General features: G+C 34.2%; 6 protein-coding genes and 4 long non-coding RNA genes across 14 annotated transcripts in view; 3 read left to right on the top strand and 7 right to left on the bottom strand.

Annotated features, from left to right (window-relative positions):
• Positions 1–167, bottom strand: part of LOC105796939 (17.5 kDa class I heat shock protein) — an 831-nt gene extending 664 nt beyond the window's left edge. Inside the window, exon 1 of the mRNA XM_012626798.2 lies at positions 1–167. This exon is cut by the window's left edge and continues 664 nt beyond it. The gene's annotated coding sequence lies outside the window, so the exon portion shown is untranslated.
• Positions 168–1071: 904 nt separating this feature from the next.
• On the bottom strand, positions 1072–4686 carry LOC105796938 (polygalacturonase At1g48100). Of its 3 annotated transcripts, none has more exons than XM_012626797.2 (7): positions 4533–4686; positions 2941–3384; positions 2686–2853; positions 2555–2599; positions 2253–2460; positions 2061–2142; positions 1072–1874 (listed from the first exon to the last, which is right to left on the bottom strand). In XM_012626797.2, exons 2-7 carry the CDS (start codon positions 3349–3351, stop codon positions 1352–1354), a joined length of 1437 nt encoding a protein of 478 aa, XP_012482251.2. In that variant the 5' UTR covers positions 3352–3384; positions 4533–4686; the 3' UTR covers positions 1072–1351. The 3 variants fall into 3 exon arrangements, with proteins under 3 accessions (XP_012482251.2, XP_012482250.2, XP_052484027.1); XM_012626796.2 differs by lacking the exon at positions 4533–4686 and adding an exon at positions 3505–3870; XM_052628067.1 differs by lacking the exon at positions 4533–4686 and having other exon boundaries at positions 2941–3487.
• A 12206-nt stretch (positions 4687–16892) lies between these two features.
• Positions 16893–17550, bottom strand: LOC105796936 (uncharacterized). The gene is made up of 3 exons (XR_008194132.1): positions 17327–17550; positions 17047–17247; positions 16893–16966 (listed from the first exon to the last, which is right to left on the bottom strand). It is a non-coding gene; the product is annotated as an uncharacterized LOC105796936 (long non-coding RNA).
• Positions 17551–41927: 24377 nt separating this feature from the next.
• LOC105796099 (uncharacterized) lies at positions 41928–43091 on the bottom strand. Its single transcript, XR_001134319.2, has 2 exons — positions 42395–43091; positions 41928–42241 (listed from the first exon to the last, which is right to left on the bottom strand). It is a non-coding gene; the product is annotated as an uncharacterized LOC105796099 (long non-coding RNA).
• Positions 43092–46663: 3572 nt separating this feature from the next.
• Positions 46664–49161, top strand: LOC128039893 (uncharacterized). The gene is made up of 3 exons (XM_052628819.1): positions 46664–46981; positions 47090–48213; positions 48384–49161. The coding sequence occupies exons 1-3, from the start codon at positions 46664–46666 to the stop codon at positions 49159–49161; spliced, it is 2220 nt and encodes a 739-aa protein (XP_052484779.1).
• Positions 49162–55481: 6320 nt separating this feature from the next.
• On the bottom strand, positions 55482–56330 carry LOC128039746 (uncharacterized). Its single transcript, XR_008194240.1, has 2 exons — positions 55951–56330; positions 55482–55797 (listed from the first exon to the last, which is right to left on the bottom strand). It is a non-coding gene; the product is annotated as an uncharacterized LOC128039746 (long non-coding RNA).
• A 6043-nt stretch (positions 56331–62373) lies between these two features.
• On the top strand, positions 62374–113602 carry LOC105796935 (uncharacterized). The gene is made up of 62 exons (XM_052628063.1): positions 62374–62746; positions 63302–63383; positions 63529–63632; positions 63824–63919; positions 64026–64073; positions 64826–64876; positions 65224–65327; positions 65505–65622; positions 66590–66691; positions 66832–67032; positions 67225–67385; positions 67560–67718; positions 68708–68800; positions 68912–69263; positions 69584–69697; positions 76954–77049; positions 77122–77189; positions 81470–81590; positions 81668–81892; positions 82020–82247; positions 82344–82453; positions 82609–82705; positions 82993–83091; positions 83176–83316; positions 83452–83520; positions 84310–84771; positions 84857–85303; positions 85411–85524; positions 85732–85916; positions 86062–86170; positions 86245–86388; positions 86551–86826; positions 86908–87582; positions 87786–87998; positions 92638–92741; positions 92837–93132; positions 93210–93294; positions 93838–94542; positions 94657–94975; positions 95212–95370; positions 95457–95620; positions 95737–95917; positions 96021–96287; positions 96402–96608; positions 96894–96948; positions 97364–97494; positions 97580–98083; positions 98264–99088; positions 99191–99267; positions 100264–100714; positions 100862–100948; positions 101938–102093; positions 102194–102378; positions 102935–103471; positions 104151–104328; positions 104424–104566; positions 104659–104785; positions 105213–105434; positions 111680–112036; positions 112270–112422; positions 112567–112851; positions 112993–113602. Exons 1-62 carry the CDS (start codon positions 62732–62734, stop codon positions 113092–113094), a joined length of 12741 nt encoding a protein of 4246 aa, XP_052484023.1. The 5' UTR covers positions 62374–62731; the 3' UTR covers positions 113095–113602.
• Positions 80597–81420, bottom strand: LOC128039745 (uncharacterized). The gene is made up of 2 exons (XR_008194239.1): positions 81330–81420; positions 80597–80957 (listed from the first exon to the last, which is right to left on the bottom strand). It is a non-coding gene; the product is annotated as an uncharacterized LOC128039745 (long non-coding RNA).
• On the bottom strand, positions 108637–110814 carry LOC128039744 (uncharacterized). Of its 3 annotated transcripts, none has more exons than XM_052628065.1 (2): positions 110593–110814; positions 108637–110311 (listed from the first exon to the last, which is right to left on the bottom strand). In XM_052628065.1, the coding sequence occupies exon 2, from the start codon at positions 109741–109743 to the stop codon at positions 109123–109125; it is 621 nt and encodes a 206-aa protein (XP_052484025.1). In that variant the 5' UTR covers positions 109744–110311; positions 110593–110814; the 3' UTR covers positions 108637–109122. The 3 variants fall into 3 exon arrangements, with proteins under 3 accessions (XP_052484025.1, XP_052484024.1, XP_052484026.1); XM_052628064.1 differs by having other exon boundaries at positions 108637–110206; XM_052628066.1 differs by having other exon boundaries at positions 108637–110203.
• An 18889-nt stretch (positions 113603–132491) lies between the features above and the next one.
• On the top strand, positions 132492–136944 carry LOC105796933 (hydroxyproline O-galactosyltransferase GALT3). Its single transcript, XM_012626792.2, has 8 exons — positions 132492–132655; positions 133087–133990; positions 134853–135088; positions 135199–135477; positions 135651–135779; positions 135956–136132; positions 136208–136315; positions 136563–136944. Exons 2-8 carry the CDS (start codon positions 133174–133176, stop codon positions 136767–136769), a joined length of 1953 nt encoding a protein of 650 aa, XP_012482246.1. The 5' UTR covers positions 132492–132655; positions 133087–133173; the 3' UTR covers positions 136770–136944.
• Positions 136945–144179: the final 7235 nt, after the last annotated feature.

The following is a 144179-nucleotide window of genomic DNA, read 5'->3' as shown; positions in this document are numbered from 1 at the left end:
GGACCTGAAATGGATATTTATAGTTGTAGTTGTGGAGGATTCTAGCATGGACAAGATTTTTCTATTTCCTGGGTTTAAATCATTTTTCTGGAACATTTATCTAGAAGCCTGTAACGACAGCACATTTCATTCTAGGACATTCGTGAATATTTTGTATTATAATTCATAAGAAATCGTTCTAGGAAAATATTCAATTCAAATTGTTGGATACTCAAAAGTTACATTTTCGCCTATAGAAAATAATAGGGTTTTACTAAAAAATAAAAAATTAGTAATGAGGCGTTGGAATCTTATCAATTTGACTGTTAACAACGTGATTAAACGAGTTGATTTGTGAATAAATTATTAACGTGGTACCACATCCTTATATTTTTAATTTTTTTCAAAAATATAAAAATACTAAAATATTTATATCTATAATGAATCTAGAACTTGGATAACTATTTATCTAATATAAAATAATTGGAGATAAAATTGAGATTTAATATTTATAATTAAAAAGTATAATGTACATGTTGATGATACCTTTTAAGGAAAATACTAAAATAGAAAAGATTAGGATTAAATTTTAAGTTTTATTCGACATATTTTTAGATTTTTAAATAATTTTTAATATTTTTACATATTTTTACATATTTTTATAATATTTAAAAGTTATGTTAGAATGAATCTGAATAACCATTTGTTCAAATTCATTTTTAGCTTCTCTTTATAACTTTTAAGATTTTTATAATTTTATAATTATTGAGAATTACTTATGATTATTTTTATTTTTCCATTTTAATATTTTTGTATTTTTTACAATATTTGAAATTTATATTTATAATTGGATCTAATATTTTAGTAATTTTAAAATATTTTTTAGACTTTTATTTTTAAAATATATGTGCTCAATCAACCACAACAGTTTTATTAACAATTAAATCGGTTAACTAAAGATTTTCGTTAAAAAAAATCTAATTGTTTTCTTTTTCTACCCATAACCGCTCAAGTAGGTGCCTTAATTGCTTTTTCCATTTTTTACTAAGAATTTTTTTGCTAAGAATTTTTATACCTTTTGCAAGCCAGAAATTAATATCAATAAGAATAAATACTTCTATGTAAGGATTTAAACTTTAAAGGATAAAACACTGTAGGCCCAACTTGGTATACAAACCAGCACATCTCATCTCATCACACGCTAAGGGATAAATAACCCCCTTAAAGGGATGAAAGAAGCCTAAACCAACACCACAAAACAAACCAATTATATAATACATATTCAGATGATTGTGCTATGTCATCTCTCCCCCTCGGCCTCTTTCTATATAAATTGTACTATGCAATCATTAATATTAATATATATAAAACACTAAAATCTACCATTCTCATTTGAGCAACTATACTGAGAACTCTCTGTTATGGCATGGGGCATCCCTTTCAGTAAGCAACCAATGGGGGGTATACTTAATGTCTCTTCAATTCCATAAGCATTCCAACAAAATGGTTCCTCCATTAATTCACCTTCGTGTGGCATAAGCTCGACATCTGCCATTGTTATGTTCGTGCAAGCCACTGTGTCGCTGCAAGCGAAATGGATCGGAGTATTTCTCACGTCATAGCTGCCTTTAATGTTCCTATATTGCACATCTCTTACATAAACAGCAGATGTTTGGTTTAGGCATGCCTTTTGCAAACAGTAGTATTGGTCTATGTTTATGCAGTTTCTAACATTCTCCATCTGGATGTTCTCAAATGATATGCCTGATACAGAACCTGTGCCCCCTTGCCATGTCTTGATCCTTACCCCATTGTCTGATTCTCTTATCACCGTGTTTCGAACGGTTATGTTCGAAACACATGCCTGCGAATTATGCACCCCAAGGCTCCCAATGCTGCAGAAATAAACTCTCTCAGTTAAGTCACTCTAATTAGTTTAAAAAAACAGAACCAGTTTCATTTATATCTTCATTTAGTTCCAAAAATGATAGAGAGACCGCTCTTAACTGTCTGCGTACCAATCCAAAGATAAGAGAATGGATTGTGTAAGCCGAAATCGATTTACAAAAGGGCTAGTATACCTGATCCCGTGACTTGGACCACAAGTAACACCTTCAATGTGCACATCAGAGCATCCTGGACCGATCGAAATGCAATCATCTCCTATTTAAAATCATGAGACTTGGATCATTGCAAGGAATAATACATAAACAGTACAATGTAGGATAAACTGTTCAATAGAGTATGATAGACACAAGTTCCATTGTCCTTACCGTTGCTTATCATTGAATTGTATATGCCAACAGATTTTGTGTTTCCAATGTGGATTCCATCGGTGTTCGGGCTAAGTTTAGGGGTTGATATCAATAGTTTTTCTATCAAAACCCCTTCGCACCCATCGAATTTCATATGAAACTGAGGACTGTTTTGGATCTTTATGCCACTGACTACTAAATTGGAGCTCATAAAGAACCTGATCATCTGAATCAACAAAAGTGCAAGAGCAAGAAATAGAACAAGTGAGCTGGTTTGAACATCATGAATTAAAGAACTTAAACTTCTTTTATGTACTTACAGTAGGGCTGTCACAAGGTCCTGGCAGAGTTGAACCATTTGGACCCTATATAGTCACATCACTAGAATTTAGATGTGCATGATTTCACTTGAAACAAGTAATTATTGATGAGTTGATTAGGAAATGGATACCCTGTGAGGTTTGCAAGGGAGATCCCACCACTTCTGTCCATTTCCTTCAATGACACCATTCCCAGTGAGTTTCATATCATTAAGTCTATAAAACACAAGCCATTGCTGACGGCTATCTGCTTTTGGCCAGCAATCAGGTCCATCCGGTGGCATTAGGACCCCATCAACCTATCACATTCAATGACACAAAAACTGTCCGTCACTGAGAATTAAGGAAAACAAAGGAAGATGATGAACTAGATATCAGATTCTCACTTGAAGGGCAAGTCCAGGTTTGCATGGCCCTGGGAAGATAGTGGAAGTGATCATGAAAACTTTATCTGAAGGAACCAAAACAGTGGCTGATTCTACTGCACAAGCAGCTTTCCATGCTTCCATGAATGCTGCAGTGTCATCTGAACAACCGTCCCCCACCGCACCGTAAGAAGTGACGTCGAAGATGCTGCCTGTTGGATCCCCGGGATCATTGGGATAAGGGTCTGAAGGAATAGATGGAGGGTCAGGGTTTTTGGGAGGAGCAGGGACATGAACAGGTGACTTCCCAGGGGAGCCTTTGGGTTTATGCTTCTTGTGGTAATGATATCTTGCATTTGCATTGCTTGAACAATGATGAAAGGAAAGAATTGCCAAAATCCAAATGAATAATAATCCACGACCAAGTTCCATTAGCAGCAGACAATAAGCTGAAGCCAAATCAATCTGAGAAAATGTATATAGGAAGTAAAAACCAGAAATCTGATTCCAAAGTTTCAATTTTCAAGAAAACAAATATACATAATGCAATGAGTTAAAGGGTCAGATGAAAGGCTTGACCATAACCTCTAATTTATACTCTTTAACAACAATTCCAGAGATCAAAGCTGTTCTTTAGTGATAGTTGAAGACACATGTCAAATACTGGTTGATAGCTATATCATAATCAATGCGAATAAAATATTTGAAATGCATTTGGGAGGCTAGCCTTTTTGTGGCTAATTTGGCAGAAGGTTGTTGGCTTTATATTGATTTTTTCCCTCTTTGTTTTGCTTTTCTAGGTCACGTGGTCTGTGGACCTGACAGAGATCCTTATGTTTCTTCAATTCTTCATTGTTGGATTTTAATTCCCCACTGTTTTTTTACGGCTTATGTTGCCAAGGACTGTATCCTGGACCCTTGATCAAGGTTACTGTAAGCTTGTGAACTGTCTTTGCGGCCTACATTTTCTAGAATAAAGTGACAAAAACCTCAAGATCAATCTTTTTAAGACATTTTCTTCATATTTCAAGCTTTCAACGGGGGCAAAAAGTTTCATCCATTACATTACACTGCAGTATTACTAACCATTTTCCATTTTAAGCTTCATGTTTTATGTAACATGACCGGAAAACGTATCCGTTCCCGCAATTTAAATCCCTGTATTTCTTATAGAATTCTGTTTATACACAAAGGCTGATAAGGAATTTCCAATGATCTTGATCACGTGAAACCATTTATGGCCTAAACTGCTCTTTCATGAAACTTTTCTAGATAAGCTAGCTGGTTTAGTCGATGTGGAGATGAAAAGAAAAAGAAAGAAAAATGTATGATGAAAAATGGGGTTTCTTTTTTTTTTGGTTATGTAAAAGCAACAAGTCTCGTGACTCTCTGTTGTTGTTTAGCTCTTGTGGCCATACATAGTGATGTAGGAAACATGTACTACAAACTGGACGACAGCGGAAATAAATTTAAACCAGTCACGGGTGAATCCAATTCTATATATGGTCCATAAGCCGAAAATTACCCTATAAGAAACTCTCGTCCAATAAACCAATACTAATGAAACATATATCCCAATGCCTTAATCAAGTGTAAAAATAAAATAAAATTACCTGACACAATTAAAAGATTCAATCCAAAGATGGTGTTGACGAGCAGCTACATGCATGCATAGGTATTTTGTTGAAGAAATGTAGTAGAAGAATGAGTGACAATGTTGGTTGCGTTTAAGTTAAAGAGTGAAGTTGAAGAGGCTTTTTATAGAGGTTAGTGGTTGATACATGACATGGAATTTATGCATGCATGGGTTCACGGGTGGGGGTTTAAAGGCTCAAAAAGTTGGGGGGGGGGGGTTGGTGAGAGAGGATTCGAAATAGTGCACTCTACTGGCACAAAAAAAGCATTGAATATGTTGAGTTTGTGGCTAGGAGCTATGCCACATAGGATTTCCATAGTATGCACCATTGCTTGTTCTGGTTGGTGCATTGTGATGGAACCAGCCATTGCCAGCCGGGCCAGTTTAGTTTATGGCTAGGTGCTCGTGGGGCCTCCATGATGGGCGGAAAAAAAACCGAAGGTGGTGGTTTTAGGCTGGTGCAGAATGGTAATCTGTAGCATCATCAGTGTTCCAAAATTCAACATGAACAAAATTCACATGCAGATATATCTGGTTGAAATGAATATGGTGAGAAGGTGAAATAAAAAGGTGGCACGTATCACCTGAGGATTCACGGGTTGTAATTCCTGTGTGTCACGGGTGAAGAATTGATGAGTAATTTAGATTCTTAAATGTCTCTGCTTTTCGAAGGGATTTGGTCTTAAAACAAGACAAACTGGCAGACAGAGAAAGCAGCCTAGCTGGACTCTCTAAATTTGCTTCTCTTTTGATTTGTCCTAAATTATGTTATTTTTAAATGAAATGTGATCTATGTTATGAATTATTTTGAGGAGTTTGGTCCAATGAATGTTATATTTTTGTAGTAGTTTTAGGTTTCGAATTATATTCTTATCTTTGGAGAATACAGATTATCTTAAGCAAATAATATGATATTCTAAAAGTATTAAAATTTGGTAATTATACATTATTTATTTAATAAATTATAATGAATAAATTTGTTTATATAAAATAGTTATAATTTTATTTTAAATTTTAGAGAATGTACTTCATATTTTTAAATGTTATTATAAGTGAAAAGTTGTTATAAATTGTTTAAATAAAATATAAAAAATCAGTTCTACTAGAAATTTGATTGTTAAAAAAAAAAAAACCCTTAAACTCTCTCTGTTCCCAAGAGTACTTTGCTAAGAAGTCCTAGAGATAGCAGCAACTGTTGCGGCTTGGGATGGAAGCAAGTGGTGGCGACGACCGAGAGAGGAGGGATGAGATCTCTCTTCTTGCCGAAGAACTAGTTCAGTTATCAGTCAAAGGCTCGATGGTGGTACCAAGTTCCAAACCTACACTGATATGTACGGTTTGGACAGAAAAGCTGTATAACCCAGACAGTTTTAGGGCTCATATGAAAGGCATATGGAAGACAAGGAAAAAGTTTGAGATTCAGGTGGTGGGACAAAATTTATTTTTAATAATTTTTGAGATGGAAGAAGATCTGGAATTGATTTTGGAGGGGAGGCCTTGGCTCTTTCATAAAAGTTTAATTTTGTTTGACAGACTATGCCAAGCGGTGGAGAGGGACCAGATCAAGCTTGCTTCATCCCCGTTTTGGATAAAAATTGAATCGTGTTTTCTAGAGTTCGATAAGAAAGATCTATTGCATGCTATTGGTGGAACGTTTGGTGGGGTTCTCAGATTTGAAATTAGTGAAGAATTTTATCGACTCAGAATTAATTTGGATGCTCAGAAACCACTTAGAAGAGGTATTTTTATCTTTACTGATTATGTTAGTAAAGTATGGATCCCTTTTAAGTATGAAAATTTGCCATTGTTCTGTTTCGGATGTGGAAGAATGGGGCATGGGATGAGTAATTGCACTCAGATACCACCTGCAAGGAAAAACAAAATTAGTGAAAATACTCCTTATTCGGTGGCCTTAAAAGCAGAATCAAGATTAGTTGGAAAAGAAAGTATGAAATTTAATAGTTTGATGAAGTAGAAGGGGGTGCAAAGCTCTTATACTGGAGGGGAAAGAAAGACGCCCAATATTAAAAAGTGCTGAGGAAGGATACACTGATTTGGGGGGTTCACAGGAAAATTTAAGATTAAAGGAAGGGGGGAGATGCCGAGAAGTACACATTCTGGTGCAACAACAATAAAAGATGAAAACTACACGAGGAAGAGGAAGTCCTTAGATGCAGATTTTACAAGCTGTTTTAAAGAAAGTGTAGACAGACAACGTTGAGCAAATTGAGGTGCAAGACTTACTGAGATTGGCGACTGCCAATAGGCAAGCCGATCGGACGCAATGAAAATCGTAAGCTGGAATGTTCGTGGATTGGGGAGTCCACGAGCTGGAAGAAGGCTGCGTTATTTCCTTAAGCAGCATAATCCCCAAGTGGTCTTCTTAATGGAGACTAAAGTTGATAAACAAAAGATGGAAAAAGTTAGACGTAGTTGCGGTTTTATGAATGGAATTGATGTTGAGGCTGAAGGCTCAAAAGGAGGATTATGCTTAGCATGGAAAGGAGATTTGATAGTTAGTTTACGGAGTTTTTCTAAAAATCACATTGATGTTTTGGTTAAACATGAGCAGGTTAAAGAAGAGTGGAGATTTACAGGGTTTTATGGTTCTCCATATGTCCACAAGAAGAGTGATTCATGGGATCTATTGATGAATTTGGGGCTTGATAAAAACTATCCATCGCTGGTAAGTGGTGACTTTAATGAGATCATGTATTCTTTTGAGAAATGTGGGGGCGTCCCAAGGGACGAGAGTAGAATGCATACATTTCGAGAGGCCCTAGAAAATTGTCAATTAGAAGATCTAGGGTATTCATGAGTATGGTTTACATGGGAAAGGGTAAATTTACCAAAGACAAATATTAGAGAAAGACTTGATAGGGGGTGATAAACGATAAATGGAGGCTTCTCTTTCCGGCAGGTAGGGTTAATCATCTCTCTTACACAATGTCTGATCATTGTCCACTTCTAATTAGTACAGATGGCAATAGTAATTATAAGGGTAATTCAAAGTTTAAATTTGAGGCGTGGTGGTTAATGGAACAGACGTGCGAAAAAGCTATCAGAGAATCTTGGGAGTCAGGAACAGGTACTTTTGACGAGAAACTTGGAAAATTGCAAGCAGATTTATTAGTTTGGGCGAGAACAATTAAGAAAGGAAGAGAAGGACTAAAGAAAAAGTTATCAAAGTAGCTTGATATGTTAATAGGAGAAGAGAGGAATGATAACATGGCAGAAATTATTGACACCAAGATCCACCTGAATATGGAAATAGATAAAGATGAAATGTATTGGGAACAAAGGGCAAGGGCGAATTGGCTTAAAGCAGGGGACAAGAACTCAGCCTTTTTTCATAGGTTTGCTACATATCGAAGACGTATAAATTCAATATCCAGGTTGGAGAAGTTTGAGGGAGGAGAAGCTAATGAAGAGAATGAGATTAATGAAGTAGCTTCCTCCTATTTTCAAGAGCTCTTTACGACAAAAGGTGTTGGGGATTGTTCACATCTTTTATCGGGAATAAAGAAAAATATTTCGTCAAATATTAATAGAGAGCTAATGTCAATATTTACAGCAGATGAACTATATGCGGCACTAAAGGGAATGGGACCTACAAAAGCTCCAGGACATGACGGTTTCCCAGTTATTTTCTTTCAGAAATTCTGGCATATTATAGGTAAGGAAACAACAAATTTCTGTTTGGATATCTTAAATAACGGCGCCAGTTTTGGTAATTTCAATCATACAAATATTGTGCTGATTCCAAAAATCCCAAATCCCACAAGCATTGTTAACTTTAGACCCATTAGTTTATGTTTGGTAATCTATAAAATGGTCGCAAAAACAATTGCAAACCGACTTCATGTTGTTATTGGAAGATGTATTGATGCAACTCAAAGTGCGTTCGTTCCGGGAAGGCTAATAACAGACAATGTGCTACTAGCTTATGAGATCTTGCATACTTTTCGGCAGAAGCGTACAGGGAAAAAAGGATATATGGCAGTAAAGATTGACATGAGCAAAGCTTATGATAGGGTTGAGTGGGGATATTTGAAGGAAGTAATGTTACGAATGGGTTTCACATCAGAGTGGGTTAGGCTGATTATGAATTGTGTTTCCACGACATCCTATGCAGTTAATATTAATAGAAGAAGTGGAAGAATCTTTTCACCATCTAGAGGCTTGCGTCAAGGGAACCCTTTGAGCCATTTTTTATTTCTGATTTGTAGTGAGGGATTATCAGTTTTGATGAGAATGGCTTCAGCGGTGGGAATGCTAAAAGGTGCAAAAGCCAGCAGAAGAGGTCCAGAAATTTCACACTTGCTTTTTGCAAATGACTGTATTTTGTTTGGGGAAGCATCAGATAAGGGGTTCCAGGGTACTAAAAGATATTTTGAAGGAATATGGAGAGTGTTCTGGGCAACGTGTTAATTTCAATAAGTCTACAATATTTTTTAGTACGAATACATCTGATGAAGAAGGAAGAAGCATCGGTAAAGTTGGGGGTTAGGATCTCAACAAACTAAGAACGTTACTTGGGGCTTCCGAATATGGTTGGTCGAAGAAAAAAGGAATCCTTTCAGCATTTAAAAGAGAAGATTTTTACTAGGATTGATGGGTGGAGTACTAGATTGTTATCCCAAGGAGGTAAAGAATTCTTTATTAAATTAGTGTTACAGGTCATTCCAACCTATGCTATGTCGTGTTTCTTACTACCAAAGACTCTTTGTGGGGAATTTGAAAACATATTTGCTAAATTTTGGTGGCAGAAAGCGCATAGAAGAAGAGGTATTCATTGGTGTCAGTAGAAGTATTTATGCCGTCCTAAAGATGAGGGTGGATTGGGTTTCAAAAATATGGCCCAATTTAATATCTCCCTTCTAACTAAACAGGGGTGGCGTATTTTGAACAATCCAAATTCTTTAGTAGCACAAGTATTAAAAGCAAAGTATTTTCCAAAAGTTAATTTTTTAAATTCACAATTGGGGAATAACGTTTCGTATACTTGGAAAAGTATTTAGGCTACTAAGGGTGTCTTAGCTGAGGGATTATGTTGGAGGGTGGGTAAAGGTACAAATATTTCGATCAGTCATGATTATTGGATTCCAGTTTTACCGCGTGATAGATTACCAGTTTTAAATACGAATTTGAATGATAGTAATGTTGCGGAATTAATTGATTCAAGAAGTAGAACATGGAAACAGGAATTGATAGAGTATACCTTTCCGGAGGATGTAGCCGAGATGATTCTCAGTATCTCGCTGGCTGAAAGACCACATGAATATTTCCAAGTATGGAGTGCTGAAGCGTCGGGTAAGTTCATAGTACGTAGCGCCTATAAACTATTACAAAGTACTGCAAATGATCCTAGAGCTTATGCTTTACAAGCTGACTATAAGGACTTCTACAGGAAATTATGGCTACTTGATCTACCTTCAAAAATAAAAATTACAGTTTGGAAGATCTCTTGGAATTTCCTAGCTACTCACGTTAATATGCTACTTAGATGACTAACGAATACATCAATGTGTCCTCATTGTGGCTCTGGATCTGAATATATGGAACATCTTTTTCGAGAATGCCCTGTTACAATATCAGTGTGGAGAGAGTTATCATTTCATAAATATGTGCAGGAAAACCAGATGGGGTTTCTACAGTGGTTATTCTGGGTTTTTACACAAAGCTCGGCATCCCAGCGTCGGATCTTCTGTGTTGCAGTATGGGCCATTTGGGGAGATAGGAATAACAGACTGCATAACAAAGGGAGTAAATCTGGAATAGAAATAGGGAGATTTGTTAATAGCTACATTTTAGAGTTAGATTCAGTTGGTAAAAATAGTCGACAAACTTCCATAACTGTTAAAAAATGGAAAAAACCAATGGACAGTTCTGTCAAAATCAATTTTGATGCAGCATGTGAAAGAGGACAAAATAAAGCGGATATCGGAGTTGTGGCCAGAGATAAAGAGGGTTCAGTTCTCTTATCTTGTTCGGAGGTTCATTAAAGGGTTTCCTCAGCCTTTGGAGCAGAAGCAATTGCGTGTCGGAAAGCTCTCCAGATCGGAGTTCACATGCAGTGGGAAAGAGTTATTATTGAAGGAGACTCTTTATCAATAATAAAGAAATACAAAACAAAAAGCCCAGATAAATCACTGGTTAGTGCGCTTATTCATGACATCCATCAGCTTTTGTTATATTTTAAGGAATGTAAGTTCGAGCATATCCCAAGATCAAAAAATAGCCTCGCGCATATTTTAGCAACTAAAGCGATTAAGAGTAACGGAGGAGATTACCTGGTCGGACGAGTCCCTGGAGTTGCAGAATTTCAAGCAGAAAACGAAAGGGTGAGAGAACCAGATTGAAGCAGGAAAAGGGAGAGATGGAGGAAAGGAATCGGAGAAGGGCAGATATCAAAGTGACTATACAAAGCTCTCTGGTGATTCAAAATGTCTTGAAGAAGTAAAGAAGTTGAAGTGACAAAACGTGTATTTACTTTTGAGACTGATTGGGCAGATGGAACGGCTGAATTAATGTGCTGCAGATATTGTTTCCTTTTTCATTTTCTAGGTGATTAGGTTTCCTTTTAGTTTGTTTTGTTTTTCCTTTCGTTGGGCCTAGTTTGTTACTGGGCTTGCTCTATTTATTTTTCTAGGACTATTTGTGTAATTAATAGTTTAATAAAGCCCAATCTGTGATTTATTTCAAAAAAAAAAGATATTTGATTGTTATAGCGAAATGTCATTATAGCAAGTGGTTGTTAGTTTTTATATTTCGTGCTGGTTAATTATTTGTTTGTGTTAAATTATAGAATACAAATTTGAAGGCTAAATTATAATCTAATCCTACTTTAATTTTCAGAAATTTAGACCATTTAATTTTTGAATTTTAAAGTTTAGGTTCAATTGTTACTCCTATTAAAATTCTTCTTTTGAAATCCATGAGTGAGATAATTTGAAATTAAAATATAAGAACTGGATCATATTAATAATTAAAATATATAAAATAAAATTTCAAATTTAAATATATTTGAGAATTAACCGTGAAATTTAACTATTTTTATAAAATGAAAAATGAAAGATAGAATCGTGAAAGGAAAGTCCAAAAATCTTTTAAGAAGCAAAAGTGAAATTTTAATTATTTTTATAAAATAAAAAACCATGGATAAAGAACCATGTGTCAGTTTATATATAGGTATGTAGATAATAGCTTTATTTCTCAAACACATTATCAAAATTAATTTATATAATAATAACAATAGTTTTGTTTCTCAAACGCGTTATTAAAACTAACTGGTATAAGAACACAATGTAATGGCCTAATGATCAAGAGTATTTCTTGCTTGGTGTTATTTAGATATAAGTCGTATTAGTCGCATTTGCTATTCGAGTTTTATTCTATTATTGTAATTAAAAAAACTAATTGGTATGATTATATCATTAAAACTTGCATGATAATATAAAATTAAAACTTGTATGATTATATCATTAAAACTTGAATGATAATATAAAATTAAAATATTTTCTTTTCTTTTTGCTTGTTTAGGATCAGAATATTAAATCTTGCAATGGTGTTTTCAACCAATTATAAAGGAATATTTTTCATCTTTTATTTTCACCATGAAAACTATAGAATTGTGGCCTTAGTTTTCCACATGCAACCCCAGTCACGTTTTTATGAAAAAATATTAATAAACAAAGCCATTAATGATGGTTAAATTATACCCTTCTTATTCTAATACTTAATTTTTCTCCCATAAATGATATTTAAATTACTTTTCTTTAAATTGATATTTTCGTTAAGTTTCCTTTTTCATTTTAATATCTGAACATTTTTAGAACATTTTTATCATAATTTACATCTAAACTACTTTTTCCAAGCTAATACTTTTATTAATTTAACAGTTAGTTAAATTGTCAAACCTATTAAAAAAATAATCAATTAAAATCAACATGTGGCAAGAAAAAGACAAAAATTATTTTTTTATTTTTATATATTTTCCATTTCTATTATATTTTTCTTTCTTTACAAGTGTGAATATTTTTGGTTTTATGGTTTTGATTAAGGTTTTTCCAATTCAATTAAATAAATTATTAAAAGGTCATAAAAATAAAAAATAAAAAATAATTATAAATGGAGAAAATCAATTCAACTGTATTGGTTTGCGAGTCAATCGTTTTAACTCCTATCTCCAGACCTATATCCCAGTCGATTCTTGGTCCAACAGGTTTGGTTCTGAAAGCACTAATTTTGATCTATCAAAATAGCTTTTTCAATCTTGTCAAGTTGAGCAAATAAGCAGTAAAGTTTTAAAACAAAATTAATTGCCAAAGGTGAATTTCAAGTATTGTTGGCATTACCAGACATCACAAAGGAAGAATAAAAAAATTAGAGAGAAATAATATAGAAGAAAAATAAAAATAAAAGAATTAAAAAATATATCTTTTTTTTTGGTGAATTACAGTAACAGGGCAAAATCCGGCCAACAAACACGACTAGAACCCAAGCCACACCTGGGGTGATAAACACCCTTGACCATCAAGTCATCACATGGGGTTCTAAAAAATATATCTTTTAAAGTTTATTTGTTGTGACAATCTATTATTAGTTAGAATTTTTTAATGGGTATAACATTTTGGTGTAAAATAAGTAACGAAAGAATAGTTTATGTCATGATGATCAGTTTTGCACCAGTTTCAATTGTATTGGTCAATTCGCACTATTCCTGTGCTAAATTTGAACAAGCAACACCATTTTCTGCACTAGTGAAAATTTCGGTATGTAATGGTCGTATCGACTCGTTTTGGTCAATTCCGATTGCAATGGTGGAACATGGTGCACCGATCTATGCATGAATAATATTAAAAAAAAGTATAAAAATTTTAACTATTTACTGCTATGCTAAATATTTAATTGGAATGTACTGACCAATAAAAAAATTTTATATTGAAAAATAAAGTTTATCATTTAAAAAATAGATATACTTTCACATTTAAAATATAAAAATTAAAATATAATAAAAAAAGAGCCACTCTCCCGATTATAAGAAAAATCCTTAACTATTCAACTTCTTTTTTCTTGTTAATTTTGAGTGACAATTTTATAACTTTTCATAGTTAAGTGACCAAAAAAAGAATAAATTCATATGATGTCCTTGATTCATTTGAGTTAAATTGGTTCACTCAATACAGCCATATTTTATCTCATTGCCACCATTTTGTCTTTTTAATGATTAATATGACCACTGTCAACAAATTACTGTGATAAATTACTCGTTCGAGAATAAATAACCCGTGACCATGTTCCATATTGATCAATCTGCACAATGCAAATGAAATGATATCGTTAACTCTTTAATTGAGTTATGAATTTCACTTTTGCTAGTAAAGCCATGCCATGCACAAGTCATGTACCTAATATACCGGCTATCAACTCGATCATCTTTAAAGCATAAACCTCTACTTATATCAAAGCACATGAGTCAGATATGCATGGTCAGTGACTAACTCATGATTTAAGTAAATCAAACCATGAACGTAACAAATGAATTAATTCACAAACGAATTCAAAATTAATTCATCTTGGGTCCAGTCCAATGTATCATTTTACCAATGAACACATCTATATCTCTACCCGTTGAGTCAACTGCTCCGATAGACAAGACTAGCCACCTCCTCAATTGGAATTGTAGACGACATAAGAATCCTTCTAAAGATTTGAATTAAATGTTTACTTTGATTCTTTTAAAAGATTGCAGACTCATTTATTATCTACTGAAGTAAGTTGTCTTTTTCGTAATGTAAACGTTCTTACAATGCCACTTATCATCAGTTTAAACTTAGACATTGAATGAGCTAATATTTGCTAGTCACAATTTCGCAATGCATGCAAAATATGAAAGACAAAAATACAAAAGACATAATAGTGAAATGTGAAATTAACTTATTTATTTATTCATCGTTCAAATAAATAGAAAATATATACATGTTTACTACAATATATGCACATTTCCCAACAAAAGGGATGGTCATAATAATTATTTTCACCACCAGAAGTGGAAAAATGAAGATATTGTGGAGACGGATAATATGATTGATATTGAAATTTAAATGAATAGTTTCATATTATGTTCCAACTTTTAATTGTTGCGCATTTATGGTATGCTTATATGATCTTCTTAATTTGCACATATGTTTATACAAATGAAGTATTTGTTTGTGCACATTTTAAAATTGATAGATTTTATTTGCAACAAATGCATGTAGTCTAGGCTATGATTTTATTGTATTAAGTTTAATATTTCATATTTGGATGCTTCAAAGATGATATCTATAACTACCTCTAAACTAATTAATTTGGTGTTTTCTTGATACAATGTTAGTATATCTATTTGTATGGTTAAATCACTTGGAATGGTAAACTAGATGTTTACATTAGTATTGTTGAATCACATGCATAGTAAATCGAAGTTTACTAGTCCAAATATACCAATTAGTTGGCATGACCAATTAGACTATCTCAATCAATAATGATGCAATAAGATAATAATTTACATGGATATTTATTAAAAAGCTTGAAGATTATTCATTTATCAAGTATTACATGTTCTCAAATAAGATTTATTAAATCGTAATAACAAAAGTTGATATTGAATCTCTTGCATTTTTAAAAGAAATATAGACCCAATTATTCAACAAGTGGATACTTTGACATAATTTTGGTAGATGCATTTACAAGTTAATCACATGTGAGTTATCAACTCATAACCTGTAGTTTGCGAGATTACCTGTTTAGTGATTTGTTTATGACCAAAATCTTTCAGATTATGCAATCAAGACAATGCTTGTTATGTTGGTGAGTTTACTACTCAAGCTGTCAATGACTATTGTGTGCTACATTGTCGATGCGAGTAACTATACACTACAGCAAAACAGGTTTTTAGCGGCGTTTATGTGAAAAAATGTTGCTATAGAGCATGACATTTAGCAACGTTTTTCACAAAAATTTTGCTATAGAACATGACCTTTAGCGATGCTTCTCACAAAAATGCAACTAAAGAACATGACCCTTAGCGGCGCTTTCCACACAAATGCCGCTATGGAACATGACCTTTAGAGGCAATTTTCCCACAAACACCGCTAAAGAACATGACCTTTAGCGACGCTTTCCCCACAAACGCCAGTAAAGAACATGACCTTTAGCGGCGCTTTTCCCCAAAACGCCTCTAAAAGTCATGTTTTTTGACGGCGTTTGTGGAAAAACGACACTAACTTTAGTAGATTTCTAACAACCCATTTTCATTCATATAGAACCCGAATTGTCAACATAATTTCCTGTAACATCAAATCCAACCAAAAACTGCAAATCTAAATGATACTTCAAATCCAACGAAGGAAATATGTATATGGTCTAAATTAATAAATGAAATAACAAAATTTATTATATTCAAAAGTTATATTGTTAAAATATTCTCATAATAAAAAAAAACAAACATCTAAGATGGCGGATTCTTCGACTGCTGAAACATTTTCATCATATTCTGAAGCTGTAGCTGGAGTTCGTCATATTTTCTACTTGCCTCTACTTCCCTCGTTGTTGCCTCCGTTTTAAGTTGTAGCTGGAGTTCTTCATATTTTCTTTGAGCCTCTACTTCTCTCGATGTTGTCTTCGCTTTAAGTTGAGCAATTTGCTCAACTGTGCTCGCTTGCATCTGAGCCATCTGGTCTCTTAACCTCTGAACTTCAGCTTGAGCCTGATTCCCCGAAGGCATGTACAAAAGATCCTTGAAATCGAACCCGTCAGCTTGAGCCTAATTCCCCGAAGGCATGTACAAAAGATCCTTGAAATCGAACCCGACCATACCTTTCAGGACCCAAAACTTCAGTAATAATTCGGTTATCAATGTCGTCAAGATTAACAGAACTATCACTCGATGCGATTGCTTCATACTCCGCCCTTTTATCTTTTAGTTTCTCCTAATAAATCAATCAAATAGTTAGAAACGAAATATATAATCAAAATAAATGCAACATAACTTAACATTATTTGCATTACAAACGATGAATTAAACCATTATAATTAAACATGATAAATATTTAAAATAATTCAAATTTTATTAAGTGAATATACCATAATTTCTGCAGCTTCAGTAGTCATAGGAGATCCATCTTTCTTTCTATGTGTAATGTCAAAAAGCTGAAATATCAAAAAGCTGAAGGCGTCCAACTTTTTGACTAGACGACAGTTCCTACAATATAGTAGGAAAAATATTATTTAGTATAAAGTAATTAATATTTGACACAATTAATAAATTCAAAATACCTCATCATCAGCTACACAAGCAAAACTTTTTGACCCAACTGTGTGCGTGAATTTTTGTTTTTGCCTACTTGTAGTTCTAACTCGCTCACGATCCTATATTATGAAATTATTATTACGTATATAGTAAATACTATAAACCGAAATAATTATAAGAGTTTGGAAGTACGTAATACCTCTCCTTTCTTTGAATTCCAAAATCTAATTGCATCTTCCCATTGGTACCTCAGCATTCTCGGCAGGACATTTCACAATTTCTCTTCGAGACTTATATTTTTCTTAAAATATTCCTTCTTTAAAGAACTTTTATGGTCTCTCTATTTTTTTCCTGATGCCTTCTTCACATAATTATTCGAGACCTCTAAAGCAAATCTCTCCTGCAAACAACACAAGTTTAGAAAGTAAATATAAATGAAACTTAAACCAAAGTATTATAAATTACATTCACATTATTACCTTAATATTATCAAGAGCTTGATTTTTGTTACTATCAGACATATGATGTCATGACTCGTAGTTGATAGGCAACAGATTGACATTTTATGCTATAATGCCCAAGTATCTTGCTAAAAGTTGAGCTTCTGATCCAATTGGCTGCCCAAGACTGTTTCTAGCTACTTTGACACGCTCGACAGAATTTAACTCATATAAATCTTTTAATAGCATATGTCCTCGAGTTTTGCGCCCCTACCACTTTCAGCTGAAAAAAAGGTATATTATAATATAAGAATTTGAAACAAATATCAATAATAAAAGTCAACATGCATGTAAATTAAAGTTAACATTACTTTGAATTTCTGCAGGTTCGTCAGTTGTATTCGAAACATTCGAAGATCCAATAGCAGTCTATTGTTCACTATTTGTTTCTTCTGATTTTGGAGGATTTTGAATAATACTAAGATCTCGCAATCTTCTTCTAGGCATTTTATCTGCAATACACATAAAATAGTTGAAATATTAGTAACTAATTACAACAATAATAGTACATATAAAATAGTTGAAATATTTAACAAGATCAAGATTTAAATTATAATATTACATATAATTAAAAAATCGTAAATTCTTACTACATCATGATTCGTAAATATCTTCATCCACATCCTAGCGAACCCATTAAAATTGTGTACTAGTGCTCTGGATAGTTTCATTTAAGTTTTTTTTTTTGGAAAAGGCAAAGTTTCCGATCTTTCGTCAATGTCATATCTACTTCCATTGCCCATGTCAAACAAGTCTCTAGGGGTGTTACGGAGTACAACGTACCAACCTTCATCAGTTGGATCTTTTGAGTAAAAAACTTGTTTGACTTGAGAAGAAAATTCATACGACTCGTCTATCAATTGTTTTCCAGTGTGAATTAATCGAGAAAAGTTCACCATTGTAAAACCAAATTGATATTTTTTAATTCCGCGAGCAGTATTAACATCAACCCAATCACATCGAAATAAGACAAATTTTTGTTTGCCATAGTAATCCAACTTAATAATGTCAGTAAAAAGTCTGTAATACTCCACATTTTCCTCAACAAGATTGCTGTCCCTAGCATTAGCATAACTTGTAATTGAAGAATTAATAACTATTCCACAATTTTGAGTCCTCTTCAATCTTTCGTGAGATTTTGTATGAAACCTGAATCCATTGATGAGGAAGGCAGTATATCTTTTTACTACTCTATTTGGACCTTGGGAAAGCCATTTAACTTCGTCATTTCCACTCCAAACCTATTGAACCAAAAGTAAATTGATTAATTATAAATGTTATACGAAAACATTATTATTTGTCAATGAAAGCTTTAGTTGCATACTGTTTGCCCTAACCATTCATGAAAAGATTCTGTGAATAACTTGTGAATCTCTTAATGTTGTAATCTTCGGGAGCATGAACGAGATTTCAAGACTTGTTTGTACTCACTATGTTAAAAAGTGGATTACTTGGTTAGAAGATAAACAAATTAAAAAGATGAATATTTATCAAATTATAAAACTTACTTGCGTAATGGTTCAATTGAATTGTGGTGAAAAAGAACATATCGATGTACTTGTACCCAAGATCTATCATCTAAGTGTGCAATTTCAACTTTACTGATTGGTTCTCCATAACTCCGAAATAGATAAGTTTCAGCTAAGTTATGATTAGTGAGCCTAGCATTTCTACTTGGTCTATTCAGTCTTGTTTCAACATCTAAATATTTAGAGCAAAAAGTCATGCCAAGTAACCTTTAGCAATTGATCCTTCTGGATAACGCTTATTACGACAATAAGACTTCAATTTGCATAGGAACCTAAACACGATATGCAACATTATCAAAAGTTGTAACTAAAGGTATATTCATGAATGAATGAAAACTTTACAAATAAATTAGCACCTCTCTATAGGATACATCCACAGATAGAAAATCGATCCACCAAGTTTTGCTTCATGAGGGAGATGGATTAGCAAGTGCACCATAATAGTGAAGAAGAAAGGTGGAAAGATCTTCTCCAAATTGCATAAAGTTAAGGCGACTCGATCTTATACTTTCTCAAGTTCTTCAACAATCAAAACTTTGCCACAATAGCTTTCGTTATATTAGATAGTTCAATTATACAAGATGTCACCTTTTTTGACATACAACACCATAAAGCAACTGGTAGTAAATCTTTCATCAATATTTGATAATTATGTGATTTTAGGGAATATAGTCTTCGATCTTTAAGACTCACATATCGAGATATATTTGATGCATACATGTCTGGGACCTTTATATCCTTTAATACCGTGCAGAACACTTCTTTTTCTTTCTTTGACATTGCAAAAATAGAAGACGGCAACTAAAATTTTCCATTTGGAAGTAATTGGGGATGAAGATCATGTCGAATTCCCATGTCAACTAGATCAAGTTGACTCTGAAGATTGTCTTTCGATTTTCTATCGATATTTAGAATTGTCCCAATAATGTTCTCGCAAACATTCTTTTCAATATGCATGACATCAAGATTGTGTCAAAATGTGATGCTCCCAATAAGGCAACTAAAAAAATACTTCTTTTTTTCCACAAGTCCGCCTCATTAGGATCATCTTCTTCATCAGATTCATCACCAATCTGCCGGTCAACATCGCCAACATATGCCTTCCTCAGTCTTCTCTTTATTTGTGTGTTGGGTGGTTGATTCATCTTCCCATAACTAAAATTAATATCTTTTAACATGAACAAGGTTTCAGATCCAATAGTCTGCTCAGGAGCTTCTCTGAACTCTTCAGTACCATCAAATAGAGTCCTCTGAAATTTAAATCTATGATTTCCATCTAACCACCGACAATGCCCCTTATAAGAGAACTTTTTCCCATTATATAACCACTTCAAACATGTTTGTAGGGATGTGCATAATTCGGGTAAAACCGAAAAAATTCGGTTAACTGACTGAATTCGGTTAATCGGTCGGTTAACCGAATTTTTTCGGTCGGGGGTCGGTTAATCTTTTTACGATTTTTTGGTTAACAGTTAATTCAGTTCGAAACCGGTCGATTAATCGAATTTTTTCGGTTAACCAAAAAAATTAATAAATAAAATTATCCAACACAACTCAATAAAACTAAAACTAAAGTCTACCCAATTACCCAACCAAATAAAACTAAAACTAAAGTCTACCCAATACCAACCCAATAAAAATAAAACTAAAGTCTAACTCTTAAGTATCTACCCAATTACACATATTTTTTTTTTAGGTTTAATGCAAATGGAGATTTTTGAATAGAAGAAATGGATATAAATGGAGAATATTAAATACTTACATTTCAACTATATGTTAATTTCAAGAATTATGTAATGTTTTTAATTATGTAGTGATTCAAAGACTTATGTCATATTTTTAATTATGTAGTGATTCAATTCGGATAATTCGGGTAATTCGGTTAATTCGGTTAATTGTTAACCAAAAATAAAAACCATACAACTTTCGGTTAATTCAGTTAACCGACCTAATTAACTGAAAAAATTTCGGTTTGGTTAATTTTTTTAAAAAAATTCAGTTCGGTTAACGGTTAAAAATTTTAGAAGGTCGGTTAATTCGGTTATAGCTATTTCGGGTCGGTTAACCGAATGCACACCCCTACATGTTTGCGCCGCACAACAAGGACAAGCATAACATCCTTTGGTACTCCAACTAGATAAATTGGCATAAGCCGGGAAATCATTAATAGTCCATAACAAAGATGCACGTAAATAAAATTTCTCCTTTCTCAAGACATCATATGTTTCAACACCTGCCCATAACTATTTCAACTCTTCAATAAGTGGCTGCATATAAATGTCAACATCACTTCCGGGACTTTTCTCTCCAGGGATAATCATAAATAAGATAAAAGAAGATTGCTTCATGCGAACCCATGGAGGCAAATTGTAAGGAACAATCACTATAGACCAAGTACTGTACGAAGTACTCATGATTTTAAACGGATTAAATCCATCAGATGCTAGCCCAAGCCTCACATTCCGAGGATCACTTGCAAAGCTTGGAAATTTACTGTCAAATAATTTCCAAGCTAAAGAATCCGCAGGATGCCTTAATAATCCATCATCGATTCGTTGATCACGATGCCACCTCATAGACTCGGCTATCTTTGATGACATGAAAAACCTTTAAAGCCTTGGTTTAGTGGAAAATATCGCAAAATCTTTATTGTCTTCTTTCTTGACTGTGCCTCACCTTCATCCTCATTCACATCTTCTGTATTCCTATTCATCCAACGAGATTTACCATAAACATGACAAGACTGTTGATTTTTTCGATCACCCCAATAGAACATGCTGTCATTTGGGCAACTATGAATTTTGTCGTACCTAAGGCCTAAATCTTTTATCAGTTTCTTCATATCTTTGCATGAATGAGGGATTTTTGCAAATGGAAACATATCTCTCAAAAACTCTAATAGTAGTGTAAAAGAGTTTTTAGTTCACCCTCCCAAACATTTTAAGTGAAAAAGACGAATGCAGAATGACAATTTTGAAAATTTCGATCCCACATAAAGTTCTTCATTCATTCCATTAAGTAACTTGTAGAACTCCGCTGCTTCTTCATTTGGCTCTTCATCAGGTACACTTCTTCCCATTTTGGTAAAAACATTTCCACCAATATCACAACCATCGGATGCAATAATTTCAGGTGGAAACAATTGCAAACCATGACTACGCATATTAAATGCATCCCGCAACATACCTTCCATGTCATCTTCTCTAACAGACTGATGGTAACCATTATGAGGATAAGCTGGATTAATCGTTGAAGAGGTTCTACGAGGTGTACACTCTCTATGAAAAATCCATTTTTTATACCCCCAAATAAAGCCATCAACAATTAGATGTTCGTAGACAACTTCACGAATATGCCAATTGATGTTGCCACACTTCTTACACGGGAAAAGAATCATATTCTCTTGGCTTGCATTTTGAAATGCAAAATTTAGAAAAGTTTTTACTCCATTTTGATAGTTGTTACTTACCCTTGACAAATTCATCCAACTCTTATCCATTTCGTAGTTCTTGAAGTCTAAAGTTGACAATAAATTACGGTTACTTAAGTGTTCTAAATTGATTTAAATCATCTCATTGTACTAAAATAGATAATACATATCAATTATCAAGTATCAAGTATCTAATGGGTGTAAACTAATTCGGTAAGTTGTTTATTTATAAGTATAATTAAGAGTAGGGAAAAACAATAGTGTTGTCCAAATTTCTATGATTTTTATATATTTTGATCCAAAGTTTTATGTAAGTTATGATATGATATATATTTATGTATAATGTAAGTTATGTAAGTTATGTAAGTTATGATATGATATATATTTATGAATTATGTAAGTTATGTAAGTGAAGTAAGTTATGATATGGTATATATTTATGTATCATGTACGTTATGTAAGTTATGTACGTTATGATCCAAAGTTTTTTTATTCTTTAAATGTTTATGTAAGTTATGATTATCATCTTTAAATTTTAACTTTAAATTTTAATCTTTTAATTATACTCTTTTAATTTATAAATTTGTGTTTTTTATCACCTTTGTGTTTACTATACTTAAAAGACAAAAATTAATAAATTAATAATTATATGTTAATAAAGTAAATATTAAGATAAATATTATTTTATGATAATATTTATGAAAATATTAAAATAATTTTAACATTAAGATAAATATTATTTTCCTTTAAAATTTGTTTTAATTAAATAATATTTATTTCTATGATAAATATTATATTATGTTTTATTTTGAAATTTGAACTTTAAACTATATACTTTTAAGGATAAATAAAAATATTATTTAAATTAAAATTTCTATAAAATTTTAACTTTAAAATTAAATATAAAAATTAACAATTTAAATTTAGAATTTAAAATAATAAATTAATAACACAATTAAAATCCAAAAGTTAGAACTCAAGTTATCTTAAATTTTAAAATAAAATGAAAATTTAGAATCAAAACTAAAATAAATAATAAAAATTGGATTAAATATAAAGATATCAATAAAATAAGATATTATAATGAAGTTACTTAAATGAAATAAGGACTTAAATCATAACCATGTACAATATAAGATTTGAATATCCATTCCCATGTGAAATATCAACATTGATTATTTAAATTGATCAATTTAGGCTGCTAATGAATATTCTCTTTTCATTTCAATTCGTGTTATTAAACAATTTTAAAAAATTAACTTTTTAAATAGTTATATTAAATATATTAGTAAGCAAAACAGGGCTAATTTTTATTATCATTTGAAGAAAATGAGAAAATAAAATGCATAATTTCGATACATATATAATAGTCAAATCTGAAATATATAAATAGCTATTTGAATTTAGTCTCTTTTTTTCTACACATTTGACATGTTAAATTCTTCTGGTTTTGAATTTAATCTAGTTGAGTGTCTTTTTCTATGAGCATTACCATCAACAGATTATTTGAGATGTAATAAAGAAAAAACAATGAAGAAATGTAATGTAAAAATAATAACTATGTATAAAAGTTATTTATGATTATTATTAAGTATATGCAAGTATGCAAGTAGACGATTACAAAACTAGGTGTAGTTGTTTATTAACTAATTAGTTGATCCTACTGCAGGCAGACTCGGGCAGCTTTTGAGCAAGATGAACATAGAAAGTCCACCTTCAACTTGCATATAAAACACTATTCAATTACAGGAATAAAGTCAAAACCAATCAGTCTATATATGGAAAATGCCTTTAAAGTTTTTATAAGGAAGAATTAATAAAGTCAGTTTACTTTATTTTCTGGTTCCAAGTTTTGAAGAGCGAACAATCACATGTATGCATCTTCATTTTAACTTGAAAAGTAGCAATCAAACTCTGGATATTTTGATGAAATCACTATTAGAGACTTCACAAAATGAAATTTGTCAGGTTCTATCTATAATCTGCTTAACTAACATACAAACATAAGGCACTCTCATGCTTTTTTGCACATAAAATATACAATAACAGTTGCAATGGAGAGAAACATAACTTTAAGTAGCTAAATTATTATTGGAAGCAAGGGATAATAATTTAATAATATTATGTGCAATTTAAATTTAGCAAATTAAATATACATACCTCTTAGAAATAGTAAATTGGATGGTAGAGTCGATTCCAGCAACTAGTGATGTGGTGAGCAAAGCACACCCAAAACTTTTGAGATGCTACAAGAAGAATAAAAAAGAAACTCCATAACAGCAAAAATAATAAAATAAATGAAAAATAAAAGTGTATAAATAGCAAAATTACAAGTTCAAATAGAATAAACTAATTTGATAATATATATAACTTCAGGGTTGTAAGAGATAATAGTTAATAATAGATATTCTTTTATCTTTGGTAAGTCCGTAATTTTGTCAATAGAGCAATCCTACAAAGGCCTATTGGGACATTACTTGCCGATAGAGTGGTGACTAGAACTTAAAGTCCACAAGGAAGTAAAGGCTGTAAGTTCCTGGGACTGCTCCAGGATTGAATTCCCAGCAGTTTATCAAATGATTGAAAAGGCTACTTTCTGATGCAGTTGACTGCAAAAACATTGTACAGGGTCAGATGATATGTAAGGGAAAGAATTAAATTCATGGACAAAAAAAAAGGATCATCTATACAGAGATGAGCCAAACAATATCCTTTTTTATAATTTCATGAAATGGCAAAGCATGTAAAAAGGTTTACAACTAAACAGCCTATTGAAATTCAACTCCATTCTCAAAGTATCTACTAGAGAAAATGTGTTGTATTTAGCATATTGCAATATTTTCAAGCATCAAATATCCAATATCTTAATACAATAGACATCGTTAAGTAGATATCATTAGCTTACAGAACACATAAAAGCCAAGCGAAGAGAAAGCAACAATTTTAAATATAAGGGTCAAATTCGCTGCTATTACGTTTACTTTTGGCCTGCTTAATTCGGTTTAACCAAAAAAGAGAAAGAAATAGAAAATTTGGAGCTCAATAACTCAGCTGTACTACCTTTAGTCAGCAGGGAAAAATGATTATCTACACTGATATGGAGTAAACACCATTGCTTCTCTGAGGTTTTATGCTTGCAGTTAAAGCAAAAACATCATGAGTTGCATTTACCTATTATAAAACTAAATGCCTTGCAGATCACAAACATAAAACCTTGTAACAAAAACTATATTATGGCAATTGCCTGCTCAATAGAAATTTTATCTCAAATTAAGATTTTCATTAAGCTTTAGAGCAGAAACTTGGAAGCTAAACCTGAATGAATGGATTCTTAAAAACCATAAAGGTTGCACATCTACCTACATAGAAGCATATTTGTCAATGACCTTGTCCATTTGTCTTTTCCCTTCAACACCACATTAAGGGAATGTCACTATTTATAAGAAAAAAAACTAACAGATTGTTAAATAGAGGTGCTCATTGGCTGGGCCGGGTTCGGGCTGGGTCCAGAAAAAAATTTTAGCCCGCGTCCTAGGCCCGGGACCGGCCCTGCCCGAAATATGGACCTAAAATTTTGTCCAGGCTCAGCCCGAGAAAAATTTCTAAGCCCGAGCCCGGCCCGACCCGACCCGACCCATTTTTTTAATAAACACCAAAAATTTATTTTAAAAATAAAAAATAAAAAAAAGTATTTAAAAATATTTTAAAATAAAAAAATAAAAAAATAAATTTATTTATTATATTCGGGCTAGCCGGGCCGGGCTCGGGCCAAAAAAGTGATGCCCGAGGCCCACCCTTTTTTCTAAACAGGCCTCTTTTTTTGCCTAAACCCATATTTCGGGCGGGCTATCGGGCCGGATCAGGCTGCCCAGCCCATGAGCACCTCTATTGTTAAAGAATCAACCAAGAACAAGTAGCAACATTAAACACTTAAAGAATCAACCAAGAACAAGTAGCAACATTAAATACCTCTAGGACCCGAATCAGGCTCCTTATGAGTGTATATTCTCCTCTACAAATTGCCTCTTCAGAATTGGGCAGATTGTTATTGATATTTGAACCAGAGTTGAAAACCCTCCCAATTGAATTGGTTCTTGGAATGCCTAGGTACTAGATATAAATACATTAGAAATCAAAATTGGTTCTTGGTCCATCCCTCACCAAAATTCAAGTTGCAGGGCATGCCAATTAGTCTTTAGACTTCAACTCATATAGGAAATCGTTTACCTTTCACATAAATTCTTCCAAAACAAAAAATATATATTTAGGGTAGATTAATATTTTCTAAATTCGTATTTTGTTAATATATATATAGGAAATCGTTTACCTTTCACACAAATTTAGAAGAATTCAGAAGAATTCAGAAGAAAATAGAAAATAAATTACAGTAGGTCTAGAGATAAAAGAAAAACACACAAATAAAAAACCAATAAGGAAATTAAAAAGAAAGAAATAAAGGAAGCAGAACCAACCAAAGACAATGCGGATTGAAGCTAAAAGAATTTCTAAAATTTAACACGATATACATGATACAAGTAAATTTTAACAAACCCAAACAAAAAACATGAAAAGCCTCACATACTTGCTCAGGAGTCGGTTGCTCGATAAACTGGCTAAGCGTCGGTTACAGCCTATTAGGAAAGGGGGCACAATGGGTGTTTAGGGTTTCGAGAAATCAAAGAATATGGATGGGGAAAGTAATAATTATAATTTTGGGGTATAAAATAGAAGAACAAGGTTTGTACATTTTAGTCAAGAAAAGAATAGATTGAGAAAGAAAAGGGAATCGGGGGAGATGATATCAGCCATTGTTGGGTATCGATAAATTTGCGGCGTTTATGGACAAAACGCCACTAGTTGTATATATTTGTGGTGTTTTCTGTCCAAACGCCACTAAAATCGAGTAAAATTTAATTATTAAATTCAAAATTCATTTACATACCTAAACTTAAAATAAAATAAATACTTAATATCGAGTATTTTAAAAAACTCAATATTCTCAGTTAAACGAATCGGTTCATTCGATTTTGGCATTATAATTTGTGCAATTTATTTAATTTTCTTATTAAGTCGATTTATTCAATTCTTAACGTATACAATTAAATCTTTCAAATTGACCAAATTAACAAAATGCAAATAATTTATCTTATTTATTTAAAAAGAAATTCTTGAGATTCGCACAGGAGTTGGGATTTTGGGCAGTAGAGGTTGAGGGGATTCCTTGGTGGTTATAACAAAGCTCCGAACGACATGCATTGATCAATCGAAAATTAGTAACCACATATAGGAAGCGAAACAGATTGTATTGAATTTTACGATATGCAAATTTTAACATATCAAGAGAGGGCAATCAGGTTGCTCACCCCAAAGAGGGGTTTTGCCGAAAATGTGATGTTTGGTGGGTGAAGGATGGCCTGATGGCGATTTACAGGCTGGTGGAAGAGGAGGGACAATCCACTCTTCAAGTCAATTGAGGTCCATCGATATAGTGACGGAGGAGGTTAGAAAATTCGATTATTGCTAGCAGAGTCAGATTGTTTCAGATTAGAGCGATTCAATGTCGATTTTGGATATTTGAAACAATAGATGACATGTGGTGTGGGTCATGAGAGGAGAGAAAGATTGTTTAGTTCTTGTTTATTTAGATGACCGAAGGTCTTAATTATTTTTTAGAAGGAAAATATATTAATAGCCAAATATCATATATTAATTATTGAACCCTAGGGAAGGGGCAGACAGCCCCGTTTGTCTTCATTAAGAGATGATTGAACTCTTCCCTAGTAAACAGGTAAAATAAGGCACAAAACAACAATAATAATGAAAAATAAAAAACAAAAGAAGAATAAATCTAAAAAGTTGAAGAATTATTGGCAATCTGACTACACCTTTCAATTTTAATTAAATTTGAAAATTTTGAAATTTAATTTAATTCAATTTAATTTATGATAAAATGTCAATTGCTTAAATTCAACTTACTCAAATTTAGAATGATAATTTTTTTTAAAATTCTACAACCCAATTGGCAAATTTCGAAATAGTTTGAACTAGAAATGTATTGAACTCTGAATAACTCAAAGTTTCCAAAAATTTTAAAAGGGTAATATAATTCTTGGCTCCTGAACTTGGCAATTAGGTCTGCTTTGGTATCTTTACTCTTTTTTTTTCCTTTTTTTCTTTTTTAACTTTGATACCTAAACTTGGCAATTAGATCCATAGAAAAAAATAAGGGATTTCGGGGATGAGTTGGGGATAAAACTGAGCATAGCAAAACGGCACTGTTTCGTTTAAAATAAAATTATACTTTGCGGCGTTTTTCTCCTAGCGCCGTTAGTGCTTGACCTTTTGTAGCTTTTTTTCTCATAAACGCCACCAATGCTTGACCTTTTGCGACGTTTTTCTCATAAACGCCGCTAATGATTTACCTATTGCGCGTTTTTCGTTAGCGCCACTAATGTATAATATTTGTGGCATTTTCCTTCCAAACGCCACTAAAAACGCCGCTAAAACCTTAAATTCCTGTGGTGATAGCAAAAGCCTATTGTTTATACATATAAAATGGTTTAGCATAATTAATATTTAAATACCTTTAGTTAGTAACTAAATCATATTTTTTAGAATAACTTTTTTTTTATATATGTACAAGGATATGATATTTTATATGAATTGACACTTGTATGCATGTTAATAGGTTTTGATAAATACTCTCTATTATTATTGACTTTTGGTCAGGAGCCAAATACAACTATTTTAGAATTTTGAGCATGCAATGTATGTTCAATTTGCTCTATCACAATGCACTAAATGAGTATTCAAACAAAGTTGAGAATATACATTAGTTATGAGTCTCTTTTATTATTCAATGAGAGAAATAAAAGTTGGATAAAATAATTATTTAGAATGAATTATTATTATCTAGATCATCGTAAAAAGTAATTTGAACTAGAAGTTCAAAAGATAATTTATTTTATTGCAAGTTAACTCTAAAATACATTTATTGACCGATGAGAATAACCAAGTGTTATATATCAACTAATATTTTGATTTGAATTGAAGTTCGGTAGAACAATCTTTTAGAATGAATGAAAGTAATGCATATCTGAAGCAAAGTAGATTGATTAGTTTCAAAGATAAACATTATCGTAAAAGAAAATAACAAATTTAAATGGTCATATAGTGGAGGTGGGTCTCAAAGTATTTAATTGTATTTTTAGACAATCATTTAGTTTTGAAAAAAATATGGGCAATAAAAACCGAACCTGAATTCTTTATAAGGTATAAGGTAAACTTAGATGCGATAAAAAAATCATATTTTGAATTGAATTGAAATTAAATAAAAAATGTAAAGATATTTTGCATGAATTTAGCCCCATACCATAACATTGTCCATGAACACCTATAAGCTTTACCATAGTTCCATTCATTTTTGTACAATAACATTGTCCTCATAAGTTCTATGAGCAAATTGATCTAAGCTTTGCTTATAAACTATTTCTTGTCAACACAATTTGTTTGCGCTAAGTATGGTGTTATAGATGTTGATCTCCTAATGAATTTTAAAAAATCTTAAAATTAAATATACAAAATTATATTATATTAACTACAAATCTTAATTATACATAAAAATAACTTTATAAATATATTGTACTTTAACCTTTTTCAACTTAAAATATTTGTTAACTTTATAAATACATTGTACTCTTATTACATAATGTCTCATCTTATTTTTATTAGTATTTTTTTCTTTCAGAATTTTACTTCCATTTTAATGAATTGAATGTATTTTTCTTTTCCATTATTTAAAGATAGCATTATCATATTGTTTTTTGTTTTTAACTTTCATGTTTTTTCTTCTAATATGATATACTATTTCTCACACTTTTGTTTTTGTCTCCGTGATATATTTCCGAGTATTTTCACTACGAACAAGTCAGATTTTGTACATCCTGAATTTCATCTCGTAATGTATGTGTTGAAGTTAAGTTTAATGATTACAATTTCATTCATAAAATAATAAATTTTCTATTAGGTTTATTTTAGTTGTGATTTTTCAAAAGTGTTTTGAGAAAAAAAATTTTTGGAAGAAGTTAAAATTTTAATTTTTCGAAAAGGTACTATTAGGTCAATTTTAATTTGGTAAAAACACTTTTCTCTAAAAAATACTTATTTAAGAATATTTTTGTTTTAAAAATACTTTTATTCTAAAATACTTCTTAAAATAGTACTAAACATACTTTTACTCGAATTACAAAAGTTAATATATAAAAATTCTAACATAAAGTATTTTTATGATTTAGTAGAATGTCTATATTAAACGCATAAATTCCAGGAAAGCATCCCTACAGTAAATTTGCAAGAATTAACTGTTGAAACACTTGCTTTATTATGAAACTAATATCACAACCTTAAAATAAATGTAGGCTTGAAAATGGATTATTTAGATTTTCTTTTATGTTGAAATTATTACTTGAGTTGACGTTTTTATATTTTCTTATAATATTTTTCTTGATTAACAATCAATTAAAACAACTTCAGGTTATATTTTAGTCATTTATGTTTGAAATGTTACGTTTTAGTCACTTACATTATCGCGTTGTAACATTTTAATTACTGAACCATTAATTGTCGTTAATGGTATAACGGTAAGCTGACGTGGCACGTTAAATCATCATTTCAAATAAAAATTTTAGGTTAATTTATACAATCGATCCATATTTTTTTTATTTTAAGTAATTTAATTTTTTTCTTTTATGTTCTTTTAACTTTTTTTCTTTATTTTTCTTTATCTTTTGCTTCTTCCTTCTCCATTTCTTTTAACATAGTTTTTCTATGTTTGCTATTTATTAAAAAGTCCCTATACTTTTATTTTTTTTGAACAATTTATTTTTTGAGTGAGGCAAGCTTGTGGACTAGTTTTAGGAAACAAGAAACATAAAAAACTACGTTAAAAGAAATAAATAAGGGAGGAAAACAGAGGGAGGAGCAGAAGAGAATGGAAAATAAAGAAAAAAAAGAAATTTAAAAGAACATAAAAGAAAAAAAATTAAATTGCTCAAAATGATAAAAAAATAGGGACCAATTGTAGAATTTAATCTAAATTTTTTGTTTGAAATAATGATTTAATGTGCCACGTTAGCCTACCATTACACTGTTAATGACAATTAAAGGCTCAGTGACTAAAATGTTACAACACGATAACGTAAGTAACTAAAATATAACGTTTCAAATATAAGTGACTAAAATGTAATCTGATGCAAACAAAAATAACTATTTTGGTAGTTTACATTATTTAATTATTAAAATAATAATTTCAAATCAAAATAATAGAAAATTGTGCTTCACGCAATTTTTACAGCTTTAAGCGATTACATTAGATAAAACCATAATCAAGAGTAAATAGACTTGTTGCCATCTCTTCCCAACATGTTCATGACCGAAGCTGGTGGGGATCTAAATAAACGTATCAAAGAGCTACATGTATCAGCACATTTAGTCATGTGATCAGCAACACCATTAAGAGTTCTCGGGATATGTCGATACGAATCTCCCATTTTCAACGCAAAACTTGATGTAACAGCCGCAATTCCACTAAACTACTACTAGCTCCCCCACCAGACAAAAGTAATTCAACCAATAAAGCATTATCACACTCAGCTTAAACTTTCTGAAACCTTTTATACCAAGCTAAGAATAATCCTTCCAACATTGCTCTTGTTTCAACTTTAAAAATCGACTCGTTATCGAAACTCATCGCATAGCCCCATAACCAATTTGCATTTGAATCTCTAAGAACACCCCCAATAGAAGCCCTTCGTTCCAAATTTGACACAGCTTCATTTGAATTGAGTTTTATCCAACCCGTTACAGGAGGAGTCCAACTCGAAAGACTCCTTATGGTCGGAATGATTTCATTTGCACATCCAAATCCTAATAACTCCTAGCCCTCATGTAGCCAGCATCCACAATATCCCCGATATTCCTGTGATTATTAAAGAACACACATTCATTTCTACTCTTCCAAAGTAGCCAACACAAGATTACAAATAGTGTTTGCCATTCCATTTCTTCACAGTGAAGATTATCTTTATCCTGCAAGTTCCAAACTAACCATTCCTTCATTGACAAAGAAAAGAAAATATTATGGGCTTGCCGAGGAACCACTATTCACCATACAGTCTTAGCAAAAGTGCAATCCTGAAAAACATGAATCCCTGTCTCCAAACTATCAGTACACAAAGGATAAATACCATCCTCTGTCATATGCCTACATCTTCTTTCATTATTTGTCAATAATCTATCATGCCATAAAAGTCATAAGAAAACACGTACCATTTGAGGTGACAAAACTCTCCAAATCATCTTCCAAATAGCAACATCATCAGAAACTTGACTAAAGAGATTCTTATAAGTCGCAAATGATGAGAAACCATCATTTTCCATCAATTTCAAAGCTAAGCAATCTTGTCTTACAACATAAGATGGGGATAGATCGTTGCGATCTGTTGAATAATAGGGTGTGGAACGAGATTAGTAAGACGATCCCAATCCTAAAGACCATTCTCAATCACTACGTCACAAACACGCAATGTTTTATCATGTTGGTCCAATCCTTCAAGAATATCTCGCAAGGGACCCATCTACCTAACCCATACATTATTCCAAAAATTCGTCATACGACCATTGCCAATAAACCAAAAAATATTACCCACAACTTTTGGCCAAACCCGTGATAATGACTTCTATATGAATGAACAGTTGCGTCGAGAGATAGAGTTTGAAAACGCCCCTTGTACATTATATTTCTTTCTTAACACCTGAACCTATAGAGACTTAGTATTCACAAGCAGACGGTAACCAAGCTTCATTAAAAAAATCTTGTTCTGATCACATAACTTCCATAAACCCAGTCCACCACTATCCAAAGGTTGATAACAATCTTCCCAAGAAAAAAGTGCAGTTTTCCTTGTATTATTAGTTGCTCCCCAAATGAAATTACGAGCAAGTCTCTCAATTTCATTGCATATAGAAAGATGCACCCGAACAGTAAACATAAAGTAGTTAGGAATAGGAAGAAGAACTAACCGAACCAAAGTTATTCGTCCTGCTAGCGAAAGTTTCCTCGCATCCTATCCAGACAGTTTTTGCCTAACCTTGCTTACAATAAAGTCGAAAGTATGCATAGTAACTATGTGATGAAACAATGGCATGCCAAGGTAACATCCAAGATCATCCACTCAACAGAATCCCACACTCTCACAAATCACCTCAATAACTAAACTAGAAGTATTAAGGGACAAAAATACCTGAGACTTGGACTTGTTAACTTTCTACCCAGAAAAGTAACAGAATGTTTCCAGTATACTACTTACCAAAACAGCTTGATCCCTACTAGCTTCACGGAACAACATAAGGTCATCAGCAAAGAAAATATGAGACAATACAGGCCTTCTTCTTGAAAGGAACAAAGGCTTCCAACTCCCATTCATGGTCGCCTCTCCTTAATAAGGTGTCTAAGCTTCTCCATAGAAAGGATAAAAAATAGGGCGCTAAAAGGTCACCCTATTTTATACCACGTGCGGTTGAAAAGCACCAGTAAGAGTCCTATTCCCTAAAACTTGAAGTGAAGTAGAAGAAACGTAATGCAATATGACACTAATTAACTGCTCAGGAATTCCTGCCCTTAACAAAATATCTCGTAGGAAATCCCAGTTGATTCTATCATAAGCCTTTTCAAGGTCTATCTTCATGATCACACCATATTTTTTTCCTTGAAAGTTCTTCAAAGAGTGCACCACTTCTTGCGCCACGATAATACTATCGACAATATCCCTGCCTGAAATAGAGCTTGATTGTTTCTGACTTATCAATTTCACCATCAAAGGTCACAATCTGTTAACAATCGTCTTCTTAAGAGTCTTATAGAACACTAACCACAAGCTTATTGGCCGAAATTGATTAATTCTATCTGGATTAGTGTCTTCGGGATAAGAACTAGTAATGTTCTATTCAATTTCGGATCCAACTGCAGCCTGCCTAAACTGTTTCTAACAAAAGAACACACTAACGGTTGCACAATTTCCCATAGCCTGAAACCCATCCACACCGAGGGCCCTTAAAAGAGCCATACTAAACACTGCTCTACGTACCTCATCATCTGAAACCATTGAAATAAGAGCCCTCGTCTTATCACAGGAAATTTACCTCGACAAGGGAAAACACCACTAGTCATATAGTCCATGGTATAAAGTTCTTTAAAGAATTGCACCACATGTTGTTTCAACACATCTTCCTCAAAATACTATTCATTACCCACCAGAAGACACTAACTTTATTCCAATTCCGTCTTCCCAATGTACAATTATAAAAATAAGATGTATTCCTATCCCCATTTTTTAACCATTCTGCTTTAGATTTTTGAAACCACAACAACTCCTCATGAGCTAAAACTTTCTCAATTTTCTATCGCAGTTCGCACTCCTGTCTATGAAGTGATTGAGAGGAGCGAACCTTAAGGACTTTTTGAACCCTTTCCAGTTCAGAAATTAACTTTCTTTTGCGTACAAAGATATTCCCATAAACCTGTTTGTTCTATTCCTTAACAGATTCCTAGAAGCGTTCCAGATTTTCTCCAACCGCTAACTCATTATTCCAACTACTATTAACAATGTTGCCAAAATCCACATGAGACATCCAACTAGCAAGACAATGGAAATACCTTAAACCTTTACTAATACTCGGCTTAAGAGAAATCAATATCGGTTTATGGTCAAATTTTAGTCAGTGAAGATTCCTCACTGAACATTTTGGCGAAAACGAATCCCACTCCGAATTACAGATAGCTCTGTCAAGTCTCTATGAAAAACCCCCTTACACCATATAAACTAGGCACCACTAGCACCAAAATCTCGCAAAGTATTGTCGAATAAAAACTTTCTAAACCATTTGCAACCTACATGCGAAATAGAAGCCCCACATTTTCTTTCACCTGTATCAATAATAGAATTGAAATCACTGGCAAGCATCCAATGTCCCTCCACCAAAACAGCCAGAGAGTTGAGAACATGCCACAACTCCCTTCTCTTTGCAGCATGAGGACTAGCATAGACAATAGAACAAAAGAAATGATCCAAGCTCATCGTACTATGGATTTTAACATGCACCACCTGAGAATGTCTATTCAAAATATTCACCATTATATCATTATTCCAACACAACCAAATTCCTCCAGCAAAACCATTCGCTTCCACCCTAAAAGAATTCGAGTATCCAATTTTAGTAATAATACCATCAGCCCTAACTCTACTAACCTGGATTTCAAGCAGACAAAACAAATCTGGCAAAAACTTCTTTCTGTATTCTTTAACAAAACTGTAAAAACGAGGATGTCCCGTTCCTTGGCAATTCTGACAAATTATTTTAATGTTAAAAAATAAGGAAATTTACAAGTCAAACCCAAAAAGCCTACGATAGACTCTGACAAATTAACTCAACATCATTAGTGTCATCCACAATCATACCTTCTTCAACAACTTGAGAATTTGACACCATAACATTTTTGTCCGGATTTCTTTCGAGATTACAAACCGACCCTTCCATTGGTAATTGGAGATCAACCAATTGTTGCTCCTAGATCTCGAGAGTCTCATCAGGTGGTTTCCCATGCCGTTTATAGTATATAGTGTTAGCACGTAGCTATTGCGCTGCGGTAGAGCTCATTTTACCAAACATAAAAATACCATTCTTTTTGTCAGTATTAACTCTAATTTTTTCTTTATGCAAAATACGAACCGCTGCATGTTTCTCCTTATTTAAATTCACAGAAATTTCCACTTTTTCCATCACTATAGCTTTCCCTCTGTCAATGGTACCCACCAGGGCCAATCTCGATCCATCATCAAAAGCACCATGCCCAATATACAAATTCCTATTATTGGGCTTCAAAACCTTCAATGCCGACTTTAGCCCACTCCCCATCGCCATTTTTTTCCCCTTAGCCCTTAGCTTGGCCTACTTCCTTTTTGTCTCAATAATATATTTTTCTGGAAACTCTAACCCCATATACCCATCCCCGTCAAACTTTTCCTTAGTCACTACATCATCACTCCCATTAACCTCGCTATTAAACACTACGAAAATCTCTCCTTCACTAATCCTCCACACTACAAAGTGAGATTGTAACACCCCTAACCCATATTTGTCACCGAAACAGGGTTATAGAGCATTACCAAAATTTACAAAACGTATATCAGACATTTCATATAATTTATCAATCATATCAAAATCTATTCGTAACCATTTCAAACACATACCAAGCATAATAAGGTCATACATATATATACATCAAAACATGTCCATCACAAGCCATTCCAATGGCTAGTTACAACTAAAACATTTATTTGCCAGCATTTGGCCAAGTTAACCTATACATGCCATTATAACCAAAATTAATTTGCCCGTTGAATTTATTCGAAATATCGATGGTTAGACAGGTAGTACACTCGAAGTGTACAAAACTGTAATCCGTCAATTCATATTCGGGAATGCTCATACGAGCACATAAATGGGAAGCTCTCTCTCGAACCATATAACAGGAAGCTCATGTGAGCCATGGAACGGGAAACTTATCCCGAATGTATAAAGAAAAGCTCATAAGAGCCATATTCAGAAGCTCATGCGAGCCAATAACAGGTAGCACCGAATAGCCATTAGTAGGAAAGCTTCGGATAGTCATATATCGGGAAGTTCAAGTGAGCCAATATCGGGAAGCTCCGGAGAGTCACTAATTAAGAAGCTCACAAAGAGCCTTTAGTCGGGAACCTCCGAAGTGCCATATATTGGGACGCTCATAAAAGTTGCGGTGTATCCACAACACATGCAGGAATCACAACCGATCGGGATGCTCCGAAGGGCTATTAACGAAAAGCTCACAAGAATTATGTAACATGAAGCTCGAGAGGGCTAATAACGGGACGTTCTTTCGAGTTATGGAGTGTCCGCAACATATGCAAGACCACAACCAATTCAGGAACCCTGTATCCACCGAAATTCCATTTATTCAAACTAGATTTTAACATTTGTCTATCAATGTGGGATATGTGATCAATTTCATATACATAGCAATTATACAATTCAAATATACAACATTCAAATTCAAACATATAAATATACACAATTTTCTTACACGAACTTACCTCGACAAGTATTCGTGTACGAAAATCTACTAATCCAACACTTTTTCTTTTCTACGATCTGACTTCGTATTTGATCTATCCGGATCTAATTAACCTAAATAAGATTTTCTTTCTTCAAGCTTCAAATTACGGTTTCCATGTCTTAGTTTTTAGGAAAGATGATAATATGATGATATTTTATGTTATTTTATTATTTATCATCTTTTCATCTTTTCTTTTTAATTTCATCCTTTTCTTTATTTTATTTTCCATGGACGAATCATCATACTTATCTACTAACTCCTCTTAATGGTCTATTACATATAATTACCTCAAATTTGGAATTCCACAGCTATTTGATCCTTTTAGCAACTAGAATTCAAAATTTTCATTTTATGCAATTTGGTCCTTTCATTAATTAAACATGTAATCCGTAAAATTTTCTTACCAAAATTTTTATACGATGTTCTTGTCATACGATAGACCATAAATTAATATTAAAATAAATTTTCTTTCAGACTCAAATTTGTGGTCCCGAAACCACTGTTCCGATTTCACTCAAAACGGGCTGTTACAACTCTCCTCCTTAAGAATTTTCGTCTTCGAAAATCTTACCAGGTAAGGAGGTTCGGATATTGCTTTCTCATAGTTTCCTTCGATTTCCAGGTAGCTTCTTTTATTTCGTGTCGTTGCCAGAGAACTTTTACTAAAGCTACCTTTTTATTTTTCAATTCTTTTGCCTCTCGTGCAAGAATTCCTATCGGTTCCTCACTGTCTGTCATATCAAGCTAGATTTCAACATCTGTTGGAGAAATAACATGTGAAGGGTCTGATCAGTACCGTCGTAACATAGAGACATGAAATACATTATGAACCTTTTCTAGTGCTGGTGGTAGTGCCAATCAGTATGCAATAGGTCCAATTCTTTCAATGATTTCATGTGGCCCGATGAATCGTGGACTCAATTTTCTTTTACGGCCAAATCGAAGAACTTTCTTCCAAGGCGAAATTTTCAAGAATACCTCGTCACCAACTTGAAATTCTATTTTTTTTCGTTTAAGATCTGCATTGGATTTCTAACGATCAGAATCTGCTTTTAAGCTATCTTGGATCACTTTCACTTTTTCTTCGGTTTCTCGAATCAGATCAACTCTATGTATCTTTTTCTCACTGAGCTCAGTCTAATACAATAGAATTCTACATTTTCAACCATACAGAGCTTCATACGGTGCAATCTTTATGCTTGACTGATAGCTGCTATTATATGCGAATTCGACTAAAGGTAGGTATTTTTTCCAATTGCCTTCGAATTCTAAAACACAGCACCGAAGCATATCTTCAAGAATCTAAATCACACGTTCGGACTGGCCATCAGTTTGAGGATGAAATGCAGTACTGAAATGTAATTGCGTACCAAAGTCTCTTGCAACTTATTCTAGAATCGGGATGTGAACCATGGATCTCTATTAGAAATAATGGAGATTGGCACTCCATGTAGCCTGATAATCTCAGAAACATATAACTCTACTAATCTGTCCAAGGAGAAATCCCTACATACTGGAATAAAGTGTGCAGACTTCATCAAACGGTCAACGATTACTCAAATGACATCTTTCTTTTTCGAAGATAGGGGTAATCCCGATACAAAATCTATAGTAACTTTTTCCCACTTCCATTCTAGTATCGTGCTTGACTGTAATAATCCTGAAGGTATCTGATGTTCAACTTTAACTTGCTGATATATTAAACATCTAGATACAAATTCTGAGATATCACGCTTCAATCCCAGCCACCAGTACATCTTTTTCAAATCATTGTACATTTTATTACTCCCCGGATGAAAAAATATAATACCATTATGAGCTTCGTGCAAAATTTTTTGTACAAGTTCACAATTCTTCAGTGCACATACTCTGTCTCTGAATAATAGACAATCGTCGGGTCCTATTTGAAATTCTGAATTAGAAGTCGATTCACACTGTGTCCGTTTAGCTTGTAACTCATTATTACTTTTCTAAGCTTCACAGATCTGCTGCAAAAACATCGGTTTAGCTTTTAGCTCAGCTAAGATTGAACCATCATTAAACAATAACAATCGAGTATTTATTGCTCGTAACGCAAACAAAGACTTCCTACTCAGAGCATCGACAACCACATTTGCTTTTCCCGGATGATAACCAATAACTAGATCATAATCTTTCAATAATTCAAGCCACTTGTGTTTTCTCAGATTCAAATCTTTATGTGACATCAAGTACTTTAAACTTTTATGATTAGTGAATACATGACATTTTTCACCAAACAGATAGTGTCACTAAATTTTTAATGCAAAAACAATAGTTGCCAATTCTAAATCATGTATTGGGTAATTCTTTTCATGTGATTTTAGCTGTCTAGAAGCATAGGCTATTACTTTACCTTATTTCATCAAAACACAGCCTAAGCCATTTAATGACGCATCACTATAACTCACAAATTCCTTACCCGATTCAGGCTGAATCAGAACTAGTGCTTCAGTCAACAGGGCTTTCAACCGATCAAAGCTTTGTTGGCATTTATCAGACCATTCAAATTTCAAATCTTTCTGTAATAATTGATTCATCGATGAAGCTATCATAGAAAACCCTTTTACAAGTCACCGATAATAACCAGCTAATCTTAGAAAACTTCTGACTTCAAACACATTTTTTGGTGGCTTCCAATTAAAAATAACTGAAATTTTACTCGGATCAACTCTAATACCTTCAGCCGACACTATATGTCCTAGGAAATAAACTTTCAAAGCCAGAAATTCACACTTGCTAAATTTAACATACAGTTGTTTTTCATGTAGATTTTGTAGAACAATTTTCAAATGATCAGCATCTTCATTTTCATATTGGGAATGTACCAAAATATCATCACTGAATACAACAACAAATCTATCCAGATACAGTTTGAAAATTATATTCATTAAATCCATAAATACCACAGGTGCATTTGTTAAGCCAAATGGCATCACAAGGAATTTATAATGCCCATACGTGGTTCTGAATGTTGTTTTTGGCACATCCGAGTTTTCCACTCGTAACTGATAATAATTGGAATGTAGATCAATCTTTGAAAATACTGTGGTGTCTTTCAACTGATCAAACAAATCATCAATACGGGGCAGTGGATACTTATTTTTGATGGTGACTTTGTTGAGCTGTCGGTAATCATACTCAATCTCAAGGATCTGTCATTTTTCTTAACAAACAAAACTGGTGCACCCCAGGGTGAAAAACTAGGTCGAAAAAAACCTCTGTCAGTCAATTCTTGTAACTGTGTTTTTAAATCCTTTAATTCGGTATGAGCCATTCTATAAGGTGGTATAGATATCGGTGTAGTCATCGGTACAAGATTTATACAAAATTCAACTTCTCTAACCGGTGGTAATCCAGGTAACTCCTCTGGAAACACATCTGAATACTCACAGACAACTGGCACTGATTTGATCTTTGATTCAGACACTTTACAATCCAACACATATGCAAAGTAAGCATCATACCCTTTTTGACATATTTCTATGCTGATATGGCTGATATCACATTACACAACCCATCTAAATTATCTGATTCAATACCAAGCATTTCACCATTCTAACATTTCAATACAATATGCTTTTGTTTACAATTTACCATAGCATTATGCTGAGTTAGCTAGTCCATACCCAGAATCACATCAAATTCATCAAATGGTAATAACATCAAATTGGCCAAAAAACAGAAACCTTGTATCATTAACGGAAAATTCTTGCAAATTTTATCCACCATCACATACTGGCCTAGAGGGTTCAATACTTTAACCACAAATTTAGTGGAATCGACAAACAAATATTTATTATTCACTAGATTCGTGTAAATATATGAATGGGTTGAACCAGGATTAATTAAAGCAATATATTAGTATCAAGAAGAGAAAAGTACTAGTAATCACATCGGGTGCAGAAGCATCCTCACGAGCACAAATAGCATATGTTCTGGCTAGTATTCGTGCTTCAAATCTGACAGTGAAATCTTTTTTCATACCCCGACTACCACTCACATTACCTAGATTTCGAGGTGGTCTACCCCTCGTAGCTGTATTTCTCAATCTTGAAGTCTAGACTGTATCTTTTTCAGGCTTTTCCGGGCTGTCTCTTAGATAATGGTCGAAAGAACCACATCTAAAGTAAGCTCCGCTTGTAATCACTGAATTTTGTCAGGTCCATATTTCGTATTTTATTTTATTTATTTCATTTTATATATATATTTAAAAATTTTGTTTTTTGGGCTTGCTCTATGTGTGCCTAATGGTTGGGCATGTGAGGTTGGATAATTGGGTTTTAAATATTTTAATTTTGGACTTGTTTGGGCTTTGGCCCATTGTTTTTATTTTATTTTATTTTATTTTATTTATGTTTTTATGTTTTAATAATATTAATAAAGCAATAATAAATAAAAAATACAAGATAAATTACGTTTTAGCCCCCGAATTCTTAAAAAATTACATTTTAACCCCTAAATTTTTCCAAATTTGCATCTTGACCCCTAATATTTTGTAAATTACGTTCAAGGCCCTAAACTTCCCAAAAATTACATTTTGGCCCATATTTTTGCTAAAATTGCACTTTTGCCCAAGAAGCTTTGCATCCTCTGCAATTTGGTCCTCCTGCACTTGTCTAATCCCCGCAATTAGCAGCCGAGCGTACCCCTCCCAGCCGAGCTACTCCAGCAGCCTCCCTAGGCCATGATGGCTTCTCTGCCACCTGAAAATAATTAGAAAGAGGACAAAGTGAGCAGATTAAAAGGAGGGGAGAGGGGATTTTTCAAGGGGGTTCTCAAAAAATTTCAAAAACAATAAAAAAGAGCAGAGAAAGTTCAAAAAAAATAAAAACAGCAGCAAGCCAAAGGGCCCCCACCACCGCCTTCACCACCACCGTGCCCACCGCCATGCCTTGGCATTCTTCTCACCACCGTCGCACTTACACAAACAAGCAAGAAGAAAACAAAAAAAAACAGCCAGCAAAAAGACAAAAAACAACCCAAATAGTAAAGAAGAAGGAAGAGAAGAAAGAAGAGGAAGAAAGGAGGGAAGGGAGAGCATCGGCGCCTGTCCCACCACCGTGCTCCAGAGACACCGACGGCGGCGAAAGAAAAAAGGGCTAGATTTCAACCCGAAAAAATAGAGAGAAAAAGAATGAAAAAGAATGAAAAATAGAAAGAGAAAAAAAAGGGTAAATATATCCTGTTGACCCGACCCGGATCCGACCCGACCCGGATCGACCTGCTGCAAACAGCAGGTTCCAGCAGCAGTGACCCAGCAGCCCTAAACCCACAAAAGAAGCAGGCTACAGCAGTCTACCAGCAGGCCCAGTGCAACAGTCTAGCAGATTCGGCCCATTCCAGCAGCAGGCCCAGTGCAGTAGCCCAGCAGCTTCAGCTCAACAGCAGCAGATCAAGCAGGCCCCCAGGCCCGAATTCGGCAGCAGGCCCTCCAGGCGCAAATCCGGCAAAAAAAAAAAGAGCCTATCTTTCAAGCCCATAATATTAGGCTTTTGGTAAAATTTTTTCTCTCTTTTTTATTTAATTCATATATTTAAATGGTATTTCATTTCAATTAAATTAGCATTTTTAGAATAGTTTTTTTTTTAATATTATTATGTTGTTTTATTTGCATGTTTAAAATAAAAAACTAATAATTTCAATAAATAAGGCAACGAACCGGTTTAATATTAAGTCATCGAATTCATCGCTATGTTGGGTGGATATCAATAGCTCGTGTTAAATTCGGGACGCCCTTTTAAAAATAAAAAATATTCAAAAATCCTCGTATTAAAAAATTTCTCGTGTTTTAATAGAATCCCGATTAAATATTAAGTTGAATCGGTTTGACGTTGATTCGTCGATTTCATCGCCATGTTGGGGTGAATATCATCGATTCGTGTTAAATACGGTACGTTTTTAAAAAATAAAAATAAAAAAAATTGTGTTTCAAGTTTTCGTATTTTCAAATATTACTCGTATTTCAAAATTTTCGACTTTTCACATTTTCAAGAGTTTTCGCGTTTCAAAAGAAATTTCCGCGTTTTTAAAACAAAAAAATTATCGTATTTCAAAAATTTTCGTGTTTTAAAAATTTTCACGTTTTCAATAATTCTCGTGTTTTCAAAAATTCGCGTATTTCAAAAACTTTCTTGTTTTCAGAAAAAATTTCCCTATTTTATAAATTTCCGTATTTTCAAAAAAAATTCTCGTCTTTCAAAAATTTTCGTGTTTTCAAAAAAAAATTGACCGTGTTTCATAAAATTTCGTGTTTCAAAAAAATCCTCGTATTTCGTATTTTATCAAAAATTTTATGTTTTCAAAAACAAATTTTGTGTTTTAAAAATTTTTGTGTTTCAAAAAGAAAATTCGTGTTTTCAAAAAAATCTCGTGTTTCAAAATTTTCGTGTTTTTTTAAAAAAAAAGTTTCGTGTTTCTAAAATTCTTGTATTTTAAAAAAAATCGTGTTTTCAAAAAAAAAAGAGAGGTTGTGTTTCAAAATTCACGTGTTTCAATCGGATCATGATTAAATATTAAATTGAACTCGTATTTTTGAAAATTAAGACAACGCGCGTTTAACGAGATACCAATTTTGGGCGTCGCGAGGGTGCTAATACCTTCCTCGCTCGTAACCGACTCCCGAACCCTAATTTTCTCTGGATTTTAACGTGGACCTAAAATTGCCTCTTTTTAGAAAAGTTTTTTTTTAAATGCTTCTAAAAAGAGATTTTTGAAGGTGTCCGATCACACCTAGAAAAAAGATCAGTGGCGACTCCTCTTTTCAAATAAAATCGGGATTCTGTTTTCAGATTTTCAATAATTACTTCGACTAGCGCCCGTGCCAAAATCTTTAGGTCGCTACAGCTGGCGACTCCACTGGGGACCAAATGTTTTTGAGAGTCGAGTCTGATGTTAAACGCGTGTTGTCAAATTTTTAAAAATCCTTTGTTCAAATTAATTTTTAATCGTGACCCTTGAATTTTATTTTTTTGAAAAGTCATGCATTTGCATTCGGTTTTTTTAATTAATATTTTTCTAACTTGTTTTGTCTTTCTGTTTTTTTTTTTTAGCTTTAAGTTTTACGTTTTTTAGTTGTTTTAGTAAAAATAAAATAAAAAGGTTTGTGAGTTTCTCCCCACACACCGTACACTTGCATTCTTGCATAACATGAGCTCTCTACTCGGGCTCCGTCCGTTTAAATGGAAGTAAACGCTACGCCTTCGTGAGTTAACTCGTCCCTCCGCACAGGCTAGTGAAATACTTTCGGGTTACATATGACTTATGCTTTCGTGAGTTAACTCGTCTCTCCGCATAGGCATAAGTAAATGTAATCCCTCGAATTGAGCTCGTGAGCCTGTGATGGGTGATGACCGAGGCTCCATACTAACCTTAGTAGGTGACAGTATGGGCAATTCAAGTACCTGTCTAGAACCGAAACCACATATAGTAAACCGTACGAGCCACCCAATTAGAGCCATGCCGAACCTCTGTCCGTTTGATAGTTACCAAAATAAGTGCACGGGAGAAACGCCTCTTACCTTTTATTTCTTTTACATTTACATTTATTTGCAAATGAATTGAGTCTGTTTAATAAATTGGGTCGGATAGATTGTTTCATGATATGTGGGATAGGTTTTTGTAAAGCATGTTGGGGCAAAAAAAATGTGTGAGTCTGTTCCACCAAATTGCATGATTGAATAGCTTAATTTGTTAAATTTTCCATAGTCTTTATTTTTCTTTTTTCTTCTGTTTATATCTATTGTGATCTCTAACCAAGGTTATTTATTCTTCATTTTATTTTTCATCATGTATCGTAGACATCTCATTAGGAAGGTGTTGGTTAAAGATTGGTTGCCAAAAACAGGTTTCTGATGGAGGAGTCAATTACACGAGTAACTGAGAAAAATGCTGTAGTCCGAGATTGGTCTTTGAGGACTCAAAAAGTAAAAGGGGACAGTTTAAAGGAAGGATACACCTCTGATCTTCCCGAGCGTGTGACTTTGAATGCTCGTCAGAACGATCTCGAAGACTTGACTGGGATTTGGAAACAGTGGGACTCAGGCACTAGGGGCATCTTCATCGACAAAATATTTTGTAATCGACTCTTTTGATAATTGAAACGCCAAAATATGGGGCTATCTTAAAATCAACACCATTTTTTTTGCATATTTACACATGACTAGCATTCATTGGTCATTCATTCATTCACTCATTGCATGTACATATCGCACTTACCATTCACTGAGGCTAAAGCAGTCTAATCCACAGTTACCACACTACGAGTCTGGAATCACGTCACTCTTATAGAACGCGCTTAAGAGCTAGAGCCATGGATGCCGAACTCAATGAAAGAATGGAAAGGATGGAAAAAACCCAAAGAGAGTTCAAGAGCAACTGGCCAAGTCGTAGCTAAAGGCGACAGATTTGATGGTGAGATCTCGAGAGGAATCGCTCGAGCAAAGGGATCAAATGGCCAAAATGATGGAAATGATGACAGCCTTGGTCAAAGGAAAGGGACCTATGCAGGGCCCTGATGTCGTAGAACTGCCTCAGGCAAGAGCTAATCAAGATCCACTTTATCCTCCGGATTCACTCCACCTCATATCCACGCAATGCAAAGAGGATACCCCCAAAGGGAACCTACAGTCTTGGAACAACCTCCTGTTCCATCTGCTCATCTAGGGCAAGGAATGTTTGTATCGAACCCTGGGGTTAATCCCTCAGATCCAATTGTTCCAGACTTAGATGATCCTGTAGAAGTAGCAAGGCTGAGAATTGATGACAATAATGCTCAGGATAAGTATAGAATTTTGGAAGAGAGGATTAAGGCAGTAGAAGGTGCTGAAGTTTTCTCTGCTTTGAGTGCCAAAGAGCTCAGTTTGGTACCTGATCTGGTTCTACCCCCAAAATTTAAGGCGCTAGATTTTGAGAGGTATGATGGAACAAGATGTCCAAAGGCGCATCTTATCATGTTTTGCCGAAAGATGATTGGCTATGTGAACGATGATAAATTGCTGGTACACTGCTTTCAAGATAGTTTGGTTGGTTCGGCTCTTCGATGGTATAATCAGCTTAGTAGAGAGAGAATTCGATCATGGAAAGATTTGGCGTCAGCGTTCTGTGAGTAATATAGGCATGTATCGGATATGGTGTCTGATCGATTAACTTTACAAATGATGGAAAAGAAGCCTACAGAGACTTTTAGGCAGTATGCACAAAGATTGAGGGATATCTCGGCTCAGGTAGAACCTCCGTTAACTAAGACGGAGATAACGGTCCTCTTTATCAACACTCTGAATGCGCCATTTTACGATAAGTTGGTGGGGAGTGCCACAAAAGACTTTGCAGATATTGTTATATCTGGGGAGCTTATTGAAAATGCCGTCAAAAGCGGGAGAATGGAGGGCCCTGAGAGTTCGAAGAGGGCAGTACCCGTAAAGAAAAAAGAGGCAGAGGCCCATATGGTTGGAACCGAGAGCCAGTGTGCCCCCAATTCGTTTCCCGCCCAATGACGACCTCATTACCGTCCACCTTCAAACTTCTACTTTCCTCCTCAAGGTCCTTACTATCAGGCACCTCCGTCTTACCCCGTTTATGCTGTGAATAACCAAAGACCATTCACCGTGTTCCCACCAAATACCATGCCTACACAAAGCCAACCCAAAAATGAACAAAGACCAGCAAGACCCAATCCTGAAAGACCTCAGTTTACTCCAATTCCTGTATCATATGGAGAATTATACCCGAAGCTGTTGGAAAAACAATTAATATCCCCATATTACATGGTACCCCTGAAGCCCCCTTACCCGAAGTGGTATGATCCTAACGCTAATTATGTGTATCACGCTGGAAATCAAGGGCATTCTACAGAAAACTGCATTGTCTTTAAAATGAGGGTTCAGGGTCTCATTGATGCTGGTATTCTGCGATTCGATGGTGTTAGCAATGTGACGGGAAATCCTCTTCCTAACCATACTGGCGGGAATGTGAATGCGGTGACAAATGAAGACAATTGGCAAGCCAAAGGTTATGTTGCCGAAGTAAGGACACTTTTGCGGAAGGTGTGGGAGATGATGATTGAAAATGGCTTGCTCTGCCCGCCTAGTAAGATTCTCAAAGAAGAAAGTACAAAAGATCAGAATTTCTGTGATTTTCATGGCGTCAAAGGGCATGACATCCAATCTTGTAAGGAATTTAGAAAATTACTTCAGGACATGATGGATAACAAGGAGGTCAAAGTCTTTGATAGTGTGGAAGGGGCCGAAGAAGGAGAAATATGTGTCTCTGATAATCAATTGATGGCTTCCCCTTATAGCGTCGATAGACCTTTGGTGATTTATTACGAGGCAAAAAAAGAAGAAGTTAGTCGAGAAGTTAAACCGAGTTTGATAATAGAAGTACCTGCTCCTTTCTCTTACAATGACAACAAGGCAGTACCGTGGAAGTATGATGTCAATATCGTTGTGCCTGAAGGTGAAAAGTCAAAGGTTATGGATGAAGGTGTCAGTGGAGTAGGACATTTCACTCGCAGCGGAAGGTGTTATTCTCCCGAGACGGTTGAACCAAAGAAGAAAGTTGCTGGCTCGAGCCAAAAAGGAAAAGCACCAATGTATGAGGTTGAGGATGATGTTGAAACACAGCTTGAGCAAGAAGTTAAAAAGGCTGTGAATGAGGAGGAAGCACATGAGTTCTTAAAGTTTATTAAGCACAGTTTATTAAGCACATTGTAGAACAATCAAATAAGCAGCCGGCCCGAATCTCGGTACTGTCTCTATTGTTGAACTCGGAGCCACATCGAAATGCCTTGCTAAAAGTGTTAAATCAAGCTTATGTGGCAAACAATGTATCTGTGGAAAAGCTTGATAGGTGGGCAAATAATCTAAATGTAGATAATTTCATCTCTTTTAGTGATGACGAAATACCGCTAAATGGTAGGGGCTCCGTAAAAGCATTGCACATCACAACCAATTGCAAAGGTTACATATTACCAAATGTGCTCATCGACAATGGATCTGCACTCAATGTTATGCCTTTGGCCACGCTTTCTAGGATGCCGGTTGATATGTCCTATCTGAGGCCTTGTTATTCTATAGTAAGGGCATTTGATGGGACACGACGAGAGGTCATGGGAAAGATAGAAATTCCTCTAAAAGTGGGGCCATGTGTATATGATATCGAGTTCCAGGTCATGGACATCACGCCTTCATACAATTGCCTTTTAGGAAGACATTGGATCCATTCTGCTGGGGCAGTTCCTTCATCTCACCATCAGAAGGTAAAGTTCATCATGGATAGCCGTTTGATTACTGTCGATGGTGAGAAAGACATCGTCGCATCTATCTCTACAGATGCACCCTACATCGAAATAAGTGAGGATGCTGTAGAATGTTCTTTTCGCTCCTTGGAATTTATCAATGCTGCATTTGTTGCTGAAGGGAATAAAATCCCCATTCTCAAACTGTCGATGAATACCAAGATGGGAATTAAGCTGACTGTGGGAAGAGGAGCTCGAGCGAGGAAAGGTTTGAGAAAATATCAACAAGGGATGATTAGAGCTTTGAAACCAACGCACCACAAAGGTCGATATGGTTTGGGGTTCAAGCCAGATATACATCAAAGAAGAAAACAATTACAGAAAGATTGAGAAAGAAGAATTGCGAGAGCTTCAGGCCAGGAATTAGAATGGGAGCCGTTGGCGTATCCTCTTTTGTCAAGAACGTTCACATCAGCAGGGGTGATGTACCCAGGGCAGGACAATCCGCAAGTCACATTATTGATTGAAAAGGGTCTTCAGAAGATCAGACTAAATGCTATTGACAATGAAAATGATGAAATTAAGAATGCTTCAATGATACGCCATTGTCCTCCATGATATGTTTTGAACAACTGGACTGCTGTGGACCTCATTGTAGTTTTTAAGTCCCCTTCAGAGTAATGCTCAATGTTAACCCTTCATTTTGTGTGTCCTTAAACAGTAGGGTTCCTTTTGTAAGAGCTTATGTCTGCTCTTTATCATTTTAATGAACATTAATGAAGATGCATTTTGTTTTATATTGTCATGTTCCTTTCATTTCTATTAACTTCGCGACTGCTCATTCTGTTCATATCCTTTTCCAGCATATGTCTCATATCATCTCATATCATTGTGTGTTGATTACAATACCTCAATGCTCTTCTATAGCCTTTTTCCATTCACCTTTCAGGTGCTCAGATATCAATGACATGAATAATCCCGTTATCAATCCTGAAATCAATTTTGAGAAGGCTGTTTGTTTAGGAGAATTGAAGAAGCGAAAAAATTTGAAGCTTGTGTCTCGTCTCCTGACTTACTGAGAATGGTGGAACAAGAGGAGAAACAGATCCTACCCCATCAAGAATCTGTTGAGGTAGTGAACTTGGGGAATGAAGAAAAGAAACAAGAAGTGAAGATTGGGACTTCCATTTCAGAAAACACAAGGCAAGATTTGATCGCCTTGCTCCATGAGTACAAGGATGTGTTTGCCTGGTCTTATCAGGATATGCCAAGATTGAACACGGATATTGTGGTCCACAAGCTCTCACTGAAACCAGAATGTAAACCTGTTCAACAGAAGCTAAGAAGGATGAGACCCGAAATGCTGTTGAAGATAAAAGAAGAAATCAAGAAACAATTTGACGCTGGCTTCCTACAAGTCTCCAAGTATCCAGAGTGGGTAGTTAACATAGTTCCGGTACCAAAGAAAGATGGCAATGTGCAAATGTGCGTAGATTATCGTGATCTAAATCAAGCAAGCCTTAAGGATAATTTTCCTCTACCACACATCGATACTTTGGTGGATAATACGGGAAAGCATTCTCTATTTTCTTTTTTGGATGGTTTCTCAGGATATAATCAGATAAAGATGGCTCCCGAGGACATGGAGAAAACTACATTCATAACAATGTGGGGAACCTTCTGCTATAAGGTGATGCCATTCAGACTAAAGAATGCTGGGGCAACATATCAGAGAGCCATGGTGACGTTGTTTCATGATATGATGCACAAAGAAATAGAAGTTTATGTCGATGATATGATTGCCAAATCTCGGGAAGAAAGAGAGCATGTTGGGAGTCTTAGGAAGCTGTTTGAAAGATTAAGAAAGTTCCAGTTGAAGCTTAACCTGGCCAAATGTACGTTTGGGGCTACCTCAGGAAAACTGCTAGGTTTCATTGTTAGTGAAAGAGGTATCGAGGTTTATCCAGATAAGATAAAAGCTATACAAGAATTGCCTCCCCCGCGCATACAAAAAGAAGTCAGAGGATTTTTAGGAAGGTTGAATTACATTGTTCGATTCATTGCCCAACTTACGAATCAGTGTGATCCAATTTTTTGACTCTTTCGAAAGCATAACCCGGGAGAATAGAACGAGGAGTGCCAAGTGGCATTCGATAAGATAAAACGGTATTTGTCTAATCCTCTTGTGCTAGTACCGCCAACCCCTGGAAAACCCTTAATATTATACCTGACCGTGTTTGAGAACTCAATGGGTTGCGTACTGGGACAACATGATGAGTCAGGGAAAAGAGAAAAGGCAATTTACTACCTCAGCAAGAAATTCACAGAATATGAGGCAAAGTACCCTTCAATTGAGAAGTTTTGTTGTGCATTGATTTAGACGGTTCGAAGGCTCAGGCAATACATGCTGTATCACACGACATGGTTAATTTCAAAACTGGACCCAATAAAGTACATGATAGAGTCACCTGCACTCTCAGGGAGAATGGCCCAATGCAGATCCTATTGACTGAGTATGACATTGTATATGTGAGCCAAAAGTCGATAAAAGGAAGCGCAATAGCTAACTTCTTGGCAAGTTGAACAACGGAGGAATACGAGCCTTTGAGATTTGAGTTCCAAGATGAAGATTTGATGTGCATTTCAGAAAAAGAGGGCGAGTCATCAAAAGGAAAGTCATGGAAGATGAATTTTGATGGTGCATCAAATGCATTGGGGCATAGGATAGGAGCAGTCTTAGTGTCACCTGAAGGGGACCATTACCCGCTTACTGCTAGATTGAATTTTTTCTGTACAAATAATATAGCGGAATATGAGGCTTGCATCATGGGACTTCGTGCAGCTATCAAGAGGAAAATCAAAATTTTAGAGGTACACGGGGACTCAGCATTAGTCATTTATCAAATTCGTGGAGATTGGGAAGTGAGAGATCCAAAATTAGTCAAGTATCACGATCTCATTGCGAAATTGGTCAAAGAATTCAGAGAAGTGACTTTTAACTACTTTCCACGAGAAGAGAACCAACTGGCTGATGCCCTAGCCACCATTGCTTCGATGTTCAAGGCAAACAGAGAAACTGAGATAATGTCTATCCAAATGAGTATATATGAGACCCCTGCACACTGTTTTAGTATTGAAGAGGAGTCAGATGGACGGCCATGGTTCCATGATATCTTGGAGTACATCAAGAATCAAAGGTACCCCGAGTAAGCAAACGAGAATGACAAAAGAACTCTCAGGAGAATGGCGATCGGATTTGTTCTTGACGGGGATATCCTATACAAAATAGGAAAAGATCAAGTGCTCCTAAGATACGTGGATGCTGTTGAAGCTAGAAAGATACTTGAAAAGGTTCACGAAGGAATTTGTGGAACGCATGCCAGTGGTTTTACTATGGCCAGACAGATTGTGAGACTTGGTTATTTTTGGCTGGCAATGGAGAGGGATTGCATTGGATACGCACGAAAGTGTCATAAGTGTCAAATTTACGGCGATAAAATCCATGCGGCTCCTTCGCCCCTTCATGTCATGACTTCTCCGTGGCCTTTTTCTATGTGGGGCATGGATGATATAGGGCCAATCTCCCCGAAGGCTTCTAATGGGCATCGATTCATCTTTGTGGTTATAGACTACTGCACAAAATGGGTAGAAACCACTTCGTTTGCCAATGTGACAAAGGCTGCAGTCTGTAGGTTCTTAAAAAAGGAGATCATATGTTGATATGGTCTGCCTGAAAGAATCTTTTCAGATAATGCTTTAAATTTGAACAACAAGATGATGAAAGAAATATGTGAGCAATTTCAGATAAAGCATCATAATTCTTCACCCTATCGCCCAAAGATGAATGGAGCAGTAGAAGCGACTAACAAGAACATTAAGAAGATCATCCGGAAGATGACTGAGACATATAAGGACTGGCACGAGAAGCTACCATTTGCTTTGTACGCGTACCGCACCTCTGTGCGAACATCTACGGGGGCAACTCCTTTTTCTCTAGTCTACGGAATGGAAGTTGTTCTGCCCATCGAAGTGGAGATCCCATCCCTACGTGTCTTGATGGAATCAAAGTTAGAAGAATCAGAATGGGTTCGAGCTTGATATGATCAGCTAAATCTTATTGAGGGAAAACGCTTGAAGGCAATTTGTCATGGACAGATGTATCAGAAAAGAATGATCACGGCCCATGATAAAAGGGTGCGGCCAAGAGAATTCCGCGAAGGGGAACTGGTACTAAGAAAGATCCTCCCAATACAAAAAGACTTTCGAGGAAAATGGTCGCCAAATTTGGAAGGGCCATACGTTGTAAAAAAGGCATTCTCAGGAGGGGCTCTGATTCTCACTGGGATGGATGGGAAAAAATTACCTAATCCAGTGAACTCAGATGCTGTGAAGAAATATTATGCTTAAAAAGACAAAACAAAAAAACAGACAAAACAAAAAAAAACAAAAAAAACAAAAAAAAAAAACAAAAAAAAGGAAAAAAGAAAAAAGAAAGAAAAATCAAGATGAAAACCCGAAAAGGGCGTCTTGATAAACAAAAAAAGAGGATTAGGATGAAAACCCAAAAAGGCGTCCTAATGAAGTGGGCTCTGGCTTAAAAGAGCAAAGTGACTTGAACGGGGAGTTGAACGATAAAGTCGCAATATTTGAAGCATTCTTAGAAGCTCGAAATCTTCTACACAAGAAACCGTGCTCGAATGGATCCAGGACGAAGAAACGTGGAAAAGTTCATGCATTGGATATCTAGAGCATTTCTAGCCATTGAATTCGCTTTCTTTTCCTTATGATATTTTATTTGTTAAACTTTCCTTGTCAATTTCCTTTGTTTGTTGCTTTCTTTTAAAAATGAAGTGAATGTGAGGTATTTCTTTCATGCCTACTTTGCCTTTTTTTATGCATCGCGTGTTTGATTCATTTAAATGATAAATAGTAAGATGACATACTCTAAACAAAATGAATGTTGAGCATTACCTGGATGAGAATTTGATAAGTACAAGGACCCTAGAGCAAGAACAAAGTTCAGCAGGGGGCACGAGGGTGATGTACGAAGAAATCACAAAACTCAAAGATGAGTACAAAACCTGAGAGAATGTCAAGAATGGAGGCAATCAATGAAGGCCTCACAAAAATCAGAAGGGGGCATGTAGCAAACAACTCAGGGTGCATAACATGATCATGTAGACATAAAAGCATTTAGGATGAACATGTGCATATCATAATAACACCATACATGACATATACATGTATACCAATAGAGCAAGGAATTTTGGGAGAAAGCTGCACAGAATCAACGAAGAAGAAGGCTTTAGTTTCACCTGATGTTTTTGAAACCCTGTTTCTTTCAAGAATTACATTTTTCAATTTCTGTTTTTCAAAAAAAATCAACTTATAATGCGAGAAGTGAGTTGAGACTCGGGTCGCACGCTGAGGTATTTTTTTAAATTTCTGTTTTTTTTCAAAAATCAACTCATATTGCGAGAAGTGAGTTGAGCCTCGGGTCGCACGCTGAGGTATTTATTTATTTTAAATTTCTGTTTTTTTTTTCAAAAATCAACTCATATTGCGAGAAGTGAGTTGAGTCTCGGGTCGCACGCTGAGGTATTTTTTTTAATTTCTGTTTTTTTTCAAAAATCAACTCATATTGCGAGAAGTGAGTTGAGCCTCAGGTCGCATATGTTGATGTATTTTTTAAATTTCTTTTTTTCAAAAAATCAACTCATATTGCGAGAGGTGAGTTGAGCCTCGGGTCACGCTGAGGTATTTTTAAATTTCTGTTTTTTTCAAAAAATCAACTCATAATACAGAGGTGAGTTGAGCCTTGGACCATGCCGAGGTATTTTTTTTAAATTTCTATTTTTTTTTCAAAAATCAACTCATATTGCGAGAAGTGAGTTGAGCCTCGGGTCGCACGCTGAGGTATTTTTTTTAAATTTCTGTTTTTTTTCAAAAAATCAACTCATATTGCGAGAGGTGAGTTGAGCCTCGGGTCACACTGAGGTATTTTTAAATTTCTATTTTTTTCAAAAAATCAACTCATTATATAGAGGTGAGTTGAGCCTTGGACCACGCTGAGGTATTTTTTTTAAATTTCTGTTTTTTTTTAAAACCAACTCATATTGCGAGAAGTGAGTTGAGCATCGGGTCGCACGCTGAGGTATTTTTTTTTAAATTTCTGTTTTTTTCAAAAATCAACTCATATTGCGAGAGGTGAGTTGAGCCTTGGGTCACGCTGAGGTATTTTTAATTTCTGTCTTTTTTTTTTAAATCAACTCATATTGCGAGAAGTGAGTTGAGCCTCGGGTCACACGTCGAGGTATTTTTCAATTTCTATTCTTAAGAAGTCAAATCATAATCCGAGAGGTGAGTTGAGTTTCGGATCGCATATTGAGCTATTTTCGATTTCGGTTTTAAAAAAAAAATTGGACAATCGAACAAAATTCAATGCTTTTAAGTCTTTGAGGGGCAGCTGTAATCACTGAATTTTGTCCGGTCCATCTTTCGTATTTTATTTTATTTATTTTATTTTATATATATATATTTAAAAATTATGTTTTTTGGGCTTGCTCTATGTGGGCCTAATGGTTGGGCATGTGGGGTTGGATAATTGTGTTTTAAATATTTTAATTTTGGACTTGTTTAGGCTTTGGCCCATTGTTTTTATTTTATTTTATTTATGTTTTTATGTTTTAATAATATTAATAAAGCAATAATAAATCAAAAAAATACAAGATAAATTACATTTTAGCCCCCGAATTCTTCAAAAATTACATTTTGACCCCTAAATTTTTCCAAATTTGCATCTTGACCCCTAATATTTTGTAAATTACGTTCAAGGTCCTAAACTTTCCAAAAATTACATTTTGGCCCATATTTTTGCTAAAATTGCACTTTTGCCCCAGAAGCTTTGCATCCTCTGCAATTTGGTCCTCCTGCACTTGTCTAATCCCCGCAATCAGCAGCCGAGCGTACCCCTCCCAGCCGAGCTACTCCAGCAGCCTCCCTAGGCCATGATGACTCCTCTGCCACCTGAAAATAATTAGAAAGAGGACAAAGTGAGCAGATTAAAAGGAGGGGAGAGGGGATTTTTCAAGAGGGGTTCTCAAAAAATTTCAAAAACAAAAAAAAGAGCAGAGAAAGTTCAAAAAAAATAAAAACAGCAGCAAGCCAAAGGGCCCCCACCACCGCCTTCACCACCACCGTGCCCACCGCCATGCCTTGGCATTCTTCTCACCACCGTCGCACCTACACAAACAAGCAAGAAGAAAACAAAAAAAAAACAGCCAGCAAAAAGACAAAAACAACCCAAACAGTAAAGAAGAAGGAAGAGAAGGAAGAAGAGGAAGAAAGGAGGGAAGGGAGAGCACCGGCGCCTGTCCCACCACCGTGCTCAAAAGACACCGACGGCGGCGAAAGAAAAAAGGGCTAGATTTCAACCCGAAAAAATAGAGAGAAAAAGAAGAAAAAATAGAAATAGAAAAAAAAAGAGGGTAAATATATCCTGTTGACCCGACCCGGTTCCGACCCGACCCGGGTCGACCCGCTGCAAACAGCAGGTTCCAGCAGCAGTGACCCAGCAGCCCTAAACCCACAAAAGAAGCAGTCTACCAGCAGGCCCAGTGCAACAGTCCAGCAGATTCGGCCCATTCCAGCAGCAGGCCCAGTGCAGCAGCCCAGCAGCTTCAGCTCAACAGTAGCAGATCAAGCAGGCCCCTAGGCCCGAATTCGGCAGCAGGCCCTCCAGGCCCAAATCCGGCAAAAAAAAAGCCTATCTTTCAAGCCCATAATATTAGGCTTTTGGTAAAATTTTTTATCTCTTTTTTATTTAATTCATATATTTAAATGGTATTTCATTTCAATTAAATTAGCATTTTTAGAATAGTTTTTTTTTTGAAATATTATTATGTTGTTTTATTTGCATGTTTAAAATAAAAAACTAATAATTTCAATAAATAAGGCAACGAACCGGTTTAATATTAAGTCATCGAATTCATCGCTATGTTGGGTAGATATCGATAGCTCGTGTTAAATTCGGGACGCCCTTTTAAAAATAAAAAATATTAAAAAATCCTCGTATTAAAAAATTTCTCGTGTTTTAATAGAATCCCGATTAAATATTAAGTTGAATCGGTTTGACGCTGATTCGTCGATTTCATCGCCATGTTGGGGTGAATATCATCGATTCGTGTTAAATACGGTACGTTTTTAAAAAATAAAAATAAAAAAATTCGTGTTTCAAGTTTTCGTATTTTCAAATATTACTCGTATTTCAAAATTTTCGACTTTTCACATTTTCAAGAGTTTTCGTGTTTCAAAAGAAATTTTTGCGTTTTTAAAACAAAAAAAATTATCGTATTTCAAAATTTTTCGTGTTTTAAAAATTTTCGCGTTTTCAATAATTCCCGTGTTTTCAAAAATTCGCGTATTTCAAAAACTTTCTTGTTTTCAGAAAAAATTTCCCTGTTTTATAAATTTCCGAATTTTCAAAAAAAATTCTCATCTTTCAAAAATTTTCGTGTTTTCAAAAAAAAATTGACCGTGTTTCATAAATTTTCGTGTTTCAAAAAAATCCTCGTATTTCGTATTTTATCAAAAATTTTATGTTTTCAAAAACAAATTTTGTGTTTCAAAAAGAAAATTCGTGTTTTCAAAAAAATCTCGTGTTTCAAAATTTTCGTGGTTTTTTTAAAAAAAAGTTTCGTGTTTCTAAAATTCTTGTATTTTAAAAAAAATTTGTGTTTAAAAAAAAAAAAGAGAGGTTGTGTTTCAAAATTCACGTGTTTCAATCGGATCACGATTAAATATTAAATTGAACTCGTATTTTTGAAAATTAAGACAACGCGCGTTTAACGAGATACCAATTTTGGGCGTCGCGAGGATGCTAATACCTTCCTCGCTTGTAACCGACTCCCGAACCCTAATTTTCTCTGGATTTTGACGTGGACCTAAAATTGCCTCTTTTTAGAAAAGTTTTTTTTTTTAAAATCTTCTAAAAAGAGATTTTTGAAGGTGTCCGATCACACCTAGAAAAAAGATCGGTGGTGACTCCTCTTTTCAAATAAAATCGGGATTCTGTTTTCAGATTTTCAATAATTACTTCGACTAGCGCCCGTGCCAAAATCTTTAGGTCGCTACACCGCTTTTCATACGGCACTCTCCAAAATGAAATTTATTACAGTGTTTGCACCTGGGTTTGGTGTTTCTGACACTACCTACACTTGCTATAGATGTAGCCTGAGATCTTAGACTGGAATATCGGGCACATCTGTCTCTTCCAGAGTATCCCGTAGAGGTAGTAGAATGATTATGGTATTTCTTTAATTTCTTTGAAACCGACTGTTGTGACTTCCCCGTAAATCTTTTACCTGAAGTTCTAGCTTCGATCTCAACTTGTTTCTTTTCTTTACTAAGCTTTTCGGTTTTATAAGCTCGATCAACCAGTGCTACAAATTCTTTTAATTCAAGAATCCCAACTAACAATTTTATATCTTCATTTAGACATTCTTCAAACCGCTTACACATTGCGGTTTCAGTTGGAATACATTCTCTGACATATTTGCTTAACCGAACAAATTCCCGTTCATACTCAGACACAGTCATGCGACCCTGTTTAAGCTCTAAAAATTCCTTCCATTTCTGATTAAGAAACATCTGGCTGATATATTTCTTTCTGAATTCAGTTTAGAAAAATTCCCAAGTAACCCGTTCTTTTGGCACAACAGAAATTAAGGTATTCCACCACTGGTAAGCTGAGTCTTTTAACAAGGATACAACACATTTCAGACATTCAGCTGGTGTACATGATAATTTATCCAGAACTCTAATAGTATTTTCCAACCAGAATTCGTCCCTTTTAGGATCATCTTTAGCTGTGGCTCTGAATTCTTCTGCCTTATATTTACGAATTTTATCTACATGAGGCTTACCAATTCTAACAAGTTCTGTACCTTATGGCATATCAGGAACTGGTTTAGAGACAGGAGGGGGTAGAGGTTGTTGTACAGCTTGATTTGTTTTTACAAATTTTGTAAACCATTCGTTCATCATTTGGAAGAAGGATTTTTCAGCCTCTCCTCCTCGGCCGTTAGATACTGACATTCTACTACTTGATGCCACTCTTTGAACTGAAGCTTGAGCATTACTCTCAGCTTCTTCGGATTCAGCTCGGTTGGATAATGGCATGTATAGCTATAATGGCATGTATAGCTAGACTCGTGTACGCTACGTTAGCCTAAGAATCGGCTAAACTGTAGCTCTAATACCAATAAATGTAACACCCTTAACCCGTATCCATCGCCAGAACAGGGTTACAGAGCATTACCAAAATTTACAGAATGTATAACAAACATTTCATATAATTTATCAATCATATTAGAATCTATTCGTAGCCATTTCAAACATATACCAAGCATAATAAGGCCATACATATATATACATCAAAACATGTCCATCACAAGCTATTCCAATGGTTAGTTACAACTAAAACATTTATTTGCCAACATTTGGCCAAGTTAACATATACATGCCATTATAACTAAAATTAATTTACTAATTATATCGAATGAGCCGATGGATAGTGTGATGTATCTCCGCCAAGCTTCCAACCCAACGAGCTTTTGAATTACTATAAAACAGGGAAAATAAAGTAGAGTAAGATTTAAAACTTAGTAAGTTCGTATAACAGGAAGTTAACTTACCATTCAATTCAATTTAAGGTAAGCTCATAAAATGTCCAACCATATTGGCCAAACAACCTAAACACATATCATCATCAATCATGTTAGTCATGAAATTCTTGTAATGATTCATAATCATGAATGTACATAATCATTAAACAAGTCTCATACACATGTATCTTCTACCCATATTTCATCATATCATGTAATATCATTCTCATGTATTTTAGGCATATACGGGTAATAATTTATCTTGTACTCATATTGTTTCATATGAGAATTTTTCCCGTTGAATTTGTTTGAAATATCGATGGTTAGACAGGTAGTACACTCGAAGTGTACAAAACTGTAATCCGTCAATTCATATTCGGGAATGCTCATACGAGCACATAAATGGGAAGCTCTCTCTCGAGCTATATAATAGGGAGCTCATGTGAGCCATGTAATAGGAAGCGTATCCGGGCTGTGTAACGGGAAGCTCATAAGAGCCATATTCTGGAATCTCATGCGAGCCAATAACAAGTAGCTTAGAAGAGCCATTAGTTGGGAAGTTTTGGATAGCCATATATCGTGAAGTTTAAGCGAGCCAATATCGGGAAGCTCTAGAGAGCCATTAATCAGGAAGTTCACAAAGAACCTTTAATCGAAAAGCTCTAAAGAGCCATATATGGGGCCGCTTATAAGAGTTGCAATGTATCCACAACACATGCAGGATCACAATCGATCGGGATGCTCTGAAGAGCTATTAACGTAAAGCTCACAAGAACCATGTAACGGGAAGCTCGAGAGGGCTAATAACGGGACACTTTTTCGAGCTATGTGTGTCCGCAACATATGCAAGGCCACAACCAATTCGGGAACCTTATATCCATCGAAATTTCATTTATTCAAACGGGATTTAACATTTATCAATCAATGTGGGATATGTGATCAATTTCATATACATAGCAATTATACAATTCATATATACAACATTCAAATTCAAACATATAAATATACACAATTTAGTTACACGAACTTACCTTGACAAGTATTCGTGAACGAAAATCTACTAATCCGACACTTTTTCTTTTTCACGATCTGACTTCGTATTTGATTTATCCAGATCTAATTGAGCCAAATAAGATTGTCTTTCTTGAAGCTTCAAACTAGGGTTTCCATGTCTTAGTTTTTAGGAAAGATGATAATATGATGATATTTTATGTTATTTTATTATTTATCATCTTTTTATTTTTTTCTTTCCAATTTCATCCTTTTCTTTATTTTACTTTCCATGGATACTTATCTACTAACTCTTCTTAATGGTCTATTTGCCATATAAGGACCTCAAATTTTGAATTCCATAGCTATTTGATCCTTTTAGCTACTAGAATTCAACTTTTGCATTTTATGCAATTTGGTCATTTCATCAATTAAACATGTAATCGGTAAAATTTTCTTAACAAAATTTTTATACGATATTCCTATAATGTGATAGACCATACATTAATATTAAAATAATTTTTTTTCAGATTCAGATTTGTGGTCTCGAAACCACTGTTCCGATTTCACTAAAAATGGGCTGTTACAGAGATCCATTAGCAAGACCCTCAAGACCGCCGTTTCTTCCTTCACCGAAAGCTCAACTATGCGCTCTCCGTCTCTCCACCACCATCCACGAACCATAGGGTTCATTCTCTACATTCTTTTCAAGACCCGACTTCTCCATGACCGGTCGAGCGCAACCTGACTCCTCCAACGGTGGAGCCGTCGCAATCCCGAGACAAACGTCCACTGCTTGTCCATACATACCATATTAGAAACAGATATTTGGTAAAGCTTTGTATTCAACACGCTGGAGAAGACCATTAATTCAAACCTTTAGTACCAACGGCTTCCTCAAATCAACACAGATTGACAGCCGCGCAAATCGTCCCTTGCGAGCACAGTCCGTATAAACATCCAGCTTCACCACCGGACCAACTGTCTGACCAATCAACCTTAAGAGGCAATCTGAATAATAACTTTCAGGCAGTCGAAGTAACCTAATCCAAACAACCTGCGACTTAATACCACTTTAACTTGTTGAAAACTCCGGTGACCATGGGCGAACAGTCAGGTATCTGCCAAAAATTACCCACGGCCCTCTTACTAATACCTTATTCTAGTCAGATTCATCCTGAAAACGAACCAAATAAAAATCATTCTCGAGATCCATAAGTTGGATCTGACACTGAGGATTCCACAGTAAATTGATTTGATTCAACTAAACATTAAAACAAATCCTTCCCCTCAGTAATTTCACAATAACTGTATTGGCCATTCGTTGTTGGATAAACTCCTACACTCTGTTAGAGAACGTAATTGACGGAACACCTTCAATCACTTCAGTAACAGCGTTGCCATCCAAAAGTGTAAACTCCTCTTCCAGAAAACCATCGTTATTCATCTCTGATGAAGCTCCTAAGAGGGTTGATTTGTACTACACCTTCAGAATCTCTGACAGAATCATTTAGCCATTATTATCCACAGTCAGGTCATCAAAATCTAACTGTACTTCCGGTCTAGTGCGAACTTTATTCGTAGCCCTTCCTATACCACTGGTCGAACCCAAGTTATTGGCACCCGCCGCAAAATCCACTGTAGGAAGCGTTCCACTCATCACCCAAAAAACCAACTTCACGAAATTTAATAAATGTAAAAAACTACATACAAATAAGATGTGTTTGATGTTTTAAGTTGAAAATACATTATTTTTATATATTTATTTTGAATTTAAATTGTGCTTTTTTATTATAAATTTTATATAAGGATTTGAAAAGACAAAAATATTATTTATTAAATGTTTAAATTTTAATACAGAATTGACGTTGAGTTCACCAATATATATATATATATATATATATATATATGCAAAAGCTATGGTTTTGAGAGTTGATAAAAAAAGAAAATACAATTTAAAGCAGGCCATTTAATTTGCAAAAGACCGGGACATGTAATGTAATGTTAATGGCGGCAGAACAGAGCAGTTATATTTTACGCTCCTAGTTTTATTCTCAATTTTTTTCCCGTTTATTTTCCCTTCCTTCCTTACAACAAACCGTCCGCTTCTCTTGGTGTATAGTGTAATCGATCAACCAATGGTTTCGCCTCTTAACGAAAACCCTGATTACATCCGATTTCAAAATCAATTGTCTGAGATGCCTCTCATTGGACATCGATCACTCTCAATTTGCACAGCTCTAACACCATAATCAGGTTCGCTTCCTGTTTTGAGCTGGAGACGAACCGCATTGAGATTCATCGTCATGTTTGAAGCTCAGGTAGGCTTATTTCCTTTTTAATTTTTTTTTTCATTTTTAACGTGAGTGCTTGTACCTTACTGAATATAAATAGCTCGAGAATGTCATTGGAACTTAAAAGCTTATAAAATTTTGATTTTACCTTTTATTTTTACAATTAAATTGTTATAGTTTCATAATTATATTTGAACAATTGAGATTGGAGGAACCTAATCTAAGGTCGCTTTTTAATTAAATAATTTGCAACCATTGTAAAGTAGATTAGGAAATGAGTTGCGAGGTGATCATCATATAGTACATAAGAGCCGTGTAGATGATAAGAGAAGAGTGACGAAGCAATAAATCAGGCATAAGCTTTTACAAGTTTTTCATTGATATGTTGCTGTTTGATTTCCATTTGTTACCCGTATTCATGAGTTTTGGTTGTAACAGTCGCACCTGTGGGCTTACATTTTTATTTTTTCATGTTATTACTTATAGTTGTGCTTTTCAACATTCAGCACTTTGTTATAGTATAATGTGTTTGTAGCTTTTTTCAGTGTTTCTGAATTTGTGCATATTGTTCTTTATTTGTAGGTTCTGCATTTGCTTCGAAGATACTTGGGAGAGTATGTTAATGATCTCTCATCAGAGACATTAAGGATCAGTGTTTGGCAAGGTTTCTTCACAAATACCGTTTGTTCTTGCTTACTTTTCTTATCGTTTTCTCCATCTGTTTGAGCTATGATTACGGTTTCTTATGGAAGGAATTTGGCAAGTGAAACATGATGGCTTTGTTTTAGAAAATTTCTTCCTTCTTACAGGTGACGTTGTCCTCAAAGATTTAAAATTGAAGGCAGAGGCCCTGAACTCTTTAAATCTTCCTGTTGCTGTCAAAGCTGGTTTTGTGGGCACTATAACTCTGAAGGTAGCTATTTTCATCGTTAGTGTTTGCTTTATTTTCTGTTAGGTTTATCTTCTTTAACTTTTTCCATGGAAATAAATCCCGCTTTTTTTGTTCCTTAAATTGTAGTTTCTAAATATGTTTTGGCACATAACTTTTATGTTCTAACTTCTAGTTATTTTTGTTATTATTGTTCTTGAAATTTTATATTGTAGGTTCCATGGAAAAGCTTGGGTAATGAACCTGTAATTGTTCTCATTGATCGTGTATTTGTTCTTGCTCACCCAACTCCTGATGGCCGGAATCTTAAAGTAAGATGATATTTTATTTGGTGGAGTGAATTTCTTCCCAAGTTTCCTATTACCAAAGCCGTATCTTTTTCTTATTTTGATTTGAAATCTTATTTCAATTGTACAGGAGGAGGACAGGGAAAAACTTTTTGTAGCTAAAATTCAGCAAATTGAGGTAATTTCTTTTTTAAATAAAAACTCACTTATATTGCTTATGACATTGTATTATATCATTGTGTTTCCTCCAAGTATACTCTTGTTCAAACACCTTTATTGCTTATAGCATCGTGTACTTGATATCATTGTGTTTCATACAAGTATAATCTTGTTCCAAAGTTTACCAATAAGGAAGTAACATTTTTCCCATGTCAAGCTCGTGACTATTAACAAGAATCCTTAATCTACTGATGTTCTAATGCCTAAGGTTTCTAATATTTTGTTGACACTTGGATATTAGAGGCTTCTTCTTCTTCTCCTCCGTTTCTGACCCTCTTCACATCTATTCTAGATTTTCTCATACTTATTAATTAATGGTAGTGACCTTTTTGGAGAGGACTAGTGGTTATTTTTCTGTTCTTAGGCAGAGTCCTTTGCGAATGTTTCCCTTGTTTAATATCTACAATTCTACATTGTTGTATAAAGATCTCTTATTGGAGCTCAGATATATAGTGCATATAATATTTCTTAATATCAACTTTGCAGGCAATAGGTTTGAGAATATTGTATGTTCCATTATGAACTTTTCTGTATTGTTGAGTTGAACAATTATTATTCCTTTTGTTTTAAAAATAAGATTTAATATAGAACATTTTTTGAATTTTGAATTTTAGAAATAAAATAAGAGTTGAACAATTCTGGAACTTTGAAATTTTGTTCTATAGTCATGCATTTGGACATAATTATTTTAAAATTTTTTATTGCCTACAGGAGGCAGAAGCAGCAACTCTTGAAGCGATATCTGGGTCAAAGCTGGAAAGTGTATGTCTTTGGATGCTAGGCACATTTTACTTTCTAAGAATACTGCTTTATTTTGTTTTTATGATTAAATAAGGTACCTCTATTCAATTTTTTATTAGGCTACTATCTATTTCACTTATGCTAATACACTTTTATATTCCTCCTCGTAAAATGTCGATGAATGGCTCTTCATACGTTAACTGTTTTACTTGTATATCTTTACGCATTTTGTGCTAGTTCTATTAAGTCAATAATTCTTTGTGGTTCGTGCATTAAAGCTCATGTAAGAAAATATGGTTCTTTTTATAAATTATAGTGACTCATTGCTAGCTCTTTTCTTCCCCCCTCTTGTTTGAGTTTATGTGCAGCCACCTCCTGGAAATTCGTGGCTTGGTTCTCTAATTGCTACAATTATTGGAAATCTGAAGATAACTATCAGCAATGTACATATCAGATATGAGGATTGCTTCAGGTGGTGGTCGTGTGCTATTTTTAATGTTTTCTATAACTGGTTTCGGATTTGTGATTTTTCTTAAGCTTTGTAAACTAAAATAGGTTTACCTTCCAATCTCTGGATTAGTTACATATTTTTCTTTGTCGTCCTTTACTGACCAGTTTGCTTTGATATTAATGGACTATAATCTTGTAGTAATCCTGGTCATCCATTTTCTTTCGGTGTTACCCTGGCTAAGCTTGCTGCTGTTACTATGGATGAGCAAGGAAATGAGACCTTTGATACCAGTGGTGCTCTGGATAAGTTGCGTAAGGTCCGCTCTTTTTTCCCATGCAATACAAACTCATGCTACCGTCCTTTAAAACAGTTGAGTCTAGTATTAGTAATTTCAGAAACACATTAATAGTTATAAGCTATGGTTGTTTATTGAAATAGAGGGTATTGAATCAAAATAGACTGTTGCATCAGGACACTTCACAGTCTTGGGGAATGGTGATGTGTAATTATTCTGTTTGTTAGCATTGTTTTTCCTTGTTTTAAAGCTAATAATTTACCGAGGGAATTTCTCAAGAAAAGATGAATCTTGTGTTTGAACTTTGAATAAACAAAATTCCAGTTTGATAAATGGGAATCTTCTTTTAGGTCATAATGGTAAAAAGTTCCTGTTCTGATGTTTCAACTATTTGTTGTATGTTTGCTTAGTGCTTTACTTTAGATTCTGAGGGCTTGGAATGAATATATGAATAACTAATCCATGAAATGGGCTCCTTGAATTTGTGAGGTTAAATGTAATTTTATGATTACTCAATGGCATAGTGTATAGCTTCCATCAATGCTGGTATGAGGCTTCTTGAATTGTATAGACTGTTATTATCCATCATTGCAACTGAATTTCATTAGTAGATTATGGGTTAGACAAAGATTATCTTTGCATTGAATTCTTGCTACACAATTCAGAAACATGATCTATAATTTGGTTATAATTCCATATCTGAAGAGGATAAAGTGTCAAACTAGGATGTGAAAGTGGCTGGCATAATCTAAACAAGTTTATATTCATGCCAAAACTGAAGAATGAAGATCAATTTTAACAAATGCTTGTGCCAATTTAAATGAAAAAAATATGGTGGGCCCATTCTCCTCTTGAATGTTAGATTTCTCCTACTTTTCCTTTCAGGTTTAGTATTTGCAAATTGTTTGTCATGATTGCTATTGTTGCCTTTTGTTTATGAATGACAAGAAAAAATTATTGTGCTAATGCTTTTGAAGTTTGTGTTTAGTCTTTGCAATTGGAGAGGCTTGCTATGTATCATGATTCAGATAACTTGCCCTGGAAGATAGATAAGAAATGGGAAGATCTTAGTCCCAAAGAATGGATTGAGGTTTGGCTCATATGTGGAATCATTATCTCATTTACTTACTTAGTTCCATAATTTTTATTGTAGTAGTGTGGTAAGGTTAACTGAAACATTAAACTAAATTTTAAATGACCCTTATTCTTTATAAAATTTTGTTTATCCAGGTATTTGAAGATGGTATAAACGAACCTGCTGCTGACAATGAAGTGGTGTCTATGTGGGCTATGAATCGCAATTACTTGGTGTCACCAATCAATGGAGTACTTAAGTATCATCGACTTGGAAATCAAGAAAGAAAAAACCCAGATATTCCTTTTGAGAAGGCTTCTCTTGTCTTAAGTGATGTCGCCTTAACTATCACGGAGGTTCTTATACTTTTTCTTTTCCATGTATATTTTTAATTTCTCCATTTTAATTTTCCTATGAAATAAGACAGATTTAAATTCAGTCTTCTTTACATTGCCTACTAAGAAATAATCGGAATGAGAAAGAGAAAGAGAAAGAGAAATGCTTCTTCTATTCAAGTCTTGAAATTGATCTGTTTCGCCCTTTAACAGGCACAATATCATGATTGGATAAAACTTTTAGAAGTCTTTTCAAGATATAGGGCATATGTTGAAATTTCCCATTTAAGACCTGTGGTGCCAGTTTCGAAGGAGTCTTATGTTTTGTGGTGGCGGTATGCTGCTATGGCGGCATTGCATCAAAGGAAAATGTGGTACATACATTGCTCTTTTTGTACATATTTTAATTTGATAATTACTCATAAGAGTACCTCTTGTTTTCTAATCTGAACACTTAAATTAAACAAATTTCAAAGTCACTTACATCTCTTTGCTGTCTGCTTTGTGATTAAATGTTGCCCCCCCCTTAAACTGCATAACAATTTCAGCTATCGGTTCTCGTGGGATCAAATTCGGCATATGTGCCAGCTTCGTCGACGTTACATTCACTTGTATGCCAGTATGCTACAGCAGTCATCACGTGTTGTCAACATAGAAATTAGGGAGGTTGAGAAAGCTCTCGATTCAAAAGTAATTCTTCTATGGAGGTAACAAGATTTAGCTTTGCCTTAACTCTCCGCTCCCCTTCTCTGAAATGAAGTCAAACTTGGTCATTGATTTGCTGGGACAAATATATGCATGCTGGACATCCCAATATTCAACTAGTTCTGGAAAAACCATGTTCTTTGTTTAGTTTAGATATTGTTCAAGTAATTTCTACAAAAAAGTCATTTAGGCTTTAGTGGCAATTAGATAGAGTAGCTTGCTGTGAGCCATCATGATCATGATGGCTTAGGCAATTATTGCACTAAGTTGTCAGTGCTTTTTTAGGTAAATTAGTTTTCAAGGTCCTTTATCGTCTATTTCTATTTGGTGTATGGTGTAAGTGGTCACGACCACTATCTATGAGAAAACATAGTAAAAGCTCCAACTGAAGTTGTGCTTGTTACACAAATGTTATTGCCATGTAGTTTTACTTATGCATCAATATCTCTTTGAAAGTGGGAAGATTTTTGTCTGTGTAATTTTTTGAAATTAGTCATCGGTGAACCAGCAGTCTTGTTTTTCACTATGAAGCATGGCCATAGCTCCACCCATTCTGTACCATTACATTGTCCTAATGTTATATGGACATGCATTTGACGTGGGTGGACATGTGTTAGATGCCTTCAGATATGCAAAGAAAGATGTTAAAAAAAATAAATTCAGATATGGGACAGATATGGCCCGTCAAGTGACAGAATTTGCCATAAAAGAGAGAGATACACTATTATGAATGTTTTCTCTTGGTCTGGCCCTTTGTCATAATCCGTCTTTATGTTCAAATACTCATCAGGATTAGACATTATTGGATTACCATGATCTATGTTTGTTCCATTTATATATTAAAATTTTATTCAGTTGTTGAATAGGTTGCTCCAGGTTTTGTATATGTGAATCTGTTATTAAAAGTGATCAAGGATATTAATGTACATGTTATAACAATTTTTATCTTTATCTAATGTTCAACATTTCCATTTCTACTTGGGTCAATCAGGTTACTTGCACATGCGAAGCTTGAATCTGTAAAGTCTAAGGAAGCAGCCGAACAGAGAAGGCTTCATAAGAAAAGTTGGTTTACATTGGGATGGTAGGTAGAAATGTAAAAGGATTGCTTTGTCACTGAGTTCTATGATTTTTACCCCCAAAATTCCCCTTAACATTAACTTCATTTTGCAAATTCTATTCAACTTAATCTCAGGAGAACACAATCTGAAGATGCATCTGACGGGGATGCTTTTGATGGATCACAGTTAACGGAGGAAAGGTTGAGTAAAGAAGAATGGCGAGCAATCAATAAATTACTCACTTACCAGCCAAATGAGGACTTGATGTCACATTCAGGGAAGGACATGCAGAACATGATCCGGTTTTTCGTAACTGTATCTATTAATCGAGCTGCTGCGAGGATCATCAATATAAACCAGACGGAGATTGTTTGTGGTCGATTTGAACAGCTCCATGTTTCAACAAAATTTAAACATCGGAACACCCATTGCGATGTAACTTTAAGATTCTATGGTGTCTCTGCCCCTGAAGGTTCACTTGCTCAGGTTTAGTCAAGTACCTCGTTTTTGAGCTGTTTCTTTCTCACAATTCCTTAGTTAATGATAACTGAAGATATCCAACTAAGATGAATACCTGAGAGTATCTTATAATCATATCAACCTGTTTTTTGTTTTTATTTCTGGTAGCTAGCATGTTTCAACTAGTTTTTTTTTTTTTTTTTTAATTCATATTGTAATGTGCATCTTTTTTTCTCTTCAAAAAGTTATGTTTGTTTATTTAACAAATTCAAATCGGTATGTGTTACTAGATTGGATATACATATATTTATATATCTATATTATCTGATGTTTGTCCTTTTTTGCAGAGTGTTTGCAGCGAGCAAAAGGTGAATGCATTGACTGCTAATTTTGTACACTCACCGGTGGGAGAGAATGTTGATTGGAGGTTGTCAGCTACAATTTCCCCCTGCCATGTGACGGTAATTTCTTTGATCCTTGAAGGGAAAGGGGATTCCAAGGTTTACATCAACGTAGAAATGGATACATTTACTTGCACTACACTTCTTGACTTGAGTTTAGTGTCTCTAACAATAGATAGTGTATATTGATGTCACTAGAATTAATTCAATCCTAAAAAATAACGATTTTATAGACTTCTATATAAACATTTCAAATCTCTATCAAATTGGGGAAACTTATAACTTAACTAACAATTCCTCTAGGCTCTGTTGACCATTGACTATTGATAGACTTGTTAATCAAGGTTGATCTGATTTTTAAAGGATAAAGTTTTGTGATTTTATTTATTGTGAAGATTATATTTCCTTGAGTAGTTCAACATAGTTGTGTATATATATTCATGTAAATACTTAAGTTAATGGACAAGGAAAAAGAATTCTTATTTTCAGCATGATATCAAGAGCTTGAGAATCTAGATTTAGGAGCTTTTTTTTTTTTCCAAAATTCTCAAACCCTAGAAAATCCAATTTTGTACTTTCTTCTTTCGGCCAATTTTTTTTCACTGCTCCCTTCAACAAAGTCGCGTCCAATCTCCGGAAAAATCTCAAAATCCTATGCCCAAACTCCTTGTGCATGGCCCTCATGCGCCACCCATACCTTCGGCATCCTTGCCCACATGCCGGTGAGTGCAGCCCACCTCCGTCGACTTTGATTCTCAACCACCACTGATGGTTTTGTTGGTGTTTCTCCGATATCCCTTGCTATTATTTACTCTAGTGGTGTTTTTTCCTTTTAAGAGAAAAAAATGGCCGGCACAAAAAAAGTTATTTATGATAACCCTTCGTTACAAGTCAATCTAGTAAAACTTGCTGGGCACAATTATCTCGCATGGTCACGATCGTGCTTATTGTTTATCAAAGCTAAAGGACTACAGGGGTATATTACTGGTGATTTGAAAAAACCCGATGTCAATGATTCTACTTACTACCAGTGGGACTCTGATAACTCTTTTGTTATGTCTTGGCTTATCAACTCTATACCGCCTTAGATTTCCAGAACATACTTGTTACTTAACTCTGCAGAAAAAATATGGCAAGCAGCTGCTCTCACCTACTCACAAGTTGGGAATGATATTCAGATTTTTGAAATCCGCAATAAAGTTCACAACACTAAGCAATGTGAGATGTCAATTTCTTAGTATTTTTCTGAACTGAGCAGTTTATGGCAGGAGCTAGATTATTACCAAGACAACTGTCCTGGAGATGCAATAAAGTTTCAGAAGCCTGTGGAAAAGGAGAGGGTTTACAACTTTTTGGTCGAGTTAAACACTAAGTATAATCAAATTTGGGTTCAAGTTCTCGGAAAATTCATTTTCCTTCTCTTAAGGAAACATACTCCAATTCCAGCAAAAAGAAAGTAGAAGAGTATTATGCTTTATACAACATCAACTGAGAAGGCTGGGTTGATCACTAGTGCTTCTCAAGAACCAAACAAAGATGATAACATTGATAAAGATAATCTACAATGTGATTATTGAGGGAAGCCATGACATACTAGGGAAAAGTGCTGGAAATTACATGGTTGACGCACCAGAGGCCATGGAGGAAAACAAAATAAGTCAAATCAGGGTTGAGCAAACTTGTCTGAGGCTACAGAGTCATCTACAGAAACTGCATCCACTGAAATATTTTCTTTGGATGAAATTCGACATCTCTCTCTTGTCCGGACTTGACTCTTCCTTGAACCCAACATCCAATTTTGTTAAGTCATGTATTGCCTTTAATGCTCACAATAATACTAATTCATGGATTATTGATTCTGGCGCGAATAGACACATGACAAGTTCCTCAAAAGTTTTTTAAACTACTCCCCAAGTCAAACAAAAGATAGTGTTAAGATAGCCGATGGGTCTTTTACTCTTCTAACTGAATAAGGTTCTGTCAACTATACACCCAATATTAAACTATCCTCTGTACTACATGTTCCTCATTTTTCTAGTTAACCTTTTATTTGTTAGTGCCATCACAAATACATTAAACTACAAAATTGAATTTTTCCTTGGTCATTGTGTATTCCAGGTTCTTCAAATAGGGAGGAAGATTGGCCGTGGTAGATTGCATGATGACTTATATATGTTGGAGGGTAGTAGTGGCTTTGTTCAATTTTTTTTTTTGAGGCAATAAGGTTATCAATCAAGAAATAATACAGTGACATAGGCGGTTAGAACACCCATCATTTTTTGTTATGGAAAAGTTATATCATAATTTATTTTCAAAGACTTGGTTTGATTCATTGTTTTATGAAGCTTGTGAGTTTGCTAAACACACTAAAAATTCTTATCATTTAAGAAATAATAGAAGTAATACTCCTTTATGGTACAACTCAATGTGTGTTCGTCATCCTTAAATGTGTGTTCATTGGATATTCTCTAACACAGATAGGATACAAGTGTTTTCATCATCCTTCACGATGAACTTTCGTTAGTATGAATGTTACATTCAGAGAAACTGAGCCCTATTATGGTACAACTCAATCACCTTTTCAGGGGGAGACCAATGAGAGAGAATAAGTGATACCTAACTAAGTAACTATTGAAAAACTTATGCCAGACAACACCATTGTTCAAGAGGGAGCTACTGTTCAGGGAGAGACTACTATTCAAAAGGAGATTGTTAAGCGTTTGGACAAACCAGATTTAATGAAGTATTAGAGAAGGATTAGAATAAAAGACGCCATCATGCAACCGACTATGTGCCAAGAATCTTTCTTTTTTGGTGAGTTACCCTTACTTTCCTATCTTTCAAATGATTTAAATAAGCCTAATGCCCAAAGAAAAGGTGTTAGATCCTGTACGAGACACCCTATGTCTAACTTTATCTCTTATGCCTCATTGTCCCCTCCCTATTGAGCATTTGCCTTGTCTTTGTCTTCTGTGTCTATTCCATAAGATTGACATAAAGCATTTGAAGATCCCAAGTGGAAAAAACCATGGTTGAAGAAATGAAAGCACTGGCAAAGAATGAGATTTGGGAGCTGGTTACTCCTCCAATAGACAAGAACTTGGTGGGCTGCAAATGGGTGTTTATTGTGAAACACAAGTCTGATGGTTCGATTGAAAGATTCAAAGCTAAATTGGTTGCTAAAGGCTTCACTCAAACTTATAGAGTGGATTATTAAGAGACGTTTTCCCCTGTTGCCAAAATGAACACAATCAGACTTCTATTTTCTTGTGCAACCAACCCTGACTAGAACTTACAACAGTTTGATGTGAAGAATGCATCCATACATGAAGACCTGGAAGAGGAAGTGTATATATAATTTTCTCTTGGATTTGATAATAAAAAAACGCATGTGAAAGTATGTAGATTGAAGAAAGTCTTGTATGGACTAAAACAATCTCCTAGAGCATGGTTTGACAGATTCCGCAAAGCTATAGTCACTTTTGGTTATCAACAGAGCAATACTGATCATACCTTTTTTTTTATGAAAGATCACAAGGGTAAGATCATTTTTTTTCTTGTATATGTTGATGACATAGTGATGATAGGAGACGATAAGAAAGAAATGGCTCACTGAAACAGTGTTTGACTCAAGAATTTGAAATCAAAATCTAGGAAAGTTACAATATTTTCTGGTAATTGAAGTTGCCAGATCAAAGAAAGGAATCTTCCTCTTAGAGAAAATATATCCTAGATCTCTTGACTGAGACGAGTATGATGGGATGCAAGCCTATAAAATCACCTATGGAAAGCAATCATAAGTTGCAAGTTAGAATAGGGGAGTCGGTGGATAAAGAGAGATATCAAAGACTAGTTGATAGACTAATTTATCTCTCACACACTGAACCTGACATAGCATATGCAGATATAAGCCTTTACAAATGCAGATTGGGTTGGATCTCTGGATGACAGAAAGTCTACGTCTGGATATTGCACACTTGTGGGAGGAAACTTAATCACTTGGAGAAGCAAGAATCAAAGTGTGGTTGCTCGATCAGGTGATGAGGCAAAATATAGAGCTATGGATCAAGTCTTTGCTGAAATTAAATTATCCCTCGAAAGGGTAACAGAACATGGTGTCATCTCTTCATTTTCAATAACCCTCTTGAAGAGATGGTTGTGATGAAGAAAGGTAGGGTTCATCCTTACGAAATATTATATCTATACTTACATAATACTTTCTAGATGGCAGATGATAACATTTGTAACCTTTCTGTGTGGGAGAGCATCCAATGAAAACACATTTGCTTGCTCGAGTATCCAGTTTGCTCCCATGTCGAAAATGAACGAAGCAAACACAACCAAAGACTTTCGATGAAACTAGGTAATCCATCTTGCCCTGTAAGGTTTCAATGGGACTTTAAAAATCAAGGACCCGAAGAGGCATTCAATTGATAAGATAAGCAACAACCAAAATCGCATCCCCCAATAAGGCTTTGGGAGGTTCATAGTGAACATAAGTGATCTAGCAACCTCCAAAAGATGTCGACTTTTTCTTTCAACAACACCATTCTGAGCACTTGTACCTGGACAATTGGTCTGATACAAAATCCCATATGATTCTAAATAATCATTTAAGTTATACTCGGTTCCATTATCAATTTGCAAAATCTTAACCTTAGCATCAAACTGAGTAGCAATCAATTTATGGAAAGAACAGAAACACGAGAAAAGATCACTTTTGGACTTTAATAATAAAAAACCCATGTCATTCGAATGCAACAATCAATAAATGTAACAAACCAACAATTACCAAATAACGAAGTAAGGCGAGTAGGGTCCCAAACATCCGAATGAATAATCTCAAAAGAAACAGTACTATTATTACGTAAATGATAATTATTTCTTGTATGCTTAGCAAACTCATAGGCATCATAAACTAAAGAGTCTAACTGAGTTCTCGAAAATAAAGTAGGAAACATCTTGGCAAGAACAATAAATGATGGATGTCCTAATCACCTATGCCACTAAATTATCTCCTGGTTGACATCTTTAGTTTCTCCAAATAAGGCTTGGGACATAGTGGACAGTTGTTTTAGAAGATATAAGTCATCACACAATCTACCACTACCAATCGTCTTCCTTGTTTGGAGGTCCTGAAAGACACAGTGATCGGGAAAGAATTCAAGTTTACAATTTAAGACTTTAGTGATAGTACTAATAGACAAGAGGTTAACCGGGAATTTAGGAACATGGAAGACAGAGGATAAAGTGAGATTGAGAGTACAAACAATAGAACCTGTTCTAGAGACGGAGGTAAGGGAGCCATCGAATTGTACATTATCTTTAGATGGATAAGTAGTATAGTTGAATAAGCTTTTGTTTGACCCTGTCATATGTCTATTCACACCGGAATCAATAATCTAAGATTCCAAAGTAGATGGGGCATTTAAAATAGTACTTGATTTTGCATGATTAAACTTGACAATTGAGGTAGAGTCTAATTGAGACAACAGGCGTCAGAGATGTTGAATCTCATCCAAGGTAAAACTCCCAACAGAAGTGGACTTGTCCACTATAGTCACGGAGTTTGACAAATGTGCTTGAGGCTGAGAATTACCCCGTAGTTTTCGACTAAAACCTCGAGTGGGGCGACCATGCAACTTTCAGCACGAATCTTTAATGTGTCGAGGCTGACCACAGTAGTCACACGTCAAGTGATCATTGTCAGACTTACCACTCGATGAACCATCGTGGTTAGCAATGAGACCAACTTTCTCAAGAGGTGGATTATAGAGCATAACAACACGACGACTCTCTTCCTGTTGTACATAGGAGTATGCCTCATGAAGAGAAGGGAATGAAGTTTTGCCAAGAACTTGGACCTGAATCTGATAATAGTCAGTATTCAACCCAGCAAAGAAATAAAAAATGTGCTCGTTTTCCACCATATTCTAAAATTTTTCAGCATCATTGGTACAAGATGCCTGAAAATCTTGATAATTACCACAACCCATTTAATTCAGCAAAATGTTGAGAAATCGTTAGCTCCCCCTGTTTTGTATCATGGACCTTATTACGAATCTAAAAAATTTGCACATCATTCCTAACACAAGAGTAGGTGAGAGCAGTAGTATTCCAAATTTTTTTCGTAGTATCAAGTAGAAAATAAATTTTGAAAAGATTGGGTTGCATAGAGTTGATAAGCCATGTCATAACAAGAGAGTTCGTTGAATCCAACTGACTAAATGTTGAATCAATGAGTTCAGGTTTCAATGTTGTATCGGTGATGTATCCTTGCAAGCCACGAGCCTTGATAAACAACAAGCAAGACCTTGACCAAGTAAGGTAATTATGTCCATCAAGTTTCACAAGACTAATTTACAACGAGGGATTATCGGTTCGAATCACGAGCTTCTCGTCCTTAGACATAAGACTGGAAAAACAACTAATACCAAAAAAAAAAAAATTGCTTGAAAAATCAGGGGAAAGAAAACACCAAAAAAGAATACAAAAGAGATCCCAAAAAAATTTAGCCAAAAAATTGATCAGAAGGGAGTAGAGAGCATAGCGATGGCATTAGAAAAAATACGGCGGTAGCAGGTGAAGTCCACGCACGGCACGTGAAATGAAGCTGCAGAAGCTTGCAATGGTGCGTGAGGCCTACATGCAGGTTTTCTGGTTACCGGAGTCTGGGGTTTTTCCGGCAAGTGGATTCTGACTCCAATGGTAGGGGCGGTGAGAGAAAAAAATAAGGCTAGGGTGGAAAGTATAATTTTTTTTGTTTCTAGGGTTTTTGGAACAAATTTTAAAATCAGAAAAAATCCCAAAAACCGGATAAAAGAACTGATACCATGATGAAATTAGAGATAAATACTCTAATGTATTGAGGAAACACTCTTTCAAAAGTATGTATTTCTTAGAAATATGTACAACTATATATACATGAAGCATCAAATCAATTAAGAAAAGAAAATCTCTAATTACTATCTATAAAAATCTGCTGTAATATCTAAAGATTTGCTATTCAATGCTATCAAATAATCAAATATTCTCAACACTTTAAAATTGAGATTGTTTCCTTTTAGTTTAAGATATGAGCTTGGGGTGGCTAAATTTGTTTCATTTTATGTTTGCCCCCTTTGATGTTTATTTTATGGTGTTTTGTCTCGTCCTAGTAATTAAGCAAATTGATGCGTTTTGAGATAATGCATTATCTACACTATAATTGTAAATGCATTTGGTAAGTGGGCCTTTGTTTACTTGCTCTATCCTCGTTTACTTAGTTTTATCATCTGTAAGTAGATAGGGTTTAATAAATTATTATGGCTTTAAAGGTTTTGAAGGAAAGTTTTGATCGCTTTCTTGAGTTTGTGAAGAGGAGTAATGCAGTTAGTCCAACTGTTACATTGGAAACTGCTACTAAATTGCAGGTAATGACATTAATAGAATGAGTATATCCTCTATGATCCTTTGTGCTAATATTTATTTAAAACCAATTGCAGACGAAAATCGAAAAAGTGACTCGTCGAGCACATGAACAGTTTCAAACAGTGCTTGAGGAGCAAAGCAGGTTAAATGTTTGTTTCTACTTTTATTTGTGTTATTCATCTCCATACGTTTGATCATTTTAATATTTTTGCATTTTTATTAAGATATATTATGTTTATGTTTTGTGTCTCATTTGACATGTCAATTTGATGACATACAATGGGCATAAGGCAACAAATGCAATCTGATGCAAAGGGCTTGAATTCAAGAAACATGTCTATGAAATGGTTTTTATTAAGAATGCATAACTGTGGATGAGTAATAGATGAAAGACTATAAATATTGGCATCTGTCAGTTGTTGATTGGCATAAATTGAGACAATGAGATGAAATTAGCTAAGTTATTGATAGCTTGGCCTTATTATAGAAATTGTAGTCCATTACATAGTTTAGATGAAGTTATGTAAATTTCATATGATTGAGGGGAAGATCAACTCTGATGCAAGGTTTTGCAATGTTGCATGGTATCTACTGAAAAGTTTTTGGTATTTAAAGTGGAAAGATGTCCTCGTCGCTGTAAGTTCACAGCTTGACACACACACACAAAAAAGAATATGTAAGTTTAGGTTCAAAAGAGAAAAGGATAGTAAACTAGCCCCGCTAATGAAAAGGAAGCTAAACTGTTGCTGTCCTTTTTTTTTTTTTTTGCATACCTTTGCTGTTTTTCCTCTGTGATGAGTTTGGATTAAATTTTGGTATATTTTTCTTTCTGTTAACGGAAGCAAAGAAGAGAACATATACACGAGTAGACTGATGAAAAGTTACTTGTATTTCATCTCCAGAGTTGGCATTTTCATCTACAAGTCTATATATAAGGAAAGAAAATAAAATAAAATCCTAGAATTAAGTCTAAGAATCTGTAACACTCCCCCTCAAGTTGGAACATAGATATTTGATCATGCCTAGCTTGTTAATTAGATAGTCAACTCGATTGCCATTTAGTGTCTGTGAACAAATCAGCAAGTTCTCCTATCTTCACATAACCCATGGAGTTTGAATTGTCCAAAATTCTCTCGAATAAAGTGACAATCAACATTGATGTATTTAGTTCTTTCATGATAAACTAGATTTGAGACAATATGAAGAGCTGTTTGATTATCACACAAGAACTTTACTGGTGACAAGTACTCCAACCCAATTTCAATTAATAGATGTCGTATTCACATAATTTCACACTTGGATTGTGCCATAGCCTTGTATTCCAATTTTGCACTAGATCAAGATACATTTTGTTTTTTGCTCCATGATACTAAGGCCTAGTTTAGCAATGTTTCTAAGAAGCACTTTCAGGACAAAAAATGCTTTTGAGAGAAAAAGTGTTTTTCAAATGCCAAAAATTGGCCAAACGCAGAAGTAAAAAATTTGATCTTCTATCAAAAGCACTTTTTGTCCCAAAAGTGTTTCTTAGAAGTATTGTTAAACTAACCCTAAGTTTCCTCCAACAAAAACACAATACCGGTAATGGACCTTCTATCCATATTAGATCTGACCCAATCAACATTTGCAAAACACTCGATACTGGTATGCCCTTGATTGTTGTATAATATGCCGCATCCAGGAGCTCCTTTCCAGTAACTTCGGAACTTATAATCTGCTCTAGGGCTATCCAATGTTTGACTATGGGTGCAAACATAAACTAGCTAACAATACTCACAACAAAAGCGATATCCAAACGGGTACAGTAGTTTAATTTTCCAACTATCCTCCTATACCTCCTAGGATTATCTTTTGTAAGATGCACATTGGGAACCATTGAAGTATTACAAAGTTTCGCTACCAACTTTTCATTCTTTGCAAGTAGATCAAGAACATACTTTCTCTGAGACAAATTTCCTTCTTGCTTCTTGTCATTCCTATCCCAAAAAAATTCTTCAATTGACCCCAAGTCTATCGTGTGGAACCTGGTATGCAAAAAAGACTTTAGAGAAGAGATCCCTATATCATCTCCTGTAATAATATATCATCAACATATGCTAAAATAAGAATAACTTTAGCCTCATATCGTTTATAAAACACCTTATGATCGCAATCACTTTTCTTCAATCAAAACTACTGAACTACCTCGCTGAATTTTCCAAACCAGGCATGAGAGCTTTGTTTTAATCCATAAAGGAATTTCTTTAGATGACAGTCCTTTCCATACTTCCCCTGAGTAATAAACTCAGGTGATTGCTCCATATAGATTTCTTCTTAGAGATCTCCATGCTTTCTTGATATCTATTTCGTGTAAAGGCTAATAATGAGAAGGGGTTAGTGGGATGAATAGACGAATAGGGGTGAATTTTGCCATAGGAGAGAAAATATTTGAATAATCCACTCCATAAGTTTGAGCATATCCTTTTGCAACTAATCTAGCTTTATGTCTAGCCACTGAGCCATCTGGATTAACCTTAAAAGTAAATACCTATTTGCAACCAATAGTTGTTTATCAACAGGTAAATCCACTAGGTTCCGAGTACCATTTTTGTTTAATGCATGGATTTTCTCGAACATTGCATCATGCCAACCAGGATGACTCAACCTCTCAAACTATCTTAGGAATAGAAATGAAATCTAAGAATGCAATTAAAAAGCAAAAAGTAGAAAAATGGTTATATGAAACAAAATTAGAAATAGGATGGACACATTGATGTTTACTTTTACGAGGAATGAGAAGGTCAAAGTCACTTGGAGTTGGATTAGACGATGAAGACACTGGTATAGGGTTGGATCTGATGATGAAGGCATTGGTATAAGATATCATGAGTCTTTTTTCGTTTGGAATAAACTTGAGTGATCGGTGGCCTTGTCAAAGTAGGAGTTGGAAAATTAGAATTTCTTTGTTGATTAGTAATAGTGTAAATTAACAATCATTTTCCTCCTCTTGTTTCGAAAGATTTGAAGGCGTCTCTTCTGAAAAGAATGTTATTTGTTCTTAGAATGCAACATCAATAGACATCAAGTATTTGTTGAGGTCTGAATTGTAACACCCATACCCTTTTGAAGGCAAGAATATTCCAAAAATACACATTTTAAGGATTTTAAATCAAACTTAGTGACAAAAGATTAAATTAAAGACAAGGTTAGGTAAATTTAATATCGACGATAAGATGATAGATGAACTTAGATTAATACTTCCAAAATCAACAATAGGTGGATCTATTAGTAATAGTAATAGGAGAAGGTAAATCATGTGATTGAAAGTTAGAGAAAATGTTAGAATTACCTATCATATGATCTATAGCTCCTGAATTAATAATTCATTTGGATAAAGAAAAAATAAAATATGTATTTGATTTACCTAAATCTACAAAGGAAGCAAAGTGACTCATGATATGACAAGAACCAACAAATCTAACAAAAAGAAGATTACAAACTATTAATCAATCTTCTTAACTAATTTCAGCACAAAAAAAAAAAAAAATTGAGAAGAAGAGCCCAAAACAGTACTGAAACAGTTCCAAAACAGTACCTAAATAGTATTGAAACAGTGCCAAAACAATACCCGAATAGTTCCCAATTGTGAACAGTACCCGTATAGTGCCAAAACAGTTCAAAACCCAAAACATCCTCGAAATCATCCTCAATCAGACTTTCGACCACTAGGATTGGGTCTGAACCAAAAGTCGGTGTCGGATCCAAAATCTAGTGACCAGCGGTGCCACATGTGCCGGCGCATGACATTGGAGCGCAACCTTTGTGGTGGCGCGTGTGCTTCACACGTGACTCTTCTCGTCACCGAAATTTCTAAAACCACCAAGGAGACCCCGCGCTCCTCCGTGTGCCAGCGGTGCATACCCACTATCAAGACCTTCAAAAAGAATCCCAAATGTATCGCATTTTAGGCTGATGAAACACGAGTTCAAAATATCGAGTGGGCTAGCTTTGATACCATGTTAACGGAAGCAAATAAGAGAACATATACAAGAGTAGACTGATGAAAGATTACTTGTATTCATCTCTGGAGTTAGCATATTTATATACAAGTCTATATAGCCTAAATAAGGGAAGAAAATAAAATAAAATCCTAGAATTAAGCCTAAGAATCTATAACACTTTCAAACATGAAGACGTAGGAACACTTTTTCGTAATTTTTGTCAATTATTGTAGTGAAGAGTAAGTTATCGAATTTATGTTTCAGAGTGGAGCATAAAATTCATAAATGTTAGTATTGATTGTTACCTTGCTAAATAACTTCGGGTAACTATTGCAACACTGGATTTTAATGTTCATTCTTTCTTGCTTCTTTTGCCGTGTTTTAAGTACAGAGAAAACCCATGACACTTTCTAAAGATTATTTACTTTTCTGCTTGGTTTCTCAGATTTGCTCTGGACATTGATCTTGATGCTCCAAAAGTTAGGATTCCTCTAAGGGCACGTAGCTCTTTCAAATGTGACAGCCATTTTCTTTTGGATTTTGGTCATTTTACTTTGCATACCATGGTATGTGTATTAGCTAATTTTCTCTCAAATTTCCATTAATTACTTTTCTTTGCTTACATATTTAACCATCATGGCAGGAGAGTCAGTCTGATGAACAGAGGCAGGATATCTATTCTCATTTCTACATATCAGGAAGGGATATTGCTGCCTTTTTCAGAGATTGTGGTTCTGATTGCCAGGACTGCAGTTTGATGAAAGAAAATTCTAGTGTTCAATCAATGGTGATGTCTCCTAGGTTGGAGAAGGTTGACAATTTCTATTCTCTTATTGATAGGTGTGGAATGGCAGTAATTGTGGATCAAGTATGTGTGTGCACTTTTTTTTTTTTTTTTTGCATCAAGTAACACCAACACCTATCACTAGATAAGCTTCATATTGAAGTTCTAAAATGAGAACTTATTTAAGTTATGCTTGTGTATCATATTGCAGATTAAGATTCCTCACCCTAGTTTCCCATCAACACGTGTGTCTGTGCAAGTCCCAAATCTTGGCATTCACTTTTCACCTGCAAGATACTGCAGACTTATGGAACTGTTGAACATATTGTCCTTTGCTATGGATCCCTGTGTTCAGCCTGGTGTTGTCGATTTCCAAGTTGGAGTGGCTCCCCGGAGTGTTTCAGATCTCGCTACTGATGCTAAAATCCTAGTTTGGCGGGTTGGCCATTAACTCCATTGTAAAACCTAGTTATATGGTTCCTACTTGCCTTCTATTTGCACCTGATTTTGTCTATTATTGACTTTGATGGTTCAGGGTATTGGAAACTCTGTTGCTTCATGGCAGCCCTGTTTTATTGTGCTGTCTGGATATTATGTTTATGTTTTGGATTCTGAAAAATCCCAGAATCATCTGCGGTACTTGAGGTTTGTAGCTTTCCTTGTTTTTGCATTTGTTCCTTGGCTAGTTGGTTATTATTTCTCAATCTTTTTTAAAGTCAATTGGTTTTCCCATTTTATTTGATAGCATTATGGCATTTTTAGCAACTTTTAATCTAAATTTTAATTTTGGAATCCTACAGCATGGCTGGAAGACAGGTGCATGAGGTTCCATCAACAAATATTGGTGGGTCTCCATTTTGTATTGCTGTGAGCCCAAGAGGGATGGACACTCAGAAAGTGAGCAACTGAACTTGTGAGCAAAGAAATGGTTTTTCACTAGATGTTTTATTAAACTGAACCGGAAAAATCTCTCATTTGTACTTGGTTGTCTCAAAGTACCTGGTTTATTATAATTCTTGAAATATTTTAATTAAAACACCTGTATGAAAGTGTATTGCTTTGACTGATAAAACTAGGTACCTGGGTTAAAGTATTCTATTATGCCTATGCTTTAGGATCTTATGTCTTTATAGACTTAATTTTTGGTTCACTTTCATTATGAAAAATATGAATATCTTTTCCAGGCTTTGGAGTCTTCAGGTACCTGGGTTATTGAATTCCAAGGGGAGGAAGAGAAGGTGACTTGGTTGAGAGGACTTATACAAGCCACATACCAAGCTTCTGTATGATGATATTAGTTTTCCTTTTAGTTCTTTGCTTTCTCTTTTCTTATAGGTGCTTATTTCTTGGACTTTTTATTCTTGTAGGATCCTCCATTGGTTGATATACTTGGAGAAACAACTGATGGCATAAGTGAATCTGATGATCCTCAAACAAGAAATTCAAAAGCTGCTGATCTAGTTATTAATGGGGCAGTTGTGGAGACAAAGCTATGCATATATGGGGAGGTTAGTGGTTGTACAATTTCTTAAATGCTCTGATGGTTAATTGGTGACTTCTCACCAGAACTAAGTTCTAGGTATTAGCCAATGTCTTTTTGTAATACTGTTATTATATCTACTGAATTAGCAATCATATTGCAGACAGGCGAGGGTGTTGCTGAGAAACTAGAAGAGCAACTGATTATTGAGCTTCTTGCTAGTGGCGGAAAGGTTTATGACTTTCTTTTGCTATTTGGTGCTATTTTATGGCAGTAAAAGTAATCCAGTGTGGAATTGTTATTAGAAACTAGAGCTGAGACATTTTAACTCAAGTCCAACTTAAACTTTTTGAATTTGTTCCTTTATTTTAGGACTTGAAAAGGGCTCTAATCTATCCTTTTTCCACTAATTTCTAATAGGAATATGCTCTTTTGGCCGTTCCTTTGGCCTTCTGGAATAGAGATATGTATCTTGTAAAACAAGTTTTCTTCATAAATCAGTCACACATATTATTTAAGCCAAAAAAAAAAAATATGCAAATTCTGTCTTATCCCATCGTCTTAGAGGTGAAAGACCTTGTGATAGAGTTGTTTAAGTTGAGGTTGCAGGTTCAGTCCCACTTAGATATCAGTGTTATTTTCCCCCTTAATGGTTGAAGATTGTCCTTAATAAGGTGCTTATATGCATTGTCATATTCCACTCATGGGATCAGAAAAAAGATACTTTCATATGATTTCTATACAAGGTTAATCAGGTCAGAAATCACTATAACCTTAACTAGATGTTTTAAGTAAATTGAATACCATTAATTTCCTGTATGCCCTAAAAATAGATCTTGGCCACGGCAAATAGCCAGGTAGCTTGTTATTTCTTTCAACATTCTCCAATAAATATGCTGATGTACTTTTTCTGCTCTACAAATTATATTTCAATGTTCTCGAATAAATAGAATATTTGTGCATGTACATTACAAATTGTTCTATATGTTGCTATTACCTATTCAGCAATATCTTTTAACAGGTTAAAATGATTAGTTCAGCAAGTGAGCTTGTGCTTAAGACAAAGTTGCATTCACTGAAAATTAAGGATGAGCTTCAAGGTCGTCTGTTTGGCAATCCACATTATTTAGCCTGCTCTGTGCTGAAATATGACAGTTCACTTGAATCTAATCAAACTTGTGATCTGAATGGAGATGAGATGTCCGGGGTGCACCAAGATGATGATGATACTTTTAAAGATGCTCTGTCCGAATTTGTATCTTCAACTAACTCTGATTCTCTTTCACATCATATGGATATGGTGGATGCCTACAGATTCGAGTCTGATGAAGTTCTAATTGATGAACAAGATCTGGCACAAGGAAAGGGACTTTCTGGAGAGATATTTTATGATGCTCAAGGTGGTGACGATTTGGATTTTGTATCTGTTACCTTCTCAAAGAAGGGTTCTGGATCACCCGTTTATGATGGTATAGACTCAAAGGTATATAGAATGAGCATCATTGACATCCAGTTCAGTTTGATTGATTGAATTTATGTTAATTTAGCGGCTAATTTGTTTATTTCAGATGAGTATTCGCATGTCCAAGCTGGAATTTTTTTGTAACAGACCCACACTTGTTGCTTTGATTGGTTTTGGCTTCGACCTAGGTTCTGTCGGTAATAAAACAAGTGTTACTGATGCAAATGGAACTTCAAAGGATAAGATGGACAAAGGAAAGGCTGAAGAAAGTGGTTGTGTTGAAGGGTTGCTGGGATACGATAAAGCTCGTGTCGTATTTTATTTGAACATGGATATTGATAGTGTCACTGTGTTTCTTAACAAGGAGGATGGATCTCAACTGGCAATATTTGTGCAAGAAAGTTTCCTGTTAGATCTTAAGGTCCGTCCAGCATCCCTCTCAATTGAAGGCACATTGGGAAATATGAGACTCCGGGATATGACACTTGGAACAGATAATTGGTTAGGTTGGCTATGTGATATACGGAATCCAGGAGTTGAATCCCTTATAAAGGTACATTTTTTTGCTCATTGATATATGTTTATTAGCATTTGAGTCATTTAGGTTACTTTTTATTGTATTCATGCATGCTTGCTTACTTCACATTTTCCTTCTTCCAGTTTAAATTTAATTCTTTCAGTGCTGGAGATGATGATTATGAAGGGTACAATTACCGCTTGTGTGGGCGACTTTCTGCTGTTCGAATTGTTTTTCTTTATAGGTTTGTTCAAGAGGTATGATGGGATACAGTTTAAACAGTGCAGTTTTAGCATTAGCATCATCCTATTATGGTTAAACCTTAACATTTAAGAATTGAAGTTCACTTTCACAAATAGTCAAAATTTAGGTGCTCATTTATTCATACACTATTCTACTTTATCTTGTTTTTATCACAATGTTTCATATTTGGTCTATAAATTTCAAGAAACTTGGTTTGGCAGATAACAGTTTACTTCATGGAGCTTGCTACCCCACATACAGAAGAAGTAATAAAACTTGTTGATAAAGTTGGCGATTTTGAGTGGTTAATTCAGAAATCTGAAATCGATGGGGCTGCTGCTTTGAAGCTGGATCTTACATTTGACACTCCAATAATTATAGTTCCTAGGAATTCAACGAGCAATGAGTATGTTTAATTCTCCATTATCTTAGACTTGCAAAGTAGAACAGAACACTTAACTGTTTTGGTCCCTTTTAGTAGAAACTGAACTCTCCAGGATTTTTGTATTATTATTTAGTGTGAACATTACTAATGTATTTCCATATGACAGGTTCGTTCAACTTGATGTGGGTCTTCTAAAGGTCAGAAATAAAATAAGTTGGCATGGATTTCCTGAAAAAGATCCTTCAGCTGTTCGTCTTGATATTCTTCATGCTGAGGTACATCGCTTGTAATTATATAGTACCACATATTTAACTATTGAGCTATGATTATAACCGTCTTAAATTTGCAGTTTCTTGGAGTAAACATGTTTGTGGGAATTGATGGTTGTATTGGTAAACCATTAATTCGTGAAAGCAGAGGACTTGATGTTTATGTTCGACGAAGTTTGAGGGATGTTTTTAAAAAAGTCCCAACATTTTCTTTGGAAGTTAAGGTGATCTTTGAACTTGAAATGCTTTTTGTGTTCTATACTAAATCTTTTCTTCTTTTTCTTTTTTTTAGTGTGTTTTAGTGGCTGCTCCCCTTTATTAGAGCACCTTCCTTTTTAGCAGTTATTTATAATTCTTCAGTTAAGTCCTTTTGATGTTGTTTGCAGATTGGTTTTTTGCATGGTGTAATGTCTAATAAAGAATATGATGTTATTCGGGATTGCATAACTATGAATTTGAATGAAGCCCCTAGCCTCCCTCCAAGTTTCCGTGGTAGCAAATCTGGTTCTAAAGATACAATGAGGCTATTGGTTGATAAGGTCAACTTGAATAGTCAGATGCTTCTATCTCGTAGTGTAACCATTCTAGCAGTTGAAGTCAATTATGCACTTTTGGAGTTGTGTAACGGCATACATGAGGAATCACCTTTAGCTCGAATAGCTGTGAGTATTGATATTTACTAATTATTACTGTTTTAAATGTTGTATGCCTTGACTTACTCTTACTCTTTCTTGCTTTTTTAGCTAGAAGGTCTCTGGGTATCATACCGGATGACTTCATTGTCAGAAACAGATCTCTATGTGACTATTCCAACTTTTTCGGTTCTTGATATCCGTGCCAATACGAAGCCTGAAATGCGGCTCATGCTTGGATCATCTGCTGACGTGCCCAAACAAGCTTCCACTGGAAACTTTCCTTGCTTCTTAAACAAGAGCAGCTCTAGCAGAGCGAACTCTGAAGCTGGTATTGACTTGGATGTACCAATTTCTACAATGTTCTTGACAGATTGTAGATGGCGATTGTCATCCCAAACATATGTGCTTCGATTTCAGCAACCTCGAGTGCTTGTTGTACCGGACTTTCTTCTTGCTTTAGGTGAGTTTTTTGTGCCATCTTTGGGGGCAATAACTGGAAGGGAAGAAACAATGAACCCCAAGAATGATCCAATTAGTAAAAACAATAGCATCATACTTTCTAGTAGTATTTATAAACAGAATGAAGATGTTGTGCACTTGTCACGGAGTAGACAGTTGGTTGCTGATACCCATGGCATTGATGAGTATACATATGATGGTTGTGGAAAGACTATTGTCTTAAGTGACGAGAATGAAGCAAAGAAGTCACACCCTGCACAATTTTGTCCTATTGTGATCATTGGGTGTGGTAAGAGGTTGCGATTTGTCAATGTAAAAATTGAGGTATTGCTGCTGCTTCACTTTGTATTTAACTATGTCAAATCTTTCAGCTACTTTCTTTAAAGAGCAAAGTTTATCTTTGATGTTTGTGTTGATCAGAAACTTGACATTCATGATTGAAAATCTAATTTTTCTTTAAAATTTTTTGATTGTATATGCTATCTTTTTCACTTTTTATTCTTTTTCTAAATTTCTTCATTCATCAGAATGGTTCTCTTTTGAGAAAGTATACATTCCTGAGCAATGATAGCAGCTACTCAGTGTCACCAGAAGATGATGTTGACATATCGTTGATGGATAATTTAAGTTCCAATGATGATGAGAAGCTTGAAGAGAATATGGAGTTAACAAACACTCCAAAGACTTCATGTTTACAAGATGGCCCAAATGTTGCACCGAGTTTCACTTTTGAAGCACAGGTAGGTATAATTCCATTAATAGTTGTTCCCTACATTAAATATTCCTTTAAACCCGATACCTTTAAAAAAAACTTACAGTTGTTTGCTTGAATTGTTGAACTGTTGAGTCCTTTTGTGAGAACATCCTCAAGTTGCACTATCTAGTTTCTCCTTTATGAAGTGTTTGTCTAGTTCAATGTTTTTTGTTCTGTCATGTTGCAATGGGTTGTTTGTGATGCCTATTGCAGACTTAATATAACAGTAAAGCCTCAGTGGTCCTTACCACTTAATCTTCAAGTCTTTTAAGATAATCTTTAACCACAACAATTTATAGGTTCCTTGTGCCATTTCCAAGAATTCTGCTTCAGCACTAGACCTTGCCACCACATTTTGTTCTTTACTCCTGCAACTCACAAGATTACCGCCAAGAAAAGTGCAGTAACCTGAGGTGGACCTTCTGTCAACCATCGAAATGGCATAATCAACATATGTGTATCCTTTTAGCACTAGCTCTGTGAAGTTTTCAAGAGAGTTTTCAATAAAACCGTTATCATTTTATTAAGTAAAGAACTGAGTTTAAATAGAAAAAAGACTCACAACATAATTGGGAAAATAATTCTCTTATTCTAATAAACTACTAAAAATACGAAAATCATTCTTACAAAATCTCAATTAATTATTCTAATATTTATCTACCAAAATAACTTAAAAAATATCCCAAAATATATGGGGCGTCAACACGTATGTCAACACCCTTCCTCAAGTTGGTGCATGTATATCAATCATGCCCAACTTGTTTACAAGAAAATCAAAGCTTGTTTTAGAGAGCCTTTTGGTGAGTATGTCAGCAATCTGTTGTTTTGAAGGAATAAACGACATGCACACTTGGCCTTTTTGAATCTTCTCCTTGATAAAATATTTATTAATCTCAACATGTTTAGTTCTGTCACGTTGGATTGAGTTGTGAGTAATGTTAATGGAAGCTTTGCTATTACAGTACAACTTCATTGGTGAAATTATTGGTTTTCTCAGCTCTTTCATAATTTTATTTAACCATATCATTTCACAAATTCCTTGAGTCATTGATTTAAACTCAGTCTCTGCACTACTTCTTGCTACAACACTTTGTTTTTTGCTTCGCCAAGTCACAAGGTTTCTGATCGCTGATCGCCTGTGCACGTAAAACAAACAATTTTAAAGTACAGTTTTAACTGGAAGCGCACAATGTCAGCTGTAATATTTGTAGTATTAATGGGACACTCGAGTATCTTAAAGATCGAACCCAAAGGATTGTCAAGTGGATAAATGTGTTTATCAAGTTAATTACAAGTTAAATAATTATTAATCTAATCAAGTCAGAAATTATTAGTGCAAATCTAATTAAAATTGTTTATTAACTAAAATTAAACTAATTAAGCTAAATTTTCTTCCTAATGTTTTAGATAATGTAAATGATTAAACGATGGTCGATTAATTAGTTGAGTGATAATTAAACTAATTAATTATACTGATTATATTGGTTGTCACTCTTAGTTAGGAATCTCCTCTCGGTCTCATCCTAGACTAAAATATACCACCTAAGATTACCTCTTTATCTCACTTAGGCATATAAATTACCTCTCGATCTCACTACTCGGCACGATTATATCGAACTATCTAAGGATAAACTCTCCTTTGGGTCTCGTCTATTTAGGTTTTCCGCTAGAGGCGTCAATTCTAGTGAATCAAGCATTTTGATATAATAGAATAACGAATCAATCAAGAATAGACATCAACTTAAGCTAACAAAAAATCAAACAATCAACCATCCAACAAATTTAGCAAATATTCAAACTCTCAATTCAAATAAGCATTTTATCAAACATATTGCAAGTATAAAACAAAAGCAAAGAGTTTAAGAAAATGCTTATTTAATTGAGAATTTCCATTGAAGCCCAAGAAATTGTCCATCATTGTTTACAAAATCTTTAACAATAAGGAAGAAAATAAACAACAAAATTAAAATCTAACCTAAAAAGAAAAGAGAAAACCTAACCCTAAAGCTATTGAAAACTAAAGGAAACTATCAGCCAACAAAATCTAAAATAAAAGGCTTATAAAGTTGTATTTATAGCCTACTAACATTTAACCTAACAATAATCATTTTGCCTTTAAGTGAAAATAGACTTAAGCTTGTTGGACATAAAATTGTGGATATCGCGATACCCACAACAATCTTGAAATGAGTGGTTCTGGGATGTCTCGATATCGCGATACCATTACTTGGTATCGCGATATCACTGTAGTTGGTCTCGATTCTCTTCATTTCAGCACTGTTAGAGGTATCACGACTTCTATGCTTCGATATCGTGATATCCTCCTTCTGAGTGATATTTTCTTCACGTTTGGACCACCATTGACTCCTTACACCACTTAATCAACTTGTTAGGTTCTCCATAGCATGATTGGCCAATTTGAGTCTAAAAATGGCTTAAAACTAATAAAAATAATTTATTAACAACAAAACTAAAAATCATAAAAACATATAAAAGACATTTAAATTGCTTGAAAATAAGCTTCTCAAGTGTATTAGAGAGCTTAATTTGATGTATCAAATTACGGTAGATCAGGTTCCTGCACAAGGTGTGCAAGTTAAGAAAAGAAAATGACTACTAGTCATGTGATCACTAGCTCCAGAATCAACGATCCATGTGTTTGTTTTACAAGGCTTCACATTGAAAAAATAGAAGAATTAGTACCTAATTGGGCAAAGGAGCAAGAAGGACTATTGGATGAGTTAGGAATAGACGAATTCATCCGATACTGTGGTGATTGAAAAAACTTGTGTAGATGCTCTAGTTGTTCCTTAGTAAGTGGAGACTCTTCTAGAGAACTCTGTTGCTCATGATTTTCATTAGTCGTTTGGAAAGCTTTTGTTATCCCCAGATTGTGAAGCACGACCATTGCCACTCTCTTTCTCTTATTTGTCGGTTTTCCATGGAGCTTCCAACATGTTTCTTGAGTGTGCCAATATTTTTTTTATGGTGGTCGCATCAAAGTTTCTTTTTTTTTTCACTATCATTATCATTTTTAACAGTCACAAGAGTAGAATTATCATCGTTAGCTTCAAATCTTGACCTTAATGTTACTTTTCTCCTAGTCTCCTCTCTTCTAACCTCAGAAAAAATCTCACAGAGTGTTGGAAACGGTTTTTTTTCCCAGAATCCGAGATCTCAATTCATCAAATTCTCTATTTAAACCAGCCAGAAATAATAAGCTCGCTCATTCTCTTCTTTTTTCTTAGCTTTTACACCATCTCCAGGACACTCCCATTTGTCATTATAATATTGATCTAGTTCTTGCCAAAAAGACATCATCTCGTTATAATAAAAGTAAACTCCTTTATCTATTGCCTAGCCTTCCAGAGTTTTATTTTTAGCTCAAAGATCTATGAAGTGTTTTCTAAATCTGAATAGGTGTCTTTCATAGCGTCACAAACATCTTTAACAATCGGGAGAAAAAGAAAAGGTTTACCTATTGATGCTTCCTTGGAATTAATAAGCTACACAATTATCATAGAATTTTTTGACCTCCACGTGCCCATCCTTGAATCACCCACTTGTGGTTGCTTGATTTCTCCAATTGACCATTCAAGGTAATTTTTGTCATTCAACTTGTGAGATGTCAGCTGAAAAGAGAGATGAGACGCCACTGTCCTTTGAGTCATTGCACTCTCCGACGACAAAGCTTTCTATCTTCGTTTGGTTGTTGGATCTCTTATTTCCAATGAAGGTTATTTTAAACATGGTGTTACTGGAGATTTAACCTAACTCTGAAGGTTATTTTAAAATGTTTTCATTTTATTAAATAAAGAATTGAATTTAAATAATAATAAAAAGACTCACAACATAACTGGGAAAATAATTTTCTTATTCTAGTAAACTACTAAAAGATAAAAAAAAAATATTCCTAAAAAATCTCTATTAACTATTATAAAATTTATCTACCTAAATAAGTTAAAAAATATCCCAAATTATATGGGACTTCAACACGTATTTCAACACTCTGTGCTCCTCTTGAACTAGATTCCTTGACCAGGATTGCCTTCCAAGTATTGTAATACACGGTAGATAGCCTGTAAATGAACTTCTTTAGAATTGTGTATAAATTGATTTACCAGATTCATGGCTTATAGAAAACTCCTTTCTTTTTTTTCATATGGAGTATGGAGCTTAGTTGACCATATGTCTATTTGTCTGTGTTTGTGAAAGTACCCATTTTCATATACTCTTGGTGTACCTAGCCTTAACATTTAGCTTTGTTTGGAGACCTTACTTTATTGTCCTTGCTGTTGCTAGATGTCTCAGAATGGAAATTGTTGCACTGTGCATGCATGGGTATTATCAAACAGTTCTCAAATACGGTTTCACAAGTGTTGATTCGTTGGTTTGTAGTAACTCTTGCACTGTGCATGCATTAGTCTTATCAAGCCGTTCTGAGATAAGGTTCACAAGTGTTTATCCCTGGTTTGTCCTGATAGAATCATGCATTTACAGTTGAATTGGATGTTTTTCTTTGACATGGTTATATTACTTTGCTGCCTAGGATCCATCTTTAACTTTCTTGCACTTTGTTTTCCTCATTTTGCTGTACCTGATTAAATTTACTTACATGTGGTTAGGTTGTTTCTCTGGAGTTCACATTCTTTGATGGTACTAAGTCCTATCTAGATGATTCATCTTATGGTGAAAAACTTTTGCGCGCAAAAATGGATTTAAATTTCATGTAAGAATAGCATTAGATCTGATTATTGCTATTTTAATGAAAATCAAGCAGTTGATGAGAATAATTTAAATGTGTATTGTTTATCTTTTCAACAGGTATGCATATAAGGAAAATGATACCTGGATTCGTGCCGTGGTGAAGGATCTGACAGTTGAGACTGGTTCTGGTCTTATCATTCTGGATCCACTGGATATTTCAGGGGGATATACTTCCGTTAAAGAGAAAACCAACATTTCTCTGATTTCAACTGATATTTGTATTCATCTTTCATTAGGTGCAATTTCTCTTCTACTTAACCTTCAGTATCAAGCTGCTGCAGCATTACAATTTGGAAATGCAATTCCCCTGGCTCCCTGCATCAATTTCGACAGGATTTGGGTGTCACCTAAAGGTTTTCTTTAAATTATTTGGAGTGTGATGCTTTATGTCACTATTTTTGTTAATTCTTTTTTTTTTCCATGTCCATAGAGAATGGGTCTCACAATAATCTCACCATTTGGAGGCCACAAGCTCCATCAAACTATGTTATACTGGGAGATTGTGTTACATCTAGGTAAAACATGATTTTCCACGTTCCAGTTATGGTTAAAGACTTTGAAGTTCAGGCTTCTTTGTTTCTGTATTCTTTCATACTATAATTCGCTTTAGGTTGGTAATTTTGGTTAATTATCTACTAAACTATAATTTATATTGAGTCCTGGTCTGTGCTCTTGATGCCTATCTTCATAGGATTGATGTATACAGGTATTCTGAGAATGAATTAAATGTTGAAAGGGTTGTGTCTTAGTATGTTTCTAGGCTGAGCTTCTGTCTTTGGGTCTTTCATTTTCGGTCATTTTTGAGGATATGGTTGCTGGCCAAGAGAGTCTATGACCAGGAACTGAGCTAGGAAGGTTCCGTTGAAGTGAGTACTTATTCTTCTTTTTGATAATTTAAGATGAAAATTGCTCGATAGTTCCAGTATTATTTTAATAGGGACATTAAGTGAGTACTTATTCTTCTTCATGTAATTATTTTTTGTGACGGGAAAATTTACATTTTTATCAATATTTTTATCTTTGAATATTAATATGTAATTCCTTCTATTGTTCTCCAGCCCAATTCCTCCTTCACAGGCAGTATTAGCAGTAAGTAATACATATGGGCGTGTGCGGAAGCCAGTGGGTTTTAAACATATTGGCTTCCTCTCTCATGTCCTAGGATTGGAAGGGGTTGATGGCCATTCTGGTGTTGACAGTGATTGCTCCCTTTGGATGCCAATTTCACCTCCAGGGTATATTTCAATGGGCTGTGTAGCAAATGTAGGAAATCATCCACCGCCAAACCATGTCGTTTATTGTCTGCGCTCTGACCTTGTAACATCTACAACTTATTCAGAATGTTTGCTGAATGAACTACCAAATCAGCATTTTACTTCTGGATTTAGTATTTGGCGTTTGGACAATGTTCTTGGATCATTTTATGCTCATTCTTCGATTGGATACCCTTCCAAAGGAAATAGTTCTGACCTGAGTCATCTTCTACTCTGGAGTTCAGTTTGGTCCTATGCATCTCTTCAGGAATATATTCCTGATACTGTGGATAATAATCATTCTAGTCAACAAACAAGCAACCAGGGAGATAGTTCATCTGGGTGGGACATTCTCAGGTCAATTTCAAAAGCTTCTAGTTGTTACATGTCAACCCCTCACTTTGAGAGAATATGGTGGGACAAGGGTGGTGGCCTCCGCAGACCAGTGTCAATTTGGCGGCCTATTCCATGTCCTGGTTATGCAATACTAGGTGATTGCATAACAGAAGGGTTAGACCTTTTTATCTTGGAATGTTTCTTTGTCAAACTCTCTTACCATTATAGGTATTCTTTTGATCTCTTTGAGTTTTTGTCAACATTTGGCATGTTTTTTCCCCTTCCCAGATTAGAGCCACCTGCTTTGGGCATAATTTTAAAGTCTGAGGATCCCGAAATCTCTGCGAAGCCTGTGCAATTTACTAAAGTTGCCCATATTACGGGGAAAGGCTTTGATGAAGTTTTCTTCTGGTACCCAATAGCTCCCCCTGGTTATGCTTCTTTAGGGTGTATAGTTTCTAGAACTGATGAAGCCCCATGCATGGATTTCTTTTGCTGCCCAAGGATGGATCTTGTTAGCCCAACCAACATCATTGAAGTGCCCATTTCCAGAAATTTGAGCTCAAAAGCAAGCCACTGCTGGAGCATTTGGAAAGTTGAAAATCAGGTTAAGATAATGCTCACTTAATAGTCCATAAATGTCATTTAACTTGTGGGTTTTCTAAGATAATTTCATTTTTTTTAAATGTGAAACAAATAAGTTTATTAAAGAGAGCGTGCTTTTTATGCCTGCTCAGATTTGATATAAACTTCCTTAACTTTTAACTCTTCATTCTCTGAACTTTTAGTGGGAAGAAAAACAGATTATAGCATTTTTGAATGCCTTACTTTTTCTCCTTGTAGGCTTCTACTTTTCTTGCACGTTCTGATATAAAAATGCCATCAATGCGGTTGGCTTACACTATTAGTGATTCTGTGAAGCATAAGACACGTGAAAATGTAACTGCTGAGATTAAACTAAGATTCTTCTCTCTAACAGTTTTAGACAGCTTACATGGAATGGTATGTTTTCTGAAAAAGAAAACATTAAACTCTGGACCTTTTGACATGATATTGCCTTCCCTTTATGATATACTTGTAACCTTCAGATGACACCGCTATTTGATGTGACTATCGCCAATATCAAGTTGGTGACCCATGGTCGTTTGGAGGCTATGAATGCAGTATTCATTTCATCTATTGCTGCTTCAACCTTTAATAAACACTTGGAAGCATGGGAGCCCTTGGTGGAGCCATTTGATGGCATATTCAAGTTAGTTTCTTCCTCATTCTAGTTACTATTATTTGCCTTGTATGAGAGAGAGTGGCAAGGAAGTATACCAGCTAGTAATAAATTTGATCTTCTTTATTAATCTTTTTCTCCTCAAGGTTTGAAACGTATGATATCAATGTGAATTCATCATCAATAATTGGGAAGAGGATGCACATTGCTGCTACCAACATTGTGAACATAAATGTCAGTGCAATGAATCTTGATACTTTAATAGAGACCATTCTTTCATGGAGACGACAGTTAGAGCTTGACCAGAAAGCGACAAAGCTGATTGAGGTAAGTTGGAAACTGTACCACGATTTTTCATTTTTGAAGATGTTTAGTTGATTACGATACTGAGTATGTACCTTAAAATATCTAACTAGATGTTCTTTTGTAGGAGTCTGGTGCTCATTCTGGAAATCAAGATCTGGCCTTTTCTGCCCTGGATGAAGAAGATTTACAAACTGTGGTGGTAGAGAACCAACTTGGGAGTGATCTGTACATTAAAAGGATTGAACAGAATTCAGAGGTGGTTGACCAACTTCATCATGGTGGCTTTGCTTCAGTCTGGGTTCCACCTGCAAGGTTTTCAGACAGGCTAAATGTTGCAGAGGAATCTAGGCAAGCACGCTATTATGTTGCTGCACAGATTCTTTTTGCCAAGGTTCTCAAATGATTGAAGTTTTTGCAACACATATTCCATTTTTTTCTGACAGTATATTTTAATTTGTTATTTAATTGCTTCTGAACAAAAATATGACTCATTAATAATTTGCAGGATTTACCTATAGTGGATGATGGTAATAGCCATAACTTCTTTTGTGCTTTGCGCCTTGTCATTGACAGTCAAGCAACAGATCAGCAAAAACTTTTACCGCAGAGTGCAAGGACAAAATGTGTGAAGCCCTTAGTTTCAGACAAGGTGTACCCAAAGAAAGGCATTGCAAAGTGGAATGAACTTTTCATTTTTGAAGTTCCTCGTAAGGTCTGTTGTGTGTTTACCAATTTTGTTCCTTTTCTTTTTGTTTGTGCTTCTTTGCTGTTTAAAGTAGGCACGACTTAGTTTGTTCATCTTCAGTACAAATAGCTGACATATTCATATTGCTCTGAAAGTAAGGTAAGTAAGCTAATCAAGAGAAGTAAAAAATTCTATCATAGTAAAATGCCACTTTCTGACAAGCACAATGAAGTGAAAGCTGTGATGTTGATATGGAAAGCAATAGTTTTTGTTTCCCAAAGTGTTAAGGAATTTCTGCATTTTCTGTCACAGGGGGTTGCTAAATTGGAGGTGGAGGTAACAAACCTTTCTGCAAAAGCTGGTAAAGGTACGTTTTTTTTGGTGCATCAACTTGAGTTAAACTAGAAATTCACATAAAAACTAGATATTGAAGTTTTTTCTAGTTTTTGTTGCTTGTTACGCTAAATCTGTTCCTCTTTTACTTTAAGGAGTTAACGTTCCTTGCATTCAATTTCATTTACTGTGTGGTAATAAGTACTCTAGATATATGGCCATTGAAATTTCTATCATGATTTGTTCTATCTGGTAGTTTTTTATTTAGTTTTATCTTGTGATATCTTCTAAGTGACTAATATTCTGCTAGAAGTTTTTTCTTTATTGTTTAAAATTCTTTTATATACAGCAAATTTTCACTTATTCTGCTCAAGTCATCCTCTTAACTCAAACTTGAACACTTATATGTGTGCTTTAGTCTCTTTATTTTGTAACTTAATAAAAAGCAGGTGAAGTTGTTGGTGCACTTTCTTTTCCTATTGGTCATCGTGCCAATATTTTAAAAAAGCTATCTTCATCAAGGATGCTGCCTCCACGGAATGATACTCAGAATATTGAATCATATTCATTGAGGAGAAAGGTGATTTACTCTTTTCTGCATCTTTGGTCCATAACTTGGCCTTTCTTTGTTTAAATAGAATTTTTTATCTGTCATTTCTTTACAGGTTCAATCCAATAATGTTGAAGATACGTATGGTCATGTTAAAATCTTTGTTTCCACATCTTATTTTGAGAGGAATACAACTGCAATTTTTCAAAAAGATGCTGAAAGCAGGGATGCTTCTGATAAGGACATAGGTTTCTGGGTTAGGCTTGGATCAGAGGGTTCATGGGAGAGTGTTCGTTCACTGCTTCCGTTGTCAGTAGTCCCCAAATCATTCCAAAGTGAATTCATTGCAATGGAGGTTGTTATGAGAAACGGAAAGAAGCATGCCATTTTCAGGGGTCTTGCAACTGTTGTAAATGATTCTGATGTTAATTTGGATATTTCAGTATGTCACGTGTCAATGATTCAGGATTCAGGATCAAGCACTCCTAACATAGTGGTAGAAGAGATCTTTGAAAATCAGCTGTATCATCCGATATCTGGTTGGGGCAATAAGTGGCCTGGTTTTCAAGGTAGTGATCCAGCATGCTGGAGCACCAGAGACTTCTCGTGTTCATCAAAGGTTAGTGATTTTGCATATGAAGGTTTCCATCTTTTTTGGATATCTTTTGTTGCATGACCATCTATCTATCTATCTATCTATCTATCTATCTATATCTATATATATATATATATATATATATATATATGTATTTGGCATTCTTGGTATTATGTATGTTCTTACTTCACCTATATTTGGAAGGAATTTTTTGAACCTTCCCTGCCTAACGGGTGGGAATGGATATCAACATGGACTATCGATAAATCCCAATTTGTTGATGAAGATGGCTGGGCTTATGCTGCTGACTATCCAAATCAATGGCCCCCAACTTCTTCGAAGTCGCATATTAAATCTGGTCATGATGTTGTGCGTCGAAGGCGTTGGATCCGAACAAGACAACTAATTGCTGAGAAAGAAAAATGTTGCGTAAAGAAGGACTTCACTACCATAAACCCTGGATATTCTACTGTTTTATCATGGGGAAGTACTTCTAAAGCATCTGATCAGTGTTTACGCATTCGTCCTAGTGTTGATTATCCTCACCCCCCATATGCTTGGGGTCATACCGTTGTTGTTGCTGTCGCTTCTAATTTTGCAAGTGGGAAGGACCAGCCTTTTGTAGATCAATGTTATATTAAAAGTACTTCACCACAAGGAAGCAAAAAGCCCAATTTTGCTCTTCTGTTAAGTCAACTTGAAAAAAAGGATATACTTCTTTGTTGTAGTGCTACTGTTGAAAGCAGACAAATTTGGCTTAGTGTAGGTGCAGATGCATCAGCCCTTCATACTGAGTTTAATCATCCTGTCTACGATTGGAGAATCTCTGTTAATTCTCCGTTGAAGTTGGAAAATCGACTGTCTTGTCCAGCTGAATTCACAATATGGGAAAAAACAAAAGACCGAAATTATATTGAGCGAGAGCATGGAATCATATCTTCACGTATGAGTGCTCATATATATTCAGTGGACATCCAAAGACCTATATATCTTTCATTTCTTGTGCAGAGTGATTGGGTTTTGGAAAAGGTAATGGGTTTAACTTTAATCTGACAATGCATTTTTTTTTTTGTCCTCATCTGCAAGCCATCATGTATTAAATCTTTGTGCTGAACGCATTATTATTTGCAGGACCCGGTTCTTATTCTGGATCTTTCTTCCGGTGCTCACATTTCATCTTTCTGGATGTTCCACCAGCAAAGTAAAAGGTTGTGGCTCCTATTTTCTTGTTCATGGATGGTCACCTCTAATAATTTTAGTTTCTACATTCTTGTGATTTGTAAGCATGGGAGGATACTGCAGAATTACCATATATTTCCCATGCTGTTTACTATGCAATGTCTGGGTCCTTTTCCCTTGGATTCAAGTACAAATGAAATGAACAAGTTTTAACATAAACTGGACTTTGTCTTCCTTCAGAAGTTTCATTCTCGGTTGCCATATTTTTTTCCCGCCCAACAAATGGTTATTCTTTGGCAATATAGATTTAAAACACTGCCTGTTTTAAGAGAGGGGGGAGAGGGTTAGAAAGTATGCTACTATTTAATTATATTTACTGTTTTGATATTTACTTCAGCTTTTAATTCTCTCTAGATCCTAAAAAAAAATAAAAATCCTAGATCCAGACTGATACATAGGTTCTGCATGCATAAATGAGTTTGATGCTTTGTACTTTTATATATTTTCCCCTCCTAAATTAGCTTATACTTTACATAATAGGTTTAAATGTGCTTTTGTGATCCTAAGTATGTAGGAACCCTTGTTTGATTTTTGCTGGATAATCTCCTTCATTCTTCACTGACATGTAAAGTTGGCCACTTCTTAAGATAAAAAATGGAACTAAAGGATACATTTTCCTCTCATGTTTGTTTCTCCTTTATAATGGTCAGTTCCAAGTGTACAAAAACCTAAGTGAATGGTGTCAAATTTGATGCCATAATTCTCTATATCTTTTACCAATAATGGATTCACAAGATAAGTGAAAAGAATATGTATATGATTCTTAATTATGTAGGTTCCTTCGTATGATCAACTTTGATGGAATTTATTTTCTAAAAATAAAGAACATGGGTACAGTTGCCCGGTAAAATGTTAATTAGTTACTAACTGTTTGAATACTTTTAAGGTTATTGCATTCTAGTTTTTTCTTATTAAAAAAGTACATCCTTTAATGTTATCAATAGTCCTTTCATGTGCTTTTGCAGGAGATTGCGTGTGAGTGTTGAACGTGATATGGGAGGAACAGGTGCTGCACCAAAGACGATAAGGTTTTTTGTTCCATATTGGATCATTAATGATTCAGCTCTGCCTCTAGCTTATCAAGTGGTAGAAATTGAAGGTTCAGATAATGCAGATATGGATTCACGTTCATCTAAAGCAGTTAAATCTACAAGAACAGTTTTGAGGACCCCTTCGTACTTGGCTGAAAGGAGACATTCAGGTCCAAGGAGAAACATTCAAGTACTTGAAGCTATTGAGGACACCAGTCCAATAGCTAGTATGCTTTCCCCACAAGACTCTGCCGGTCGTAGTGGTGTTACACTGTTTACATCACAAAAGGATACATATGTGTCCCCACGTATTGGCATTGCTGTGGCTCTCCGAGATTCTGAAATCTACAGTCCTGGGATTTCTCTTCTTGAGCTTGAAAAGAAGGTAATATGTTAGTGGTCTAGATGTCTACATGCTTATGTATCTTGTTTGATCTGTGGGCTAGGTGGAAATAAGGGGCGGTTCTGGTTCTGATAAATTTTGGAGGTGTTGCAACCATTTGTGATGCTAATAGAACTGTAACTATTCCAGGAACGTTTTGATGTAAAGGCATTCAGTTCAGATGGGTACTACTATAAGCTTTCAGCTCTAGTTAATATGACCACAGACAGAACAAAGGTGGAAATTTTTGAGATTCTTGATGCTTTATATGTTATTGTCGTTCTTTTGTTCCATTCTCTCATAATAAAACTTTAGTAGTTTTATTCTTTTTATCTCTGTTCACTGCTTTCCTCTTTGGTTTGAACTTTTGGAAGTTATCTCTATCCATCCTTGTAAATTTTGGTCCTTGTTCAGATGCAAACCTTAGTTGCGATTCTTATAGCCTGTGCAATATTTTCTTTTTCCCCTCTTATTGTGTAGGATAAAATTGTCAGTTGGCATTCAGATCATTGCAGCCATGATACAATAACCATTTATTCGTCTTATATGTTACTTCTTTCTGCTTATTTCTGTAAAACAAGCTGCCGATCCACTTCTAGTTTGCTTGCTATAGTTGCATGAAGTTTAATCACTAGCCCTTTGATAATCCTGCCTTCTAATGTTTCCTTCTTATTGTCATCAGTGTTCTAATATAGCCTCTTCCTGTAAACAAAAGCCAAAACTTTGCTGCTACATACTCGGGCAAATTGATTATGTAGCAGTAGGTTGAAGATCGTGAACTTTTTCTTATGAAATTTCTTGTAGACCAGATCAATGAACATTATTGCTTACGTGCGTACGGCTTTCTAGTTTGAGAAATCTATTCGATAAGGTGGCATCTTCTTTAGAGAAATACTGCTATGTTCCTGTGTTGGTATTTTCTGACCCCACAAATCTGTCCCACCATTGTGATTGTAGATTATGTGAGTAACCTATAGCATTTACAATCCTTCAGTATTCAGCCTGATAGCAACTAGTATTGAATCAGAATGGAAAGGATATTTTAATGGTTCAAGACAAAGAAGCTCTGTGTCCTGTCACATGCTTAAAAAGCTTCAACTGAGATGTTTAGACTGAATAAGGGAAATTATATTTCGAAGCAGTCCAACATATAAAATAGTTTATTGACAATTTTTGTATAGATTTTTTTAGTCATTTAGTAACTACTTGCAATATTTGATGTTCAGGTCATTCATCTTCAGCCATACATGTTGTTTGTTAATAGGGTTGGTTTAAGTTTTTGTCTTCAGCAGTGTTATTCTGAGACAGTGGAATGGATCCATCCCACTGATCCCCCAAAGCTCTTTGGTTGGCAGAGTTCTTCAAAAGCTGAGTTGTTGAAGGTGAGTGTACATCGGTTATAGCAGTGATTCAATATATTTTCCTGCATGCATTCTTATATTTGCTTTGACTAATTGCCAATTGAACTTCTTTTTATTTCAGTTGCAGGTAGATGGATACGGGTGGAGTAAACCTTTTAGTGTTTCTACTGAAGGTCTGATGCGCATTTCTTTGAAAAATGACACTGGAAGTGATCACTTATTTTTAAAGATTGAAGTTAGGAGTGGCACAAAAAGCTCACGCTATGAAGTTATCTTCCGTCCAAATTCCTCATCAAGTCCTTACAGGTTACACATTACACCAGTGCATGTACTTCTAAAACTTCGTTAAACACTCTTTTTCCCTTTACCATATGCATTATCCTGTTTCCCAGGCATATAAGAGTGGCTGGGGGTCTAGTTAGGTCAGTTTGGATTGAGTCATTTGGGGATGGGTTATGGTATCAGTCATATTGCTTCTGGGTCGCATAGGATTTCAACTTGCTCAATTTTGGTTCACATAAAGTCACGTTTTGGTCATTCCCTTAAATAATTTGTATTATAGTATGTACTATTTCTTAATTAAGTTGTGGTTCAAAATGAGAAAACAATAAAAGCTATGCTCAATTTAAGTTTTGGAGTATTCAAATCCATTGTGTTGCTTCTGTCTGAGGTCGGTCAGGCTAAGTCACTGACTTTAGAAGTCAAATGGGGTTGGACCAGGTTAGGTTTTAGGTGTAGCGGACAGATACTTCGTCTCTGGTTGGTTTTCCAATTCTACATGCATGTATCCCCTTTCTTGAATTCCTTACTGCATTTCTTTCATCTTCTCTTTCATTATAATATTATTATCTTCCGGGAACAGGATTGAAAATCGTTCCATTTTCTTACCAATTCTCTTCCAGCAAGTGGATGGTACCAGTGGTTCATGGCACCTCCTTCTTCCCAATACAGCTGTTTCTTTCTTATGGGAAGATCTTGGTCGACGGCATTTGTTGGAAATCCTTGCAGATGGAGCTGACCCATCAAGGTCAGGCAAGTACAATATAGATGAGATTTTCGATCATCTGCCGATTGATGTGGCAGGACCTGCCCAAGCTTTACGGATTACCATCCTGAAAGAAGAAAAAGTAAATGTTGTTAAGATCAGTGACTGGATGCCTGAAAATGAGCCTCCTGTAATCATTAGCCAAACGATTCCATCCACGTTATCAGAGCTCTCCAGAAGTGAGTCTCATCAACAGCAACCACAGTCCACCTCAGAATGTGAGTTTCATTTTATTGTCGAGTTTGCTGAGCTTGGAGTGTCTATTATTGACCATACACCAGAGGAGATATTATACTTGTCATTGCAAAATGTTCATTTGGCATATTCAAGTGGCTTGGGCTCTGGGCTTAGCAGGTATGCTCTGTTTCTAATAAACTTTATCTTGCTGCAATAAAGCAAGATTTATATGATCACAATGCAAATTAGCTTGTACTAAGAAGAATTGTCCCATTTCTACCAAAAAAAATGTCCACAAGTTCTTTTTTATTTGAACCATTCATAGCATGCCTTACAGTAAAAAAACTAAACTTGGTTTTATTCTTGAATCATGAAATCATTACATATTACTGGTTTCAGGTGGTCTGCTTTTGTTGGCAGTTACGTTTCAAGTGGTAAACTGTCTACTAATTCATTGTGGATTTTCAATACCCATTCTTCATAGGATCACATAACACAATTACCATCATGTATAAGTCACACTATTACATGTGTTTTTATTATCCATAAATTCATTTCATGTGCAAGTTAAGCACTAAGATGCTCTAAACTTGCTTGATTACATGAAATAATAGGGGGTCGTACACTTTTTTCCCCTTCTAGCCTCAAGGAGGGCTCTGACTTTATGAATTGAAGGCCATAGATTTAGCACAACTATGCTTTGGGGTATGCTATTTTGCAGAGAACATGATAAACTGTCAACTTGTTATGCAGACAGAATAGATGTTTAGTATAGTAGTTTCACGTTACCAGAATTCTTTCCTCTTTGTCTAACTGTTTGTGATTGTTTACTGATTATGTCTTGTTTTTATTTAAGGTTCAAATTAAGAATGAGAGGAATTCAAATGGATAACCAGTTGCCATTAACCCCAACACCAGTTTTATTCAGGCCACAGAAAATTGGGCAGGAAACTGATTATATTTTGAAAATTTCTGTGACTCTACAGACAAAGGGATCACTGGATCTATCTGTCTATCCATATATAGGTTTCCATGTGAGCATGTTAACTCTTAAAGGCTTGAGCAGAGTTTTATTTTTTCGACTTAGTTGTTTATATAGCCATATTTATTTTGACTGGCTTATAACCAGGGGCCCGATAATTCTGCATTTCTAATAAACATTCATGAACCTATTATATGGCGCATTCATGAGATGATGCAGCAGGTCAATCTCAGTAGGTTATCTGATAGTAACACAACAGCTGTGTCATTTGATCCTATCATTCATATTGGGTAAGTGAAAACCTTTCCTATTTTCATATTCAAAGCTTTGCTCTGAATTTGATTGCTTGAGCCATATGATTTGTATTTAACATGAAATACAGGATTCTCAACATCTCAGAAGTTCGACTGAAAGTATCAATGGCTATGTCGCCTAGCCAACGCCCTAGGGGAGTCCTTGGATTTTGGTCATCCTTAATGACTGCATTAGGGAACACAGAGAATATGACTGTAAGTGTTATGTTTAATCCCTTTTGTTTCCTTGTTTATAGTTCTTCCTGTATTATGATCTTCAATTATCTACCTGGATCTGAAAAGCCACTTACATTAGCAAATGTAAGCCAGAAGAAGATGCAGAGAGATTATATAACTTTGTAGCATAAATATCTGCTAAGATTCACGGCCTCCGAATACAGATCTGAAAATTGCAGTAAATTTGTTGATAGATTCATTTTGTTTGGGAATTACAACAGTTTGGCAGCATAAGACTGAAAACATTCTATGAACTTATATATTTTCTGTTAATTAAGTACTATTCTATGGATGCAGTACCTCGAGCAACTCTCTGAGCTATGTATATACCAAAGTTTTGCTAAACCAACTTTTGTGACCTTATTGTCATTTATTATGCACATCTAATACAAGTGTTGAATAACAGGTCAAGCTAAATCAAAGATTTCATGAGAATTTGTGCATGAGGCAGAGTATGATGATTAATAATGCTATTTCAAACATCAAAAATGATCTTCTTGGTCAACCACTTCGGTTGCTCTCTGGTCTTGATATATTGAGCAACGCAAGTAGTGCTCTTGGACATATGAGTAAAGGAGTGGCTGCTTTATCAATGGATAAGAAATTCATTCAAAGCCGACAGAGACAGGTATGTCACAAACCAAAATTCGGATTACTAAACATACTCTTATTGCAAAGTTTCTCTGATTTGTCCATGGTGCACTAGTTATTGCAAAAATAACTACAGAAATCTATGATGTGCCTTATTTACTGGTGCCTGAATGGTGTGTATAATAACCCTAAACCCTGAGTGATGGCTGTTGGTTGAGAATAAATTTGTGAATTTTGAATGTAGTATTTTTACCCTCTTGTAAAGTTGGCTTTACTAACATTTGTATCTTAGATGGTTTAATGATCGATTGAAAATGAAAGTGTATGTTAAAGATTGATTATAAAACCCGTTTTTGCCCCAGAATGCCGTCTGTAAGTTCCTTTTTTGATTTATTTGCCTCACCCTTGAATAATGTCTAACATTGATGGAACTAACAAATCCCTTGAATGCAGGGATTTAATTCACTGGTTTATTCCTTGTTATCATTAGGGTTTGGATTTAGGGCAGATTTTGGGAGAGGTTAGCAGTAGATTTTTTGGAGATATTTTATTTCTTGAGTTATTTCCCTATTTAGCCTAGGGTGTTTACTATAAATATGTACATACTTTTCTCATTAAAATATCACACATAATTCAAAATCTCTTTTCAATTTTTGACACTTCCTTACAGTTATTTTTAGTTTGCAACATGGTATTAGAGCTTTAGGATTTTCTTTTTTATCCTTTGTTTTCGGCCTTAATACTGTGTATTTTGTGAAGCAATGATCACCTCTGTTTTTCTTTCTAAATTTTCATTGTGAGGTGTGTGTGAACTTGCTAAACGCAAGCAAACATATTTTCTAGTTATTAAAGAAATTTTATTCCTTTCCATCTTGATCAGAAAGACATTTTTAGTCCATCTACCATTTCTAATGTTTCAAGGATAAGATGGCTGTTTTTTTCTTCCATTGATGATTGCACCGATGTTACTTCGATTTTTTTTTTACTTAAAACTAAGTTTAAGGTTAATATAGCGCTCCCATGGTCAAAAATCAATTTGGGGTTGATATCAAAATGTTTAGGTTTGGTGATGCTAGAGACTCTTTCAATCAAATTATTTATTACCCCATATTTTCAAAAGTAACAATACATGGGTGTTCTTGTTTGAATACCCCCACAAGGAAATGGGGGAGCAAAGAAGAAAAATAGCCTTCAAAAATATTAGAGCCTTTTTATTTCAAAGCTTCTTTTTGGGTAATAACGTAATTTCAATATTTGAAATATTCAAATAAAGTTTTATTATTGTTTATCATTTTTTTATCTTATTTTTGTTTTAAATGTAATTGTCTATCTTTACTTCTATAAATTGAAGTTTTTATCCATAAAACAAAGGAAGCCATTTTATTACTTCAGTAGAGAATTCTTACAGCCACTCAACATTTTTTGTTTCCAAATTTTAACACTACAAACATCCTTGCCCTTCAAATTTTCGATTATTTGTCATTTTTCTATATTCATAATCAAAACAATTGAAATTAAATTCAATGGCTCTAAAATATATTTTTGTGGGATATCCCTCAACTCAAAAAGAGTAAGTGTTACCGCCCTTCATCAAAGAAAATTGGTCTGTGTTACTTTTTGCTTAACTTGTCATCTATTCGCACGTCCAATTTTGCAGCTTCTTATTCATCTTGTTCCAACCCCGTGCCTAAAGGTCCCTTTAAACCCATGTTTGCTCCTGTAGCTATACTTGAACTCATTCTTGAACCTGTGCCTAAAATGTAAGATTTGGTAATGTATTCACAAGGAGGAAGATGTTGTTTATGAACCTATGCAAGTCTAAGAGTCCAACTCAAATCCTTTGAATGAGGTAACAATTTCTAACTGTCCATTTAAAGGTAAAATTGAATCTCATAATGACCAAGATCTTCCGATTGCCCGTAGTAAGGGAATTAGAAAATGCATAAAGCAACCATTATATCCTGTGACCAAGACATTCCAAGTATTTTCTTAGGATTGAGGTCACTCATTCTAAGAAAAGGATTTTTATCTCTCAACAGAAGCATGTTACAGGACAATATGCAAACTAGCAATTATTCCCATAAATCTTAATCTTCAACTTGTGAAAGAAAAGAAGATGCTACAATAGACTATACTATTAGTAGATGAGAAGCATGATTGAATTGGATAATGGTATTTGTAGTAGTTGTGTTATCGACATTAATAATTGTAGTATCGATCATTTTTATGTGAGGCAATAGTAAGGAAGAAAAATAAGGTCGAAGAGAAAAGGAAAAAATTAAATTTTGCTGGTTTGAGCTTTGAAGGCTCTGATACCATAAAGAAACTGTGAATAAGGTAGAATGAAACATACTTTCATTTATTGAAATTGGAGTATTTATAGAACAATACTCAATTAACAAGAATTCAAAATAAATCAAAACATGATATCCTAATAAAAAGAAATCAAATTTTAAAAATTTTAATAAAGTCTTGTACTATTTGTTTCAATGACTAGTTGGAAGACTCATTTGTCTTAGACACAATTGAGTATAGCATATGAAGTGATTGTTATTAGTTAGTTTATGAATAATCTAAAGACTTTTCATCTAAAAGTAGCTCATTGAATGCTATAGTATCTCGCAGCTTGCCACTTCGCGGTTCATCATGTGTTCAAGCTGCTACATGATTGGCCAACTTGTAACACTCCTCAGCATCCATGCTGCAAACACTAATATTGTTTCTCAAACTCTTGAACCTGTTTGATGTATACTCAATTTCATTGTCTGATCTGAGTATCTTCAATTTGCAGCTAGCTTGATTTTCAACAGCTACTTTGAACTTCCAAAAGACTTCTGCTACTTCTGACTTCAACTTCAAGAAATATACCCAACAAAAGCTTGTGCAATCATCAATAAACAAAACAAAGTACATGTTGCCACTTAATGAAGATGTCTTCATAGGTCCACATACATCAATATGGACCAAATGCAGTTTATCAATTGCTCTCCAAGCTTTGCTAACTGGAAATGGAAGTCTTGTTTGCTTTCCAAGTTGACACATTTTACAAACATCCTCATACTTAACCATTTTGATAGGTTTTCAACTAAATCATTCCTGGACAATTGACTTAGAGACCTATAATTAACATGCCCTATTCTCCTACTTTATAACTTAGTTTCATCTACTAAGTTTGCATATGCTTTAAAAGTTGCAAATTTCCAGTCCACAACAAAACTTCTATCAGACATAGCAACTGATACAAGTTCACACCCACATGGATCAAGAATCAAACATTCTTTAACTTTAAACACATTTGAATAACCTCTATCAAGCAGTTCACCAACACTTGGCATATTTTAATCAATTTCAGGTACAAAAAGAACATCTAAAACAATCTTTGTACTTGATGGAGTGTTGATTAAAACATCTTATTTCCCTTCTATCTAAATGTACTAGCCACTTCCAACTCTAATTCTGGAGTTGAAACTTTTGTCAATCTTCTTGAAAAAGCTTGCATATGAGGTTATATGATTAGTACAGCTACTTTCAAAGAGCCAATGCTTTCTAATGTTGCTATTAGTTGCAAAACATGAGGCAATGAACATCAACTTCTCCTGAGCTTGGTTTCCATCAGCTGCCTAAGCTTGAGCATTATGCTTTTGTAATTGCCTTTTGTTTTTGCACACCCTCTCCATGTGACCAAGCTATTTGTAGGCTCTACATTGGATGTCTAGCTAGAACCATTAATATTTCTTCAAGTGAGTGTTCTTCTTGCAATGAGAACAAGATGGATACTTCTCCTTTCCATTGTCTCTCATTTGCTTTTCTTTACTTTCACTCCAACTCTTCTTTCCCTTTTTGCTTGAGGAGCTCGAGCCTTCCTTACTTCTAGATTGGAAAGCTCCTTCAGAATGCTCCTCTTGTCTACTTGTTGTTCTTTGCTCTTGAGCATAGAGAGCATTTATCAACTTAGATAAAGAAATTGTTGATAGATCTCTTGAGTATTCCAAAGAGGAAATCTTAGACTCATATCTCTCAGGGAGAGTGGTTATAACCTTCTCCACAATCCTGTTGTCACTACATTGTTTGGGAGTTTCACAGGCCATGATTCTGGTAAAGATCACATCTGATACACCATTTTGAAGGCATGACATTGCTTTATGCTTCTTGGCACACTCCTCACTATATTGCCTCATTTGAGCAATAGTTGGATTTGCTTTCAAAGGTGGTGGCTCCCTATCAACATCTATTACCTCCCACAAGTCAAAGGCCAGGAGGTAAGTCTTCATCTTGACTACCCAAATATGATAGTTCTCTCCAACAAAGACAGGAGGTGGTGGTGGTGAAAAACTCCCTAATGACATGTTAGCAGCTACAACAAAGAAACAAAGTTGGTTCTTTCTTTCTTGACAAGAAAATACAAACAAAAACAGTAACCCTCAAAGATGAGAGACTTTTGATTCCAATTGTTGGTGATATTGTCAAAGAAAAACAAAGAACAAGAAGCAAAAACGTGCAGCGAAGGAGCTTGTATCTATTAGCTCTATCATTCAACAAGAAAACAAAACATTTAAAGTCGAATACATCACCAAATACTCAACTAACCCCACTAAGCTATCTTAATGCATCAACTAACTAAGCTGTAAACATAACAAAACTAAGTTCCAAATGAACTAAACTAGTCTGCCATGCAACTTGATGAAACCTGCATGCACCAAGGCTTCAGCTGCATCTCGCCACTTCCAAAGACATCTCGCACTTCGCCACTGTCATTTCACAGTTCATCTCACAGCTTGTCACTTCGCGATTCATCATGTGTTCGAGCTGCTGCATAATTAATCAATTTGTAACAAATACATTGATGTTGATTATGCTAGATCAATTGTTGATAGAAGATCAATCGCAAGATTTTGCACCTTCTTTGATGGGAGTCTAGTGACATGAAAAAGTAAAAAATAAAGTGTAGCAGCTCAGTCAAGTAAAAAGGCTGAATTTTGAGCAATGGCTCAAGGTATGTGCGAACTACTTTGGTTGAAGATCATTCTTAAAATATTTGAAAATTAAGTTGGATGGTCCTATGAAATTATTGGGACAGCAAACCTGCAATCAGTATAGCTCACAACCCAATAGAACATGACCAAACAAAGCACATTTAAATTAACAAACACTTCATCGAAGAGAAGTTGGAGAGTAAATTGATATATAAAACTTACCAAAGGCTTTAGTAGCTCAATTTTCCAAACTATTGTATTCAAGCTAGGAATGGAGAGTATTTATTCACAAACTTGAAGGCAATTGCGGGAAAACTATAACTACAAATCCCTTGAATGCAGGGATTTAATTTAGGGATTTATTCACTGCTTTATTCCTTGTAATAAGGGTTTGGATATAGGGCAGATTTTAGGAGAGATTAGGAGCAGAATTTTTGTAGATATTTTATTGATTACGTATTTACTTATTTCCATAATTAGCCTAGGATATGTACTATTAATATTAGGGATGAAATCGAGGCAGGGTGGGTAGATTTTTGCCCACCCTGACCCGAAGTTTGACTAATTTTTTGACCCCGCTCCGACCTCGAATCTTAAAAAAATAAATTCGATCTAAACTCAAAACTCAATGGAAGACCTAGCTTTGTCCTAATTAAATTTGAATTCAATCTAATTTTTTATTTTTATTTTGAAGCAAATAAGATTATTTTTTAAATTATTTTAACTTTTATTTTGAAGCAAATAAGAATTATATTTTTGAATTTAGACTTAAATATTAATTTATTTATTTTTATTTATTTATTTATTTATTGAAAGAAAAAATTTAATATATGTATATATATTAAGGGCATTTTAGTAAAGATCCTGTGATGGAGCGAAACGGATTTTACTTCAAACTCAAACCCGACAAACTATTTTTATAATTTCACCCGACCCTACCCGCGCCGAACCCAATTTTTTTAAAAAAAATCTGACTCTAACTGATCGAGTAGGGTCAGAACCCATTGGGTTCTTTTTCATCCCTAATAAATATATCTACGTATTTTTCTCATCAAATACACTGGACTGAATTCAGAATTTTTCTTTTCAGTTTCTAACGTCTCTTTTCTTTTTTCTCCCTACCTCAACAATAAGTGTCAACCATTTCTTTTTCTTTTTCTCCTGCTCATTCTGTTGTTACTAGGATACTATATAGTAAAGCCAATAGACATCCAATAGGCCTCTGCTTTGGTAATTCTTACTCGATGCTATGCAGTTAACCATCTCGGAACTTTCACATTTTCTTTCCAATTTGATCTTTTTCTGGCAGGGGAGCAAGAGTGTAGAGGACTTAGGTGATGTTATTAGAGAAGGGGGTGGAGCACTAGCAAAAGGCTTGTTCAGAGGAGTTACAGGCATATTAACAAAGCCTCTTGAAGGCGCAAAAAGCTCTGGTGTCGAGGGCTTTGTTCAGGGTGTTGGAAAAGGCATAATAGGAGCAGCCGCACAGCCTGTGAGTGGGGTTCTGGATCTTTTGTCAAAAACTACTGAAGGAGCAAATGCTATGAGATTGAAGATAGCATCAGCTATAGCTTCAGATGAACAGATCCTCCGGAGGAGGCTGCCTCGTGCAGTTACTGGTGATAGTTTGCTTCGGCCGTATGATGAGTACAAAGCACGAGGACAGGTACTTCTATTTTTTATTCCCTCTTCTCACTACTCTGGTGTAGTTGGCTTTAAATACATTAGTAGGACAACTGGAAGAGACCCTTTTTCATTATAATTTTGGTCATCCATTTGCTCTTGCTGTTTTCAACTTGTCTGTTTTATTTTATTTCTTTTTGAAATTTGATTTGGTGATCACCTGCTTGTGGTTTGAGCACAACTCTTTAGCCTACTGGCTTTCTTTTCATCTTGAAGGTCATATTGCAATTGGCGCAGTCAGGTTCTTTCTTTGTTGATATATTCAAAGTACGTGGAAAGTTTGCACTATCAGATGCATATGAAGATCATTTCATGCTACCAAAGGGAAAAATTATCATGGTTACCCATCGGAGAATAATATTATTGCAAGTAGGTCAATCAACTTTGCTGGAAAGTGGAAATATTTTATGGCTGACCATTCCCTTTTCTTCTCTTTTTTTTCATTTTTTGTGTTTTTTCTGAATGTGAAGGTCAAACTAAAGGGTTACATTGCATTTTTTTTTCCTTCTTCAGCAAACTTCTCTTATAACTCAGAGGAAATTCAATCCTATGAGGGATCCATGTTCAGTATTGTGGGATGTTCCGTGGGATGATCTGAAAACAATGGAGTTGACTCGGGGAAAGAAAGACCTACATAAAGCTCCACCTTCGCGGCTAGTACTCCATCTAACGGCTAAACCAACAGAAACAAAAGAGCAAGTTCGTGTCATAAAATGCAACCGAGGTACTCATCAGACCCTTGAAGTTTACTCTTCAGTTGAACGAGCAATGATCACATATGGAAGAAACCTTTCAAAGGTTAGTTTCTGGATCACTTTTTATTTCATATATGTTCATCGTTGGTTTGTTCACATGTAAGCATAGATGATGGTTTGCATTTAAGTACAGCATGACCTTGGATCGTCAGTGTAAAGATTTAAGACTCTTTTCTTGATTCAGGAGCTACTGAAGAAGGCTACTAAACCATATTCTCCAGTTACTGATGGCACTGCCACTGAAATGATCCCTAAAGAAGTGGCTAGCAGCTGGTGTCCTCAATAGGTGGTGCGTATGCGATCAACTTTTGGCAACAGCAACAACTAACTTGGGAATCAATGCCAACAGACTTTTTGCCGATAAAAAAGGTTTAAGCTAAGGGACGAAGTTGAAGCATCCATTTTCGAGCATTGAATGAGCTTTCAGACGAATGCGCCTTCATCTTCCACCAAGGATTCACTTATTTTGCAGTTTTGAAGGAATTAATGAAATGGTTAGTTTGCAGTGCCCCATAGAAACATGGATATGCATCTTCCTTCCACCAAGTTATCTTCTATGCCAATCCAAAGTTTAAACAACACTAACAAATGGCTCGGCGGGAACACTAGATGTTTGAATATAAATAGATATTTCTTCATAGAAATCTTAATGTTAGTGAATCTCTCATATAATCAATCTCATGAACCACTTGAAATGTATAGGTTTTTTCTTTTCTTTCTTTTTTTTTTTTATTACAATTTTTGTACATCTCTATGGTATCACCTGTCAATGCACCATTTACAATTGTGGCTCATATCTGTCAATCCGTTTGATGCTTTTCTTTTTTCTCTCTTTTTTTTTTATTTTCATGATATTTTAGCCTTATTTAGGGAATTTGATTCCATAGTTATCTAAACAGACTGTATTGATTAGTTGAATCAGGAATCAGTTAGGGTATTGATTTGAAGAAAGGCTTTAGACAAGTTGTCCGTGTAATGGCCCAAATTCAAGGCTATCGGAATAGTGGTTTCGTAACCACAAATCCGATTTAAAGATAAATTTATTTTAATATTTTTGCATGAATATTGATATGATAGGAAAATCGTATGAAAATATCTATAGAAAATTTTACCGATTTAGTGGTTAGTTAGAAAAAGAAATTATTGAAGAAATTGGGTAAAAATAAGGTATCGAGACCTCGATCTGGTAAAACCGAGTCAAAAATATTTTTATAAATATTTATGAAGTGTTAGTAATATGGTATTAAAATTTAGTTAGAAAATTTTAATGTTTGGATAGTCAATTAAGTGAAAAGGACTAAATTGAAAAAGGTGTAAAAGTTACTAGAAGGATTAAATGGCTCAATTGTTAAATGAGGAGGGACATAAATTGAAAATAAACCCAAAAGGAGATATTTTGGGCTGCATAAGCTGAGAAAAATCAGGAGAATTGAAGAATTAAGGGTAAAATTGGAATATTGCAAAATTTACTTTAAAAGTTAGGACTAAAGTGGAATATCTAGAATTCTCTTCATATTTTCTGCATTCTCATCAGCCAAAAACGTCCTAAGGGTTTCTTCAAGCTGGTTTTTCATAATTTTTGCACCAAGTGAGTTAATTCTTACCTTTTTCTTGAAATATTTGTGTTTCTAAGACTTTTACAACTACGTCCTATTACTAAATTCATTAGTTTTTGATTTTATGAATGAATTTGAAAGTTGCTATGAATATGTGCTGGAATTTTATGATGAAATAGGATGAAATTGAAGCTTTAATCTGTTTATGAGATGATTTTATTAGATAATTTCAATAGAAATTGATTTGTAAGACCTAATTGTGAAAAAGTTTGGAATTAAAGTCTAGTACTAAAATTCTGATTTCCAAAGCTTATAAAGTAGTTTAAAGTGATGGGATAAAGTGTTAATTGAGAAAAATCAGCTCAATTGAGAGGTTAATTGAGCAGGGAAGAAATTATCATTTATTGAAAGTTTAGGGAAAAATGGTAATTAACATCATACACTAAAACAGTTTTGGACAGCAGCAGTAGTCTAACTTTGAAAAATCACCAAAAATTTTAGAGATTGAATTTAAGGATGAATAAAATATTAAATTAAATCTTATTGAGTCTAGTTTCTCATAGAAAACGGTTTAATCAATGGAATTGTAAATCATGAGATATAATAGATTTTGCAAGACAATGTCAGAATGAATTCGGGTTCCCCTGTTCTGAATTTAGAAAATCATTAAAAATTGTACAAAAATTATTGTGAGTTATAATTTATATGGTTAAAATATTTAATGAGTCTATTTTCAGAAGAAATAAACGGAAACATCATCCGAATTCTGTACAATGAGATAATTAATTTTTAGTGAAAATGGGTCGGAACTGTCAAATAGTGAAACAGGGGAAACTTTAAAGAATAAACTGTACTTGTTGGGTAAACCAAAAATTCTGAAAATTTTATGGTAATAATATATGTGAGTCTAGTTTCAGGGAAAATTAACTGATCTTAATTTGGAATTCCGTACCTCAAGATATAAATAATTTAGTGACTGTGACTCAGTGAGACAGCTTTGAATGCACTATAAATAATAATGGAATTATAGAGAATGTTACATATGAACATGAAATGTATTAGATTAATGATTAAATTTATTTATTTAGATCCAGAAAGTTCAAATATAAAGCTAGATCGAGGAAAAGAAAAAGTTCGGGATTAATAGATTTTTGTTTACGAACAAGTGTCGAGGTAAGTTCGTGTAACTTGAATTATATTCTTAAATGCTTGAAATGTTTGTTATTGATGTGAATATGATTTGAATGTTCATTGTATGAAAATTGATGAAGCATTGATATATTTGATGAAAAGAGAAAATAAATCCCGGTTGAATGGAAGGAAAATTCGATGGATCTCTGAAAAGGAATTGACGGTAAAAAGGATCTAGCCCGGACGGGTGATCCTATTCTGATATAGCCCTCCTGAAGAATATGTGGAAAATGGATTTAGCTCAGACTGGTAATTCAGATCCAAGCTCATTAGAGTAATTGTCGTTGCAGGGGATTTAGCCTGGACTGGTAATCCCGCTGTAAGGATGAGGTTCGCGGGAGTGTGCTCTCTGAAATGGAAATGTGCGCACATGAATATGAATTGACGGACCCAGATTTGTACACTTAAGTGTACCCCTGAAAATCCATCGAAATTCCAAGTAGTTCAACGGGATAAATATGGAAAAATAACAAGGGAATGAAAATTACGGAATTGATGAGCTCATCAATAATGGTATATATTATTGATACATAGAAATTATTGAACTAACTTGAATGTTGAGTTTGTGCATGATAGGGGAATAATGTGTTGAATAGATGTATGAATGTTTATCGCATTGTATTGAAAATATTAGGTAAGTATAATTCCTGTTACATGAGCTTACTAAGCACAAAGTGCTTACCCTGTTTCTTTTTCCCATGTTTTGTAGTGTTAAGAGCTCGGAGGTCGGATTTGGTCGGAGATGCATCACACTATCAACCTCAAAATCTCGGTACATAAAGAAACTTTATTTTGGAAATCAATGGCATGTATAAGCTAGTAAAGTAAATGTTAATGTGAAATGAATGTATAGTTAGCCATTGGTATGGCTAACAAATTTTGGTTTTGGTACGTGATGAAGTGATCTTATGAATATGTTAAATCTGTCTTGAAAATATGTTGGAATGAATTGGTTGTGATGGATTGGTCTCGGTTTAAAATTGCAGGGAAGATTAGATACTGGTAAAGGGGTTATATTGAATTCAAAAAAGAAAAATTTATTCGGTAAAATCTGGTAATGCCTCATACCCTATTTTGGCGACGAATACGGGTAGGGGGTATTACAGTCCGTGATACAGACCGACTGAACCATTTGTAATATTTTTATTTTTATAATTTTTTAATAATTTATTTAGTAGAATCATTTGGATTGATCGGACCGACAAATTGGTGGCCTGCCTGTTCACCTATCCAATTTTGAAAACCGTAATTTCATGAAGAACGTCACATATAATGGTATTTTCAGTTATCCCAAATCCATGCGAGTTAAGTCTTATTCAACATCTTATCCCCCCTATAAAACTAGCTTCTAATTTCAAATGTATTTTTCGCGTTTAATATTTAATTAGCTTTTTAGATTTTGTGTTTTTAATTGCAATAATTAACATAACCTAATATGTCTTGTTTGAATTATTAAATGTAATAAAATATATTAATTTATCAATTCAAATATTATAATAATTTTTTTTTCAAATAATAATTAAAATATTTTAATATATTCAACATAAAATATAATTTTTAGTAATTAATGTAAAATAACATTATTTAAAAAAATGTAGTTTGGAGCATGATTAATTTGGGCTTAAGTTATAGCTTTCCTCACCATAATTTTAGTCAATTCAATCTCTTGATGCTTTTGATCTGAGTTTTGTATATGTTGAAATTGGGTTTGTTTTTAGAAAGAAACAACATATTGCGATTACAGAAAAATGAAAATACTAAAGCATAACAACGACATCATTATTTTGTTCATCAAACAGCAACCCCAGAATCGAACTCGGAGGATCCTCAAACATTTTCACATTATTGCTATAGTCATTTGCAATCTTTGCCATATGATCGACAACTTTATTTGGGACCGAGAGATATGACGAATCTGCACCTTCCAATTACGACATAGGAGTTGATGAATTAGCCTTAATTCTTGCAATCTGTTACTAGTCGTACCTCCAGCTAGGAGAGTCTCCACCAAAACTGCATTATCACATTCTAAATCCAGCTACCTAAAACCTGACTCCCCTGCTATAGAAAGTCCCTCTTAAATGGCTCTTGACTCAATTTTGAAAACTGGTTTCTTATCAGTTCTCATAGAGAAACCATATAACCAACTCGCGGGTGAATCTCTAAAGACTCCCCCAATCGAAGCATTTGAACCACATATCGAACTCACCTCATCTATGTTGAGTTTGACCCATCCTATCTCAAGTGGACACCAATGTGTAGACGTAACTGTAGAAGTGACCAGAATCTGAGCAGGATTTGAACTTGTACAACTCCTTGCCCATAAAACTCATGTATCAACAACTTCTTGTATAGAACTATGTGTTCTAGCAAAGATAAAATTGTTACGGGTCTTCCATAAAAGCCATCATAAAATAGAAAAAAGAGTCTCTCAATCAATATATTTTCTATCAAAACCACCTTGCTTTGTCAAGTTCCACTTCAACCAATCATATGATTGATCATATCCCACATACGAAGGGTTTCATTTGGTTGTCCCCGTCCAATATAAAAAGTTTTCAGAGAATTGATTTGCGGAATTAATACATCGTTCCAAAAATTCACTGAACGACCATCCCATACGGACCAATACACCTTACTAATAACTTTTAGTGCCCTAAGTGTAGTATTTTCATCAATATAAATTAGTTACATTAATATAATTTGTATAATTGTCCTCACATGGTTTTTGGACACAAAGCAAATAAAAGCAAATGTTGCTTATTGTTTGTCTAAATGTTTAACTAATACTGAGCAGTATTATCTGCTCAGATCGTAGTACGGAAAGACAACTTGTATTAGTAGACGAACCTAAACATGTCCTTATTCTAATCGGAATTGACCAAACCAATTGAAAGACTAATAAATCGTCTATCAAGTCCAATTAGGAAGATGCATTGTCTTGGGCATCGGAGCGGATGACTCTATAACAGCCTGTATTTTAGTGGTGTCGAAAATAGTGGTTCGAGGAAACCAAATTTGATGAGTAAGCTCGTAAATATTATTATTTAATATTTACGAGTCAAATATGGTTTTAAAAAGATTTTTGAATTGGTAATTTATGTCTTATAATGAATTATTAAGTTCAAGTGATAAAACCTTAAGTCAAGTGGTTTTAGAAAATAAGGTATCGAGACCTCGTTTCAATAAACCGAGTCATAAATATTTTTATAAATATTTACGGAGTATCAATAAGGTGGTATTAAAGTTTCGTTAAAAAATTTTAACGTTTCAATAGTTAATTAATTAAAAGGACTAAATTGAAAAAGATGCAAAACTTGCTAATTATAGAAATTAAGTGATTAAATGGTTTGATTAATAAATGATGGAGGACTTAAGAAATAAATAAACCTAAATCTAAAGGTGAGGCGGCATAAGAAAGGAAAATAATAAAATAAAAAGAAACAATGGCAAAATTGTAATTAAATGGAAATTAAAATGAAACAAATTTAATTTAAAGCTTTCTAGACATTTTCTTCTCGAAGTTTCGGTTCCAAATAGACATGGGAGAGTGCTTAAGCTGGGTTTTCAATTTTTGCTTCATGTGAGTTCAATTCTTATCTGTTTCTTATAATTTTTATGTTTTTGAGATTGTTACAATTACGTCCAATTTTTTGATTTTGTTAAAGATTTTGGATGTTTCCATTGATGAATCTATATGATTTTTTTATTTTAAATGATGAATTTGAGATATTAGTTGTTAATTAAAAGTATTTTGTTAAGTGATTTTGATGAATTTTTCGATTAAGGATTAAATTGTTAAATTAGTAAAAATACAAGGATTTTTGTGAAATTATTGAAAAATGGGTTTCACTAAATTCCATGAATATTTTTCTATCTTGGATTTGTATTAAAATAGTTAATTTTCATGTTTTGGGTTCAGGACTAAATTGAATAAAAGTAAAATTTTAGGCGAAATTTTGTAAAATGTCAAAATGACCAAATTGCATGAAATGATTTGTTTTATCATCTAAATTAATATATATTGAATGAAATTATTAATTTAGATCAAGATCGAGTAGAAAATCGAGGAAAATAGAAAATTACCAAAACGCCCATAAATTTTGGTATTTCTGCAATAGGTAAGTTTGTGTAACTAAATTGTATTTTTATATGTTTAAATTGAATGTTATGTTTGTGAAATTTATAATTGTCATGTATAAGTATTGATCACATATCCAAATGTATCTGACAAGTATTAAGTTCTGTTTGAACCTAAGAAATTCGATGGATACAAATGACATTGTCATTAAGGGTTCCCGATTGGTAATGGTCATGCATGTGTTGCGACACACCACAGCTCTCACGAGCTTCCCGTTATTTAGCTCTTATGAACATCCCGATATTTGGCTCGCATGAGCTTCCCGATAATTGGCTCTCATGAGCTTCTCAATTAATGGCTCTCTTAAGCTTCCCGTTATACAACTCGTATGAGCTTCCCGATACTCAGCTGGCAAGAGCTTCCTATTATACAACTCACATGAGCTTCCCGTTATATGGCTTGGAACAACTTCCCGTTTACATGCTCGTATGAGCATACATATACATGAATTGATGGATTACAGTTTTGTACACTTCATGTGTACTACCCGTGTGAGGACAAGAGTGGAAAAAGGCAAGAGATTGTGAGGACATTAGAGTGACAAAAGCCGAAAACTGAGTGAAACATGAGCAGAGTGTATTCTTTTCTTTTGAGTGAATTAGTGAGGTTTGCTGTAAGGAAACACCATGTCTCGTAGTCCTGAGAGAAATGTTGTGGAAGCCAGTGGTGTACGCCCCGTAAGAAATATTGTTGGTGGTGGTATACCCGACTTAACATATCAAGCCCTCATCCGCCAGATAGACCAAATGCTCCAATGACGTATAGAGCCTGTACAAGAGCATTTAGAACAGTTGGAAGAACGAGTCCAACGTTAAAGGACTTTACAAAACCCAAGGAGGGAGCGGGGCCATCCTAGGCTAAACTGATATGATTTCTACGAGCCTAGTGATATGGAAAGTGATCAAGCCTCAGATCCTAGCGAGAGGCGACAAGGTCAAAGGAACCGAGAACCGAAAGAAAGAAACTGAGTGGATAATGACCTCAAAAATATCAAGATGGCGATTCCCCCATTCTAAGGGAAAAACGATCCCGAAGCATATTTAGAGTGGGAGAAGAAAATCAAACTTGTCTTCGAGTGTCACAACTACTTGGAAAGCAAGAAAGTTAAACTTGTAGCCATAAAATTCTCCGATTATGCTATCATTTGGTGGGACCAGCATACCATGAGCCGAAGGAGGAATGGAGAATGACCCGTGTCTACATGGGCCGAAATGAAAGCAATCATGAGGAAGAGATTTATTCTTGCCTATTATCACCGTGAATTGTACCAAAAGTTGTAAAATCTCACTCAAGGAAATCGGAATGTAGAAGACTACTACAAATAGATGGAGTTAGCCATGATTCGAGTTGACGTTGAGGAGGATCGAGAGGCTACCATGGCAAGGTTCCTTGCTGGTCAAAATTGAGATATTGCCAACGGTATTCTAAATGGCTCAACGGGAAATGTTATGTTATGAGACAATATGAGTTCGATACGAACTATTACCAGAATATATATACGAAATACATGGAAATGGTGGTATATGATATATTGATATAATGAAATGAATGATATATGTTCATGAAAAAATGGTAAGAGAATGATATGTATTACGATATGTACATATATGAATATTTTTTATATGACGATACAAGGACATTATGTAAGTTGAGACGAGTAATAAACTCAAGTGTGACATGTCGAGAAAATAAATTTATCAATGTTGAATTTATATGAAATATGTGGAAGTACGCTAACAAGTGTTGTTATTGATGCTTAGGCAAGTGCCAAGCTATTGGTTGAATGGTAATATGCTTATTTATATGATGTACTGAAATGGTAAGTACTCAAGAGAAAATATGCTAGTGCTCATGAAAGAGTGGTAAGGTTTAAGTTATGCAATTTCTTATGAAATAACTTATCATGTGATTAATTCGAAAAAGGCTATATTTAAATGCACTAGCTTGTGGCTATGGTTGAATAATATGCTTTTGACTGGTGTGTTATGCATATGGAATGAGTGTGGAAAGTAAAGAAATGCAAATGAAAATAAAGAAATTTGGAAGAGTTAAAGTTGTTTAAAATTCCTACTATGATAGGAATAATATGTATAAGTGATGCTGTGGATTTATCCACCCTATGAGTTGTTGAATATAACTTCATGAGTATTGTGGTATCAATATTGGGTTATTCTTGATATGTATAAATTTCATATTTGAAATGAATTGATATGATTAAAGTTTATACGAGCTTACTAAGCATTCATTGCTTACGTATTTGTTTTTCTTTACTTTTCAGATTATCGGAAGCTCGATTGGGTTGGAAGCTTATCAGAGTTATATCACATTATCTATCGGGACTTTTGAATGTTTTAATTCTGGTTATAATGGCATGTATAGGTTATTTTTGGCTAAATGTTGGCCTATACGTGTTTTGTTGAGTTTAGCCACTCATTTGGCTTATGTTTTGGTATTTTGATATGTGCATAATTTGCCTTAAAATGTTGATGTGTGGAATGATTTGTGGTTGAGTGATGAAAGGTAAAATAGTAGTTGAAAATGCATATGAGGTACGTTTTATAACTTGGTGTGATTTGGTACTATGCTATAGTAAGTGTATATTTATTTGATGCTATTGAATAAGTGGTACAATTGGTACAAAATGGTAAGTTTTAGTAAATGATTTACATGTTGTGTATTAATACGATTAGACATAAAAATTGGTTGATTACTTGGTTAGATGGATTATATGGTTAAACATATTTGTATTTGTCATTTAAGGTGCCTAAGGGCATATTGTTTGTATGTGATAGTATAGCATGTTTAAGTATTGAGTTTGGCTTGATTCGAATGCCTTGTTATGACTTGTTTATTTGTACAAAGTTGATTGTAGGTTGACACTAAATTGGGTGAGAAATATGGTTTGTAAAATGGCCTATGTCCATCCACACGGACAGAGACATGGGCGTGTCTCTCAGTCATGTGTGACATACGGCCAGGTGATACAGACGTGTGTCCCCTATATCTTTTAATTGCACAAAACAGAATACTCACATGGCCTAGCACACGGGCATGTGGCTTGGTCATGTGACCCAAGTCAGAGGGCTCACAAGTTTGGACACAGGCTGGGATACGGCCATGTGTCCCTATTTCGAATATCCACACGGGCGTGTGTCCCTTGTACCTTTGAAAAATTTTAATATTTTTCGAAAAATTCTCTAAGTATTTGGTTTAGTCCTGACTTGTTTCTAATGTGTATTTTGAGCCTCGATGGCTTACATAAGGGATAATATGATTGAATTTGATTTGTTTCTGATATGAATGTTAGTTGATATGAAATGTCTGTTACATGATCTGTAAACTCTGGTAATGCTTCGTAACCCTGTTCTAGTGACGGATACGGGTTAAGGGTGTTACATTTATTAGTATCCGAGCTACGGTTTAGTCGGTTCTTGGATGGAACGTAGCATAAGTGAAGTCTAGAAATACATGTCATTATATAACCTGTGATAGTGTGATATCTCCAGACTCTGATGAGATTTGTTTTACTTATAGACAGAGATGTTTTCCAACCGAGCTAATTTTGATAATGCTGAAAGCGATACTTAAGTATCTGAATAAAAATGTTGCTTATGATGAGACGGAACTCATAAAGGTATGAATAAATGTTTATAATGATTATGTTGATGATAAATGTCATGTTATACGTGTGTACATATGAGAGTCAATTTTGAGGCTTTACGACCTTCACCCCCTCAATAGTACAGTCTTATATAATGAAATTCACAAGATTTAGATTGAATAAGCTCACAAGTGTGAAACCAAAGAGCTCAATAGCTGAATAAATAATAATACGATCAGAACTGAGAATAGGTTAGCTAGTAAAGACAGTTCTAGAAGAGGTATCAGATTATTCTGAAGATTATTCGGGATACGTAATGTCGCTATTAAAGAAGAAGTTATTCACGAGTAATCGACTTATTCAGGTATGGTATTTAAAGAATGGGTTAATCAGAATTTCTTCTGAATTGATTTCTTTAGTGGTTGGGATAATGTGGGATCACTGATGACTATAGTAGTTAGTAGGATAATGTTGAAATTGCAAAGATATCTGAATGCATCTATTATAGTTGAGTATTTTACAGCGATCTCCTCTAGATATTCTATATGTTCTGTTATTCTCAGAGATATATGTAACTGTTCATTTTCAGATGTGATACTTATCATATAGAAAGGCTGGCTAATCATAATATTAGACGGAATTATTATAAGTCTGGTTGATTCATGATCGACATTGCTCTATCTTTCTTTGGTTTTCAAATCCATTATGTTCGAGAGAAGACTTGATGATAAGACTCATATGATGCTATTTTCTACTTCTACTGGTTGATGCTCTGAATTATATATATGTAATTTACATTGTCTCTATCACGACTGTTTCTAGTGCGTATGAGCGATATTCTTTTTCTGGACTTTCTCTAGGATATCGTCGATCTCTTTATATTCAATGTGGTTTTTATTCTCAAAAATTTAGTATAGTTTCACATCTTGGATTACATTATCTCGGTTTTCTTATCATTCTTATGGTATAATCTTAACTATCAAACATGGTTCATCAGTAAAAGATATTCATTGGCTGGAGGTAATTACATTTATTGCTGTTATAAATCCCGATTCGATCATGGGAGCTCGGTGATATGGATCTCATATTATATAATTTGTATTACTGCACTGGTTGTTATTGGGACTACTTTCGGTTTTCCTCTTCTATTTTGGAGTGCACTATTAATGTTGAGGTATTGTTCTATCTATATGGTTGAAACGTCGGTCCTATTATAGCACTATGGTTTTTAATCTATCTTATGGTTGTGGCTTTGGTATAGTTCAAAACTTCGATATTAATAATTGAAATAGTTTTATTATATATAATCCCTTTCTAGTTTTCGTGAAAGGATTGACATCGGTAAAAAAGAATACGGTGGAAGATTGAGCTCAAACTTGTAAATAGGTTTTCATTCCTCAAGTAATCTTGATTAATGTTAACTAGTTAAAATGGGATTATATGTTTCGTTTAAGTTAATGCAGTTTTAAGGATATTTGATTAGTGTTCTGATTGTGATAGATTGTATGTTTGGGTTGTCTTGACAACAAGAAGAAGGGATTATTCTGAAATGTTATTATCAGATAGATAAAATCGACTCAGTTATTTTAATTAGAGTGGGTTATTTATTTGAAAAGTTAATTGAGTTATACGCATTTGAGTTTATCTTCAGGCCCGGGAATAAATTTTGTGCATTCACGGGTAAATTGATGAACCATCAGAATGAGGGATTCATATTCTAGTAGACATGATACAGAAATCTATCTATCAGATCAGTTCTAATCGGGAAATGCTATTATGGATTAAAGACGCCTTGTTAGTTGAAGCTATTGGCTTGTGTTAAACAATATTGCTTGACGCTTTCCATATAATGAGAAACAAATATAAGTTGAAAGTTACAGATGCAGACACGTCAGAAGCATTAGTCAAAGTTTGATAATTTGGGTTTCACAGTTATGATTCGTTAGATGATCACTGTGAATTTCTTGGTAATTATACTACTAATGATGAAGTTGTGACAGGAGAACATCATGTCTGTTCAACTAAACTTGGTATAATATCAAGTTTTGATATGACTTCTGATACGAGTTCTAAATCGGAATAAGTTATGATAAACTTATATGTGGTTTATCATTAAGAAGAAAATAGAAAGACTCGACTTGATGACTTTTATCAGGTGAGAACTTTCGAGGACGAAATTTTTTTAAGGGGGAAGAGTTGTAACAGCCCAATTTTTAGTCGTGTCGAAAATAGTGGTTCGAGGCCACCAAATTCGACAAGTAAGCTCGTAAATATTATTATTTAATATTTATGGGTCAAATATGGTTTTAAAAATATTTTTGAATTGGTAATTTATGTCTTATAATGAATTATTAGGTTCGAGTGATAAAATCCTAAGTCAAGTGGTTTTAGATAATGAGGTATTGGGACCTCGTTTCTATAAACTGATCTGTAAATGTTTTAATAAATATTTACTGAGTGTCAATAAGGTGGTATTAAACTTTTGTTAAAAAATCTTAACGTTTCGATAGTTAATTAATTAAAAGGACTAAATTAAAAAGATGCAAAACTTGCCAATTATAAAAATTAAGTGATTAAATGGTTTGATTAATAAATGAGGAGGACATAAGAAATAAATAAACCTAAATCTAAAGGTGAGGCGACATAAAGATGAAAATTAATAAAATAAAAAGAAACAATGGCAAAATTGTAATTAAATGGAAATTAAAATGAAACAAATTTAATTTAAAGCTTTCTAGACATTTTCTTCTCCAAGTTTAAGTTCAAAACAGACATGGGAGAGAGCTTAAGCTGGGTTTTCAATTTTTGCTTCATGTGAGTTCAATTTTTACCCGTTTCTTATAATTTTTTTTGTTTTTGAGATTGTTACAATTAGGTTATTTTTATTTTGTTAAAGATTTTGGATGTTGCCATTGATGAATCTATATGATTTTTGATGTTAAATGATGAATTTGAGATATTAGTTGTTAATTAAAAGTATTTTGTTAAGTGATTTTGATAAATTTTTCGATTAAGGATTAAATTGTTAAATTAGTAAAAATACAAGGATTTATTGTGAAATTATTGCAAAAATGGGCTGTATTAAATGCCATGAATATTTTTCTAGCTTGGGTTTGTATTTAAAATGGTTAATTTGCATGTTTTGGGTTTAGGGACTAAATTGAATAAAAGTAATATTTTAGGGGTAATTTTGTAAAATGTCAAAAATGACCAAATTGCATGAAATGAATTGTTTTATCGTCTAAATTAATATATTGAATGAAATTATTAATTTAGATCAAGATCGGGTGGAAAATAGAGGAAAATAGAAAATTACCAAAACACTCATGAACTTTGGTATTTCTGCAGTTTAGCCAGTTAAGTTCGTGTAACTAAGTTGTTTGTTTATATGTTCAAATTGAATGTTATGTTTGTGAAATTTATATTTTTCATGTATAAATATTGATAACATATTCGAATATATCTGTCAAGTATTAAGTCTCGTTTGAACCTAAGAAATTCGATGGATACAAATGACATTGTCATTAAGGGTTTCGGATTGGTTGTGGTCCTGTATGTGTTGCTGGCGCACCACAACTCTCACGAGCTTCCCGTTATTTAGCTCTTATGAGCATCCCGATATTTGGCTCTCATGAGCTTCCTAATAATTAGCTCTCATGAGCTTCCCTATTAATGGCTCTTTTAAGCTTCTCGTTATACAACTCGTATGAGATTCTCGATACTCGGCTGGCAAGAGCTTCCCGTTATACAACTCACATGAGCTTCCCGTTTACATGCTCGTATGAGCATACATGTATATGAATTGACGGATTACAGTTTTGTACACTTCGTGTGTACTACCCGTGTATCCAACGATATTCTAATTGGTTCAACGAGCAATGTTCTGTTATGAGACAATATGAGTTCAATACGAACTATTACCAGAATATATATACGAAATACATGGAAATGATGGTATATGATATATTGATATAATAAAATAAATGATAAATGTTTATGAAGAAACGGTAAGAGAATGATATGTATTACGATATGTACATATATGAATATTTTTTATATGACGATACAAGGAAATTATGTAAGTTGAGACGAGTAATAAACTCAAGTGTGACATGTCGAGAAAATAAATTTATCAATGTTGAATTTATATGAAATATGTGGAAGTACGCTAACAAGTGTTGTTATTGATGCTTAGGCAAGTGCCAAGCTATTGGTTGAATGGTAATATGCTTATTTATATGATGTACTGAAATGGTAAGTACTCAAGAGAAAATATGCTAGTGCTCATGAAAGAGTGGTAAGGTTTAAGTTATGCAATTTCTTATGAAATAACTTATCATGTGATTAATTCGAAAAAGGCTATATTTAAATGCACTAGCTTGTGGCTATGGTTGAATAATATGCTTTTGACTGGTGTGTTATGCATATGGAATGAGTGTGGAAAGTAAAGAAATGCAAATGAAAATAAAGAAATTTGGAAGAGTTAAAGTTGTTTAAAATTCCTACTATGATAGGAATAATATGTATAAGTGATGCTGTGGATTTATCCACCCTATGAGTTGTTGAATATAACTTCATGAGTATTGTGGTATCAATATTGGGTTATTCTTGATATGTATAAATTTCATATTTGAAATGAATTGATATGATTAAAGTTTATACGAGCTTACTAAGCATTCATTGCTTACGTATTTGTTTTTCTTTACTTTTCAGATTATCGGAAGCTCGATTGGGTTGGAAGCTTGTCAGAGTTATATCACATTATCTATTGGTACTTTTGAATGTTTTAATTCTGGTTATAATGGCATGTATAGGTTATTTTTTGCTAAATGTTGGCCTATACGTGTTTTGTTGAGTTTAGCCACTCATTTGGCTTATGTTTTGGTATTTTGATATGTGCATAATTTGCCTTAAAATGTTGATGTGTGGAATGATTTGTGGTTGAGTGATGAAAGGTAAAATAGTAGTTGAAAATGCATATGAGGTACGTTTTATAACTTGGTGTGATTTGGTACTATGTTATAGTAAGTGTATATGTATTTGATGCTATTGAATAAGTGGTACAATTGGTACAAAATGGTAAGTTTTAGTAAATGATTTACATGTTGTGTATTAATACGATTAGACATAAAAATTGGTTGATTACTTGGTTAGATGGATTATATGGTTAAACATATTTGTATTTGTCATTTAAGGTGCTAAGGGCATATTGTTTGTATGTGATAGTATTACATGTTTAAGTATTGAGTTTGAATTGATTTGAATGCCTTGTTATGACTTGTTTATATGCACAAAGTTGATTGTAGGTTGACATTAAATTCGGTGAGAAATATGGTTTGTAAAATGGCATATTTTCATCTACACGAACAGAGACACGAGCGTGTGTCTCAGCCGTGTGTGACACACAGCTAGGTGACATGGCCGTGTGTCCCTTGTATCTTTTAATTGCACAAAATAGAATACTCACATGGCCTAGCACACGGGCATGTGGCTTGGTCGTGTAACCCAAGTTAGAGGGCACACAAGTTTGGATACAGGCTGGGACACAGCCATGTGTCCCTATTTCGAATGTCTACACGGCCTGAGACACGGGTGTGTCTCTTGACCGTGTGAGACACACAGCCTGGCCTCACGGGCGTGTGTCCCTTGCACCTTTAAAATTTTTTAATGTTTTTCGAAAAATTCTCTAATTATTTGGTTTAGTCCTGACTTGTTTCTAATGTGTATTTTGGGCCTCGAGGGCTCGTATAAAGGATAATGTGATTGAATTTGATTTGTTTCTAATGTGAATGCTAGTTGATATGAAATGTCTATTACATGATCTGTAAACTCTGGTAATGCTTCGTAACCCTATTCCGGTGACGGATACAGGTTAGGGGTGTTACACCAGAAGATAGAGAAATAGATGTGACTGACTGGACTAACAATACATCGAACAAGACCCAAGTAGAATAGATCCTGAATCCGTTTATGGATTTATTCACTTTTGAAGTTCATAGTGTGACATACCTAAATCCTAAATCGATGACGAAATATGTATGCGCGACTCATGCACTTTGATGTAAGTAAAAGCCTGAATTCAAATAGATAAGGAACCGAAAGCTGGTGCGTTGGGTTTACGACTTCTGCAATATGTGGCGTCATTCACAACAGTGGAATTCATAGCCTGAGACATGAGTAAATGATATTCTCTCATAGGCATTATATGGTTGATAAAAGGGTCGTCCATCTATGTGATAGATGACTTGATAACTATTTGATAGTTGCCTTTTCATGACGGAAGATGTAATGGTTACCATGAGATAAAATTTAATCATATTTGATAGTGATTAACTTCACAAACTACTTCCGTTATGAGGCCCTACAGTTTTCCAATTTTCTTGGAAGAAGATAGTCAATTTACCATCTGAGCCAGGAGCATTTAGCAGTCCAATACTGAACACAACTTCCTTAACATCAGGTTCTGCCATTTCATTCTTTAAGTGCTCTGGGATTGTTGGAATGTCAAGTCCCTGAAGGAATTCTTTGATTTCTTCCCCTCTCTCTTGAAAAGAACTTCAAAGTAGTTAATGAAAGCATCCTTTATTTCTCTTTGTGTACACAAACTCTCCTCCTTCATCTTTTATGCACACTATTCTATTTTTTTCTTCTTTTACTTATAATTGCATGATAAAAACTCATATTTCTTTCACCTTTTGCCACCCAATTAAACCTTGATTTTTGCATCCAGAGGGTGTGTTCCTTCTCTAGAATACTTTCGCATCGTCCAAAAAACGATTTTTATCAGCTGTAACAAAAAAAGAAACTTCATAGAAGTCGAAATATGAAGAAATATATATGCCTAGATACTTTATTCTATGGATAAAGATCTAATTGATAGAGGAAGCGCCGTAAAGATCAATTAGCGAGGTTTTGAGCCGATACAATAAATAATCGAGTTCCAAACGCAACATCCTTTCTTTCAAAATTGATCCCTCACCATCAAGTCTTTGTAATGCTATCTCAAGTTCATTGGGTAATTCTTTTTTCCTCGTTAAGATGTTGTCGAAACTTTTTCTGTTCCATTCTTTCAATTATGTTTTGGTAAGTTTAGTTTTTAGCATTAAATGATAGATTGCATTTCTCCGAATAACATTATTCCAAGAATTTCTAATTACCTCTTTGCATTGTAGATATAACCACATTACCTCAAATCGATATGATCTTCTAGTAAAGGGAGGGATGAGTTTGTATTTAAAACATCATCCCATGATCTTACTCTACAACTGCCATCGGATATTGCTCAAGCCACTTTGAACTAGATGGAGTCGGTTAATTAAGTGATAATTAAGATACTTATAATTCTATTAAGGTAATAACTTTATTTGACATCAATAAAATTGTCGCAATATTTTTTTTAATTTTAAACTAATAATTATATTTATTACAACTTTTTTCCTATATTTTATACCTAGAGTCCTATTCAAGTAATAATTTTATTTTAAAGTTAGCATAAATTTTAACTAATAATTGTAATTTAAATTTGAATTTTTAACGTGTAATTATCACAATTTCTATTAAACTATAATTATTTTTAATGTATAATTATCACGGTTTCTATTAAATTATAATTATTTTTAAATGTATAATTATCACAACTTCTATTTTATTTTAATTTTTAACTAATAATTCTAAATTAATTATTATAATTTTTTTTAAATGTGAATTTAGTAATATGATAGAAAATAAATGGTATTCTCGTTAGTTCAAAAGTTATTTCAAAATTTTTCTTATACATATATATATTATAGATTATATATTTTAATATTAATTTTTTATACAATATTAGGGGTGATGGGGGTAACACGATTCAAATATGTGTTAAACGAGTGTCTGACAAGAGTTTTAATCACCACTTGATACAAGTCAAAACTCAAAGTTGACGTGGATAACTTACTTATTATTTTTTATATATTATTTTATTATTTTTAAACAATAATATTTTATTATTTTATATATATCTAATATAAAATTATAAAAATATCTAAGTATTATATTATATTAATATTAAAATTATGCATTTTAATATTTTTATTTATATATATTATAAGATCTAAGGTCAAAGCTGTTATAAATAGCTTAACTGACACATGAATAATTATTATTATTATTATTTTAACAATTTACATAAAATTTAACATCTTAAGTAATATTTGAAAGAGTTAAATAAATTTTGAAAATTTTACCTAATAGTAAAAAATAAAATATATAAATTATCATAAATATAAATATTATTTAATTATTATTAAGATAAATATTGTTTATCTTAATATTTAAATTTGTTATCATTAATTTTTTTAAAATTTCTCTTTATAACTAAATTTAAAATTTATTTTTAATTATTTTATTAAATTTAAAATTATCATAAAATATGTATTATTTAATTTAAATTTAAGATAACTAGATATATATAAATTTTCAATTTTAAAATTCTAAAAAATCTGTATAAATTTCCAGTAAAATTATTTTAAAGAATAGTGTCTAATTTCTTCATTTTTAACTCATCTTTTCGATGTGTCATAAATTTTTTAAATTCTTTAGTATTAAATTAAAAATAAATTGTATTTGAGTAAATATACAATTTCTAAATAATGTTATATTCATTTTAGTACCAATTATCATTTTTCTAAAAATTAATTTGTAAATTATTATATTTTAATTTCTTAATCATAATTTTCAAAACTGAAAAAATAAAAATATTATATGAAATAATTTAATACAATTTAATTATTAAATATAACAATCCCATGCGATGCCTGGCTAAAGAAACTAATTTATATATACTTAAATATTTTTATTTTAATAAAATTATATATTTTATTATTTTTAAAAGTAATCATATTAATATATTATTTTTAAATAATAATGCTTTTATTTTATTGTTTTAATATTAATATAAAATTAAATATTATAATATTTTGTTATTTTAATATTTTTAAATTATATTAAAATAAGACAATCCATTAACAAATAACACTTTATAAAAATAATATATATCACAATTTTCAACGAATAAACCCTTTAATCTACTAACATTTATTTTTTTATCTATCTTTTAATCAAGCTGCCTATTTGAAAATTCGAAAGAGTTTCAGTACTCTAATAAGGGCGTCAAAACGCGGCGTTTCAGTAGTAAAAGTTTAAGGGGGGTTAGTTCAGACAGGAAACAGAACACAAAGACATCTTTGTAAGAAAACGACAGCTTCCCTTCCATACCTTTCAAGTTTCTAGCTGTTGAAGCTTCTAAAGCTTAGATCTATTAGTGTTGGGTTCTTTGTTTTTAACAAGCCTCTTCATTTTCTTAGATCTCAGGGTTGAGGTAAGCTTAAATATATATATAACCCACTTCATTCCATACTGTTCATTAAGAAACAAAAAGTCATATTTTTGTTTGAATTAAAACAAATAAATGCAGAAGCACTAGATTTAAATATTGTAGGACTGCTTCTACCTGGTTTCTTCTATGTTTTCTAAATGAGGAGATGATTTTCCAGATTGACATGCAATATTAAACTGTGAAGGGGTGTATTGCAACAACCTCTTTGCAACTTTTCTACATTTTTATTTATATATATAAAAAAAAGGCCAACAACATTATTCATGCTGACTACTTATGCTTAAAATCTACTTGCAATGTTTATAATTTCTGCTTTCTGATTTAGATTTTTTTTTTTTTGTAATGAACTGGACGGATCAGTTTATTTGCATATAATTGCAGCTAAAAGATTTGTTTTTTTTTTCTTTTCACAGTGAGGAAAACCCTGTTGGAGCAAAGGAAAACAAGGTAAAGGACAATAATCCAATAATGGGTTATTAGGGTTTGCACTTTTTTTAGTGATGAAACCATTAAGATCAACTTTTGGGTTATTCAAAATGAAGAAATGGTATGGTGGAGTGCTGATTTTAGTTCTTGCTATAGTCATGGTTTTCAGTTATAGCCTTAGAGAAACCCAAAGGCCCCAACCAAAAAAAAAGCAGTCAGCCTATGATTTCTTCAATAACCATCCACCCATAGATTCTCATAGGAAGGGAAATGATTCCTTTAAACTTCCCAAGGTGGAAGCTAAAAAACCATCCTTAATACAGAAACCCAAACTTATCAATGTTGAAGGGCTTGACGAATTGTATGCTCCAAGAAATGTTTCTGAACAGGAGTCAAATGTCTTGCTTTTGTGGCCTCATTTGCACTTGCTATTGTCGAGGTCTGATGCTTTACCTGAAACTGGTCAGGGGATTAAAGAGGCTGCTATAGCCTGGAAAGAATTACTTGCTTTGATTGAGGAAGAGAAAACTACTAAACTTAGTAATAACATCCGACTGAAAGAGAAAAACTGCCCTTTCTCGGTTAGCAGCCCGGACAATGCATTGTTTAGTGGTGGAAATATACTTGAACTACCTTGTGGTCTAGTTGAGGATTCATCCATCACATTGATTGGTACCCCTAATGGGAGCTATCGGAGTTTTGAAATTGATCTTGTGGGATCAAACTTTTCAGAGGAACCGAAACCTCCTATTGTATTGCATTACAATGTCAGTGTTGCCGGAGATAACATGACAGAAGAGCCGTTTATAGCTCAAAATACATGGACTAATGAACTTGGCTGGGGAAAAGAGGAAAAATGTCCTTCTCATGTATCTTCTAACAATTTAAAAGGTATAAATATTTTCCTTGAAAAGTCCTTGACTCATGTTATAGACTACCCGGTCTTGCCTTGTTTTTTTTTTTTTTTTTTGCCTCTTCTCAGTATATTCTGTATGATTATTAGGTACTGCAGCATATCTACTGTAAGATACAGTCCTTGTAAGATACAGAAAGATGTAAAACCATAGGAAGACTTTTGATGGTCTTTTAGTATGGTGATATTTAAAATGGGAACAATCAATAATTTCTGCAAAAGCATGCAATAATACTTAGACTCCAACTTCACGAAATGAAGCTCATATTATGATAGATCAGTTTTGAATCAGCTACCACTCATCTTGAACTGCAAAATCTGTAATATGATTAATGGAAAGTATGAAAGATGTTGTATGTTTCTATGATTTGATTGATTTTACTACACTTAGGTGGCGGCTGATGTGAATGCCATTGTACATGGCCACTTATGCTACTCAATCAACAAGGCTTATAGTCAAATTTTGGGCTCAAGCTCTTAATCTTTTTAAGCATGTGCATGAATGATGATCTATATTGATTATATATCACATTTATGATATTCATGCAGTAGTTGCTATGCGTCAACTATTTCTGGGCTTAAATGATCTTGTTCTTAAACAAATATGAGACTATGTCATTGTAAGTTGTATTCTGAAAATTTGATGGACAAGAAAGACTGGAGGGTGAAAAGGGTACATTTCCATGATCAGCAACCGAGTGTATTTCATGGGGTGTTGTTTGATAATACTCCAGTACTACTTCACCCCATACCATCTTGTTTCATTGTAATATCTTTTGCTCTTGTTTACAGAAGGATTCTTGTATTTAGTTACCTAACATATCTAAGCACATGTTGCAGTTGATGGACTTGGTCTTTGCAATGAACAACTTGTCAGAAGCACCATGGAAGAAAATCAGAATGTTAGTGTTTCTAGTGGCGATGCCTCGACAAATGCTTCCCAGGAAAGCAGCCATGCAAGTGCTAATTTCCCATTTGTTGAAGGGAACCCATTCACAGCTACCTTATGGGTCGGTTTAGAGGGGTTCCATATGACTGTAAATGGAAGGCATGAAACATCATTTGCATACAGGGAGGTAAGATATGAGTTTTATGTAAAATGAAAATGAAAAGCAGGTGTACTCTTCAAATTGTCCTATATGGATACAAGCAATCCCTCTGACCTTGTGTACGATTACATGTGCAGAAACTTGAACCATGGTCAGTTAGTGGAGTCAAAGTTGTAGGTGGTTTGGATCTCTTATCTGCGTTTGCCAAAGGCTTGCCTGTTCCTGAAGATCATGATTTAATTGACAATTCCAAGATACTCAAAGCTCCTGTGATTACTAGGAAAAGACTTGTAATGTTAGTTGGGGTCTTCTCCACTGGAAATAATTTCGAGCGTCGTATGGCATTGAGAAGATCTTGGATGCAATTTGAGGCTGTACGCTCCGGGGATGTAGCAGTCCGGTTCTTTATTGGCCTTGTAAGTAACAAATTTTTGGTTTTTGTTCTAGCAAGATAATAATCACATTCTCCTCACAATTCTTGAATTAAGAATGTTCAAGGGGCCTAAATCCATATGGATCAGCTTCATGTAACAGTTTTGACTGCATACAAATCTGTTTTCTGTCTGATTTAATGTTTTTGTGACTGCAGAATAAGAACTTACAAGTCAACTTTGAGCTGTGGAAAGAAGCTCAAGCATATGGAGACATCCAATTCATGCCCTTTGTTGATTACTATAGTCTGATCAGTTTGAAAACTATTGCAATTTGCATTATGGGTGTAAGTTGATGCATACATTTAAAGCCATATTTCTGTCTTTGTTTGTGTCGGTATGACATCATATCCTGAAGCGAGAATGGAAATCTCTGCTCTCAATGTCTTATATTCATGGAAATGAATTCTACGTTGACTAATGGATATCTATATTTTCCTTTTTCCTTGAATCGAATATGCAGACTAAGATCCTCCCTGCAAAATATATTATGAAAACAGATGACGATGCCTTTGTCAGGATTGATGAAGTTCTCTCCAGTCTCAAGGAAAAGCCATCCAATGGCCTATTGTATGGCCTTATAGAATTCGATTCATCTCCTCATAGGGAAAAAGACAGCAAATGGTACATCAGTGATGAGGTATTTATCTCACTCAAACTTTACTTGCATGTTAATCACCTTTGTGTACACTTCTAATGAATACTTCTTTCATAGGAATGGCCACATTCTTCGTATCCACCATGGGCCCATGGTCCAGGTTATATTCTCTCTCGAGATGTTGCGAAGTTCATTGTCCAAGGACACAAAGAAAGAGAACTCAAGGTAAAAGTTACAACTTTTATGACTACCATATGTATAAATTTTGGAGATCTATCGAGGGAACTGAAGATGGTTTGCTAACCAATATATTTCCAATGATTCCATCTCGGAAATTCAGTAAACAACTTAGATAACCTTTAAATCTTTGTTAATGCAATTATAGTGAGTTACATTGAATATTTGCACCAGAAGTCCAAGGACTATATATCTATAGAAGCGTCTGTACGTTCTTAACATGTTCTTTTGACAGCTTTTCAAACTAGAAGATGTTGCAATGGGTATATGGATTGAAGAATTCAAAAGAAGTGGCCGAGAAGTGCATTATATCACCGATGACAGATTCTACAATGCCGGCTGTGAATCAAATTATATTCTTGCGCACTATCAAGGCCCAAGGATGGTGTTATGCCTTTGGGAAAAGTTGCAGAAAGAGCACCAGGCCTACTGTTGTGAGTAATAATTTAACCATACTTGAAGCTTCATTCAGCTTTACATGTAACATTGAAACCAAAGCTAACCTTTTTAGGGAATAGTGTATACGCAGTTCATGTAATTACGAGATTTTAAGCACCGTGGATCTTACATTACAACACTCATTATTTGGTGTCATATATCATTTGTTCATTCTTTAATTCTTTAGCATTATCGTCTATGTTGGGTGTGACGATACATAGAAAGATTGTCCATGGAACTGTTTTTTTTTGTGCTTATGGGAACTCAAAACTGAATGATCATTCATAAATCATATATATATATATATATATATATATACATATATATGTGAACTCTTGAACTACCACGTCATTGTGAAACTACTCTTCAACTAACCTTTTTCTATTCCTTCTGCAAATTGCAAACTGTCAAATTATATGGATATGGATAGGGATAGTCCCTTCCCTTTAAAAGGAAAGTTTATAATCATGGCATGCAAGCATATGATGTTGATGGTGGAATTGAATACCTCTTCCCTTTTAAGGGTTGGTATGGCATGACATGCAGCCATCAGGTGATAATGCTGGAAAATGAGGTATGTCCAAGATTGAATTATAAATATAAAGGGGAAAAGCAAAATGGGAAAAGCAAAAGAATTTTATGCTAAAGGGCCAAGATTGAATTATAAATATAAATTTACCATTTTTTTACCTTACAGTTTTAGGATTTATAGAGATAAAAAAATGATTTTAACAAATCATAGGAGCGCGAAGTAGTGATAGCAAGATTCACTTTAAATGAAGTAGATCTTAAAAATAAATGCAAATGTGAAAATGGGTAAAAATAGTTATTGTAATTACTTGATTTGTTCCATCATGTGAATTTATCATTTTACCTTTATATTATAATTTTATATGGATAAATTTATCATAATATATTATAAAAATTATATGTACCATTTTACCCTTATACATATAAGGGTTACAAGGTTGTAAAATGTGTTGCACATAAAACTCATCCAATTTATGTTGAATTTTTTTAATAATTATGTTTAAATATTTCAAGTAGAAGGGTAACTCTTCTAAACTCTCCCTTGCCCATAGCTTTTCGTTGACAAATTCTGGTTGCATTGTTGATTTGAGCTTGACTGAATGTGTGAGAGAAGAGAAGAGTTTCTTTTCTAGTTGTAAATGTTGCATGTCTAGTAGATGAAGAGTTTCTCACTTGTGTTAAAAGAATTTAGTGAATGTTTGTGTTGTTATACTCCATTTCTGTAACTTTGGGGTTGATTGTATTTAACTAAAAAGGTGAGAGAAGGCTGTAGTGGAAAAAGGGAAGGAGCAAATTGAATAGGTAGAATCGGTGTTGGGAACCTTCGTGAGTTTTCCTTGAATTTTATTTTCTTGTGTTTGATAGTTGTTGAAACTGTTAAATTGCTGTCCGAATTTTACCTTGTTGGTATTGTTAATTGCTGCCTTGTTTATGCTGTCCGATTGTGGTATTGACGCTGTTCGAATATTGCATAGTGGTGTATTTATGATGTTTTAAGGACTGCTGTTTGGTGTATTAATGCAGCAGAAAAATTGTTGTTCAGACGTCAATTAATGCTGTTTGAGTGACTGTAAATTTATGTTAATAATGGTTGAAGTTGTTAATGAACAAATGATATATAAATGATATATAAATGAGCTATTTAGATGTTAAAGAATGTTGTCTAAATGGATGAAGACTATGTTGTCCAAAACTGCTATTTAACTGTTTTACAAGCTGAAATTTAAGGGGATTGAATGCCGAAATTAATTGTACATGAAGTCTAATGTTTTTGTACCCGATGCTTCAATCCAAGCTGAGTGATGGTGTCCGAAAGTAATTTGCGATGCTGCATTAAAAACGTTTATTTTAGTCTAAAATGAGATAGATTTAATGTATCCAAAAACTAGTCAAGACCATGTACGAACGTACAGTAGGTTGATTTAAATTCCTGTTGTGTTGATGTGCTATCACCATTCATATGGGGTTAATTAAATGCCGAAATTGAATTGGATAAATGGCTGTGTTTGTGTTGAAGTTAACCAATTTGTGATGAATAAAGATGTTTTAATAGTTGAAATTAATTAATTTTGATGCATGCTTGCTGTTTGGAACATTCTTAGTATAAATGTGTAAATCTTAACTGAATTGCTAAAGCTTCCCGAAGGTCAATAATTGTTAGGGATTGACCCGTTTAAACAACGAGATAGTAAAAGTGGAGAAGAATGAACCTTGTGGAATAATTGGTTGAAATGAGACTTTCTTGATTTTAATTAAATAATATGATTTATAATTGGGGATTAAATTGTATCGAGGGTAAATGTTGAGTGCAAATAAGTAAAAATGTAATTAAATGGTAGAATGGTTTGAATTTAAACTTGATATGGTATTTGAATTAGTTAATAAATTGATTTATTATGTTTTGATCATGAAACGAGTAGATTGATTGTAAATCGGGGAAAAGAGAAGGTTGCGGAATAATCATCTGCGGTTTTAGATCTAGAAAAGCGGAATCCAGAATTAGATCGGGGCAAAGGCAAAATTATCGAGTAATCGATCTGATTCGTCAATTCCGAGTACGAGGTAAGTTCATAAGTAAATAAATGTTTTTGAATTTAAATGTATATGTTTTATACATTGCCGAATTTGATTTGTATATATATACATTGCCGAATTTGAATTGTTTATGAATATATATTGCCGAATTTGAATTGTTTATGGATATATATTGCCGAATTGATTTGAGCATTGGATGACTGGTTTTGTGCATAAATTGATTTAATTACGAAGTCGAAAGCTCTGAATGAACCTTAGTAAATGTATTGGATATTGATGTCATGATATTAGGACTTTCAAGGTGAGATTTCGAGTAAGACCATAGCTGGGCTATTGGCATCGATTTGAGATTTCGTGTAAGACCATAGCTGGGCTATTGGCATCGATTTGAGATTTCGTGTAAGGCCATAGCTGGGCTATTGCCATCGATTTGAGATTTCGTGTAAGACCATAGCTGGGCTATTGGCATCGATACGAGATTCCCATGTAAGACCATGTCTGGGACATGGAATTGGTACGATATATTATGTATGAGTTTTCCCAAGTATCCTTAGTGTTCCAAGTGATTCAATGGGTAATCCAAAGATTATGTCAAAGAAAAGACAAGGTATGATCATGTTGAAAGGATACAGGTATGTACGAAAAATTCATGAGTAATGAACTTGATGTATATTGGACATTTTGGCAAGAATGTAAATGAGTAAGTCATACTTATGAGAATGATCTTGTGATGACCTTCTGATTATAGGTCTATACTTATGAGGTATAAATATGTGGTAAATTTGATTGATGAATGTGTGAGGCTTTTAGGCCAAATTAAATTGAGACATGATATGTTTAAGTCCTTATTGTTGATGTATAGGTGAAATTGGCCAATGAATGGCATGTGAATATATGATAATGATTAGCTATTGGAATGCGTAGTTTGGGATATGTTTTGGTGTTATGTGTGTCAAAATAAATGTTAATACAAAGAAATCATGAAACAGTAAAATTTGCAATAAAACAGTTTTGGACAGTAGCAGTTATATAACTTTGAAAAATCACAAAAAGTTGTGTAAATTGCAATAGAGGTTGAATAAGACATGAAATTAAAGCTTATTGAGTCTAGTTTCACATATAAGAAACGGTGTAAGCAAAAGAATTTCATATTATGAGATATTTGAATTTTTGTGAGATAATGTCAGAATGATTTTGGAATCCTCTGTTCTGAATTTGAAAAATAATTAAAAATTTCATAAAAATATTTATAGGTTATAATTTATATGATTAAAACTCTAAATGAGTCTATTTTCAAGAGAAACAAACGGGAACACCATTCGAATCTTGTACTAAGAGATAATTAATTTTTAGAGAAGAAAGGTCGGAACTATTAGACAGCAGAATAGGGACGATTTTGAAGAATTAACTGTACTTATTGGTTAAACCAAAAATTTTGAAAGTTTTATGGTAAGAATATATGTGAGTCTAGTTTTGGGAAAATCAAGTGGATCTTAATTTGGAGTTCCGTAACGCAAGATATAAATAATTTAGTAACTATGACTCGAGTAGATAGCTTGATGTGAACATGAGTAAATAGTGGAACTATGTGCAATTATGATTGTATTATCTTGAGAACATATTGTGAGGATTGGTAAAAGCATGTTAACAGATTGTTTATTATTTACATACCAACTTATTAAGCTATATAGCTTACCCCCTTTCTTTCTTTTTCTTATAGTGTCACAGATATTAGCTCGGGTTGGAGATCATCGGAGATTCTATCACACTATCAAGCTATTGATTTGTATCAACGTATTCAAGCATTTTAAGTTTATGGCATGTATAGGGACTCAATAATTTTGTGTATGAGTTATTATGTTTTGGCAAAACGTTTTGGCTTGTAATGGTTAAATGTTTGATTTATGTGTAGCCACGTAACTTGGCTTATATTGGCTAATTGGTTGTAAGCCTATATATATATTAATTATATGTCAAAGTCTTGTGATGTGAGTTGTGGGACCCTCATTTGTTGATGATGTCATAAGCAAAGAGTTATACGGGCTGAGGACAAGGGCGTGTCCCGAGCCACATGGGCGTGTGACCCTCCAAAACATGAAAATTTTCTTAGTGTTCCAAAGTTTCCGGTTTAGTTCCAAACCACTTCCAACGTATGTTTAGGGCCACGTAGGCCCTTTTAAGGGACGATATGCATGTGTATAAATAGTTTTAAATTGAATGAAATTTTATGACCCGGTTTTGTATGTTTGCTTGTGTTTAAGACCAGTAATGCCTCGTATCCTGTCCCGGCGTTGGACACGGGTAAGGGGTGTTACACCAAAGTTTATTTTTTTCAATTTAGTCCTTTATAAATTTACATTATGGTCCTCCCAAAAATATAAGTAGGCCCTCCAAGGTTTAAGATTTTTGCAATTTTCCCCTTTGTATATATATTATAGCCCTCCTAAAAATATAAGTAGGTCCCTTCAATATTTTTATAGGATTAAAATAATATTAAAATTATTCTTGATAAAAATAAAGAAAATCTTCTTGAATAAGCTAAATTACCCATGATGATTTTTAAATGATATTTTTGTTAAATAATAATAAATTAATGTTTATTTAATAGTTTACTTAACATAATAATATTTTATAAGTAATATAATAATATATATAAAAAGAAAAAAAGATGAAGAGACTTTTATCATCTTTCTTTTATATTGGTGCTTAACAAGAAAAGAAGAAAAATTTTGTTATCATTTTTCCTCCAAATTTGAAGTATAAGGTATGTTTTCTTCAAACTTTTTTAGATTTTGAATATTTGAAACTTGTTTTACATATATGTACCAATAGTTTTTTGTTTTTATCAAGTATATTAAAAGTTGCCATTAAAGGATATTGATGGAACTTGGAAGCTTATAAAATTAAGTGAAATGTGTATGTTTTTTGATGGAAAATGATTAGGAGACGGTTTCTAACTTGTTAGAAGTGTAAAAATGAAACAAAAATAGTTAGATAATGTTATAGTAAGTTTCAGCCAAAGTGAAGGGGAGGAATAAAACATTGGTCACTTTATTTAAAATTATGTCAAATGATAACTTGTGAAACAGTGAACATTCATGTGAAAACGGAATAAAAAATGGTTAAGCGAGTCAAACGATAGTTATTTCGTCTTAATTGTTGGAATACTGTTTCTTTTGAATCTATTGTTTATATGTTTAAATTGACTGTTACATAGCATTTTTAAGTTTAGCTTGACTCCTCTCCAAGATTAATATTCTGGCTCCGCTATTAGGTGTAGGTTAGGGTGGAGATATACCATGAAAATAATAGTAATTTTCAAGTATCAAAACCTACCGAACTGTTAAACGTTTACTTTCATCTTCCTAACGTCAAAATCCTACTTATGGTGGCCTATATTGAAAAACATATCAGGGTGTTGTCAAATAATATCATCTCGATCAGTTTGACTTCCCGCATTTTGACTTTATAGCTTACAACACCATTGTCATAAGAATTGGTTGGTTGTGTGCCTTTTAGCTCCGATCCACTAAATTAAAAAACAAAGATGCCATCTCCACCATGGTTGTACCATTTAACAATGTCTTCTCTTAAATTGATTGGTAGAATTTTGGGATTGTGGAATAAGGTAAGTGACTGGTGGTGAAGTGTCCCCACTTGAATGGTAGTGATTGTAAAAGGGCAAAAAGAAAACAAGAAAAAAAAAAGAGACAAAGGCTATGATGTAATGGTGATGTGTGTTCCAAACTTCCACTTTCAAAAGTTTTATTTCTCAATAGGACACGTTATAGGCTTTAATTAAAAAAACTTCTTTTTTTTATGATTGTGTGGTTGGAAATAATTAATTATTTAAAGAAATAAAATTAACTAAAAAAGAGAAATATCTAAATGATATTTTTGTGATTGTGTGGTTGGATTTAATTATTTGAAAAAATATTAACAAAAGAAATATCTAAGATAAATATCTAAACAAGTTACTTGATACAAAGTTATTAATTATTGGATTAGTATTTAACATAAATTAGGGTTCAACTTATATGTCTTAATTTTTAAATTTTTTATTATATATTGACAATATATTAAATATATATTTTTTAAAAATATTTGCATCAATCATGTAATATATCTATACATTAACTTAGGTATTTCTTAATTAATCTTCACTTTAATAATAATAATATAAAGTCAGAGAGAATGGATAATTAATAGTTGCAATAATTGAGCTCAATGGGAATTCAATTAATCATTCTCTTTTTTAATGAAAATTTATATTATATTATAATTAAATAAAAATATTATATTAAATTAACATTAGGTAAGAATTTGTAGATATTAATCCAACTATCTTGATGTTGATATTTTCTCATTAAACACATGAATTTTTTATTTTATTAATTCACATTATAATTTTCTCAATTAATACAAGAATTACATCACCGCCTTTGAAAAAAAATAGTGATATATAGTTATATACACAGAAAATAAAATTAATATTTTTTAATTTAATAAAATTAATATATTAAATATAAAAATATATATTTTAAATAGTAATTAATGCTTATAAACGCCAATTAAACTGAATATTTATACTACTACCAAACCAAGTACAGAAAAGAAGTTAGTTTTGAAATAGAATCTCCGTCATTTAAATTCATCACGGCAGGTTTATAACTTTAAATTACTCTGAATTCGATCAAATTATGATTTTGATCCTCTACTGTGCTCTAAATTTAATATTTAGTCCTAAACTTCAATTTCACATAATTTGGTTCAACTAATTAACACAATTAAATATTTTAGTTAAATGATGAAAAATAATTTTCTTAAAATCATTGTTTCCAACACCAAA

This window comes from Gossypium raimondii, chromosome 3 (genome assembly GCF_025698545.1).
Source record: "Gossypium raimondii isolate GPD5lz chromosome 3, ASM2569854v1, whole genome shotgun sequence".
Lineage (NCBI taxonomy): Eukaryota > Viridiplantae > Streptophyta > Magnoliopsida > Malvales > Malvaceae > Gossypium > Gossypium raimondii.
Note: the sequence above shows the minus strand (reverse complement) of the source record. Positions and strands in the feature narration are given on the sequence as shown.

What these genes read in the sequence shown, in the direction of transcription:
- LOC105796938 (XM_012626797.2), bottom strand. Translation starts at nt 3,351, where the DNA reads ATGGAACTTGGTCGTGGATTATTATTCATTTGGATTTTGGCAATTCTT. An exon ending in GACCTTGTGACAGCCCTACT is followed by an intron (nt 2,461 to 2,554) that starts GTAAGTACATAA and finishes TTGTTGATTCAG; the next exon opens with ATGATCAGGTTCTTTATGAG. An exon ending in GGTCCAAGTCACGGGATCAG is followed by an intron (nt 1,875 to 2,060) that starts GTATACTAGCCC and finishes TTATTTCTGCAG; the next exon opens with CATTGGGAGCCTTGGGGTGC.
- LOC128039893 (XM_052628819.1), top strand. Translation starts at nt 46,664, where the DNA reads ATGGTGTCTGATCGATTAACTTTACAAATGATGGAAAAGAAGCCTACA. An exon ending in AAGAGGCAGAGGCCCATATG is followed by an intron (nt 46,982 to 47,089) that starts GTTGGAACCGAG and finishes CCTTACTATCAG; the next exon opens with GCACCTCCGTCTTACCCCGT. An exon ending in GAAGCACATGAGTTCTTAAA is followed by an intron (nt 48,214 to 48,383) that starts GTTTATTAAGCA and finishes AAAGCTTGATAG; the next exon opens with GTGGGCAAATAATCTAAATG.
- LOC105796935 (XM_052628063.1), top strand. An exon ending in AGTTGGTTTACATTGGGATG is followed by an intron (nt 68,801 to 68,911) that starts GTAGGTAGAAAT and finishes ACTTAATCTCAG; the next exon opens with GAGAACACAATCTGAAGATG. An exon ending in TTTATAGGTTTGTTCAAGAG is followed by an intron (nt 85,525 to 85,731) that starts GTATGATGGGAT and finishes TTGGTTTGGCAG; the next exon opens with ATAACAGTTTACTTCATGGA.
- LOC128039744 (XM_052628065.1), bottom strand. Translation starts at nt 109,743, where the DNA reads ATGTCATTAGGGAGTTTTTCACCACCACCACCTCCTGTCTTTGTTGGA.
- LOC105796933 (XM_012626792.2), top strand. Translation starts at nt 133,174, where the DNA reads ATGAAACCATTAAGATCAACTTTTGGGTTATTCAAAATGAAGAAATGG. An exon ending in CATCATTTGCATACAGGGAG is followed by an intron (nt 135,089 to 135,198) that starts GTAAGATATGAG and finishes TTACATGTGCAG; the next exon opens with AAACTTGAACCATGGTCAGT. An exon ending in ACAAAGAAAGAGAACTCAAG is followed by an intron (nt 136,316 to 136,562) that starts GTAAAAGTTACA and finishes TTCTTTTGACAG; the next exon opens with CTTTTCAAACTAGAAGATGT.